The sequence below is a fragment of the Periplaneta americana genome, chromosome 14 (assembly GCF_040183065.1).
Source record: "Periplaneta americana isolate PAMFEO1 chromosome 14, P.americana_PAMFEO1_priV1, whole genome shotgun sequence".
Taxonomy (NCBI): domain Eukaryota; kingdom Metazoa; phylum Arthropoda; class Insecta; order Blattodea; family Blattidae; genus Periplaneta; species Periplaneta americana.
In genome coordinates this window covers 147,060,380-147,182,275 of record NC_091130.1, presented here as the reverse complement: position 1 = coordinate 147,182,275, position 121,896 = coordinate 147,060,380, and the positions used below count along the sequence as shown (strand labels likewise).

General features: G+C 35.4%; 4 protein-coding genes across 5 annotated transcripts; 2 read left to right on the top strand and 2 right to left on the bottom strand.

Annotated features, from left to right (window-relative positions):
* Positions 1 to 3,099: 3,099 nt before the first annotated feature.
* On the bottom strand, positions 3,100 to 16,834 carry Atg5 (autophagy protein 5). Its single transcript, XM_069846254.1, has 6 exons — positions 16,559 to 16,834; positions 13,752 to 13,837; positions 10,247 to 10,363; positions 8,400 to 8,524; positions 5,572 to 5,769; positions 3,100 to 3,602 (listed from the first exon to the last, which is right to left on the bottom strand). Exons 1-6 carry the CDS (start codon positions 16,712 to 16,714, stop codon positions 3,490 to 3,492), a joined length of 795 nt encoding a protein of 264 aa, XP_069702355.1. The 5' UTR covers positions 16,715 to 16,834; the 3' UTR covers positions 3,100 to 3,489.
* A 231-nt stretch (positions 16,835 to 17,065) lies between these two features.
* On the top strand, positions 17,066 to 19,796 carry LOC138713817 (general transcription factor 3C polypeptide 6). Its single transcript, XM_069846255.1, has 2 exons — positions 17,066 to 17,314; positions 19,207 to 19,796. The coding sequence occupies exons 1-2, from the start codon at positions 17,171 to 17,173 to the stop codon at positions 19,765 to 19,767; spliced, it is 705 nt and encodes a 234-aa protein (XP_069702356.1). The 5' UTR covers positions 17,066 to 17,170; the 3' UTR covers positions 19,768 to 19,796.
* Positions 19,797 to 23,712: 3,916 nt separating this feature from the next.
* Positions 23,713 to 47,975, bottom strand: Paics (PAICS bifunctional enzyme). The gene is made up of 8 exons (XM_069846253.1): positions 47,818 to 47,975; positions 47,262 to 47,465; positions 45,642 to 45,820; positions 42,093 to 42,297; positions 32,750 to 32,946; positions 30,253 to 30,403; positions 27,713 to 27,871; positions 23,713 to 25,803 (listed from the first exon to the last, which is right to left on the bottom strand). Exons 1-8 carry the CDS (start codon positions 47,828 to 47,830, stop codon positions 25,637 to 25,639), a joined length of 1,275 nt encoding a protein of 424 aa, XP_069702354.1. The 5' UTR covers positions 47,831 to 47,975; the 3' UTR covers positions 23,713 to 25,636.
* An 11-nt stretch (positions 47,976 to 47,986) lies between these two features.
* On the top strand, positions 47,987 to 105,021 carry LOC138713814 (amidophosphoribosyltransferase-like). 2 transcript variants are annotated; one of them, XM_069846251.1, is made up of 10 exons: positions 47,987 to 48,227; positions 78,009 to 78,176; positions 79,708 to 79,829; positions 84,575 to 84,723; positions 87,907 to 88,159; positions 92,682 to 92,912; positions 95,444 to 95,571; positions 98,551 to 98,772; positions 99,676 to 99,796; positions 102,366 to 105,021. In XM_069846251.1, exons 2-10 carry the CDS (start codon positions 78,019 to 78,021, stop codon positions 102,503 to 102,505), a joined length of 1,524 nt encoding a protein of 507 aa, XP_069702352.1. In that variant the 5' UTR covers positions 47,987 to 48,227; positions 78,009 to 78,018; the 3' UTR covers positions 102,506 to 105,021. The 2 variants fall into 2 exon arrangements, with proteins under 2 accessions (XP_069702352.1, XP_069702353.1); XM_069846252.1 differs by lacking the exon at positions 47,987 to 48,227 and adding an exon at positions 72,206 to 72,303.
* The last annotated feature ends 16,875 nt before the right edge of the window (positions 105,022 to 121,896 follow it).

The window sequence follows — 121,896 nt, the reverse complement described above, 5'->3', positions numbered from 1 at the left end:
GATGCGGTTTTCTGCATGTTAATCAGAAACTGTCAAAGTTTTTATGGAAATTTTCTTGGATCGTTGAAATGAGTTTTTTGGTCGCAGGTGTGAATTTTGCTGAAATCTGAAATCTGACAGTGAAAGAGATGTGGACACCTCAAGCGATGGTACAATGTGTATCCTGGTTTATCGAGACACGATCAGATACACAGGTGAACATCACGTCCGGACGCAATATTGGAGAGAACCACCATCATGGCCAATGTAATCTGGGAGTGGAACTGAAAATGTGTAGAAACTGGGAGTGTTTTGCGGCAAAAGGGCAGTGGACGGCAAAGCACAAGTGTGGAGGACATTACACGTGAGAAAAGGTGCATATGTCCCCGAAGGAATCCTTCATCAGCGTCAATTCTAGCAGCATATTGACAGCAAATGCTGTACAGTGTGGACGATTATCTGGCTGAAGATCTTGCACTAGCTGAACTCTGAAAGCGTACAGCCTCAGATTCTTGTAAAGGACTTTGTGAACAGTCGAATGTGGCAAGTTCAATTTCTTGGTGGCACTACAAATTGACTTACTAGGGCTTACTTTGACGGTGTCTGATTAACATGCCAAAAACCACATCCAGATATCGTGTCTCAATAATTGATTTACATCTGAAGTTGTAAAGGTTTCATATGGACACCCTGTATATGTGATCAGGGGTATTGGTATGTGTTGGGCACAAGGTCACTGGCAATGATATTCAAGTTCAGTCGAAATGTAAATAAATATTAGACTATTATCACTATTAAAACATGGTACTTTACAAATTAAAAATATTACAGTAAAACCTTGCTAAAACGTACCCTCTATAAACAGGAAACCTGAACAAACGAAAAATAAATTTGGGAATGGAATGATTTCGTATGTAAAATAATACTTTAAAACGGAAAACTGCCTAAAGCGAAAACGGAATCATTTTTGGGCACCATTTAGATAAAAAAAACGTGACTAAAATGGATAATTTTAAGTGTAACCCGTTGATAAATTCTTTCAAACCATTTTTAATTTTGCGCTAATACTATACGAAGCGACATAATTTTTTTGTGTGACTGCACATGCAATGATCTGGAAGACTTTCGCTATTCTTTGCCAGGTGTTGGGGGTGAAGCTTCTCTAACCACGTCACTATTCTCTGCTTATTGTCAAGGTCCCTGGCAGGTTACTGACCTCCTGTACCTTTACTTCTTCCAACCCTCTTGCATTTTCGTTCATTTATTCTCAGTTTTGTGCTAACAAGCCAATACAGTGATAAAGGACAGTGCGAGTAGAATAAAACTGTGAATAATTGTAATGTAGTGTGGATTTAGTTTCACATTTCCGTTTATTTATTCTGAGTTTCGTGTTAATATGCCAATACAGTGTTAAATAACAGTGGGAATAAAGTAAAACTGTGCTATTTAAAATAAAGAAGCCTAGATGACCAGTTCTATCATGGAAGAGTGGCTTCATAATTTTAATGGAGCAATGAAATGTCAAGGTCGTAAGGTCATACTGTTTTCAGACAATTCTACCTGTCATCCAAAGACTGATTTGTTTAATGTGAAGTTAATCTATTTTCCATCAAACACAACTTCAGTTACACAACCGATGGATCAGGGTGCAATTTACACTCTGAATTGATGCAGGACGTGAAGGAAATCCTACAACGTTCCCTTAAAAAAAAAAGTCGCGGTAATACACTTTAAAAGAAATGTGGGGGCCAAGAAACTAGGGGGCAAGGAGAGGGAGGCTGCAATTACGTAAGTTAATAATTATGAAAATCAAATTCACTTTGCATGTACTGTAGTAACTTTTATTTCAAATTATTTCTTCATTGCGTTCTTCCCACAGTGAGCATATTGCAGTAGTCTATTCTTAGGTTTGCCAAAACTTAACCTTTTGTAAAACGAAAACCTGTGAAAACGGAAAAAAAAAAATTCTGGAACGATCAAGTTTCGTTTTAGGGAGGTTTTACTGTGTTATAATTAGTAATTAAATTTAACAAGACATTTTAGTAGACCTATAATGTAATATCTATATTATTTTGACAGTTTATATCGTTTACATCCTGTATATAGGTACATAATTTCTGATTACTCAGAGCGTAATTTGTTTTGTTTTTGCGTACAAGGCATAATGCAATTGATGTTCATAATTTCATATCGATACAGAGTATTCTTGCAAACCTAGCTGTTTTAACGAAGGTAAACTGCATCTCCTACGATCTGCAGCTCTAGGCTGTAGGCTAGTTAGCCTATACATTAGTAAATATGCTTCTGAGCCTGAATGTTCCTTTCTTACTTCCAACCAGTGTGTGATTTGATGGGGGATTTCTCCTCTATCATAAATCATCACGTCCCTCTGCTCATGAACTCTCAGGAATGTAATGCCCTCCGAAAATTCTATAATAAGGAGGCAAGAACTTAAAAACTAGATAAAAAGAGAGACATGAGGAGAGGGGGTGAGAAAAGGGAAGGGACATCCCCACACCCAGGACAGTAATAACAAGCACGTTGCTTCATACATTACTACTAGAGTCGACAGTAAATTGGAAGGCGGTTGTCTGCTAGCATTTGTGTCGAGAGAGCAAGGCAGCGTACAACATTGCCACATCGTACTTCACGAGCACGTGCAATACAAATAGCGCAGGAGAGAATTTAAATTATCAAAAACAATAATGACCTTAGCCGTTGATTGCTGTAAGCATGACACCAAACAAACCCTCTTTCCTTCACTAACAATATTCTTTGCACGGTTCTCAATCCCACACCACATGCTTCTGCAGTCGTTTATTGCACGTTGGCAACGTTGCAGCCAGCATCAAGATGGCTGGCAGCATTCTGCTGTTAACGTTTTTAAAATAATTATACACCTTAAACACATTTTCTGCGCCTGCTTGTGTAATACTTGTCTTTTTACAGTCTCTTCTTCCATTTATTTACCTTACACACACAGTAAATGTTAGTTTTACTTATTCAATGTATTGAAACACTCGCACATGAACAAACAAACTCGGGAAGTGCTTGTTATAGACTGATTCTGATTGGTTCTACTGTACAAGCTTGTGACGTCACATACCAGAAATGCTACGGCGCATATAGAAGCTAACCGCCTTCCGAAATGCCGTCTAGTCTAGTATATTAGAGACTTGACAGCTCTCACAATCCCGTTCTGAACACATCTGAAATAATCACAGAGGATAGATTCTCTGCTCCTTATATCAACATCTTCCATATATCTTACATTTCTCAGACATTTAGTTATGCCCCAAAAGAAAATTTACCTAATAATAAGCCACGGTGACTTGTCCTCTTCAAAACAACTCATTTTATGTCTCCTTACATCTAAATCACACTCGATAAACACTTTACAAAAGGAAAACGCCACTCCAGTGAGCAGACACAGACTGATGTGCAACTTGCAACATCCAGTTGGAGCAGCCACGAAAAAAAGCCACATAATGTTATGACACACTGTACATTCTACGACATCTGCACACAGAGATGCAGAAAGTTGTCTGGGTAGCTGAGGTGCTCGCTCATCCACTGCAATGGGGTTTCCCACGGGGGTTCGATGCCGTGTGTCATTACATGGACTGCAACAGAGAATTATTGATTACAGAAGCTTGGTTCCTAATGACAAGCACTTGACAAGTAAGTACTTTGGCTCGTCATGATTGATTTCAACTTATTCAGGATGTCTGAGATCAGGAGTACAGACAAGATAAACAGAAGAAATGAAAGAGAAGACATGGTAAGAACGAGCAAAAGAACGAAGCGACTACCAGATATTAGGGATTGTCAAGATAGAATGGATAGGGCTTTTGAGAAGGTATTAGAAGTGTGACAAAATGAAGGACGGATTTGAAAGTACAGTGGAATTAGCGAGGAAGAAAAGTACCGTAAAATGGGGTAACTTTGCACCATTTTCTAGTTAAAAATTTGTTTTCAGCCTGTATGTAGTTTTAAATGTCTAATTCTGAGATGGATATTTATTTTATGCTCGACCATGCCGAAATGTAATTATACACCAGGTAGCAGCCCTTTAATGGACCTCATTAAAGTACACCTATTCATTAAAGTCCAGGTGTTCTACCAATCAGAAAATACCATTGTAGCAATATGAAAGTGCAAGTATCGATTATTCTCGGATATGCAATCGAAAGACAACTAGTTCTGTTACTATAATAAATTAGCGTTAATTGTAAATACTATTCAAATAAATTCAATTTGTCATCTCGTTTTTCAATGTCTAATTCAATTTCAAGGTTATATCAAGATTAATGTTTATTTTACTCTCTAGATTATATCAAGGTCAATGTCGACATTTGTTTCTCGGAAAAAATCAATACTTTCGCGTCTGCGTACATCCCACAATTTACGAGGTATTGCACAAGGTCAGTTCCGCTCCTCAGTCAGATAAGAATAACATGAATACTTATGAATAATTTCAAATTAGAAATATGGTCGAGCATAAAAAGTCGTATGAAACTTGCCTATAATGGTAATTAAGATCACTTGAACTCGTTTCACAAACATACTCGCGTCTTAATTACTACCATTATAGGCTCGTTGCATAATGTACTATTATATGTTCAAGGGATATACGGGAATGTATTTAGCCAGCCATATCTTCGAAAATAAATGTCTTTTGAAATTTATAATCTGCCAAAAATTGGTGCAAAGTTCCCCATATTTGGAGGTTACTTTGCATCGCCAGAGTTTTAAGAGGGGTGGTGCAAAGTGTGCCACTGCTGTTGTTACATTGCACAATACACGTGTTAAACAATGAAGATTTTTTAAATTTTAATTGCATTATTTTCATCTTAGGATCTTCCATGAAATTTAAAAATGCTTACTATAATTCACACTTTGTATTACAGCTAAATTACTTGAATTTGTTTTTCTTTTTATTTTTATTTTATTGGGTTATTTTACGATGCTATATCAACATCTAGGTTATTTAGCATCTGAATGAAATGAAGGTGATAATGCCGGTGAAATGAGTCCGGGGTCCAGCACCGAAAGTTACCCAGCATTTGCTCGTGTTGGGTTGAGGGAAAACCCCGGAAAAAACCTCAACCAGGTAACTTGCCCCGACCGGGATCCGAACCCGGGCCACCTGGTTTCGCGGGCAGACACGTTGACCGTTACTCCACAGGTGTGGACTTCTTTTTATTATATATTAAAGTCATACATGGTCTCTCACTGCCAAACTTGGTAACAATCTCCAAATATGCCAAAGGAAAATGTGTATCTAATGCTCTGCATTTAACAATGAAGTCATCATCCTCCTTGCTTCCCAATATTTTGATGGAAGGTCCACAAATGTCCTAAGAGTTTCACAATTAGCCAGGTGCTCCATCTCCACCAAAGGAAAATGTTGAGAAGGATACTAGGCTTATCACCGAGGAACAAAGTTTCAAATGAAGTGCTCCAAAAGATGTCAGCAATTGGTTCGGCTACGACAGGTATCAGGGAATAAAAACAAACATCAAGGCAGTGCAAAATCATTCAAATCCTGCAAATGAACTGAAAGGGAGGATATTATGGAGTATGACTTACGGTCAGTTTCATTCGGAAACACTTCTTGCATCAGATGGTATAACGTTTTGCGCTGCCCTTCTTCTGTGACTGGCCTCACAAGCCGCTGAATGAAAGGCCCTTCACCACGGTAGCATCGGAATGGGATGTACTTGAACACCTCTTCACCACTCGCTTCCATAAGTTTCCGATTAACTGCCCAAAACTGGTCAAATTTATCTGTAGAGCAAAAAGATAAAGTATTACAACTGTTTGTTTACATAAATTATATTGGCATTATAGCAGTATACAGCAATTCTGTATTTATATGTCCTCTCAAAGTGGTGACTATTGGAATTAATGTATAATTACAATCTTTGGACGAATGACGCCCTAGATCATTCTAGTATTGCCTGCTGAATCATTTAAGGCATCAATAATACGTTGTTGCATGTCCTTTGGTGTTGTTGGAATATTATATACAGTAGAACCTCTATTATCCGTGGTACTGAAGGGGATGGACTGAATGGTTGATCGAAAAAATCGGATAATCCGTACCATGAAAGATTTTGTTATTTCCTGCATGGTCTTGTATTTAACTCGCTAGGTAGTGGATCAGAAGTTCACTAATTTAAGTCTGGTTTCAACGACGGGTTTCTAAGGGGCAAGGAAGCCCTTTGTAATGACTGTCTCAGGAAAGATAGGAATAGTCTAAAGGAGGTCTCATGTTGTAGATTTACATAATTTTTTACACTTTATCCTTGTTCTTTTTATTAAATCGCGCAGTTGTTACTCCAATCTCGTATTCTGATGCGAGATGAGCCACAGTTTTTCTTTCTCAAACCATTCAATTATTTCCATTTTTTCGATACTTAGCACAACACGTTTTCTGTTAACACCCGTGGAAGACATTTTATATACAAGTTATATTATAGAACGGCACTTTGAACAGTAGACAATGTTTTATAATGATAAAGACTTGTAATAACACTCTAGCAAAAACATATGTAGAGCCTACTTGCACAAAAGAGTACTTCATATAAATTATTTATTTCTGAAGAAAAAAAGAGCGAGAAATATACAGTCGGATAATCCGCCAATCGGTTAATAGGGTGATGGATAATTGGGGTTCTACTGTAATTAGAATCTTTAACTGCTTCCCAAAGAAATAAGTCTAATGGCGTAAGGTCAGGAGAACGAGCAGGCCAACTAACTGGTCCACCACATCCAATCCACCTACCCTGATATTTTCGGTTCAGAACACGATGGGCTCTTAAGACGTTATGTGCTGTGCAACCATTATGCTAGTAACACATAAGTTAATCATTCTGCTCCTGAAAGTATGGCCTCCAAAGATCAGGACTGACATATCATCTGCCTTTTAAGGTACCATTTATAAAACAAGGCTCAATAACGGTACTGCATTGCTACTAAGTGCCATTTTACTTAGGACTTGTGGTAAGTATTGGATTGGTGCATAGGTTAGTACCGTTTTTCTGCACTTTCATTCATTAATAGTACTATAATGACACAGCTACCATAGCAACGAAAAACACGACGAACTTCTGCACCAACCCAATACATACACCATGAGTTCCATATTCTTTGGTCCCCTCAATGTTTTATCTATTACAATGGTACATTTTCATACATTTTTGAACAGTACTTTAAGGCCCAATTGTATAAAACTCCCTGACTAAAGATCAACTTTGATCGAAGATCGAAAAGTAAACCGAGTTCAAACACTTCTTCTATTGTATAAAACTTTTCTGCGATCAAATTACCTTGGTTCAAATGCAATCTAAGTTCACGTGAAAAGGATTTGGCAACATCGCATAAACAGGTGAAATACGTGATGCGCGGACAGGTTTGTTCAGTGTTGCCAATCTAGCGATTTTAACTCTTTTGTAACAACAATTTCTTTTAACTTTTATATTGCTTAAATATGGATTTTTAGCACCCCATAGTGACAAAATTTAATCTTTCTTTGTTGATAATGAGAAATCTAGCGACTTTACAACTACTTTTTGGCGACTTTCCATACACTCTGTTGGAGACACTGGTTTTTTGTGCTATGTAAATAATGGCGGACAATAAGAAGAAGATTGACTGTTCTCAGAGTTATCATCATGTTATGGTGTTTGATACTGCTAAACATAATAAAGCTTTATAAAACGACAATTTTCGTTTAGTAATACAGTTAATTGAAAATTTATGAATGTACCTATCATATCCATTAATAATTAATGGTTGTTATAAACATAATATAATTATAGGTTATGTTATTTGATACTGCTGAACACGATAGAGCCTTATAAAATATAAGATTGTTTGTGTATTAAGGCAAGAAATTGAAAGAAATATATATAAATGTACCTATCATATCTATTGATATTAATAATAATGGATATTTTATTTGCACAATCTGTCACTCGTATATTTCAAACAGAAAAGAAATATCTGAACTTGGATCATCTAACTTAATCGGAGAAATTTCTTCAGTCAAAGTTGACTTTAGTTTGAGACAAATTAATCTCAGATTAGACTTTATACAACACAAAATTCCAAGTTCAGCTGAAACAAGGATCAATTTAACCTCTGATCTAAGATTAAATGGTTTATACAATCGGGCCTAAGAGGTTAAATGATTAATTGAATAACATGTATATGGTGCAATTTAAAGAAATTAAGTCATTACTCGTATCTCCTTAATGAACAAGGATGCAATAAAGATATACTCATAGTATTAATTCTTCATTGTACTTAAACAACTTTTGTTTGAAAGAATTTTTTATTTGACGCCTCAAAAAACTTATTTTGGGTGAGCAAGATAAATGGGACACTCTGTATACTGAAGCAACATGTATTACCATTCTGCAGTCCAAGCCACAACTGGTTGTGATCCTTCTTCTGCATGTTGGACACTACCTGGCTGCGGTGCTTGAGTACGTCCGCTTCCTTCACACACGACATGAAGTGAGATTCCACTACTTCCCTAGAGACATAAACATATTTTGCAAGTGATTTTTCATGGCGAAAAGAAGGAAATGGTATAAAATAAATTTAGCCTTTGATTAATAAATAATAACATAATTAGCAGCCAATCTTTTAACATTTACTGTAAGATGGCTTTAATGGAATTCTAGCTATTAAATTAAAATATGCCCAATAATTTTCTGATAGACAAGGTCTTAATACATAAAACTTCATAAATCTATCACTGAAATGAAACCGGACTTAATTCCAGTTACAGAATGCAAATTTCCGTCCTACATTGTCTTTTTTGCCAGCATTTGTATCATAATGTTTCAAGTGGTAACCATACGACCAAAGAGGCCGACTATGTCACATTGGTGATGAACTTTCAAGAAGAAAAGATGACAAGAAATGGGAAGAGACAAAAGAAGCTATGAAAAGACGTTAAGAGATGAGAAGAGAGTTGAGAGAAGATAGAAAGAAAATAAGAGGAGAGGAAAGAGAAGGAAAGATAGGAGAGGAGAGAGGAGAGACGAAAAGGGAGGGAGAGAAGATACGACAGGAGAGGGGAGAAGGGAAAGGGGAAGGAAGAGGAGAGTGGAATAGGAATAGAGGAGAGAAATAACAAAGGCGAGAGGAGAAGAGAGAAGAAACGAGAGGAGAGAGGAGTAGGGGTAAGGGAAGCTGAAGAGAGGAGAGGGGAAATGAGCGAAAACAAGAGAAGAGAAATAAAGATAGATGGAAAAGGAAGGTGACGAAAGATGAAGGAAAAGCTGATGAAGAGAAGAATGGAGGGGGAAAATAGGGAGACGGGAGGAGAGAGGGAAGATTGTGTATGTGTGGAAAGAAAAAACTCTTTTCCTTTAAGAATAGCGGCAGGAAGTAAACTTGACAATATCTACTGAGAGTTCCAACATCAGCATTAGGCATCACCAAACAAGTAGCAGGGCAATGAAGCAGTTCTCTAGACAAGAGGTTCTTGCTCTGCACACCGGAGGTTTGTAGCCTATTGCAGCTGCAATTTGCAATGAAAAATATAAGGCTTATTCTTTTTTGTAAACGGTTATTTAACGACACTGTATCAACTACTAGATTATTTCGTGTCGAAATTGGTAATAGAAAGATGATATTTGGCGAGATGAGGCCACAGGATTCGCCATAGTTTACCTGACATTCGCTTTACAGTCGGGAAAACCTCGAGGGGGGGGGGAGAGGAAGAGGACCGTGTAATCCGTCTAAATGGAGAATCGAACTCACTCCCGTGCGCAGTTCTGGATCAGAAGGGAAACATACTACTGCCTGAGTTACACTAATGGCACTTGTTAGATTCTTGGGTGCTCCAAAATTAGCATGACTGCCTCCGTGATCTGTTGGTCAGCATGCTGGCTTCCAGATCAGGAGGTTCCGGGTTCGATTCCCTGGCTCGGCTCTCTGTGAATTTTTCTTGAAGAGGAAGAATTCCCTGGGTGTCTAGAGTCTGGAAATTTGTATGAATGTGATTGTGATTGTGAGTGTGCCGGGTTAATATTAATTAACCAATCATCACAAATATAAAAATACATCAGGACTGTCGCTGGACAGTAACCTGAACACACATTTCAGCGTCACATTGTTGACAAGTAACTCCATCTGTTAGCACAACCATAAAGCATCGAATAGATGCTATAGAGTTACCAACAACGAAAAAAAAAAAAAAAAGCTACAACTTGTTGCCAGTAATGGAACAGATGATACAACCTACCTGCAAGGACAATGCAGAAGTTCATCTTCTGGAAACTTGTCGAAGTGGACTATGATGTTCCATGGTAGCTGGATGTCAGAGACGTACATGTCAAACAGCACTCCAATTGGATAATGCCTTCCAAAAAGAAAAACAGGTACAAGTTACTTCACTTTCAATATGTTTTATATTAATGCTGTACATATTTTCCTTCGAATTTCCAGTGAGTGTTTTCAAAGATCATAAAACTGTTGCCACCATGGACATGTACTCAATGGACCTAATACAGTGACGAAAATTATGTAGAAATTTCATGATAGTGGAAGTATATCTGATAAAAAGAGAAGTAGATGTCCGAGAACAGGAACAGATCAAGTCCTCTATTATGATGTAGGCTGCAGTTGCAAATAGCTCAGAAACAAAAGCACTCAACAATTATTAAGTGAAACCTTCATTGTACAGTCTTAGAAAAAGATTTTGTCGCACAGACACTTTATATTTTTATAAGTCCCAGAAAGGAGGCAGTGCGCATGATCAGAGGACGAGAGACCTGGTTCACAAGAGAACGACTAGTTGAGGTAATCAAATTAGTTTTGTTTCGTTGAATGTCTGATCATGCGGTCTGCCTCCTTTCTGAGACTTACTAAGTACCTGTGCAATAAAACTCTTTTTTAAGGGGAGAGGACGGTATTTCTTGGTAAAAAAAAAAGAGTAAATTAAAAAAAATCTTTAAAATACTGTGTGATATATGTGGAATACAGTGCACAATATTTTGTGACTATTTGTGCCCTTATCGGATGTTTAGAAGCTATTTTTAAAGTTGCTGCGCTCTGGGTTTTTAAATCACACGCCCCCATTTGATTGTTGTTTCTGGTAACTTCATTTTTTTGCTAGACAAAAATGGATATAATTTCTGAACTATTAAAGATACATTCATGAAATTTAGAACATACATTCTCTAGACTATTAGAAAACTTTTCTCTGTAAGAGAATTTTGCTGATTGATTTCATTTTAAAAATGTCTGTTTGCAAAAAAAGGAAATGAAAAAAGTGTTATTAAATTTTAATTGCTTATCTTACAAATGTAGGGACTAATACCAAAATTCTGTTACAGATAGTTTGTAGAGCATGCTTTTACAAGTAAAAAAAAAAAAAAAAAAAAAAAAAAAAAAAAAAAAACTGTTTGAATTTATCTTTAAAAATGGCTTGGATATAACGGTTTTAGTTAAATCCTGTATTAGATATACCTTTATTCAAATCTGGGTCCCTAAATAATTTTTCTTAAATATTTATATTTAGTTATTATCCTTCGAAGAGGTGGAAAAATTCAAATATCTTGGAGCAACAGTAACAAATATAAATGACACTCGGGAGGAAATTAAACGCAGAATAAATATGGGAAATGCGTGTTATTATTCGGTTGAGAAGCTCTTATCATCCAGTCTGCTGTCCAAAAATCTGAAAGTTAGAATTTATAAAACAGTTATATTACCGGTTGTTCTGTATGGTTGTGAAACTTGGACTCTCACTCTGAGAGAGGAACATAGGTTCAGGGTGTTTGAGAATAAGGTGCTAAGGAAAATATTTGGGGCTAAGCGGGATGAAGTTACAGGAGAATGGAGAAAGTTACACAACACAGAACTGCACGCATTGTATTGTTCACCTGACATAATTAGGAACATTAAATCCAGACGTTTGAGATGGGCAGGGCATGTAGCACGTATGGGCGAATCCAGAAATGCATATAGAGTGTTAGTTGGGAGACCGGAGGGAAAAAGACCTTTAGGGAGGCCGAGACGTAGATGGGAGGATAATATTAAAATGGATTTGAGGGAGGTGGGGTATGATGATAGAGACTGGATTAATCTTGCACAGGATAGGGACCGCTGGCGGGCTTATGTGAGGGCGGCAATGAACCTTCGGGTTCCTTAAAAGCCATTTGTAAGTAAGTAAGTAAGTAAGTAATTTATATTTAGTTAACTCGCTATAGCCATGAGCTCTCGACATACAAAAAATTAATATTTTGCACCAAACAGGAAAAAAGTTTTAAAAAATACCGTCCTCTCCCCTTAAGACTGTACATGTGCTTTATCAAAACAAATGGCATCCACGAAAAGGATTAAGAATATCTCAAAAATAATTCAGTCATCGGTTTCCTCATTAAATTTCACACAGTTTACCGTGATCTATAACCACTTTTCCATTGAAATTTCTAAGTTGCATCCAACATGACAAAGGGTTAGAATTATGTATTTAATTGAACTGGTTGATTAATTGGTCCTAAAATAAATGGTAATATACTATATTAACCTAATATAAAATATTAAACATATATTAGGAAGGTTCCCCATTTTTTACTCATCCTGTAGTCATAATACACAGAAGCAATGAGTAATAACTTACTTATACAAATTCATTCAATTTCCTAAAAGCTAAAAATAGAGAAACTGAACAGAAAACAAGGAAGAAGATAAGAAAGACGCACGATATTAATTTATACTTATTTGCTTTTTTTTTTAAAATGCATTTATATGAATAACGTTCACTTTACACATAAAAGGAAAGGATCAACATAAAATAGAGGGAAAGTTTTTTTTTCTCGTCTAATTATAGTCGCGATGCTGTTATTCCCAGCGTGACTCCTCCTCTTTGCTTACGTCTTAGGAAGTGAAGGCTCTATAAAGTCTAGGTAGGTAGTATCGTTCGCCATTTTTGTTCTTTCCTTGCCGAGCTACCATACGGGGAATCTATTTGCCACACCGTTAAGCATTATCATGTCGTAGTTCCTATGATAATAAATCAAACGCACTGTAATTCAGCAAATAATTGAGCGGCAAATAACGTCTTTGTGTGCTTTCTGCGAATGCCAACGAAAGAGCCAAAATGGGGGGCGATTATATTAAGTATTTATCGAGCCTTAAGAAATGAATAACGTCTTCATAAGCGAATCACAAGACGCACATGTTTAAATGTAGCCAAACTGCAACGCGATTGGCTGCCAGAAATTAGAGTGATGGGACTAGTTAATAATGTATCGGTTGTTCTGTACAGTTGTGAAACTTGGACTTTCACATTGAGAGAGGAACAGAGGCTAAGGGTGTTTGAGAATAAGGTGCTTAGGAAAATATTTGGGGCTAAGAGGGATGAAGTTACAGGAGAATGGAGAAAGTTACACAACGCAGAGCTGCACGCATTGTATTCTTCACCTGACATAATTAGGAACATTAAACCCAAAAGTTTGAGATGGGCAGGGCATGTAGCATGTATGAGTGAATCCAGAAATGCATATAGTGTGTTAGTTGGGAGGCCGGAGGAAAAATGACCTTTGGGGAGGCCGAGACGTAGATGGGAGGATATTAAAATGGATTTGATGGAGTTGGAATATGATGGTAGGGATTGGAATAATCTTGATCAGAATAGGGACAGATTGCGGGCTTATGTGAGGGAGGTAATGAACTTCTGGGTTCCTTAAAAGCCATTTGTAAGTAAGTAATAATGTGTCCATCACAATTGGTGTACTTCTTACCATCTCAAAGGCTGTCCATTGAAATCAAGCCACATCTCCGCCTCCTGCTTGTCTGGATGAATATGCCTCATAAAGTGCTTGCGGACCTGGATAATGTAAAAATAGTTTCATACCTTGGTCAAAATTATAGGTCTACAGCACAGATAATATTCAGTTTTCAATGATAAAGGAACTTTAAAGTTCATCCTGATGTATGTGCGGCATGGTAAATAATAATTAACAGAGAATGTTGTTGTTGTTTTCTAATGCCAGGCGTTTGACAAAGTCATTTGACCTCTTGCACTCCATTATTTTTCAAAGATATTATCATGACCAGCCACTGAAGCACAGATTTTGAGGTGTTCCGAATCCATTTCTTGGTTTGAGTTGCACAATGGGCAGTTAGGGGACTGATATATTCCAATTCTATGCAGGTGTTTGGCCAAACAGTCATGGCCTGTTGCCAATCTAAATGCAGCTACAGACGATTTTCGTGGTAAATCGGGAATTAACTGTGGATTATGACGCAGAGAGTTCCATTTTTTCCCTTGTGATTGTGTTATCAAATTTTGTTTTTTGAAGTCTAAGTATGTAGATTTAATAAATGTTTTCACAGAGTAATATGTAGATTTAGTAACAGATCTGTAAGTAGCAGTGCTGTCCTTCTTTGCTAATGCATCCACATTCTCGTTTCCCAGGATTTCACAATTGGAATACAATTCTTTTATTGAGTGATATTAATTGAGAGAGCATTTTAGTTATTTCTGCTGTTTGAGATGAAGGTGTGTGTTCAGAGACGATTGATAGAATAGCTGCTTTGGAGTCTGACAATATAACTGCATTCTTAAATTTATTGATGTGGCATAGAAGATTCCTGAGACTTTCACTTATTGCAGTGATTTCTCCATCAAAACTTGTTGTTTCATATCCAAGAGATCTATAAAGTGAGAAGAGACAGCACGTAACACCTGCACCGGCACCTTGTTCTCTGGAGATCAAGGATCCGTCGGTGTATAAATGAAGCCAGTTTTGTGGAGGGTACCTAATATTAATTGTCTCTAAAGACAATTGTTTCATTATTTCAGTGTTTACTTCTGATTTCAGTATTTCTTATATTAAATTTAGATTATATTCTATATTTAATAGAGTTAAAGGGTTTGGTTTAATTTGTAAGTTTTCTTTTAAATTCGGGATATTGATTTTCTGTTTTAATTCTTGAACCATGGATATGAAACTTTTTTGAGTTTTCAATCTACAGAGAGGATTGTATTAACAGAGAATGTGGTAATCATTATTAGATACAAATTTTTTTATCAATAGTTTGCAAGGACTGAAATTTCATACAGCTTATCTATGTCCCTTACTGCAATTCGTATTAAACGTATCAACATAGAAACTGACTTCCTGAAATATTGGGGGGGGGGGGGGGGAGAACAAAAGACTGTACAAAAGTCTGAGAAAATTTTAATTGCTGTATCTCAACAATCTCCTTACAGGTCTTACAGAAAATAACATCGTCTGATTTTTCATATAACACCCATGGAATTTGCTCAACCCAAGACTGTTGAAAACTACAGCCCTTATACAATTTATCTTTTTCCTTTCACAGCTTTGCTCAGCCTTCGTTGACCCTTGCAACGATGATGAACATATGCTATTAGTTTTATTGCCATTGCAACCCAATTTATCATCCTGTTCGCGTTCATTGTAGTTTTATTTTGGACAGTTTTCTTTATAATTTCGGCCAATCTTGAACATGGGTATGCACCTCTTTATCTGCGATAGTGATATGTTGGGGTTTGTGACAAGGTCAGAGAAGATTGGCTTGGCTTGGTTTTCGAGGGCTGGATCTGAAACGAATCCTTGCACTTAGGCTTTTTTGGTCCTTTGTGTGCTATATATGCGATGATTGTTCGGGTCCAACAGGTGGTATTCATGAATCCGATGCTGACAGGTAGGCAATCCTACCTCAACTCCGACAAAGACATCATCGAGAATTGGGTGAATAATATAATATTAAAAGTACAATACAGTTAAAATTTCTCCAGTAATAATATAAGGATCTTCTACTGAATCGAAATCCATTCAAAAGATTATCTCTTTTCCCGGTCTTCAATTTGTTTTTTTTTATTAATGCCAGTGATGGGTTAGATTTGGTTTGTTCAAGCTGTTGATAAGTTATTTATACTAAAAAACAATATGCAAGGCACACAAAAAACCTGAAAAAAATAAACCTAACCCAACCTGTCACTGATCCTTGATGATGTCATTGATGTTATATTAACCAACATTTGCTACCGGTACCAAATTTCCGGTTTGAGTGATGTAAAAGTACCAGTAAACCGAGGAGCTGCTAGGTAGCACAATGTGCCCATATGCATTATCTATGTACGCATGGATACATGGCTAACGCCTGGATGTCTCACCCAATATTTTCTGAATGAGAATGATAGGCCTAGGTCGCTAAGCAACGACTACACTAACATAACCTATTCCAGTTATTTTTACTGAGTACTTTCATTGCAACATTTTACCAATTTGTAATTAGTGAAAGCAAACTTGGTCTTCAGTGAGATCAGATTTTGTAATTATAGATTACAGAATTGCAGAAAATACTGTCAGAGTACCAAAGTCATGGTCAGTCATAAGTGAATGTCCATAAAATCTTAATCAATACCATAACAACATATGTTGCACCATTTTCTAACCTATATGACACAATCACAGCATCTATAATTGTGATGTTATGGCATAAATATTAAATAGTTTCTGTAAAAATATAATAAATAACTTCATTACAACAATAATATAATTTCATAGTTTATTACCTTATCAGTAACGAGTGGGAAGTAACTTAAACGAGGAACCATCAAGTAATATGCATCGGGAGCCTGAAGAGAATGTACTTCTTCAGAATCTAACTGGAAACAAACTGGCAACCTTCCCTCCCATATTTCTCTAAGAACCTCTCTATCGTTCGCCATTTCTATGGTAAAAGCAGATCGAAACACATATAAATATTTTCATTCGATGACAGATTATTTACGTAAGACAAAATCGTCTGCTGTCACTAAATACATCACGACTGCTAGAGCCAATGGTGTGTCTCCTGTACCGGTTACTTGCTACGCTATAGCCAACTATGCGGAACCGCATGCGAGATTTCTGAGGACTTTTGTAATAATAAACAAATGCATCATTATCTTATTATTGTAGAATTTCCAATATGAAAGTACTCATATTTATTAAACATTTTGACTATTGATATTATCAAACGTACTCATGAATACCATTCGATACTATTTCAATTTTATCATTCTAATTTTGGCCACCTGAATATCACATGTGAAGTTCTGAACAGTTGAATGTATATGCGAAATGTGGGGAATAATATACTTTGAATAATTTTTAATACACGTAAACAACGAATTATTTTCAATATGTCGAGTAGTGAAGAGGAGGAATTTTTGGTCCATGTGGAATTTAATGGAATGCTAGAGAAAGATGTTCTGGAGAGGAATCGAGTTTTTTTTAGAATGATAGGAGCTGAAGGAAGGAAACCTGTAATGCAGATTGGGAATCAGGTATGCCAACATCAAATAAAACCATACCAAGAAACTTTAGTTGCTGTTGGACGGGAGTAAAAAATTTCGTTTTCAGTAAAATGTGGGTAAAAGTCTACAAACGGGATAACGGCTTAAGCCACTGTTTTTCGAACAAGACAGCGTGCATATAACGGTTATGGAAATTTAAAAGCTCTATTAACAGATCAATAATTCATTTCGTCCCCTTCCATTTTTTTTCTGCTAGCTGTCACATAAGAAACATTTATTTTAAAATTATTGTTGATGTACTTACCACTGGAGGCAGTAGGATTAGAATTAGCGACACTGCTCGTACTCCGAAAATGTAGTCCAACACTTAGGCTAAACTACAGAGCCATGGAAACAGTTAAAAATGTTTTCCCTTGAAGTGCCTTACATATAACAGCCAGCGTAAAATGGTAAAGGGAATGCCAAGCTCTGATGTAGAATTAAAACTAGGTATGAGTTACCCAGGAATCACATAAACAAAAACTAGCCTGAGAAAACCAAACTTAATATAAAACAAGTCCTATGCCGGTAATTTCTTAGAAAATATTGCCGTCTTTGTTCATGAGGTCATGGTCATAAAATGGTAGCTGTCACTTATAATAACAAAAAAATTACATACTGCGGTTTAAACCTATTTAGGCTACCTTCCGAAGGCAATTATTTACTATTACAATTTCTTATGACCAATCTTAACGGTGAGGTTCTTTCACCGATATTTTTTTTCCCGATTAAAGCAATTCTAGTATTACAGCATATTGAAATTATGCAGATTGAAAGGTGCGATAGGGTACACTTAAATAAATAGAAAACCTATATTACGTTTTGTGATTAAATGCACGGTTAATTAGAAAACTGGGTTTTAGCAGTCTGGCAACATAGCCACTAACACACTGCTCTTTCTTCTCGCAATAAAGATGTAAGAGGTCAACGAAATCAAATCTGTCTGCCTTAGTGAACTGACTCCCATCTCCAGTGCTGGCTCCAATGTTGCAAGTTGGTCGCATTGGTCAATGGCTTTAAATTAGTGGTTTTAAATTAAATTTACACGAAAACCGTTCACCGTATTGAAATATGCCAGAGGGATAAATTATTCTTTATTAAATTTTCTATCGATATGGACAAAAATCACGATCCTACAAGCAACAGTTAAACATTTGGACGGAAAAAAATGTCTGAGAAAATTATGAATATTTCCCACCATTATGGTATTACATTTTTTCTTACATACAACTTCACTCTGAAAATGTGGAGGGAGGGTTATTTCACTTCCACCCTCTATATAACATATATCCTATATTGTGTATGGTATAAATATTATTTATAAATCCCATAAACGACACAATTCTTACGGATTTACCATTAATACATAAATGGACTTTTATGAAGAATCAGAGTTAAAAAGTTTTTTGTACAGATTCTTCAGTTCTGACATTTTACTCCCTTTTTTGTATTAGACGCTTACACAAGTATTATTTTATGTATATAATAAATGTGTCCCGTGCCGTGGCGTCGCGGTCTAAGGCATCCTGCCTAGGACTCGTGTTATGGAATGCGCGCTGGTTCGAGTCCTCGTGGGAGAAGAAATTTTCTCATGAAATTTCGGCCAGTGTATGGGACCGGTGCCCACCCAGCATCATGATGCACTTGGGGAGCTACGATAGGTAGCGAAATCCGGTTGCGAATGTCAGCTATAACGGCTGGGGGGATCATCGTGCTAACCACACGATACCTCCATTCTGGTTGGATGATCGTCCACCTCTGCTTCGGCATGTGAACGTGAGGCCAGCAGCCGGCTGGTTGGTCTAGGCCCTTCACGGGCTGTAGCGCCACAGATTATTATTATATAATAAATGTATTTACACACTTTTTAAATTCTTTTACAGACATTTTCTGGAGAATATCGTGATACTGTGGGGACAGCACTTTTCTTTGAAGAGGATGCAGCCCCACCTGGTGGGGACCCAGTCTTCTCAAAGACACCAGATCACCAGCTCAGATACGTATGCAAGACCCGGAAATCACTACAGATGTCGAGAGTGTTTCTGAGGAGGAAGGATTCCTCCGAGGGCATAGACATTTCCGACTCAGATTCAGAAGTAAATGCCAGTGAAAATGCCAAGAATAAAGATAAAGAAAGTAAAGATTCCAACCTTCAACGTGAAACTTCTTCAGATGAACTGACAATGGAAGTAGAAGAATTTCCTGAACTCGTTCACAGAAAGAAGAAGCAAATGCCGAAACACAAGCCTGAACCTACTGCAGGGCCGTCTGGGGCATCAGATATAGCCAGCAGTGATTTAGCAGACTTAGGAGCTTTGATAGCAGCAACGACATCGAAGACAGTTACAGCTGAAACCTCGAACATTGTTGAGGAACAGATAAGGAGTGTCAGTGATACTATTAAGAGTATGGAAACAGAATCTTCTGATGTACCTGAAGATTAACATAATAAAATCATTGTTTATTGATTGTTTGTTATTGTTGTTGTTTAGTCAACTGTCCGAGGACAGGTTTGAACCTCACAAGTGATACCAACAAGGCATCACTTATGAGGCAACTAGGCCAGTGTATAGATAACTAAGTATGGACACTTCGCGTCGGTATCTCTGATGTAGCTGGACTGATTTCAATGACCTTCAAGCCAGCTAAAGTGTGAGATTCTGCTTTCTTTCTAGAGTTGGCGCTGACATCACACCAGCTAGCAGTCGACACAGCGGAAATATAACACATAATTAATACATCTAGGTACATTATGTACTGAAATAAAATAAATTGGAGCCATAAAATAATAAATCCGTCGTTAACTGTAATGTCTAGACTCTAGAGTTCCTTTATAATGAGAGTTGAGACGTTGACCCCAACAACAATTAAAATATGTCATGATTTGATAGCACTAAAAATGGAAAAAACAAAACTCTTATGAGAAGCAAAACCATATACCTGTATTATATTGTATACTAATATTCAACGAATTTGATACATGATTTTATAATGTATAATATAATTTATTATATCTGAAATATAAAAAAGTATTATTACAACTAGTTTGTCACTGAGAAATAAGGAAAAGCTGCTAACTTGAATTTATTTGAAGCAAAGCGTTACTGGATTATGCAATAAGGCAGGCAGTGTTTGGATCCTGTGTCTCAACTCTATACACAATTATTATCTTAGCGTATACCATTGACCTCTATACTAAATGGTTATAATGTTGAGATCACTGGCGTATACTCGATTACACTAACCTCTAGCGCTTGAAAGTGGAACTAAATGCCGGCTCACAGAGAAACAAAACACATGAAAATTCGCTCAGTGTCCATTCTTTATAATCCCTATTTGCTGACTAGGCCAGGAGATAATGGGATAGTGGCCAGTTCCTTTCCCCCCTCCTTTGCAAACATTGCCGATTAGCTACATGTAATGATAGAATAATACTAGATGGTTTCAACATATACACAGTATGGCAAGAACTAGACAACCCAAAATTTTGAAGACCTATGTCCCAAGAAGGAGAAATCAAGGAAGACCTAGGAAAAGAGTTTTGGACAGTGAGACCAGAACAGAGCAACAAATTGCCTAATACCATGACAGCTAGATGATGATGATAATACTAGAGTTTTTCATTAAAATAGTTATTGATACTTAAGTGAGAGATCTCATATTTCAGACTGTTTTTACCAATTCATGAGTGAAGGACAAAAATCAGACCATTACTCCAAAATTAACAGGAAATACAGCTCTCAGAAATGTGACCTGATATAATATACAGTAGCATGAAATACTCATTTATCAAAATCGATACAACCATGTTTCTGTGTTGTAAATGTATGTGTGATGTCGAATATATATACAGTTTGAAGTATATTACTCAAAAGCAAAGCATTTGTTTTTAAGGAATTTCTTCCCCTCACCGCATGAAGCACTGCAAACTTTTACGTATTTTCATAAAAAATGGGGGACCATCAATTTCATCAATAATAATAATACTTATGGCTTTAGAGAATCCGGAGGTTCATTGCCGCCTTCACATAAGTCTGCCATTGGTCCCTATCCTGAACAAGATTAATCATATGCCACCTCTCACAAATCCATTTTAATATTATCCTCCCATCTACGTCTTTTTATTTTATTTTATTCTGAATATTTTCCTTAGGAAATTACAACCAGTTTTTCAGATGGCCTGGTAGCATTGAGTTTTATTGGTTCCAAATAAAGTACCATTAATTTTTTAAGAAAATTATTGTATTTCATATGCATCATTCCCAAACAATTTCAACAGTAGATACTGAATACGAACACAATCTGACCAACAGTTCATGAGAAATCACTGTACACAGGTGACGTGTCGAAAAGCAGATTTTCTACAGGATGTTGCACAATTATAAGTACAAACTGCAAGAGTGAGTAAAGGACAATGAAACAGGCAAACGGGATAAATCGTAAATCAGTGAACGCCAGTAGGGGAAGTTATCCCCACCCTCGCTGCTTGGCACCTCGCTCGCCTGCTCTCTCTCTCTCTACTATCTGCCCCGCTTTGGTGGATCACTGCCTACCATCTCGCACGTATTTCATATTTTACAACACAATACAACCAAATTGATGTGCATTAGACGACAACCACATACGTACTAAGACATATCCAATGACACACATTGCATTTTTGCAACACGTTATGGCAGTTCTCTTGAACATAAATAGATTCATTTTCCCTTCTACCACCACTCGTCTCGGTAGCCGTGAGGTCTAAAGCATGACCGAAAAGCGTGTGTGCGTTTTGTTAGGAAGATCACCGGATCTAATACTACCCTCTGCAAGGTCATAAGAAAAAAAAAAAAAAAAAAAGGAGAGACATGAAGCAAGGAAGAGAGGAGAGCTAGAAAGGGAAACAGGACAAAGTTCCTCTTTTGCTTCGTAGATGCCGCATTCACTCTTTTTGTTCCACTTTCCTCCACTAGATGTCACCCCCCTTTGATTTGATTACCTGGTTGGGGTTTTTCCGAGGTTTCCCCCAACCAAAACGCAAATGCCGGGTAATATTTTGGCGAATCCTCGGACCTCACCTCATCTCACTACATCTCGCCAAAATGTAAAAAATTGCACAAAATTGTAAAAATTGTAATTGTAATATTGTACAATTTTTTACTTGTTCCACACCTTAAAGCTTCATTGCTCATGTAAGATTTATGGAATAAAATAAATGAATGAATGACCACCCTAAACCCCTATTTCCACTCTTTCCTGCTAGAGTGTGGGGTGAGCTTGTAGGGGAAAAGTGGAAAGGGGTCGTGGGCGGAGCTTAGCGTTCGCTGTTTTACAATTTGCCCGGCAAATGTCATAATAAACATAGGTTTTGAAACCAGCAGTTTCAGAAATCTATGATGTTTTATTGTCTCGTCAGTACAGGTTCTCTGGGACAACATAACATCCAACATGTACTGAACGAAGAAAGAGTTTAACATGTGCTCAATATGACCGCCATTTACCATAAGGCAGGCAGCAGCCTTTCCCAAAGAGACGCATCATCCAAAATGTCGCGTAGTTCATGTTGCAAAAAATGGAGGCATGAACGAACATTATGTCTGCCAGATAAATGAGGTTGCAAATGTTCGAGGTGTAGTATTCAGTTGGTGGCCACAGTGATGACAATGATGACATATCTCAGAAACTGTTGGCTTCCAGACCTGTGTTTATGACGACTTTTTGTCTGTTTCACTGTCCTAGTCACTCCTGTAGTTTGTACCTATAATTGTGAAACACCCTGATGCTGAAATCAAGCATCAATATTCCCGAGAGCAGCTCTAAATCGATTTTTCTGCAACATCACATTGTATGAAAATAACCCAATAAAATAAAATAAAATAGATCAACGGATATGATATATACAGGGTGAACCATAAGTAGTGTCATTGAATTTAGGGGATTATTTTTGTAAATATTTCAAACAAAACAGTTTAATACAATTATTTCATTCGTTCTTGCTTTCTTTTCCAGAAAAAAATTATTTTATGTGAAACATTTCATAGCAGGCCAGCCTCATGGTCTAATGGTCAGAGCTTCTGGCTATAGTTCATGAGGTCCCGGGTTCGATTCCTGGTTAGAGCACAGGAATTTTTCCTTAAAGGGGATTATTCTTGTGTTCGTCCATGGTCTGGAATTTAGGTTAAGTTTAGATTTAAGACCTCTCCTGGCACCACATTATCATAATCATCCTATCACATCATCGGGGTAATGTAACTCTGCCTTCCAGGCGCACCAACCTCAGAAGTGGGTTACAACTAAGCCATGGCCAGGAGAGAAGACCAGAAATGTCGAAAAGACAACTTGGTGGCATTGGATAAAAAAAAAAAAAAAAAAAACATTGTATGCAATAGAGGAAGTAAAAAAATAAATTCAACTTCATATGAAATTATCTATTTGTAACATTGGTATAAAAATTACATACAAACATTCTAAAAATATATATGATCAAACATCATATAAACATTTTATTACAGCATTGTAATAATTTTTACATTAATTTGTGTGCCAGACCTAAATGCAATAAATCATAAGCTGAATGCATATTTCTGCATCAAATTTGCTTTCAATTTATTGCACTTAATTCTGGACGTAATTATTAAGCGTAATATTGATTGTTTACAGTATCTTTTACCATGGAAAGAAACTGCCTTTAACATTGAGCATCTCACATTTGTAAACTCTCCATGTGTCAGTCAACATGAGGAATCATTAGTAATGAGAGAACTGTTGTACCAACGACGCTAACTGAAAGTTATGAAAATACTGACACCCATCTTGTACACATACAGAGTGATTCACGAGGAAAGGTAAAAAATTTAGGATGTGAATTCTGAAGTCATTCTGAATCAAAAACTTCATATGAATATAGGTCCTTTTCGAACGGTTACGGAGATATGGTTCTTTGATTTCACAATAACTTCTGAGATTCCATTGTACTAACTCGCATTTAGAGACAGATAACGGACAAATTTAAAGTTTATATTCACGTATGCATACATACCCAATATTCTAGATGTCGGAGTCTATGTTTTCGCACATTTTGAAAGGTACCTCCTTCTGCTTCAATGCACTGTTGCGCTCGGGCGTGAATCACACTCATTTCTCGGGAGAGTTGCTCGTGGCTGTTCTTATGCCGCATCCAAAATACGGTCGATTGGCGCCTCTCTCGTTTCCCCGTTCCTTTGCTATACCAAGTCCTTCATCCAACCCCATAGACAGTAAATACTCTTCGATATGGTACCCTTCTGTTCAGAAAGCGTCGTTCATATTCAGCGATGGCACACAAGGTACTTCCATTGCACAAACCATAAACATACACAATATTGGCGTATTCTGCAGTCGAAAATTTATAAGGCATCTTGAAAAACACAACTTAACACTTCCGATAACTGTACCTGTATAACTACTGTACTGTAGGTAGCTGACTGAAATGCTGTGAACTGATAAGTGATAGCGTATTTGTTGGGACATTTGTAATGCCCCACCACCCAGTTTGTTTCTCTTATCTACATTGCTCACAATGCAGATTCCAATGTTACGTCATTCATTGCGACCTTGACCTCGTCTCACGTCAGCAGCACATGGTAATGTCTGATTCACATTGGGGCGAGACGTTTTATAAAAAAAATGCATCTAGCTCTGCCATCGTTCGAAAACGGACCTATGTTCACATGAACTTTTTCACTCAAAATGGCCTAAGATATCGTATCCTAAATTTTTTACCTTTCCTCGTGAATCACCCTGTATATGCGGATATGACATCCTAAGATATTTCTCATTAGCAGTTGAGTGATGACACTGTCCTTTATTTCTCTCCATCAGGACATCTTCAATTTAAGATCTAACACAAAACTGAAAATTGCAAACAGAAAACTAATCGTGAAATCTTCTACACATTACATGTTCACTATATGAGTGTCATTTTCAGGTAAAGGAGCCATTGTTTGGTGTCATTCTTATTAGAGGTAGCAACAAGTAACTAACCCTAGCATTATCAAGATATTAGACTTTGGTATTATTGTTTGAGAGATTCAGATCTGGATGAGCATTGCTTACACCAGTTCACTGTTTAAATTTGAATGCTCATTTCACGGAGTAACTACGTATCCATGGTAATTAGATAGCACGGTGATTGTGACTTTAATACTTAAGCAATTTTTTTTATTGGTACTAAGGACTCTGTTGTTATACTGGTGGTAGATACAGAATATAGAAATTGAGTAATTTTAAGTGAAGATTCGTGAAATTGGACATACAAGTAAGACCTTTGTAAATGAGTTTCCATCGCAAGAATTAGACCTGCATGTTGCGGATCATCTTATCTGCCACCTTGAGGGAGATGAAGTTGTTGAGCTGCTTCACACGCAGCCTGGACCAGATGATGTGGTCGTGCAGGGCGTGCACTTGGGCTGCTGCCAGAGCGGCTGACTCAGGGTACACAACAGTCGTACAGCCCAGTCCTGAAAAGAAAGTACCTCGACCTGTGATGCAAGAATTCCACTTAATGATCTCTCCCAATGGTAAGACATTTAGCATTATTTTTGGGCATAAGTAAACAGTTGCTTTAGTATCTAGTTTACTGTTTAACTGCCTACAGTTAAATTCTTTAGCATAAGTCACTTATCAGCTATTACTTACTTACTGGCTTTTAGAGAACCCAGAGGTCCATTTCCGCCTTCACATAAGCCCGCCATCAGTCCCTATCCTGAGTAAGATTAATCCAGTCCCTAGCATCATATCCTATCTCCCTTAAATCCATTCTATATCCTCCCATCTACGTCTCAACCTACCCAAAGGTCTTCTTCCCTCTGGCCTTCCACTAACACACTATATGCATTTCTGGATTCGCACATACGTGCTACATACCCTGCCCACCAAATATTTGAATTTAATTTTCCTAATTACGTCAGGTGAAGAATACAATGCGTGTCGTTCTGTGTTATGTAACTTTCTCCATTCTCCTGCAACTTCATCCCTCTTAGTCCCAAATATTTTCCTAAGCACCTTATTCTCGAACAACCTTAGTCTCTGTTCCTTTCTCAAAGTGGGAGTGCAAGTTTCATAACCATACAGAACAACTGATAATATAACTTTCTTATAAATTCTAACTTTAAACTTGTTTTGAGAGCAGAATGGATGACAAACGTTCCTCAACCGAATAATAACAGGCATTTCACATATTTATTCTGCATTCTTATCAGCTATTGCATACAATTAAGTAAATTAATTCCACAAAATTTCATATTTTGGAAAAAGTTCGAGATAAAAATATAAAGTATTCATTAAATATGGAATATTATTCATAATGTCTTAAATTTTAATAATAATAATAATAATAATAATAATAATAATAATAATAATAATAATAATAATAATAATAATAATTATACAAAAGCTGTTTGAGATAAACCATGCAAAATGAAACCAGTGTTCGAAAAAAGTTATTCACGCATACCAATGAGTGACTGCAAATTTTATTTATTTATTTTTTTTTAAACGGTACCTACTAGAGATGAACAAAACTAACTGTCGCTCTCGCTCGCTGTGTTCGTTGCATTTGTCTTTCGAGTCTCGTCTCGTAACTCTTGTGCGCTTCGAGTCTCGCTCATCATTCTCGAAATATCATTTGGTCAGCGTGGAAAGATTTCGTAACTTTGAATAACATACATCACTGAAATAAATAACATTATAAACGTTTAAATGAGACAAAAAAGAGAAAACAGAACAGCATCTTAGTTATCAAAATGTTCTGGTTCTATTGTATGATATTACCTATGGTTATATAAAGAGAAAAAAAAACAATTCTCAAATAAATTTGCATTTCTAAGAAACAAGAAACATGACATTAATATCTTTTTACTTGAGATTGCACAGTTGATCTTAAACATATGAAAAGAAAATTCCTAGCCTTTTAATAAGAGCCTAGTAATTAAATAAAGACTGGGGAAAGGATTATTATACACTGAAAGGTAGAGATGATGTTTCAAATAGGCTACTTGATTGTTTATACATACTCATACATAACAGTGTCCAAAGTAGATAAAAGTTCAGTCAGGTATAAACAACTGTGGCAATTGAAGGCTGCTCGAAGGGAGTTGATCAATATCGAGTCTCGGAAGACTCGGAAGTCATTAAGTCAAGGGTGCGACGTAATACAACATTGTCATGCGGATTTTCAGCTTTGCGGGCGCTGTTAGTCTCGCTTCCTTCTCTAGTACCTAATGTATTTTAAGACTTACATATTCCGAATCTCCATTAAATTTTACATATGAATGCAGAAAAATTTTACACATTCATCCGTTTCCTTTCTTTTAATTATTTATTAGACTTGTTTCATGAACTTCAAACTTGAGACAAATGTGTAATTACCTGATGGCACATTGAGAGAAGACCAGACATCTTGAGTGACATTTTCTGGTTTGACAGGTGGGCAGTTAATAACTGGGAAGCAGGTGTTTCCCGAAAGAACAGGCCCAAGACCATTACTTCTTCCAGCAACAGCGATGAACACCACCTTCTCTGTGGAACCTGGCAATATAAAACAGTTTCTTCAATCAAAATTCGACAAACCTATCTGTCCCTCTTGGGCACTGTTCTCTTACGACTTCCACAACTCTCTACTTAAAAACCCTTACACACACATGTGCTGACGAGATTTTCCATATTAATAATAATAATTTATTTATTTTATCTGGCAGAGCTAAGGCCGGCAAACCTTCTCTTCCGCCCAGCCAGACTCTAATTCTAATTGAATACAATTGGTTACATAGTTATTACATTAATATCTAGACCATAAAACAACATGAAAGTAAATAATGAAAGTTGGATAAGTAATGTTAGTGTGACAATAATAAACATTGGTAAGAAATAGTGATGATGATGATGATGATGATGATGATGATGATGATAATCTATACTAATAATAAATCTGTAGCCGAAATTTTTCTGGTAATTTTCGATTTTCCAAAAATAATTGGTCCTAACATATATAATTAATCACCCTGAAATCGAAAATCGCTTTTTTGAAATTTTTGTTTGTATGTCTGTCTGTATGTTTGTTACCTTTTCACGCGATAATGGCTGAACGGATTTCCATGAAAATTGGAATATAAATTAAGTTCGTTGTAACTTAGATTTTAGGCTATATGGCACTGAAAATACATTATTTAAAAGGGGGGTTATAAGGGGGCCTGAATTAAATAGAAATACCTTGCTTATTGATTTTTGTCAAAAATGTTACATAACAAAAGTTTCTTTAAAAATAATTTCCGATAAATTTTATTCCTTGAAAAATTTTGATAGGACTGATATTTAATGAGATAAATGAGTTTTAAAATTAAAATAACTGCCATCTAAGGCCGTGTAATGAAATAAAAAACAAATGACTTCGTCTATAAGGGACCTTGGACAGCAACAATCGAAAGCTATGAAAGATAGCCTACAGATAATGTTTCTGTGTTTGTGTGAAGTAATATCGGAAGCTAAATTAACCGATTTGTATAATTAATTATTAATTCACCATTGGAAAGTGTAGTTTCTCTAGATGGACATAATGCTATAATGTTATTACAGTAACTTCTGAGTGAATCGAGGACAGGTAAGATTAAAATAGCTTCTTATGCACAGAAAACTTGATAGACTATTCTGTACATTCTTTTCCTGTATTTCCTAAAATAATTTTTATGACCAAATGAGTGGTCTCTGGATCAAAATGATCTCATTTTAATTATTTAAATACAATTTAAATTAAGTAACATAATAAACGATTTATCCTTCTATCAAACACGAATGTTCCCTGGATCAAATGTCCTATTTTAATTATGTAATTACTTTATAGTTATTTCTAACGGTTGCAGCGGAGCGCACGGGTACAGCTAGTAATAATAATAATGATAATAACAATGAGATAATTTAAATATTTATTCTGTGATATATATATATATATATATATATATATATATATATATATATATACAGTATATATATAAATAAAACCATTAAACATTGACAAACCTGAAAGAGCTATTATTGTTAGAAAAATATTTCGTTAGTCTATTCTTAAATTGGTTTGATGTCTGACAGTCCCTGACATTACTCGGTAGGGAATTCCAAAGCCGAGGAACAGCTACAGTGAAAGAAGATGAATATGAGGATGTTCGGTGGGAGGGAATGGATAATATTGAGGAGTGTTGTGATCGTGTGTCTAAGTTATGATGGGTGGATAAATTTTGAAAATGAGACGCAAGATAGACAGGAGTGGAGAAATGCAATATGTGAAAGAGAAGGGAAAGACAGTGGATATTTCTACGATCTTCTAGTCAGAACCATGACAACATTTCGAGGGATGGTGTTACGTAATCAGCCCGGCGAATATTGCAGACGAAACGGACGCACATATTATGAAAACGGTGCAGTCTCTGCGCCGAAGTAACGCTTAGGGCAGTAAACAGAATATCACAGTAATCGAAGTGGGGCATCACGAGTGTTTGCACTAAAATTATTTTCATGGAAAAGGGTAGAAAATTCTTCAATGCCTGAACGAGTGGATTAATGAGAATACTATTAATACACTAAACGACTAGAATTGGTTATGTTAAGATATTGAAGATCTCAACACTTCTAGGTATTAACACCTGCAGTTAAAATGAGACCTCATCCTGGCAAAAATTATTCATTTTACATCAGTCAAATCACCAACTTCAAACAGCAGTGTTTGTAAAGTAGTGGGGCTGTAGGAACAGAATCTTTCAGACACAAACTCATCAGCCAGTGGGCATTTTATATACTGTACATATGCATGCATATGGGTATATCAAGTGAGACAAGAGATTCTTAGACTATTAATGAAAATTAAATGTGTGGTTTTATCCCATCTAGAATTTAAAAGAATAGTGATAAGTAAAACATACCTTCATATTCTGCCGCAATCTTAAGAGTTTCTTCTGTGCCCTTATGTGCAGATGTTACTCTTAATTGACATGGCACACCCAGTTCTTTGCAGTGTTTGGCGATCTTCTTGCAGTAGTCTTCATCAGATGGTGAACCCATCAACACTACAGCCTGATAAAGAAAACAGCAGCTTGAAAATTGCCAATTAAATAAATAACTGAACTGTATGAACGAACATTCACATTAAAAGTTTTAGTGAATTAGGATGAAAAAAATTACGGATTTTAAAGGAATGTATTAATTAAATAGCAGTTCACAATAAGAATGTTAGGCAGGTAACAAATTTTGATTATGTCGAATGTGATAACTTTTCCAAGAAAGAGAGAATAATACAATGTGCTTGAGTCACCTAGAACAGGAACCTGGTCAGCCACATACAGAACAGGAAGCCAGGTCTGTACTGTAAACGAAGATGTATGCTGTTGGGAATCGACTGGATTAAAACTTAGGTATAAAGGGCTTTCAAAAGTAACAAGTGTAATTAAAACTGAATGAGAGAATTTTGGACAAAAAGCTGAGATACGTCAAACCCTGTATTTAGAAACGAATATTTTTATGGAAACAAAAGTTTTTGCTACTATTATTGTGCGTGTTATTATGTCATCGAGAACATTTTTAAAAGGCAGCCTATAGTTTTTATAATATTTTATGCTCGACCATGCCGAAATGTAGTAATTATACATCTGGTAGTAGCCCTTTAATGCACCTCATTAAAGTACACCTATTCATTATAATTCAATTGTTCAGCCAATGAGAAATCACCATTGTACCATTATGAAACCGCAAGTATTGATTATTCTTGGATATGCAATCGAAAGACAATTAGCGAAAAGTCACGGAGGCTGGAAATCCAATATTGTCGCAGAAGGTTATGTTCTGTTACTATAATAATTAGCGTTATTTGTAAATAATATTCAAATAAATTCAATTTGTCATCTCGTTTTTCAATTCTAAATCAATTTTCAGGTTATATCAAGACTAATCTTCATGTTATTCTCTAGATTATATCAAGGTCAATCACATTCGTGCCTCGGAAAAAATCAATACTTTCGCATCTGCGCTCATCTCACAATTCAGGTCAGTTCCGCTCTTCACTTACATAACCATAACATGAATACTTATGAATAATTTAATTTAGAAATGTGGTCGAGCATAAAAAGTCGTATGAAACTTGCCTATAATGTTAATTAAGATGCTCATATGAAAATTATGAAACTCGCGTCTTAATTACTACCATTATAGGCTCGTTGCATAATGTATTAATCTGAAAGGGCATTTTTTTTATGTAGTATTTCATTTGTTTTCTACATAAGTATTATTGTAACAATTTTATTGTCGATATGTTATGTTAGTACCTGTTTTATGAAAACAGTTTTATTGATGAAATCAACATAACGCAAAGATAATTATAACAGAAAATGATTTTTTTATGTCTGACATGGCCATGTTCTCTGAATTTCGCTTCTATTCTACTTATAGGCTTAAGGACTTTACTAATAGAGGTATTATATTATACACACTATTTAAAGGGTGTAATTGATATCTTGTTATTTGAAGTGTTCTATCAGTAAGGAAGTGTGTTGTGTCAGTGAAGTCTATTGTGTAAGTGAAGTGTGTTGGTGTCAGTGAAATCAGGATAGAATCAGTGCAGTGAGTGAGTTGACAGCGAAATTAGTGTAGTGCCGAAAGGTACTTGTGCAGGTATAAACCTGTCACACTCGTGGGTCTTAGTTCGAACTTAGGATTAAGATAGAAATTAGATTTACTTTAAATGTTATTTTAAGTGATCATGCTTCATTTAATTTAGGGTGCTCCTTGTTATTATTATATTATTATTATTTATCATTATTATTAATTATTGTTTTTTTATTAGTTGTGTTTATTATTAATTGTCATTATTGAGTGTAATTAGTTACCACTGCCACCGGGTATATACCCATTTGCAGTGTGAATAAATACATACATACATACATAGTTGACTGAGAAATAGGTGGCTGATTTGGGTGAGTTTAGTTAAAAAGTGTGCATACCTCTTGTTGTGTACATCTTCTGCCACCAAATCCTATCATCATCCTATAATATACCCTGTTTCCGCAATGAGGTAATGGTGACCAAATGACAGAAATGTAACAGTTCCGCAAAATACAGAGAAATGCTTTATTAAAGAAGATGATAAAGGTAACCAATTTAAATACTATTTTTTTTTATCATTGGCACAATAACTCAACAAGAATCCTACCTTTTCCCAATTTATGGTCTCTAAGGCTTTGATAATCATCTCTCTGGTTTCTTCCTAATTACTCCCAGGTCTGACTCTAAACCTGGTACCTCCTGGGACTATTAAGACATTGTAAACAAACAAAAACTCCAGTGTGACACATTCAACAAGAAAGGCCAACTGTAAGTGAAATTTTAATTGCTGTTTAAGCCTAAATATGCACTAGCACAATGACTTACAAGAGAATTAGTGCGTGGTGTGAGGTGGTCGAGCTGGTCTGCCACCCACTTGAAGTTGCGCTTCACCGTGTCCAAGTCCTCCTTGGTCACTGTGCTCAAGTTGCGGTACACCTGCTTGTCCTTCATCAGTCTTTTGTCTCCAGATGGCCAAAGCCGCCACGAATCACTGTCAATCACGTCAGCCACCAGAATCTCACCTGAAGACAAATATCAAATTCTGCATTTCTTTGGGTGCAGTTTTAAGCAAAGTTGTATCAAAGTAATTGAATAGGGTACTTCAATAAGGACCCAACTGACACATTTTTCATTTTATCCTGATTTTGTGTTCGTAATATAGAGGGACATCTGTGTATGGAAAGGAATACCCAACACTACGCAAATGGCACCTAAAAATACCGGACATTTCAAGAAGCAGTGGCGGTGCGTCAATAAGAGCACAAGAGCACGTGAACACCTTGTTTCCATTAATGCACGTCTAGTTTTATTATTTAATACCGTATTGGCGTAGTGGAGATGTATAATATCAGGATCGAGTATTTTAAACTTCCCACATCTTCCATAAACTTATGTAAACTTGGCAACATCCGTTCACGTACAAGCCGTGCTCTTTTCAAGAAGGTTACAGGAATTTCACGCATGTGCGTGAGAAAATTGTCCTTCACTGGCCGCTTATGACTCGTCAAGAGCACAAAGCGTTAAGTGAACAGTGAATCTATCCTACAGATGTCAGGTGCATCGATGCCTATCGTTTACGTGCTATATCTCGAGGAAGAAATTTAATAGTCTGTATTTTAGCCTGCAGGTGTCAGCATCTCACTGTCGGAACGTTTACTTATGTGTGTACAGTGCTGCTACGAGAGTGTAGTTTGTGAATTACTATACTTCAGTGTTATAATTTGGCTTTCAAACACGTGCTGGCTGAATGTGATGGTGGTATGAATTTAAATATCTATATGGTGGTGTATATTATTTAAGAATAATATTTACTGGCATGTATTTATAGTAATCAATCTATGCGAATGGGATTACAGTACTGGTATAGGCTATAGTGTATCAGTGTGTTGTGAATCAAAATAAAGTATATTACTGAACACACACTTTCGTAAATTGTTTTATGTATTCATTTTTAACAAACGTAAACAATGAACTCTGTTCAAGTAATTTTGAATAGTAAAGAACTGGGTAAACTGGCTTTCCAGGAAAAATTAGAAATAAAAAGACTAGGTTTCATTATTATTATTATTATTATTATTATTATTATTATTATTATTATTATTATATGTTGTTTTGAATTTATATACGGTTTTTTCGACAGTGAAACATTGGAATCATAACATTTCATATTAGGCTAGAAATGTATGATTTCAAATTCTCTTCGATTTTGGAACACAAAATTGTGAACACACATAATATTTTATCATGAGCCGCCACTGTCACGAAGGGTCCCATTACAGTAATAGGGCCATTTTTGAACTATTTGATTTAGTAATGGAATCGTTCTTGAGCTCTAACGAGTACCGTACTTTGGCTGTAATGAATTAGTTTCAATACTTTATCATTATATAGAAAATAGCATACCTCAAACTGTAAAATGATGGTGGCAATGAATCTCCAGGTTCTCTATAACCCGTAAATAAGTAAGATTCCAACAATTGTGTGGCACAATTCGAAGGACTCTAAAGAAATTTTTACAAAACACTAGCAGTTCCTTTATTAACATACTAGCCGTACCCGTGCGCTCCTCTGCACCCGTTAGAAATAAATATAAAGTAAATACATAATTAAAATAGGACATTTGATCCAGGGAACATTCGTGTTTGATAGAAGGATAAATCGTTTAATATGTTACTTAATTTAAATTGTATTTAAAATATTAAAATGCGATCATTTTGATCCAGAGACCACTCATTTGGTGCAATGACAATTCCTTTAACATGTTTCTTAATTGTTATTACCAATTATTTTTGGAAAAGCGAAAATTAACAGAAAAATTTTGGCTACAGATTTATTATTATGTTTATATTATATTATATTATATTATGTAAAAAGTGTGTTGATAACGGATGTACTCGAATTAGAAAGTTTTTAATTTGTTGTGGGAGCTCTTGAATCGCAGGAGGAACAGCTTTTACAACAGCGCAACATAATCTGCTTGGGTCATTACCCAATTTTTTTGCATTGCATTTATTGCATATATATTTTATGTATTTTAACACGATTCAATTGAGCATAGTTAAAATTTGAATTATAAAATAATGGATTGCTAAGCTAACATACTATTACTGCATACTAAATCAATACACTCTTGTTGTTCGTTAATTCTCTGAGATAAAAATGAATATGTTCATAAACATTATTATAAGAAATACAGGAAATGAATATACAGAATAACCTATCAAGTTTTCTGTGCATAAGAAGCTATTTTAATCTTACCTGTCCTCAATTCACTCACAAGTTACTGCAATAACATTATAGCATTATGTCCATCCAGAGAAACTACACCTTCCAATGATGAAATAATAATTAATTATACAAATCGGTTAATTCAGCTTCCGATATTACTTCATAAAACACAGAAACATTGTCTGTAGGCTATCTTTCATGGCTTTAGATTGTTGTGTCCAAGGCCCCTTATAGACGAAGTCATTTGTTTTTTATTTCAATACACCGCCTTAGATGGCAGTTATTTTAATTTTAAAACTCATTTATCTCATTAAATATCAGTCCTATCAAAATGTTTCAAAGAATAAAACTTATCAGAAATCATTTTTAAAGAAACTTTTGTTATGTAACATTGTTCACAAAAATCAATAATAAGCGAGATATTTCGATTTATTTAATTCAGGCCCCCTTATAACCACCCTTTTAAATAATGTATTTTGAATGCCATGTAGCCTAAAATCTAAGCTACAACGAACTTAATTTATATTCCAATTTTCATCGAAATCGGTTCAGCCATTATCACGTGAAAAGGTAACAAACAAACATACAGACAGACAGACAGACAGACATACAAACAAACAAAAATTTCAAAAAAGCGATTTTCGGTTTCAGGGTGGTTAATTATATATGTTAGGACCAATTATTTTTGGAAAATCGAAAATTACCAGAAAAATTTCGGCTACAGATTTATTATTAGTATAGATGGATGTGAAAATTGGTCTTTGATTTGATCAACTAAAAGAAAAATTGAAACAAACAAAATGAAGTTTCACCATAGTGTTGCTGGTTACAAACTTTTTGATCATAGAGGAAATGAACATGTTGTTGTTGTTGTTTTCTAATGCCAGGCGTTCGACAATAAAGTCATTTGACCTCTTGCACTCCAATATTTTTCAAAGCTATTATCATGGTCAGCTACTGAAGCACAGATTTTGAGGTGTTCTGAATCCATTTCTTGGTTTGAGTTGCACAATGGGCAAAAAATGACAAGTTGTAGCCGATTTAAGTAAACACCATATTTTAACGTTTTGGTGGCTACTTTATCCACACACAACCCCCAGAATGTCTGGAGGACCACACCTGCTGTTGGTCGACGGGTCCATTGGACCTAGCTGGGAGATCTTGTTGATCACCAGCTTTCCCTCCTTAAGCCACTGGAGGACGATTTTAGTGCCATAGCAGGTCAGCACTAGGAACAGAAAAGTAGAAAGAGGAGGAAGGAAAGTGAAATGAACCCCTAGGCCTCGAATGCCCTAATGCCATCGGGGTCGAAGAAAGTAAGAGTTCAGTCAGAGGACTGGATAGGAAAGGGTAAAGAGGGAATTAGGTATTGAAAAGAGGAAAATTATACCAAATTCACTCATTAACTCATCAAGCTGACCCGTGCTAATTGATGAGTAGCCCCTCCCTTTAGTTCAGCTCGTAAAATTATGCTTACTAACAGCTGCACCACGGGAAGGTAGGGATGGGACATTGGGTATTTGTCCAGGTTGGTTCCTTCAATGGGAAGGATTAATGGCTCTCCCCCCTGTATCCGACAGATACCCTTTTGCAACCAAACAAATATATTTGTCATCAATTAAGATATTCAATTAGATATTTTCAATCTTGCAGAAAAAATCCAAAACCAAAAACAGAATTGGTATTTTCATATACAAAGAATGGAAGATAGTAGATTATTCAGCAAACTTTTGAATTTGAATTATACACCAGTTGGGAGAAATGTCAGTAGACAAAGAACCCACTGGTTAGACATCATCATCTTTTAAGACAAAACAGGCCACCAGGCCTAATCCTTATAGAAGAAGAAGAAGAAGAAGAAGAAGAAGAAGAAGAAGAAGAAGAAGAAGAAAACAATGATGAAGACTGATAGAAAAATGTATCGTCTGCACTGTAAAACATAGTTCTTCTTTACTTTACTGCCTTATTTACAAAATCATGTTGTTGTTGTTTTCTAATGCCAGGCATTTGACAATAAAGTCAATTGATCTCTTGCACTCCAATATTTTTCAAAGATATTATCATGACTAGCCAATGAAGCACAGATTTTGAGGTGTTCCGAATCCATTTCTTGGTTTGAGTTGCACAATGGGCAGTTAGGGGACTGATATATTCCAATTCTATGCAGGTGTTTGGCCAAACAATCATGGGCTGTTGCCAATCTAAATGCAGCTACAGACGATTTTCGTGGTAAATCGGAAATTAACTGTGGATTTTGATGCAGAGAGTTCCATTTTTTCCCTTGGGATTGAGTTATCAAATTTTGTTTGTTGAAGTCTACACTGGTGGCCATAATTCTGGAAACTTTTTGTTTTTGCACTGAATTATTATAACATTTGTATTGATTCACAGATTTATACAATTGAAAATGTTATTCGTGACTGACCCGTTAATTATGGGGTTATAATAAAGGTATTATATTAAATCCTAAATATTTTAATAATAAATAATTACCAAGTGGAAATTATGTTCTTGTCGTTTAAGATCTAAATATTAATTTCAGATTTCATTATAATTTCCCATTATTTACTGTAATAAAAACTAATCCATTGTCGAGTTTAAGATTGTTGTATCTTTTTAGAAGATTTCCTTCGATCTTTCAGTGCTAATCGACAAATCTGCCTCACATCTCTTGGACTTACTTTAGGTTTTCTACTAGTCCTAAGTGTTGTTTCACGAGATTTTGTGGCTTTGTACTTCTGCCATACCTTCTGGACGCCAGACACTGTAGCACCATTACCAAGTTTTCTTGCACTTCTTCTCGAAGTGTGACTGCCCTAGAAGGTGTTCAGTCTTTTCGTGCATCCATTGTGATAAAATGATCAATAAAGTTTGTTGTAAAGCAATCAGGTGTTCACCTAACGAAATCTTAAGTCAGACAACTGGTAGAAACACACTAATAATGTCCACATTTTATGCTAACATTGCTCAACAATGCTTCTACCGATCAACAATAATCTTAAAATCAACACTGGACTAGTTTTTATTGCAGTAAATAATGGGAAATTATAATGAAATCTGAAATTAATATTTAGATCTTAAACGACAAGAACATAATTTCCCACATAGTAATGATTATTTATTGTTAAAATATTCAGGATTTAATATAATACCTTTATTATAACCCCATAATTAACGAATCAGTCACGAGTAACATTTTGAATTGTATAAATCTGTGAATCGATGCAGATGTTTTAATAATTCAGTACAAAAACAAAACGTTTCCAGAATTATGGCCACCAGTGTAAGTATGTAGATTTAATAAATCTCTTCACAGAGTAATACGTAGATTTAGTAACAGGTCTGTAAGTAGCAGTGCTGCCCTTCTTTGCTAAAGCATCCGCATTCTCGTTTCCCAGGATTCCACAATGGGATGGTATCCATTGGAATACAATTCTTTTATTGAGTGATATTAATTGAGAGAGCATTTTAGTTATTTCTGCTGTTTGAGATGAAGGTGTGTGTTTAGAGACGATTGATAGAATAGCTGCTTTGGAGTCTGACAATATAACTGCATTACAAAATCATTTAGCCACAAGATACGCACATTTTCAACATCTGATAAGTGTTCAATATGTTCAAAATGTATAAACACATTGCAGAATCTTGCTTACTTCGTGGTACACTCTTAATTAAGAAGATAAAATCTTGTTTGCTGCTCTGCTTAGGGTTTCTCGCTGACCTTCAATTTGACCTGGTCAAAGGTTACAGATATTTTCTAAACTGATAATGCGTCTGACGTCACTGTTGCTAGGTTTGATAAAGATTTCAATGATCTTGGACGTTAGTGGCTAATGGTTATTTATCTGCTGAGGGTTTTCGTTAGCTCATAGCATCAGTCTTCACATAAATTAACTCAAGGAGAGATTATTAATTACATAACACTAAAATTAAGTTACAAATACAACACAAAATCGCGTCAATAAGGGAGAATGACATTGAGTGATGCAGCAATATCAAATTATTTTATCGTCACATCCAAACGTGACTTTTGTTATATTTCTCATTATACAAATTAAGAGGAACATATCTGATGTAATCATTTCTTTTTACTTGGTTATTTAACGACGCTATATCAACTACGAGTTCATTTAGCGTCGATGAGATTCGCCATAGATTACCTGACATTTGCCTTATGGTTGGGGAAAACCTCGGAAAAAACCCAACCAGATAATCAGCCCGAGCGCAACTCTGGATTGGTAGGCAAGTGCCTTAGCCGACAGAGCTATGCCGGTGGCTAAATCATTTTTCTTCTTCAAACAGGAAAAGATTAGCTAAAGTACGGTACTTTAATAATTTTCACGAAGTACAGTACTATTCTTCATATACAATAGCATAATCTATGTGTTTTTAGGTTATTTTACGACGCTTTATCAACATCTTAGGTTATTTAGCGTCTGAATGAGATGAAGGTGATAATGCCAGTGAAATGAGTCCAGGGTCCAGGACCGAAAATTACCCAGCATTTGCTCATATTGGGTTGAGGGAAACCCCCAGAAAAACCTCAACCAGGTAAAGGCTGGTTCACAATAAACCGGAAACGAGAATCGGAACGAAAACGGTAAAACTGTTAAAATGTGTACATTTAAATGTGAGCATTCACAATTAACGAAAAGCTTGCTGGAGCCCAGGATCGGGAACGGAGAGTTGGCCAAGTTTCAACTTTGGCGTTCACGTTTCCGATCACAGCCCACTAGATTCATTCTATTGCCATCTAAAAGCTATTTTGTCGTCGTATATTTTGTAGCAAGAAGACCGTGACATAACCTATGCATTATTTTGTTCTGTGCTGTGCATCATGGAGCAAGTTTTATTTGATGAGATTCTAATATTGAGTGTTGAGGAAAATCCTCACGTTTACGATAAGCGGCGCGCCTCGTATAAAGATGAGAAAATGAAGGAGAATACGTGGCTTTCAATAGCTGCATCTTTGAACAGCAATCGTAAGTGAATCATACTTTATTACTTTATTGGTTGTATTACACACTACATATTCACGCTTCAGTTCAATAACTACTGTTGTGTTCATTTTTGTTCTATTACAAATGTTTCTTCTCTAATTATTTTACGTTATGGTAGACTTAAAATAGGTTGTGATAATAAAGATGGCTGGGCATATTTATAGTACCGTACCTAATGAAATGTTTCAGTTAAAATTTCGAAGTTGGTTAACCTGTGTTTATGTTGGCTGCCTTGTACTCATGAGAGAACGCCATTGGTCAATTATACACAAGTAACATCAGAATGCGTAATATCGACTTTACATATCATTATTGAGATGCATATCGATATACATAGTCGTCTACTTTCTCGGTTTATTGTGAATCAAAAATTTTCATATTCACGTCCTCTGCTTCTCGTTTTCATTCCCGGTTAATTGTGAACCAGCCTTAACTTGTCCTGACCGAGAATCGAACCCGGGCCACCTGGTTTCGCGACCAGACGTGCTAACTGTTACTCCACACATGTGGACCAGCATAATCTATCTCACAGAAGTTTACAATAACTTTATTATTAATAATTCGACATGTAAACAGAGCTCTAGGACAAAAATACTGAAAGGTTACGTTATTGGCTTTTCATACCGGATATCTTGATTTAAATCTCAGTCCAACGTAGAGTTTATAGTGAACAGAGACAACAAAGGAACAGGTTTTCTACAATACAATTATTTTCTCTATAATTCACTATTAAGGAAGAGACTAGTGAAGTGCTTTGTGTGGAGTGTGGCATTGTATGGGGCAGAAACACGGACATTACAAAGATATGAAGAAAGACAACTATAGTCCCGTCGCTCTAATTTCCGGCAGCCAATCACGTTGCAGATCGGCTACATTTAAACGTGTGCGTCTTGTGATTCGTTGATGAAGATGTAAATCATTTCCTAAGGCTGGATAAATACTTAATATATAATCGCCCGCCATTTTGGCTCTTTCGTTGGGGTTCGCAGAAAGCACATGAGGATGTTATTTGCTGCTCAATTATTTGCTAAATTACAGTGCGTTTAACGGTGTGGCAAATAGATCCCTCGTCTGGTAGTTCAGCAACGAAAGAACAAGAATGGCGAACGATACCACCTACCTAGACTTTATAAGAGCCTTGACTTCCTAAGACGTAAGCAAAGAGGAGGAGTCACGCCGGAAATAACAGCGTCGCGACTATAGAAACATTTGAAATGTGGATATGGAGAAGGATGGAGCGTGTGAAATGGACAGACAGAATAAGAAATGAAGTTGTGCTAGAAAAAGTGGATGAATAAAGAATAGCTTAATGCTGAAACTGATCAGGAAGAGAAAACGGAATTGGCTGGGTCACTGGCTAAGACGAAACTGTCTACTGAAGGGTGAACTGGAAGGAATGATAAACAGGAGAAAAGTCCGGGGCAGAAGAAGATATTAGACGATATACAACATTAAGATACATGGATCAATGTGCAGAGACTATAAGAGGAAGCCAAAAAATAGGAAAGATTGGAGAATGCTGGGTTTGCAGTGAAAGACCTATCCTTTGGGCAGAACACTATAAATGAATGAATATATAATAAATACCTTTACCTTTACTAACTAACAAAGACTCTGCACATGAAAGAGAGTCTTCCTTCGCTTGTTTTATTGGGTTATTTTACGACGCTGTATCAACATCTCAGGTTATTTAGCATCTGAATGATATGAAGGTGATAATGCCGGTGAAATGAGTCTGGGGTCCAGCACCGAAAGTTACCTAGCATTTGCTCGTTTCGGGTTGAGGGAAAACCCTGGAAAAAACCTCAACCAGGTAACTTGCCCGGACTGGGATTCGAACCCGGGGCCTGGTTTAACAGCCAGATGTGCTGACCGTTATTCCACAAGTGTGGACTCTTCCTTCGCTTCGAGATGTTCAGAGTATGGACAAGTTTACGTACCTTTTGAGTCTACACCAAACTCAATTTTCATGTCAATGAGTGCACAGTCTCTTGTTGCCCAGGCTTTCTCCAGCACTTCGAAAACCAAGACAGTGGTTCTCCGCATGATGTCCACTTCGTCTTGACCGATAGTAAGCTCATTAACTTTGAACTGTGCAGATACAATCTGTTCTTCAGACCACTGAGGGTCGTGGTTTGCATCATCCTGTAAGACGAAGTCATCTTTAATATTTCACTGCACAAAATATAAAATTGATTTTATGATCTATGAATGTATCTACAGATTTGCATGAGCATTTCAATATTTGTTTTTGTATACACAGCCCTGCATTTAGGTACCGGCAGTGGCAGCTACGTGCTAACGTGCTGTAGCACACCATAAAATTATCGTCGAAATAACATTAAAAAAAAAAATAAAAACGCACATAATACAAATTCTACTTATAATAGTTCACTATTTTCGATAATTTGGTGCTATAGACTCAATGGAATCCATCCTTACTCTACGTGCTAATTCCCAATTTAGCCCGGCTGGCAGTGTCTGCTCATGCGCAGAATAGCACTTCACCTCGCCCCTCCTTGAAACTTTCTCTCTTCCCTTCTATATTCTTTGGTTCGCAGCAGTCGACGGAACAGTGCTGCCTAGACACCGCTAAAGATGTAACTTTGAAATAAAGAAAATACGTTTTATATATGTAGCTTATCTTTGCTTTTTGTGTTTTTCATAAATATAATCATATTGAAATACATTTTTGAACATTTCTGTAAACAGGTTTACTTTTATATAATCTCAGCAGATAGTTCTGAGTTTATTATCTACGTGTTATGGGTCTATGTTGGCATACCTTTTCGCGGGAGTCCGTTAAAATAGGGATTATTTTTCACTTTTAAAACAGTGTGTACAGGTTTATGGGATTCATTATCTTTTATACTGCGGTCATTTTAAATGTATATTCTGCTGTGTGTCTATATTTTGTGCCTAGTATAATTCAAGTTTAATGTGTATGTTAATCCAGAGACAGGTTTTAATATTGGGATTATAAACAGTTTAAAAAATATACTGTAGTTATATCACAGTCTACTATATACAGTCGCGAAGCTTGAGGTGTTTTTTTTGCAAATCTCGTGATAAAGCGCTCCAAGAGGTTAGCAACTAGAAACAATAGACTGTCCATGGTCGACTTTGGACTGTGTCGTATTTCTATCGAGTGCTAGCTCGTTGCGTATTTCACATTGATGCTTGTGAAATGTTCGTTATTGGTTGCAATGAAAATGTTAATGGTTAAAATATAATAATTGGAGTAATAATATGGGACAAGGAGGAGACGTTTGTAGTGCTATAAATTGTAGCAACAGTAAGAGAAAGAGGCCAGAGTTATCCTTTGTCCGATTTCCGAAAGATTCAGAAAGGTTCCTGGGTTTCCACAAGAATGCTGCGCAGAAACAAAACTCTTAATTTTGAAGTACTTTGTGACTGTTAGAATACATTATATCCTTAAATTTCACAATGAAATGTTTCAGTCTAACCGAAAGGACATTATATACCGGTTAAAGTTCTGTCACTTAGGCTGCTAAATTTCCAGAGAAATAAAGGTTAGGTCTACTTTTTTTTTTTCAGAGGATATATTTTTAATTGTAGCTATTAATTTTGTTATTATTTTTATGTGTTATTTTACTAAAGACGTAGAAAAATTAAGTTTGTTTTAATGAAATTTATTGATCACGTTTTATTTTCAATTCTGGTGGGATTATTATTGCTTAGGCTTATTTTTTTTTTCAAGGGATATGTTTTTAATTATAGCTGTTAATTTTGTTGTTATTTTTATTTGTTGCTTTACTAGAGACGTAGAAAAAGTCTGTTACAATAAAATTTATTGATCATGTTTTATTTCCAATTCTGGTGTGATTATTATTGCTTAACCTCATCCCACTTTGTTAACTACGTAAGCCTACACTACAAGTACCGGTACACGCAAGTTACTCCATTAATTCATATTTCCATTATTATTGTTGTAAAGGGAAATGCAAATTAATATTTATTGGTTTCATAGTTAATTATCGCTATAATCTTGAATGAGTGAAGCTATTATAGTAAATTTCAGTTCGTTTTGCACAAACAAAAATTATATTACTTATCTCTTGCAGGTATCTTCGAGTTTATGGTGGAATTTAATATACTTCGTTAAAATAATAAATTAACTTTATGCATTTAATATTTCAATAATGGAAGGAAGGTGTTAATTTTTCCAAAAGAACACGACAACGAAAGTGTAACATATTTTGTCGTCTGCTAGGAGAGAGATCTGCGATGATGAGGCGATAGTAGCGATCCTTGTGGTGGGCAACTACCCATGTTTGCATTTTTACTACATATTGAGCTTCGCGACTGTATATAGTAGACTGTGGTTGTATCATGATGAACTCCATCGATTCATTACTCAAAACTGCTTTCTCCAAGCAGCCATAGAAGATTAAATTAGAATTAAAAATCTAGGGCAGCCAACACCAATATTGTGCAGAAAGTAAAGGATGGTAAAAACTATGTGTAGACTAGGAAATTTAACAGAACAGTTTATGACAACAGTGACTGGATATGTGGATGCGAAATACGAAATGCTCTGTTCTGCTTCCCTTGCCTCCTATTTAGTAGCGGTGATTCATGTCTATGACAGGTGTCAAAGATCTTGGTCTCTGAATGAATATAAAGAAACATTCACACAGCAAGAAACATAAACTTGTTTGATTTTTGTACGATTGGAACCGCAAATATTGCAGCGCAGCTAATAGAGCTTATCAAGAATCAGCACAGAAACATAATGAGAAAGTCGAAAAAATCGATATATTTTATCGAAAATAATTGATTGTATTAAATTTTGTGGAAAATCTGAACTAGCGCTACGTGGCCACGATGAGATAGAAACATCAGATAATCTCGGTGTGTTCATAGGTCTTACTAATCTGATAAGCAGCGTGGACAGTGTAGTGAGAAAATACATTGAAAATAGCAAAGTGTTTAAAGGCAATTTTAAGTCGATTCAAAATGTCGACGGATGGATTTCACCTTAAAAAATTAGGAGAGTCTAAAAATATTTTTAGCACACTATTATTTTCAGGTACGAGCCGCCACTGGGTACTGGTAGTGCTACGCCAATGGGCCCAAAAAATGTTTTGCCCTCACCAACTAATTTATGCAAATCTTAGACATTTAGCAGTGAGACTGTAAAATAGTGGCATGTAACAACAATTTAACATATGCTAGTATCTAAAACAGGCATCTGCGAAATAGAGAGTATCAAAAATTCATTTTTAGTTTCATATTTTTTCGTTTCCCAAAATTTTGACGCCCCTACGAATTTGTTGCCTTGGGTTATTTTTTTACGACGCTGTATCAACATCTAGGTTATTTAGCCAGTGAAATGAGCCCGGGGTCCAGCACCGAAAGTTACCCAGCATTTGCTAATCGCCTTGGGTTCAGGCCCATGTGACCCTTGCATAAATATGGGTCTGTGTTCATACATACTATACACATACACCTAAATGTATATTTACTTTATAGAAGGTTTCCTGAAGTGGGGGATTGAATTTGAATCCTTCAGGAACCCCTGGATGTCTCTTGAGGAATGAACCAGTTGCTAGACGGCGTGTTACCCACTCAATGGGGACCATCTCACATTTCCGAGCTATGAAGGATTTTTCTCCAGCAGATTTCACATACGCAGTTTTCAGTCCTACAAAAAAAGTAGTAAACATATTAATAATAATAATAATAATAATAATAATAATAATAATAATAATAATAATAATAATAATTCCTTATTATACTGGCAGAGTTAAGGCCATAGGGCCTTCTCTTACACTCTACCAGGTCACAAAGTATACAAGCAGTTAAAATTTTACAAAAGTTAAAGAACAGAATACTAACATGCAAAGGTCCCGGGTTCGATACCCGGCTCCGGAACAATTTTTCCCTCGAAATTATTCAAATCAACTTTACAGGGAGTTATACCTGAAAATCTTGATTTGCATAATACACGTCACTGTTCGCCAACAGAAAACCACAATTTAAGTCACACGGAGTTAGTGTGCACTCGAAGTTGGTTGCTTGACGGTTGTCAGCCCACTTTGAGGTCTGTGGATATAGAGGGAAAAATTGGATCGGTGTCGGTTAGAGTTCCCGAGTAGCTCAGTGGTAGAGCGTTGGTACGTTAAACCAAAGGTCCCGGGTTCGATACCCGGCTCCGGAACAATTTTTCCCTCGAAATTATTCAGAATACTAACATGTTACAAAAATAATAATAATAATAATAATAATAATAATAATAATAATAATAATAATAATAAGAGCATAATAAAATCGACACTAAACAACATGAAAATAATACCATAATAGAAAAAAAAAAAGTAAAATACATTGGAATATAGTGAAAGCAACTCATTTAGTACAAAGGGTTAATGTGGAAAAACATAAGGAAGAATATATCAAAATGGAATATAATAAAATAATAATAAAAATGAAAAGAAATACGAAAATTAAATAAAATTCACGATAAAAAGGCTATGATAATAAATTCATCGGCTGATAAAGAGAACAAAAAGGGGAAAGGAAGGAAAAAGAAATATATAGCCTATATTTTTACAAAACTATGGCAGAGAAAAGGGCTTATAACTGAAAGGAATCTAATTAAAAAAGTGCAATTTTAATTTATTTTTGAAACTAGACAATGTCCGACAGTCTCCGACATGTTGTGGTAGAGAGTTCCAGAGATGAGCTGCAGAGATGGTGAAAGATGAAGAGTAGAAGAATGTTCTGTGTTTATTACAATATTAGTAGCTCAACTGAAAATGATGAGTAGGCTACTAGAATTAAAATTTTTATAAGTATTGAAATCTTCGTATGTAGGCTATGGGACTAGTAAATTTTACATTATATAAGTTACTGTACATTATATTACATTCAAAGAAGAGAAATAAGTGATACACTGCTCCGTCGATATAGGAGAAAGCCAATGTTTACATACTATCATTCTTTTTTGCCCATACAGATTTCAGCAGCTGTAGGGCCATATTCCTAAAGAGGCTTACCGCTACTTTTAAAGCATTACATCCGTCAATAATGATGCCAAATACATCTGGAACACGGCAAGACATATGAAGAAATATGATACTAACCAACAGAGTTAAGAATCTCGAACACCTTGGCATTGGTCTGGTTGGAAATGACAGCCTTCCCTTCCAGGTCATGAGCTTTGACTCCATCTCCGGCTGTAATGCGATCCTTGCTCAGGACCAAGACGTGTCCTGGCACTGCAGGCAAGTCCCATACCTGCTTTGTCTTTCCTTCAATAATCAGCTGCCCTAGTTTATAGTTATCCACTGAAACACACATCACAAGAGATAAGCAAATGATTGTATTTATTAACACTGCAAATAGGTAAATACCGGTGGCAGTGGTAACTAATTACACTTAATAATGACAATTAATAATAAATACAATTAACTTGTTTGGATCCCATAAAATGTAAAATGTATTGTACGATTTGTACGTAATAATTTAACCTATGTATCTTGTATGACTTTAAGTTTTCTTCCTTTTGTCCATATTTCAAGGACATACAAAAGCTCGGCATCCATAATAGAGAACAAAGTATGAGAAGCTTTCTTGTACATGACAATTTATATTCACTGCATTTGAAGCTATTAAGATTTACAATAAGCAAAAACTTACCGGTACCAGCCATAACTCAACCTTTGAAAGACCTGTATAACCAACTTCAATACTGATTTGTCGATTTTCCTTCCTGCCCGGCGCGTAACCTCGGCCTTCTAGACTGTCTATTCCACACAGTACGCTTTTAATCGCTGTGAGGTGTCGACAGAAGCAACGTGTTATCGGTATTCTCTCCCTCCACATTCTCTCAAGATGTTGGTTAGAAATTTCATTGGTTGTTTCCAAACCCGCCCCCTTACTTAGAAATAATTAAACTCACATTCCCCTTAAAGATCTATCGGTCACGTGGTGTGCAGTAAGGCAAATTGCTGCGCTAACAAAGCGGAAGGGTGCACTGCAAGGAACTCCAGACGCACATGGTTGTTAGTTCGATAGTCAGTCGGCAATTACAGTGGAACTTATAATACGTAAGTACTGAATCAACAAGCTTTTTACGAAATTATCTGTGAATACATGTAATTTTATCAGACATGTGTAATTTTTTAACGATTGAGTAATACAGGCGGCAAACTTTGAAATATTCCCGGGCACATGGATATAAGAATCTAGTTGGCCATGAACATGTCAGCATGCAACAAGTGGTTTAAATACACGTTTTCTCACTTAGGTGTCAGCGTAATGTGACAACTTTTCATTCACAGCGTGAAATCCATTCATTTACGTACACAATTGGCTTTTTAATATTGAAGTGCAATCCATAGTGCATATAAATGCAACGTATGATGCATACACGAATATTTTTCTGTCATTTTACGTAATCTGAGTGGGTGTCTGAAAATTATACTGTATAGGGTGAATCGTAAGTAATGTCATTAATTTCAGGGGCTACTCTTTGAAATGTTTCAAACAAAAGAAGTTTGATGCAATTTTGCTCGTATTTACTTCCTTTTGGATATAAAAATTGTTTTATATGAAACATTTCATAGCGTGTTTTGGAAAAGCCATTGATTTTAATTCCCAATAGGCCTACGCCCAGTCAATTTAAGAGAGCAGTGTATTATGGTAATAAATAATTGAAAGAATTTTAGTTTCGTCCTTTAAATTTACGGAAATTTGATCCGAACAAATGTAACTTTTCATTCTGCAAAGGAATTTTACAGTGTAACATTTGTTCGTGTCAAATTTCTGCACATTTAAAGGACAAAACTAAAATTCTTTCCATCATTTATTATCATAATGCACTGCTCTCTTAAAACTGACTGAGCATATCGGGGATTAAATCGATGGCTTTCCCAGAACACGCTATGAAACGTTTCATATAAAATAATTTTATCTCGAAAAGGAAGCAAAAACGAGCAAAAATGCATTACAATTTTTTGTTTGAAATATCCCAAAGAATAACCCCTGATATTAATGACATTACTTACGATTCATTTTGTATGTAGCCTACTTTGTAAGGTACCTAACTAAAAATCATGTTAGTGAATGCATAAGCACAGTTTATTTTCAATACTCAAAATGTTGCTGAAAAATCAGTTTTGCCGTTTAGATTGGTTTTATTTATTTTTCTACAACTAAACGATTTAAGAGAGTTCCTTTTCTACATTTTGGTCCATTGCTACAATTTTGACTTTTGTTCTGTAACTCATAGTTAACTTTTCAAGCAAAAATGTCGCGAATATGTCAGAAGTAGATCACATAACACGTTCGAAAGTAATATTTATTGAAAATACGAGTACAAAATATTTCCTGTTATGGTAATAAAGTTTCAGTCTATAAACTGACAGCATTATTTTCTCTTGTTTAAAAAATATCTAAAACAGGTTGTGTGAGTGTTGTGCCTCCACACCTGTGGAGTAACGGTTAGCATATCTAAATCAGGTGGTCTGAATCCCAGTCGGAGCAAATTACCTGGTTGAAGTTTTACCGGGGTTTTGCCTCAACCCAATATGAGCAAATGCTGGGTAACTTGGTGCTGGACCCCGGAATAACCTGAGATGTTGATACAGCGTCGTAAAATAACCCACTTAAATAAGAGAAGAAAAATAGGCGAAAACTAGCGCAACGGAAGTTACATGATTTTGGAAGTGAAAATCTTCGAATTTACGTTTTTTGTGGGGGATGAAGTTTAATGTTTAAGACGCTATACTTTAGTGAGCTACGATAGCATTTTCGTAAAAGACGAGTAGGCTATTTATTTCCCTGGACCAAAAATACGACTTTACGTCCAGAATCACCGGAACTTCCCGTCCGCTACTCTCTCTCTCAAAAAATATTGTTAGGTCTATAAGCTGAACAGCTTTTAACTGATTTGCAGTTGGAATTACGGTTATTTGGAATATTTATTTTACAAAGTTTGCAATTTTGACAGTTTGAAAGATGTCCTATTTTTCTCAAGTTCCTATACGATACCCCACGATACGTAGAGTAATTGACTGCCAGGATCTAATTTAGGCCTAGGCCTATATGATTATAATATTGTGTTCATATACTGACAAATGAAGGGTTCAGAGCCATAGTGGGCCAAGCGCCATTTATTAAAAACGGATAAAACAAGGGTTAAAATTAAGTGATTACCATCATTTAACGAAACATATCGCAAGTAAGATAAAGTATGCACATTGAAACTAAATGATATGTCAATCTTCATTAAACTACAGTATGCTATTACTTAACTTTAACCCTTGCTTTCTCTGTTTTTTTTTTTTTTTTAATAAATGGCGCTTGGCCCGCTATGGCTCTGAAACCTTTTCGTGGCTTTCAGAATTAAAATAATGTTGTTAAAGCTAAATTTATTTATTGTATTGTATTTATTAACATTCCATGGTATTCATACATTGCTTACAGCTAGAATATGGAACAAGTCAAAAAACTTAATACTATTATAAAATCTTAATTTATAGTGAAATATATACAGACGAGATTTACAATATAGTCTACTAGTACAACACAAAGGTTTAGTATCTTTTTTTTTATTAGTAGGTTATTTTACGACGCTTTATCAACATCTTCGGTTATTTAACGTCTGAATGAGATGAAGGTGATAATGCCGGTGAAATGAGTCCGGGGTCCAGCACCGAAAGTTACCCAGCATTTGCTCATATTGGGTTGAGGGAAAACCCCGGAAAAAACCTCAACCAGGTAACTTGCCCCGACCGGGAATCGAACCCGGACCACCTGGTTTCGCGGCCAGACGCGCTGACCGTTACTCCACAGGTGTGGACAGCTTTAGTATCAATTTCATGAAGTGTTATTGAATGTCATGAATTCACCTACAGAATAGAAGGCGTGAGAAATTAGGCACTTCTTTAATTTGGCCCTAAATAATCTTATGTTTTGAGTTTCATTTTTTATATCGATAGGGAGGCTATTAAAAATTTTTACTGCCATATAACGCACTCCTTTTTAATAGCACGATAGACTTGCCGATGGAGTATGAAAGTCATTTTTTGACGTGTATTTATGCTATGAACTGTTGAATTAGTTACAAAGTTTTCACGATTACATACGAGGAAGATTATTAATGAAAAGATATACTGACAAGCCATGCGCATTATTTGTTTGTTTGTTTTTTTTTTTGAAAATAGTCCTACACGATTCTCTAGATTTGGCACCTACCATTATTCTAATTACTCTTTTTTGTAATAGAAATATATTGTTACTATCTGTGGAATTTTCCCAGAATATTATTCCAAAACTCTTTACCGAGTAACTGATTACTTTGCTCACGACTGTTGATGTCTTGAAATTGTTATGTTTAAACCGGAAACCCGCGCTCATTCCCACGTGATTAAGACAAGATGGTAACGCCATCTCAGCCTGTCTACTTTTGAGGAAAATACCGTATATAAAATATTTTATTCTAATCTTATTTCGACCTATCGACAGTACAACGGATGTGAAATCATTCTCACTTCCGAGATTAATATTATGTAGTAGACATTGTGTATTTCCTTTCAGTAACTTATCTGTAACATTCGTCACGAAGAATGTTAATAGCTTTGGCCCAACTTTCGATAAAGCAGTTTCATAACAATACAGTTTACCTGCAAGGATAGCTGACAACACACTCAGGTAGAGAAGGCAAAATAACAAGGGCGCAGCGGCAAAGCGTTCCTTCCACTAAAAAGGTTGTTGGACTTTCTCTCTACGAAGAACTGGGAGAATAATGTGAGCTGCAAAATTTAGCATCCCTGTGTCTAAAAACATTAATTTTAGCATGTCGTCTGCCTGTACAATGTTTCAACTAAATTATTAGGCTGCAGTATGAATTCAAGATTGAGTCAGTTTTTATGAGAAGTATGCACGTGACCGCTGACAATAAATTATGATTGACTATTCCGTTTATATGACGTCATTCCATTTTCGACCAATTAAGTGTAATGAAATTTTGAATTCCAGCCAATCACAGTCATACATCGCGATAATTTCTGCAGCTCGATTTATCACTATCAGTTTATCGCATAGTCGTTCTTTTGTTTAGTCAGTGTCGCCAACTGTTTCCACGTAAATCGATGAGCATGAATCCATTGTACTTAATAAAGTGCGAAATCCTACTTCCATATCTACATCTTCATCTTCTAATTGCATGTCCATTGAATCTAAAGAAAAAAAAACACTCCTTCATAACAATTGTTCATTTAATTACCGTAATGTATTAATGAGGTTATTTGTAATTATACCTACTATAAAAGGTAAAGGTATCCCCGTAACATGCCATGAAGGGACTTGGGGGGCATGGAGGTAGAGCCCCATGCTTTCCATGACCTCGGCACTAGAATGAGGTGGTGTGGTCGGCACCACGCTCTGACCGCCTTTTACCCCCGGGGAAAGACCCGGTACTCAATTTTATAGGAGGCTGAGTGAACCTCGGGGCCGTTCTGAAAGTTTGGCAACGAGAAAAAATCCTGTCACCACCTGGGACCGAACCCCGGACCTTTCAGTCCGTAACCAGCTGCTCTACCAACTGAGCTACCCGGCCGCCAATTATACCTACTATAAAATTTTAAAATTAAATTATGATTTCAGCAGATAATTAAAACGTATTTCTGTTATAATAACAATAGAAGAGCCCAGTACATGTAATTAACATTTTAAACCTGTATTTCATTTTTCTCAATTGGCATTACTGAATAACATTCAATTTCTTTATTGCAGTAATCGTTATTCATCTATTTCGACTTCACAATGTCTGAATAGGTTAAGTATTCATAAATATACAATTATTAACATTTTGTGAGCGAATTTTAAGGATATGTTATTTACATTTTTACTTTATTCACGGAATAGTCCTAATAAATGTCACTCGAGGTCTGAGATTTTCCAAATAAATCACCAACTGACAATTTGAAAAAAAGAAAAAGAAAAAAAAGAAGAGATATTTGCACATATCTGTTGATGGCAGGCTAATTTAACTCGGAAAAAATCAAGAATGCGATATCTGAATTTTGCTGCTCTTTATAAATAAAAATTCGTTTATTGCATAAAATTCATTTATTTATTTTGCTTTGAAATATTAATTCAACTGTTGGTCTCTTATTAAAAATCGGTTAGTCTTTTTTGGTATTATTTGTTCTATTTTTTGTAATAGTATGAATGTTATAATACTTCTTGCATACAATATTTTATATATATATAAAAAAAAACACATTTATTTCAATGGCCAATATCTCGAAACAGGTTTTTGGCTATTAGATCACTATTGCTAATCACCGTCCAATTATTACCATGGTGTACGCGGTAAAAAGACGTAAGATAAAGTAATGGAGGAAAAAAATGTTGAATATTTCCAAAAATTTTACTGCTGTAATCTGTACCTAATCCCTTGAAGGACGTCCTTTTGAATAAATAAAATGGCAGTCTATGTACTCCATGATCTCACGTATGTTATTAAAAAAAAAAATCTTGATTCAATAACCAACTAATAAATCACCCGTTCTTCTGCCAGATCCTGTATTCTGTCTTCCAGGGTAGAATGAATTATAATCTATAAAGGTCTTAGATCAAAAACATTAAATAAATTTGATCCAAAAGCTTTCGAGAGTGTCGTAGGAATGAGAAGTACAACTTTGTAAATCGAGATTTCTCCGTATTGAGATTCATTAATATGAGTTCACAAACAGATAAATTCTACGAAAAGTAACTAAGCTGAAATGTTATTAATAGAGAATATTACCAATGTTTCCATCCCAAAGCGCTGGAAGATTTAAAGCAGAGCAATTTCTGTTATCTGTTTCGACCACGCGTATGTAAATATGTAGATAAAGAAGTAGACGAATTTCTGACGCAATAGAGCATGTTGTAGTAATACACAACACAGCAATGCACACTTTCTTGCTAATTGGTCTTCGTCGAACAAGGTTACGATTATCGGCAGCTGGCACGATAGATTGTACCTCGTCGTTCTATGGTACGTCATACCGCAAAATGCTTGCATCTGCCCTTGAACTTCAGTCGAAGTGACCACGATGTTTCCCTCCAGGCTAGAATAATCCAATTACAGCAAAGAAGTATCTGGAATTAATTGATGTTTCATATTGCAAATCTTTTTCTCCCTTTTTGCTTGTATCGTAATTGGAAGCCTTTTGTGTGAACTCTATCCATAATGTAGGCCAAAGTTCCGATGTAGTCTGTTACCATTAACATTATTAAAATTTGACGCTATAAATTCTGAAATTGACGATAAAGCATTTATTTCACGAGCACTATAGACCTAGATTTCGATAAGACAACCACGAATTTAAGGCTGCTTTATGTAGTTACAAGGATCTGAACTCTTGTCAGCCTGATACAATGAATATCACGTAAGAGTAGTCCCTAAGGGCCGTATTCATAGACATTCTTAGCGCGGACTTCCGGTGGATGATCAGCGTTTTTCGTATTCATAAACCAATGTTAGCGATAGGATATGATTTGAATTCTGTACAAGTAATCAGTGGATAGCCGGGGCTAGTTTAGCACGCTCGTAGCGCGTGCTGCGAAATGTCTATGAATAGCACCCTAAAAGGCTAATTTGCCCGTCTCTTCAGTGTTGCCATCCAATATAGATATCACCACGAGCATGTTTCATACCAAGTAGATCTGCAAGTTATATCTTATTTAATTACAGTTACCTGAATACAGTGTTGAATTGGAATCACAACGCAACACAACTGAATTCTGTATTGATATTAATATTAATACCGGTATTACTAATTATTAATTACGTTTAAATTTCACAAGCACAGTTACTTTCATTTCATCAGTGTCCTTCTGCTGCAAATGGAAATTATTGCCATCAATATAACAGTTAAAAATAACTGTTAGTTATAATATTGTTGTAACTGTATTTGTCAGTACAGTCGCGAAGCTTGAGTTGTGAGGGTACTAGGAACAATAGACTTTACCGGTACTATTTCGCATTGTCTGTAATGAGGCGATATTAGCGATCCTAGTGGTTAGCAACTATCTATGGATGCATATTTAGTACGTATTGAGCTTCGTGACTGTATATACTAGATTGTGGTAGTTCCCGAAATTCGAAACAAAGTTGGTAAAAGAAAATTCAACCTGACAACTAGAAAATCACTATAATCCACTAGCATATCGATGGCCTAGATCTAATACCATATGTGATTTTTACAAAATTTTCAGGATAAACGAAACTGTTTATTATTTACACATTCTGTGTACTTGAACCATTACACGAGTACTATAGACCTAGATTTCGATAAGAAAATCACGAATTTAAGGCTGCTTATGTAGGCTATAAGGATCTGAACTCTTGTCAGCCTGATACAATGGATATCACGTAAGAGCAGTTCCTAAAAGGCTAACTTGGCCGTCTCTTCAGTGTTGACATCCAATACAGATATCACCAAGTGCATGTTTCATACCAAGTAGATATGCAAGTTAAAGCAGCCTCAACCAACTCAGAATATAAATATTCCATCTGTCCTATTTCGTACATTAAGCAGAAGATCAAGCACACAACTACACTCAAGTGGAATACATACTGGAACTCTAGTGTTAAAGGCTCTCTGATCAAGAAATTATTCTTTCCCAATGTACAAGACAGACTATGTTGCAGTCAGTTCTCAACCGACTTCTGTTACACTCAATTTATGACCGGCCATGGAAAATTCGGTTCCTACTTTGAAAGATTTAGGATCAAAAGTGCAGAAGAATCTCTGTGCATATGCAAAGAGAATCAGACTGTTGAACATTTGATTTTTCACTGTCCAGTGTTCGAAAGGAAAAGACACTTTTTAAGATATCATATCTCGGACTGCAATTTAAATTACTCCACACCCCTTTACCATTTTCTTAGAAAAAAATGTTGTTACAAACAATTCACAGAGTTTATACACCACATCCACGCAAGACTGTAGCTATTAATTGTATATAAATTAATGATGTTATAAAATCCTAATGCACTATGTAAAACAAGGTGTCTATCTTTGGGACAAAATAATAGTAATAACAACAATAACTATGTTTGTATTATAGATTTTACTATTGTTGAGTATTTGATGACAGGTATATAGTTTGTAACCATAAGTAATTTTGTTTTTATTTTTTTTACTATCGCAAACCAACTATATAATAGGTGTTTTATTTGTAACTACGCCAATTCTGTGCATTATCTCATTAATATTGCTTAAAATTATGTATAAAATCACAAATTAATGTAATAATCTTGCAATTTCTCTACACCTTCGATTATGATTTCTAATTTTATTTCATTTTGTTTTAACTGAAAGTAATTATTGCATAACGTATTTAGTATTGTTTACTGTCTCTTAATTAGTGTATTTATATTGTAACTATGACTCAGACCTACTATTAATTCTTTAAAATTGTGTATTATCACTACATAATGTATTTCACATGTAACAAACTACAACCCTAATATACCAAAGATAAAATAGGGTTTCAATATTTGGATAATAATAGTAATAATAATAATAATATCTTATTTAATTACACTTACCTGAATATAGCGTTGAATTGTAATCACAACGCAACACAACTGAAATATGTATTGATTAGTGGCTTGTGCAGCAAATGCTGCTGCAAACTAAGTTCGTTAGACGTTCAAATAAACATTTTTCAGATTTATTTTCAATGAAGAATACTTGTCTTTTTGATAGTTATTTGCTTCCATAATAATGAAACACACTCCCTCTGAATGGATTTTTTTAGGTCAAATACTTTTTCTTGAACCTATCCAACTTCAGTTTTTGAGTTTCAACGCGAAAACGCAAGTATCAATGTCAGGACGATAGCAGTAGCTATTTCAGGTCATTGTGGATTGTAGGCGAAAGTTAAAAAAATGTCAGGTTTGCTAAGCTTTCGAACAATAGCATTTTCGTATAGCTGCTACATGTAGAACTTGAAATGTAGAGCGTAAAATCATTTTATCCTACTAAGAGATCTTGCTGAAATGATCTGGAGACTACAAAATTTTCTAGGCCTCTTATTTTATCAGTAAGTAATACTTTTTGATCTTTCCTTAGGAACTGTAATTTTTGCGCTCTGTCGAGCCAATACTGAAGACAATGACACATATCAATATCCTCACTACACCGCCATTAAGTATATGAAAAATACCCAACCCCACTGGGCTAATAAGTATAAAAATATTTGATTTTTAATAACAATATTATTATCTTACTTACGTTTTGTAGTTATATATAGCAGCCACTCACTAAATTATAGAAATGAAGATCTAAATTAAGATATTCTCTACATTTACTTACATAACCTCAAAACGTTTCACTTCCATGTCATCAATATAGCATCAATATTATGTACAATTAATGAAAAATAGATGCATCATGATATTACCTATAATAATATTTAATTTCTAATGATAATAATATCATCAAACCACCTCAAGTTTCGTAGATTTGAATATCCAATACACAGCTGTACTCAGAAAATTATACACTGCAGAATCAGTTTTTAATAACAAATTGAATTGAGCTCTAAATATGTCGGCAATCCTGCAGGTCATGGCCTTCGTGTAATAGCCTATTGTTTATTGTAGTGCGTGTTTTGTTCTGAAATTCAATCAAGTCGGCCGTGATGCGATAAAATTAGTTCTCAAAACTGACAACAGATGGATTTTGGAAAATAGGAAAATTATGTAGGAAAATTGACATTTCACTGAAAACTACTACTTTTCCGAAAAACTATGGGTTCCAAGCTTCAAAATGAGGGGCCACTTATTAAAATCCGTTCAGCCGTTTTCCCGTAATTTCCATTACCAGTTCAAATTATATATATAGATATTAATATTAATACCGATATTACTAATTATTAATTACGTTCAAATTTCACAAGCCTAGTTATCGTCCCGTTCATTGGATTAACGTCGGCATACACTTTGAGTTTTATCACTCGCCGCCGTGCAGCCAGTAAAGGCTGGTTCACAATAAACCGGAAACAGAAACGAGAACGAAAACGAGAACGGAAATAATGTTAAAATATGTGTTTTTGAATATGAGCATTCACAATAGTTATTTGTAAATGCTCCCATTTAAATACTTTTATTTCAACATTATTTCCGTTTTTGTTCTCGTTGTTTCCGTTCCCGGTTTATTGTAAACCAGCCTTAACGTGTAAGCAAGTTAATTGACTGATTATTGTTTGGGAACGCAAAACTCCTCGTGCAATAGCCTATTTATGCGGTAGTCTTTTGTCGTTTCTTCAAGAGATAATTATAACATAGGCCTGCTGTTATCCTACATAAATGTACAGAATCCACGTTAGGCTATATAATTCGGCGTATTGCAAGTGAAGTGAATAAGTGTTAGTTCGTTCGTCATACAAGTAAACTATATTTATATTATTTATATATGTGTTGTATTAATAGGCCTAATAGGCCTTACGTTTTAATAATATATTGAACTATGGATAACACATGGATAACTATAGTATATGCATGATTACATTAAAAAAACTTATGTCGAAAAGCGGGGAGCAATAGTAGAAACAGCGAAGGCGGTTAAATTTAGCAGTCAGTAAGACTGTAAATAGGAAACCAAAAACACCACAAAAACCGGGTACTAAGAAACAGAAGCTTGAGAAAGTCATTTGTGAAATTAATTTTATAATGATATAATATAATAGGCTTAACGTATAATAGTACATTATGCAACGAGCCTATAATGAAGGTAATTAAGAAGCGAGTATGGATATTTATGAAACGAGCGCAAGCGAGTTTCATAATTTTCATACGAGCTTCTTAATTACCTTCATTATAGGCGAGTTTCATACGACTTTTTATGCTCGACCATATCTCTAACTTGATATTATTAATTTTCTTTGTATCTGACCTTGACTAATGTCCCGTATGTTGTGAGATGTGCGCAGACGCGAAAGTATTGATTTTTTCCGAGGAACGGATGTCCACATTGACCTTGCTAGGCCATAAGAACCTACAGAGATAACACTGAAATTAAATTAGACATTGAAAAACGAGATGACAAATTGAATTTATTTGAATATTATTTACAATTAACGCTAATTATTATAGTAACAGAACATAACCTTCTGCGACAGTATTGGATTTCCAGCCTCCGTGACTTTTCGCTAATTCTCTTTCGATTGCATATCCGAGAATAATCGATACTTGCGGTTTTATAACGGTAGAAAGCTGACCTGTCATTGGCTGAACAGTTGTAACCTGAGTCGTCATTGGCTGAAAGACCTGACCTTTAATGAGTAGGTGTACTTTAATGACATGCATTAAAGGTCTGCTACCAGGTGTATAATTACTACATTTCGGCATGGTGGAGCATAATATAAATTATTATATAGTTAGACCTATCAATTCAGACTGTAGTAAAGTTATTACAATTCCCCCGTTTCAATGTTGCCTAAACGTTACAACAACGCTTCCTCATTTCCGAGTTAGAGATGCAATTAAACTTTGCACTGTTTATGTTTACTGTTGTTGATTGTTGGCGATGAGTAATAACAAAGACCGCTCACGTTTGACAAGCCGAATGTTAACCGAATGAATGGGATGATATCAGTGTCTTCCTGCTGCAAATGGAAATTATTGCCGCCAGCATAAGAGTTAAAAATAACTGGCAGTTATAGTATTTGTCAGTACCCGAAATTCGAAACAAAGTTGGTAAAAGAAAATTCAACCTGACAACTAGAAAATCACTATAATCCACTATAACATAAGTAGTAATAGGGGGAAAATGGTTAGCTTTTACTCCAGTGTTGCCAACTGGACGGAAATTCCGTCAAAATTTCAGACGTAGCGGACGAGAAAAGAATGGCTTTGACGAGTGACGGATTTTCTGGCGGAATTTACGATTTACATCGTCTTTTGACTTTTTTAGCTGCTGTCATTTTAATTGTTTAATTTTTGGGGGGATTTTACTTTTCTTTGAACCCTGTGCCGTATCATGTTGAAGAATCCCCTGTTTCAGATTTCGTCGTAAACATGTCAAAGGTTGACGAATTATTATTTTAATCAAAATTGGTAAGTAAGTTGTGTTAAAAGTTGGTTTTTATTTGTATACAATATATTGAATGCATCTTTTTTATTTTGACGGATTCTGACGGATTTCCAGGTGCTACATTGACGGAGATACAATTTATGTGTTGGCAACACTGTTTTACTATTGGAGTATTAAGTAAGCTGATCCGGACTATAGTTGGCTCTTGTGGAGAAGTCTGTAAATATGATGATGTTCGTTCTTTACTTTCTCATTAGATTATGTACTACGTATTAATAAAATAGAGCATTATAATTCATGATATTGCAAAACAAATCACAGGAATGCATTCTAAGCTCTGTAAAATGGCTTTAACATGAGATATTTTAGAAAGAGCTGTGTTTAATTCCATAAACCAATGGTTTCGTCTATGAATTTTTATTTTATTCGGTGATGTAAATCGTTACTTAAAACCAACTAAGGGTAGTTGAAGATCGAGAGTGGATATATTTTCTATTTGTATTAGTAGAATGTTCAACCTAGAACTGACGGACTTCTAAATCAGGGGGTAGTAAGAAAGTTACACACATTCCACGCATTCCTTTAGGCAGTTGTTTATCTGTAACAGTCTGGTGCGTTCAGTATTTCATACAACAGACTTTCTTTTGTTGAGCATCTGACAGACTCATTCACTCGTCTTTTTCGCTACTGCGGGAAGTTGGCAAAGCTGTCTGTTTCAACGTCACAGGTCCTCCACTTTTCCCTAGTCTGTCTTCTCAAGTTGTCACATCTGCCACGAGGTTTATATCGATGGCTAAGTGATCCATATCTGTAGATTTGCAGGTGAAAAAAAAATGTCCATTTTTTCTCAAAATAGACAAACTTTTTATCGAATAACTTTATGATATCTTTACTGCGTTAACTTCAACTCATTCTTAAAATAAAATAACTACACGCAGATGTATTTCTTTAGATTATAACCTCGGAAAAACTTTCTGTTATCCTTATTTAACAAAATTAAATTAGTTTAGTTGAATTAAAACTAAATACATTCATTACATTTTTATAGGACTTCAACAGAAATGCTTAGTAAAATTCAATAAACATTTAATTGCGTGTTTTGATGGGTTGCCACATTTGTTTAACGACTGTGCCTACAAAACGAAACACCCAGACACGTGACTGAATTTTCAACATTCTGAAAATGTTATGTCATCCATACATGGTCTGGAAGAAGGATGATTGATAGCACTTCGACAGTAATAGAATTTTGACGGTAATGAATAATGACAGTTAGTAAAAATGACAGTAGATAATAATTTAATATGTTTTATTTAACGACGCTCGCAACTGCAGAGGTTATACCAGCGTCGCCGGATGTGCCGGAATTTTGTCCCGCAGGAGTTCTTTTACATGCCAGTAAATCTACTGACATGAGCCTGTCGCATTTAAGCACACTTAAATGCTATCGACCTGGCTCGGGATCGAACCCGCAACCTTGGGCATAGAAGGCCAACGCTATACCAACTCGCCAACCAGGTCGACATGACAGTAGAGGATGACAATAATTTAACCTCTACTCTGTAAGACAATTTCACTTTAAAAATTGAGAGTAAAATAGATTTAATATTTTATTGTATAAGACAGAGTTTAAGCTAGAAGTAATAATTGTCGAAGAGCTATTGTAGAAGTAATGACTTCTGAATTGTCGAAGAGCTACTGCAGAATTAGGCCTAATGAGTAGTGACTTTCTTTTTGATTTTTCGAAGAGCTACTGTAGAAGTAAGTAGAAGTAATTGTCGAAGAAAGATACTCATGACTCTCACAAGATAATTTTTCCTATTTCTTCTATCTAATTCTGCTGTAATTGTTTATATTACTTTTACTTTGTAATTGTATCAAGTAATTTACGCAGTGTAAATTTTCATGAATATTAGACTATTGCTTTCAAGTATTCTGTTGTATTTTTATTACTCCACATATTGGTTTCATTACTGCATAAATTGTGTATGGCTGCACACTAAAACACTTTGTAATTTAGATATTAAATGTGGCGACATGGGTTTATTATTATTCAGGGCAACGAACTCACGTTGAGTGATGCCATATAATGTTTGCAGTAAATAATGTGAATTGTATTTGCTCTACTCAAGCTTCTTTGAAGAGTTCGCTTTTGGAAGTCATGCTAATCCTACAGGCGGTTAAGAAAGACATTTAATACTTCGATTATAAATTTAGAATCCAGTCTTGTAGCTCGTGCTAGCCACTAACTACATGGCTGCAACAGACACCGTTAATAATTTACTACCGACTATTTCTTCTTCCGACTCGACCTTGAAGCCCAGCGTAGCCTCCTGTCCACTCCGTCTAGAAAATTTTCTTTGCGGTCAAGGTCACGAGACGAGCTGTTCAAGGCGCGTTTCAACTGAACGCTGCTACTGTCAATTGTTCCATTCATACAGTGACTAGTTTTAAGTTCAGGAAACGCGGTGACTCATGGATAAGATAAACTGCCGGTTTATGGCAAAAGCCATTGAAGGCTACCAAATAAGCAGCACAATGTAATTGCACATACCTACTTAGTCAGATGTTACGAAATTATTAATGTTAAGAGCACACCGAAGTGAAATTTCAATTTTGTAAGCAAATAAAGGTAGATTTTGTACAGTTATTGTACTCATTATAAATAGTGTATATACCAGATTTCTTTTACTCGTAATTTGGTTTAAGAATATGTAAGTTATTAACATTTTTGTAATTTTATATATTATTTTTTTTAAATCGCTGAAAAATTTCCATTTCTATAACTTTCAACCCGAGAAAAATTATTCCATATCCAGCGCCTGGAAAGCCGCAAGTTCTACGAGTGGGTCCGGGTTCAGATCCTGGCTGTTTTTAGAGTTGGCAGTATAAAGTTTTTTTTTTTTTATTTTTGGGGGGGAGGGGTAAAAGAAATTAAAACACTAGATAGTACATTATGTTTTGGAATGTTTGAAGAAAAGAATAACCGAAAATGGAGGCATGAATTCTGACGAAAGTGGAATTTGGAAATAATATTTTCATTGAATTGAGTGAATATTGCAGAAAAATATGATATTTAAGACCTTGTTTCAATAGGACTAAAGTGAGTTTTGCAAGTTCACAAAGATAAGTATGTGTATCTCGACCTAAGAGAAGGTAATATCAGAGAAAGAGGAAGAAGAAAAAGATAACATTTTACTTAGTAGTGTTTGAAATGAAGCTCTTCAATTATGATTCAGATTTACAAACCAACCCGAGGTCCAGAATGTGACTTACATTAGATAGAAACATTATCTTTGGTTCCGAGAAGCAAGATTTGCTATATTTAGCTCGATATACTAGCTTTTTCTTAGAAATGAGATGCGTTACAACAGCGTCTTTGAAACTTCATGAAAGTAATGGTCACGGTTAGAGAATATTATTATGTATGTTCAGTCAACAGTCCGAAGACTGGTTGAAGCCTCATTCATAAGTGACACCAATAAAAGCATCACTCATGAAGTCATGAGACAACTAAGCCAGAATATAATGGGATAGGATGGTCAGTTTCTTTTTCTCTAGAGAGTATTGAAGATTCACAATTAATACTACACGCTTAGAAGAGATGTAGCTAGATTAGGGTGACCAGATTCACATCGATAAAAAAGAGGACACAAAGCATAAAAATGGAGGACATTGTCCAAAAAAAAGAGAACAGAGAATATGTACTTAGATTTAGGCTTAGGCCTATATTATACTTTAAATTACGTCAATATCTATTTCATTACAAAATATTTACAGTACAGATTTAGTAGTAGCAGTACTGTCCGTTACTCAGGAGAAGACGAGGGGCAAGAATGTGACCTTCTTGACTATCGCTGCTGATTATTATAAACATCGCCCAGATAAGCATCCCAGTAGCCAGGTTATTACTCGTGCAGGAAACATGAGTAACAATGCGTATGGAAATTAAAGCTAAGTTGAACAGAAGGAGACCTAATGTTTCCGCTTACTACATTACAAATATTGACGTGTTGTCGTACGTTATCTGTTCACATCCCTTCCTCTTCAGTCCGCTCTCGTCTTCTCCTGAGTCACCGACAGTAGGTTTATTTTACCAGGCCATGAGGCCTTCTCTTCCACTCAACCAGGTTTCAATAATATAAATGAAATACAAAATTAGATTACAAAACAACACAAAAGAAAATACCTTAGAAATTACATAAAATATAATAGAAAATTACACATAATCAATTTAGGCTTATATCATGCTTAAAAGTATGTTAATATCTATTTTATTACAAAATAATTATGATAAAATTTAATAATAATACTAATAATAATAATAATAATAATAATAATAATAATAATAATAATAATAATTTTAAGTCAAGGGAACTATAATCTTAAAGGGGACAGAAAATTCTATTTATATTTTTGCTTAGGCCTATATTATACCTAAAATGATGTCAATATCTATTTTATTACAGCATACTTATGATAAAACTTAATAATATAAAATGATTTTACAGTTAGCTACATATGAAAGCAACGACCATAACAAATAGGAGCAAAAAGAGTTATGATCATTGGCAAAGAGTATATTCCGTCGATTCTACTGCCACCTACAGGCAAATTACATGAAAAAGGCGTCAAATCAAATAATTTCAAAATATCAGGCATACATGGTACGAAAAGGAGGACATTTCTTGATTTTTAAAAACTCCGCCCGGGCCCCCGACAAAGGCATAAAAAGGAGGACATGTCTGGACAAAAGGGGACGTCTGGTCACCCTAAGCTAGACTGTACTAAAGGCTGTGTGATGTATCTTGTCTCACTGTGAAAAGAGAGAGAAAGGAGATAAGTCTGTGTTGTTATGGCGATGGGGGGAGTGGAGCGGTGCCGTCCATCCATCCAGTGGCGGAAGGGACTAGTTGATACATTCTGTAGCGCAAAATAAAATAACAAAGTATCTCTCTTCGTACTGTGTAGTTCCGTCACTGAGCTTGTCTTTCAAGAAATTGAGTTCTGGCAGCCTGCACAATAACAAGGTTTTGAAAGGAATCCTGAAAATTTACAACCCTCCTATAATCTCCACCCTCATTTGAAGGGACTTGGTTTTATTGCTACTGAGACAAGATAAACCTTACCAGGTATAATCGGACTAATCATCAAAGTATTATGAAAATGCATTACTTTGTATAATTCGATGCCTGCCTTCATAGTAACAAACTAATTCCTTAATTTCCATATTAACAGACTGTCCCGAACGGCCGTTGGGAGTTCGCGCGCTGCAATTAGATGATAAGTCACGTTACGTATCACAGCGGCGTAATACAGTTCGCATAAAATGTTTGTTTACCTCGATATTTTTCTTGTTTGGAATTCAGCAGACTTAATAGTGAAAATGCCAATAACACAAGTTCTTCATAGAAATTTTCTCCATTAGCATTTTTGAATAATACAGAAATGTTAGTGAAGATCGGCGCTCCTTGAATCGTAGTTGAGGAAAATTGGTGAACGGGGAAATCCCTATGAATGAAGTAATGCTGTATCATTGTGTTAAAACCAAATTATAAATTATCGCTTTTCAAAATAGCTAGATTTGGCTACGTAGTAGCTAAATTGGCAACAATGCAGTCCGCAGTTTGCATGAAGGAGTAAAAGCCCGCTCCCATTTAACGAATCGAGGAGTGTTGCAGTGTTGCAGTTTATAATGGATAAGATAACTTTAGCACACTTATGTGAAGATGCAGAAAGAGAAGAAATAAATATCCTTAACAAGAAACGGAAATATGGATTTGTTATATTTTTAGCTAGAAGTAACAAGGATAATTTTCAACTTTATTTGACTATCTTCTGAGAGCTGGAACAAAATGTCGTTCTTTTGCGCTTCTTTGGATTTTAATTTTTACCTGATGTAAAATTTACTTATTTGGCTCCAATCATTATCACATGCATAATTATTACAGTAGGCCTAGTAATTCTGTGATTTTGTCATGCAATAACGAATAATTCTGAATGAGATGTAACCTATCAATTTTCCTTCGTTCATATTATTAAATTGCAATTTTCTGTATGTACTACTCAACAATAACTTTCAATAAACAAATTACGCTATCAAAACTGAATATGGTTCTTTTGTTTTTGTTTGTTCGTTTTTTTTTTTTCACTAAGACTTCATGAGAATATACGATCATATCTGAAACAAGAAGTTCTGTTTCGGAAGTAGAATAAATATTCTAGCGCTCATGAATTCTATTCTGTTCGATTCGACGCGCCGTTTTCTGTTATCTTCCATTTTAAGATATTGTAAAGGGAAATTAATTCTGTTCGATTCGATTCCGCTAAGTGGGAGCTGGCCTTAAAAGAAACAAAATAGGCCTAGTTACAAGCTGACGAGATGGCGTGCAACGTATGAGAGGTAGAGGGTGTTATTATCTTATCTCCGAAGGACGGGGAAGTGAGAATCCCTCCACAGACATCTGTACCACTCATGCACAATATTATTATGTATTTTCATTCAGTAATCTGGTTTTATTGTGAACTTAAGTGCTAAGTCTATAATTTATATTTTTAAAGCGTAATAGCAGTACTATCGCCTCGCTGAATAGGTTATCTTTCATCATTGCCTACGCACCTCAACCTATAGGTCACTGATAAACGGCATTCCTACGTTCTCATCTCGTAACAGAGCATTGCTCTCTATCTTCAGCTGTCTACCAAAACAAAACAGAAGCAGGTGTTTGATCTAAGTGTCAAATTGCGAATTAGTACAGCTGCTGTTGTTTACACACATGCTGAGCTATGATGTATGTCAAATGTCACGAATCAGTTTCCAAACACCGACCTGGGGTTTCAGGGACAGAAACTTATATAAATAGCGAGACGTGGAGCCCGCTTATGGATTCGAATCCCCTTTAGACCAATCACCAAATTGATGTTTTCTTCAGAGATTTTCCCTAACTGTAAATACATATTTAGGCATTTCACAACAATCCTTCGCCATTTTCGGAATTATAATACAGTTCAGCATAATATTATTATTGAAGTATTATTCAAATATATCTTTGGTCGGCGGGAAAAGGCACGTAAGTAAAAAAATCGATTTTTCTGTTGTACCTAATCACATAAGTCTAATATTTTTTTCTAATTTTTGAAATAATAAATTTTCTTGTATTTTAAATTGAAAAGGGTCTTACTTTAACATACATGAATTTCATTATTATACTTATATCAGTTAAGAGTAAATTAAAAAGAAAGTCTCTCCTGAAAAATTATTATTTTTTGACTTATGTACCTTTTCCCGCCAACCAAAGAATATCATATACAGGGTGAACCGTGAGTAATGTCATTATTTTCAGGCAGTTATTCTTTGAGATATTTCAAACAAAGAAAATTAATACAGTTTTGTTCGTTTTTGCGTCATTTTCGAGAGAAATTGTTTTATATAAAACTTTTCATAGCATGTTTTAGGCAAGGCATTGTTTTAATTCTCAATATACTCACTTTCAGTCAATTTAAGAGAGCAGTGTTATTATGATAATAAATTATTGAAAGAATTTTAGTTTTGTCCTTTAAGGGGTTAGGTACACCTTACAGCAGCAAAATTTTTGGAAATATTCAACATTTTTTTCTTTCATTACTGTATCTTATACAATCATGAAAATTGGTATATGTAGAACACAGTCCTGCTATATTGAAAAAAAAAATATATTTGTACTATTAATATATATATATATATATATTTTTTTTTTTTTTCAAAATTCAAAATGTTCACTGTGCAGTGATGAAGCTTTTCCCTCATAACTCATAAACTTGTTAACTTTTTCATGTTTTCTCTCTTTTATTTTAATGCTGAAACTCATGTTTACAATATCATGCTCTTTCAACTACATTCCTTAATAAATAATATTTTTTTTTTATTTTGCGTTAGAAGAAAATACTGATATTTGACCATTTTTAAAATGAATTAATTTTTTATCAGACAATCTATCAAAGGAGAGAAAGTGATCTTGCATCATATTGTAGATATGACATGCATATATATATATATATATATATATATATATATATATATATATATATATACACACAAAAAATTTCATCACAGAATGTTGGATAGTTTTTGAGTTATGTGGGAAACGCTTCATCAGTGCACAGTTAACTGAATTAAAAAAAATATATTTAAATAATATTTTTAATCATAAAAATATTTTTTTCATATAGCAGGACAGTATTTTAGACATACTAGTCCACACCTGTGGAGTAACGGTTAGCGCGTCTGGCCGCGAAATCAGGTGGCCCGGGTTCGATTCCCGGTTGGGGCAAGTTACCTGGTTGAGGTTTTTTCCGGGGTTTTCCCTCAACCCAATATATGAGCAAATGCTGGGTAACTTTCGGTGTTGGATCTCGGACTCATTTCACCTGCATTATCACCTTCATCTCATTCAGACGCTAAATAACCTGTGCTGTTGATAAAGCGTCGTAAAATAATCTTCTAAAAATATACATACTAACTTTCATTATTGTACAAGATACAGTAATGGAGGAAAAAAATGTTGAATATATCCAAAATTTTACTGCTGTAAGCTGTACCTAACCCCTTAAATGTGCAGACATTTTATATGAACAAATGCAACTTTCATTCTAAAAAGGAATTTTAAAATGTTTGTCATTCAGATTAGTACTACAAATAGTGAAATAGGAATGTATTAAATGTAGCAGATATTTCTGAAATGTAATTGAGCTTACAGATTAAGGATGTATCTCACTTTCCGGGGTTGTGGCGACGTCACAGAGGGCCGTATTCATAGACATTCTTAGCGCGGCCTTCCGGTGGATGATCAGCGTCCTAACGTTTTTCGTATTCATAAACCAGTGTTAGCGATATGATATGATATGAATCACCTACAAGTAATTAGTCGATAGCCGGGGCTAGTTTAGCACGCTCGTAGCGTGAGCTAGCGAAATGTCTATGAATAGTATCCAGAGTGTTTATATTTTTAGAGTAAACATTTAGGGCCATATTCATAGACATTCTTAGCGCGGGCTTCCGGTGGATGATCAGCGAACTAACGTTTTTCGTATTCATACATCAGTGCTAGCGATATGATATTAATCCTGTACAAGTAATCAGTCGATAGCCGGGGCTAGTTTAGCACGCTCGTAGCGCGGACTAGCGAAATGTCTATGAATAGCACCCGGAGTGTTTACATTTTTTAGAGTAAACATTTAGGGCCATATTCATAGACATTCTTAGCGCGGCTTTTCCGTGGATGATCAGCGAACTAACGTTTTTCGTATTCATAAACCAGTGTTAGCGATGTGATATGATATGAATCCTGTACAAGTAATCAGTCGATAGCCGGGGCTAGTTTAGCACGCTCGTAGCGCGGACTAGCGAAATGTCTATGAATAGCACCCGGAGTGTTTACATTTTTTAGAGTAAACATTTAGGGCCATATTCATAGACATTCTTAGCGCGGCTTTTCGGTGGATGATCAGCGAACTAACGTTTTTCGCATTCATAAACCAGTGTTAGTGATATGATATGAATCCTGTACAAGTAATCAGTCGATAGCCGGGGCTAGTTTAGCACGCTCGTAGCGCGGACTAGCGAAATGTCTATGAATAGCACCCGGAGTGTTTAAATTTTTTAGAGTAAACATTTAGGGCCGTATTCATAGACATTCTTAGCGCGGCCTTCCGGTGGATGATCAGCGTACTAACGTTTTTCGTATTCATAAACCAGTGTTAGCGATATGATATGATATGATATGAATCACCTACAAGTAATCAGTCGATAGCCGGGGCTAGTTTAGCACGCTCGTAGCGTGAGCTAGCGAAATGTCTATGAATAGTACCCAGAGTGTTTACATTTTTTAGAGTAAACATTTAGGGCCGTATTCATAGACGTTCTTAGCGCGGCCTTCCGGTGGATGATCAGCGAACTAACGTTCTTCGTATTCATAAACCAGTGTTAGCGATATGATATGAATCCTGTACAAGTAATAACTCGATAGCCGGGGCTAGTTTAGCACGCTCGTAGCGCGGGCTAGCGAAATGTATATGAATAGTACCCAGAGTGTTTACATTTTTTAGAGTAAACATTTAGGGCCGTATTCATACACGTTCTTAGCGCGGCCTTCCGGTGGATGATCAGCGAACTAACGTTTTTCGAATTCATAAACCAGTGTTAGCGATATGATATGATATGAATCCTGTACAAGAAATCAGTCGATAGCCGGGGCTAGTTTAGCACGCTCGTAGCGCGGGCTAGCGAAATGTCTATGAATAGTACCCAGAGTGTTTACATTTTTTAGAGTAAACATTTAGGGCCGTATTCATAGACGTTCTTAGCGCGGCCTTCCGGTGGATGATCAGCGAACTAACGTTTTTCGAATTCATAAACCAGTGTTAGCGATATGATATGATATGAATCCTGTACAAGTAATCAGTCGATAGCCGGGGCTAGTTTAGCACGCTCGTAGCGCGGGCTAGCGAAATGTCTATGAATAGCACCCAGAATGTTTACATTTTTTAGAGTAAACACTTAGGGCCATATTCATAGACATTCTTAGCGCGGACTTCCGGTGGATGATCAGCGAACTAACTTTTTTCGTATTCATAAACCAGTGTTAGCGATGTGATATGATATGAATCCTGTACAAGTAATCAGTCGATAGCCGGGGCTAGTTTAGCACGCTCGTAGCGCGGACTAGCGAAATGTCTATGAATAGCACCCGGAGTGTTTACATTTTTTAGAGTAAACATTTAGGGCCATATTCATAGACATTCTTAGCGCGGCTTTTCGGTGGATGATCAGCGAACTAACGTTTTTCGCATTCATAAACCAGTGTTAGTGATATGATATGAATCCTGTACAAGTAATCAGTCGATAGCCGGGGCTAGTTTAGCACGCTCGTAGCGCGGACTAGCGAAATGTCTATGAATAGCACCCGGAGTGTTTACATTTTTTAGAGTAAACATTTAGGGCCATATTCATAGACATTCTTAGCGCGGCTTTTCGGTGGATGATCAGCGAACTAACGTTTTTCGCATTCATAAACCAGTGTTAGTGATATGATATGAATCCTGTACAAGTAATCAGTCGATAACCGGGGCTAGTTTAGCACGCTCGTAGCGCGGACTAGCGAAATGTCTATGAATAGCACCCAGAGTGTTTACATTTTTTAGAGTAAATATTTAGGGCCATATTCATAGACATTCTTAGCGCGGGCTTCTGGTGGATGATCAGCGAACTAACGTTTTTCGTATTCATAAACCAGTGTTAGTGATATGATATGAATCCCGTACAAGTAATCAGTCGATAGCCGGGGCTAGGTTAGCACGCTCGTAGCGCGGGCTAGCGAAATATCTATGAATAGTACCCTAAAAGATTTAGGTTCTCGTCTTTAATCTTTGTGATCTTACAGGCTTATTTCTTATCATTCACATTGGCATCCATAATCGGGATAGAACATTTTAGAACTGTACTGTGCGTGTATATTCAATGTTTGTTGGTACATAGTATATTGCCCATTATTAGTGCATAGAACTCTGGTATGTAGTCATCACTTTGCGATGAAAAGAATTTGAGAAGGGCACGGTGACCTCTTCTGAGGAATAGTTCGATATGATGAAGGCAAGACGGAAGTTCTCTATTAACACATCTGTTGCCGAGCGACACTTTCTCGAAGTCTTCTTTTAACAGCGACTTCTCTTTCAAGCTTCGTTTGCGTAATGAAGTGTGGAAAACACGAGTAGACGTCACTTGCAGTTCATAAGCCACGACCCAACCGTTGAGCAACGCTGAGATCTCTGCGTAATAACGATAATCGCTCATCCATGTTGGCTGAGGACCTGTATTTTGGCACAAGAAGATAACCTTTGCAAAATGCAGACCATGTTTTCTTGACCCGCAGTTATCATCCCCCCATCACCTGCTTCGCTCCTCCTCTTCGTGTATAGTGGGGAATTTCCCCATTGCGTTGTATTATCTCCTCCATTTACTCAATGGCGAAGTTTCAATTTCTTGTAGTAGAGTTGCGATCATAAAAGAGAAGTTTGCATAGAATCGCCAGCATCGAGAAACTTTTGGGTAAGTACCACCTGATTTTGTTATTAGTAAAGGCCAGCGTTTGGTCATCGAGTGAAGAAAACAGGTTAGCTGTGCTGTAGAGTATAGATAAGCGTTTCTCAAACTATGGTCCGCGGACCACCTGTGGTCCTCGAATTCTGCCCTTGTGGTCCTTAAAAAAGACAGAAGAAAAAATAAAATCCAAATGAATTGCATATCACACTATAGCTGAAAATCTCAGTTTGGAAATGACACATGGCAATCGCCTTTCACTTTTTCTTCCAGTAGACTACTAATATTTTATGAAATTTCTTACCCTACCCATCTACCCACTTCGAACGTGACGCTTCTCGCCATCTTCTCCTGCATATCTGGCGCCGAGCCTGTAACCAAGCCAGGGACCACCCGAATTCATAAAAGAGGACCAAAGTAACAGTGGAACCTTTCCATGTATTGATGACTTTCTTAATAGTTCTGCCTACACCCAGTCTGCACATTTAAATGGGCACGTACTATACGTTGTACACCAATAATAGAACGTGCCAAATTGCATCTTTACTTGTTGAAAATCGGACATGTTTCTGCATTAATTTTTAAATTTGTTTTTCCAGATGACGATATAAGAAATTTTAGACTCCGCCTATTTTAAAATCGGACAGGTTTACTTTTTATACTTACGTGTTTCGTCTCTAAGTGCCGTTTCAATTTCGCGGGCTTCATACACTCGTTGGAAAGTACTTCGTAACAAACAACGCACCGAGGCTTTGGTTCACTCTCATTGCCATACCAAGTAAATCCAAGTTCCAAATAACTCTTGTCATATTTACGAAAGTAATAGCTACCACTAGGATTAGATATTTCTTTAATGGCACTATAATTAATATATTTATTCACACACAGCTTCCGAACTATTAGCATTACTTAAATGGAGCGTATCTTCATGTTCCTTTCTTTTCAAAGATCCAGATCGAAGCTAGTTTTCCATTATTAAAATAGACACTATTTAACAGAGACATGGACAACTACTAGCGTAAGAAGGATTTCAAACAATTAATTGACAACAGGCAAGCGATGAATAAACAATGCACAGAATTTGTTATAAGTTACTTGTGATTGGCTACAAAAATATAATTACAAAAGTATTATAATTAATTAATTCTATTTTAAAATATAAGTATACTGGTATTAAAATATGCTACATAAATGATAAATTTGCTTTCGAAGGGAACAAGAGTAAGGTGGTCCGCGGAACTGTTCTGACTTAAAAAAATGGTCCCCACTTCAAAAAAGTTTGAGAAACGCTGGTATAGATAATAGCTCACGCATATGACACGTTCGGTATAGTCAGTGCAGAAGATAATAGAAAAAGAATACCGATGGTAACATGGTTAGGTGTCGATTATTATTATAGTCGTCCACAAGCATTTATGGTTGCCAAGGTCACACACTTTCCCTTCTTCTTACTGCAAACTTACTCACCCTCCTGCCACTCTAATAGGCTGGGGACTGGTTCTACTGTAAAAATCTCAACTTCCTACACTGCAAAGACAAAACCGAAATTCAGTATCCTGTCTAAGCTTGTGCTGTGCTCTTCTGCGTTATGTGTACAGCTGAGAGTTGTTTAAACTTAAGCTGTGTTATTCTATTTTATATATGTAGACACTTTTTCAAGCATTCAATAACTTGTGGCCGAGTGATCAGTCTCTCTGCCTTGCACCGTGGCGACCCGAGTTCGATCCCCGTCTGGATGGTGAACAAAGTGGGCGCGAGGGTTTTTTTTATCGGAGTTCTCCCATTTCCCCTCATCATTGTCATTCCACCAATGTTCCATAATCACAGTCACTCTGCGAGATCCTAAGCCAGGTGTCCAGAACAAATAAAAAGAAGTCTGAAAGTTGTATAACTTGTGTTTAATAAATACTATTATTGTTCGAGTATGCTTCACAGTCTAAATATGCGTAGCCAGACTAAATAGATCATTTTTTATGTTTACAAATATTTTTAATATCTTTCTAGCAGTGAGTCAATAAAACTCAAGAGTTATGGCAACAGCTTTTGGTGTTAGTTTAAACATTTTAAGAAATGTTTGTATTGACGCGATTGAGTCCCTACAAAATGATCCATGCCCACCTTTCCGTTCTAACCATCTCATGATTCATTTTCCGTTTCATAGTCTCGTCCATCATCTAATTTTCCTCTTGATCGTCCCTTCAATCAGTTTACTAGGCCTATTATTAATCTCGTCAATCTTTTTTTTCTTCCCTTCATTTCACTTACAGTTGTTTCTTCAGTAATTTTTTTCTGATGAAATTAATTCAGTTCTGATTGTCCTTTGAGCTATGTCCCTATTAAAACGTTCTCAGCAATCTGTTATTTCACGCCGTCTCGTCAGTCGTTCTACCCTAATAGTTCCGGATTTTATTTTCCTTCCCATTGTCTTAAATCTTTTTTTTTATCATCTCTTGTCACTTTCGCCCCAATCATTTAATCACTCCTGATCGTCTTATCAGTTACTTTCTCCTGATTATCTCGTGTTACTACAACACTATTTCATAAGCCTTCTTTCACAATTAACGAGACGCTCGCTAGTAAATTATAAACGACCTATAGGCCTAAAAGGAACTGAGACGATCAAGAATGAATGGACGAGATGAACACAAGGAGACTGACGAGATTATTTTTTGCAGTGTAACTTGCAAAGGGAAAAGTTCGTGAGGAGGGTGGGTAAGCGACCGAAACTACGTACGACCTTGAACACTTCAGAAGTCTGTGTTCCACTATAATCTGATTTAAACCGTTCTTTCGTCGCTCTATATAGGAAACTGAAACTTAGAACTGCATCATAAACACACAATCCTGCGCATCTCACATCAGTCGATTACAGGTTTGCACGGTTTGGTGGACGAGGGTGATGCCAATACACACATCGATGTATCACATTTTATGTACGCGCTAGTAACTTATTGTGAAATTGAAAGCAGTTTCCCAAACCTTGCTTATCGGAAAGGAGAAAAAATTGTAAAATGCGCAATAGTCATTTTTTTTTTAAGTTTATTAATACACGCTTTAACATCTGTGGTCATATCGTGTGTTAGAATCTGTGGGTATACCAGTAGGCCGCCTACAGCTGCGAGGAAATATTTGCCAATGTGAAATATTCACTAACCTCGCGAGAATCACCATAGGCGGAGTTATGGGGGGTATGGGGGGCACTGCCCCCTCAAACTTGTCTCAACTCTTTTTTTTTTCTATTAACATTAGAAAATATTGAATGCTAAAGACTTTTTTTTGCTTTTCTCTATGATTAAGTTTCTGTTGCTTAAATTGACGAATTATTGTCTTCAAATCATGTGTCTAGATTATAATATTTATTTTAAATTTCTGAATGTGTAAGAATTTCTATATCTCGTTTGAAGAATGGAAGCACTGTAATGTTTCTTTTGCAACATCCTGTACTCCTGTGTTAGAAGTCTGCAGCGGTCATGTACTGAATTAGGTGTCAGTGAAAAAAAAAAAAACACTATAGTCTCATGTTAAAGGAGTGGAAATGTTCAGTAGTTTTCATAAAACAACCATAGCCCAAAGATTTTTTTGTGAAAGCAGCCATTTTCCAGGAAGATGGTACGATGGTAGCATTTACAAATAATATTCCATTCATTAAACAAAAGCAAGAAAAGTCTTTTGAATTCAATATTTTGTAATGTTAAAAGAAAGAAAAAAGTTCAGACAAATTTTTGGGGGGGGGCACTGTCCCCACACATACCCTCCCATAACTCTGCCTATGGTTATGCCCTATTATAATTTGTAGTAGACCTACAGTTGAAGCCCTATACAACTCGGTCCGAAACATCGTGGATATGGATGTAACACTGTAAGAAAAATGCGTACTTACTGGCTTTTAAGGAACCCGGAGGTTCATTGCCGCCCTCACATAAGCCCGCCATTGGTCCCTATCCTGAGCAAAATTAATCCAGTCTCTATCATCATATCCCACCTCCCTCAAATCCATTTTAATATTATCTTCCCACCTACGTCTCGGCCTCCCCAAAGGTCTTTTTTCCCTCCGGCCTCTCAACTAACACTCTATATGCATTTCTGGATTCGCCCATACGTGCTACATGTCCTGCCCATCTCAAACGTCTGGATTTTATGTTCCTAATTATGTCAGGTGAAGAATACAATGCATGCAGCTCTGCATTGTATAACTTTCTCCATTCTCCTGTAACTTCATCCCTCTTAGCCCCAAATATTTTCCTCAGCACCTTATTCTCAAACACCCTTAACCTATGTTCCTCTCTCAAAGTAAGAGTCCAAGTTTCACAGCCATACAGAACAACCGGTAATATAACTGTTTTATAAATTCTAACTTTCAGATATTTTGACAGCAGACTAGATGACAAAGCTTCTCAACCGAATAATAACAGGCATTTCCCATATTTATTCTGCGTTTAATTTCCTCCTGTAAGAAACATGCACCCCAAAAATACTTTTATTAAATGTTCATAATCCGATATACTGTACCACTGTCAAGCTATAACGGGGGAGGAAGTAAATGATATCCCCCGTAACCTCGTTATATCGGCATTCTATGGTTTTGATCCCCCCCCCCAACCCCTCGCCCAAGGAAACGGTTCTCTCTCCGCCTATGAGAATCACTATGCGACTTTTTGCTAAAAAATTTTAAAATTGAATTTCGCGGCCCCTTAGACATATCAAAGAACCTAGAACGATAATGTGAAGTTTTTATTTAAAATATGAACTGTCAAATGCAGAAAACGTTAAACGAACATTTCACAATAAAAGTCAGAACTCAAACTAACGATCAGGTTAATACCGCTCTTAAAATGAGTTTAAAATCGACAATACATAATATTTAACAACATCTGCACTGCAGAACTATCAAAACAACCTTTTCAATATGTTTCACAAGTTAAATTTCATATTGTGTCAGCTTCATTTTATTATACGGTCTGTACTAGGCGGCAGGTCTCTTTATAATTTATTTATTTATTATTTATTTATTTAACCTGGTAGAGATAAGACCATCAGGCCTTCTCTTCCCCTTTACCTGGAGATTACAACTACAATATTAAGAATACAATTACAGTTATAATTATAATTAATATTAAATTTACAAAAATACAATAAAAATCAAAGTACTAAAAGATTAACTGATTAATAAAGGCTAGACAGTTTATTGTAGGAGTTAAGAAGAAAGAAATTTTTTTTTATTAATCAAGTACAAATTAAACCTACTCTACGCAGTAAGAAAATGCTTAATACGTTTGTTTTTGAACACTGATAAATTCCGACAGTCTCTGATGTCACTGGGTAGGGTATTCCACAAGCACGAGAGCGAGATTGTGTATGATGATGAATACGATGATGTCTTATGTGTTGGTATGGCTAGTATGCGGCTATTTTGCGTGCGTGTGAAGAGATTATGATATGACATAACTGAAACGGGAGAGAACATTGTTATAATTCGAACGTGCCGCAGTACCAAGTACAGGGGTTATATTAAAGGAGGGGTAGGAGGACTATGCCTTATGTCGATGTAGATTTTGTTACTCTGACAGTGAAAAATGAGAGAAATAAAAACAATTATTTACTCATATGTAAATATATAATTTTTTCCAGAAAGTTCAAAGGGGGTTTGGGTTCAAACCCTGTAACACCCCCTCCCCTAAATGTTCCGTCACAGTTCAATATATCCATGTTTACAGGTGTCGTGAAATGGCTTCCTCTGAATCAACGAACGTTGTGGCCAACAAGGAGGAGACGGGTCTCACACATGAATGCGGCGTTTTTGGCTGCATTGCTACAGGCGAATGGCCTACCCAGATTGATGTCGCGCAAGTGATATGTCTCGGACTCGTCGCACTACAGCACAGGTATTGTAGACAATTACGAGAGCCCGGAACTTTAGGCACTAAAAGTTAATATTGCTACTTGCTATAGTTTGTAAATATAGAAGTAATTCCCCCATTTATCTTAAGAGTAGGCCAGAGTTGGTCAGCCGAATTAAACATTTGCTCAAGTGCGGAGTTTCTTTCTTTGGTGAATAATCGATATGTAAATAAATAAATATATATATATAATAGGATTGGAGAATTTTGTACCCTTTGTCCGCTTTACGCGAGGTCATGTCATACCCGGTTTCTTATGACTTGAAAAATGACGTCTTACAAATACTAATACTGTACATTAATTATGTCATTTTTATTTTATGTACAGAACAGTTGAATAGTCTATTTCAGCCGTGGCGAAAATGCCATCGTGCGCCGAGCCACTATGTAAGCTGCAACGTGCATAGCACCTATGGAGGGAGGCGGACACCCGAAGGGGAAGTGAAGCAACTGTCTGACATTAACGGTTTTTCATTTTCCTAATGTCAAACACTTAAATAAAATTATATACAGCACAAGGCTACAAACTAATGTTCAATACGTGTAACGAAGAAAGAAATGAACGCGGAAACATAGGACACATTATCAAAACCTAAAATTGTCTTCATAATGTCTCTGCGGCAGAGTTTCAAAATCAGGAATTATGTCATTTACTGCCAGTCGTAGTTGATCACGAAGGTATTTGTCTGTCTGTCGTGATCTAATTTGATTTTTACTATTTTCATTGTTGAAAATAATTTTTCACAATCGTAAGTTGTAGCGAACATGGCTTCAACAGAGCAAGCGAAAGAACGAAGCTTCAAATATTTATTTTTTGCCAAAGATTTGAAAGGTTCAACATTTGTCAAGTCCTTACAACTAGCTTTAATTTAACATCACATTGTAAATCTGTGAGTTTAAATTGAAGATCTAACCGCATTATTCGTACATCTGCTGAAAAAGGATCGGCGTACAGAGAGATGATGATGATAATAATAATAACAACAATAAATATAATAATAATAATAATAATAATAATAATAATAATAATAATAATAATAATAACAACAACAACACAACCTTTTAATGTTTCATCAGTAACATGTAGTAACTTATAATGCCGTTTTATGTTATACAACCGTTTTCCTCGTAATACTTATGAACAAATCATACATTTAATATTCTCATCATATTGTCAGCATAAAAAAAAAGCGCCTTCCCATCCTACTTGAAACTTTCGTTTCTGTAGAGGTACATGGTTTCGAGAGAGACATTGCGACGATACGCCACTCGCAGGTCAGAGACAAATACAAATGGAACGGAGTTTGACTCCAGTGAGTGAGAGGGTGGGGGTTGTGGGTAGGAAGCGAGAGAAAAGCACTGCGAGCCACAATGTGCTCGTGAGTCGCATTTTCGCCACGGCTGGTCTATTTTAACGCCTTGCATTACGGCAATACAAACTCAAAAAGCAAAGAACTTTCGTAACAATCTATTTCTGCAATGTTATACAGTATATACGATTTTTTTTATCTTGCAGAGGACAAGAAAGTGCTGGAATAGTAACAAGTGAGGGCAACAATGCGAAGGCATTCCGTGTTCATAAAGGAATGGGAATGATCAACAATGTCTTCAACGATGATTCAATGAAGAAACTGAAAGGTAAGTTGATAATTCAGTATTACCAATAACACTCAGTGACGATTCCTCCATAAAGGGTATGAGGATGATCCTACAGTTTAATTTCGTGCATCTGAGGATAGAAAACATTTTAATTACAGATTTTGATTTTCAGTGCGTACCGACGTATTAATTTCCTTTAAGCTTCCACTTTCTGTCGTGAGTTGTCGCCACTGCACAGCTCAGAAATAATAATTATTTCCGACGAACCATCCAAATATCTTACAGCAAACGGTATTTCTAGCAGGGAAGTTAGTGGACAGGGGAGGGTGCGGAGGGAGAGATATGACTTGAGTTTAATCGCGTTTGAGGATATGACCGCGTATCCGAATACTACGACCCTTCTTTCTGGGTGGTGGAGACCCTGTCAGAGACTACAATAAGAATTTTCAAGTAGCCTACCCTTATAGCCTCCTTAACTGCAGTTCATTGGTCATTTTAAAAGAATAGAATAAACGAAATAATAAATAATTTAAAATGATATAATATGAAAAAGCAAAATGAATAAAAAAACAAAATTACATAAAAATAAATAAAGTAAGCTATAATAAATACAAGAATTAACAGGACTTTCAGATGACAGGACAGCCGAAAGAATATCTGAAGTTGGTTTTGATCATGTAGAAGAATTTAACTGTAGCGAGAAATTAATTGCGCAAATGTACGATGGAGCATCGGTAAATATCGGGCAGTGCAATAGCTTAGGAGCCATATTCGCAACTAAAAAGGGGAGGAGAATCGAACTTCACTACTAATAAATTGCCAGTTCCAGAATGGTGGTCAAAGACTAACGTAGGCTTACTTGTATTGATTTTGTATGCTCTTTTATTATTATTATTATTATTATTATTATTATTATTATTATTATTATTGTTGTTTATTATTGTTATTATTATTATTATTATTATTATTATTATTATTATTATTATTATTATTATTATTATTATTATTATTATTATTAGACTTCGTGGAATTGCCACGAGAATCGTAAGGTTTACTACGCACACGGTATAGACTGTATGAGAAGGGAGCGTGCAACGGATGGAGTATGCCTCTGATGTAAACACTGAGCAGTATACTACGGTTACAATAAAACCTGTATCCTGCATTCAAGAAATATAATGAATGATCATTGAAGTAGCAAATGTCTAAACATGTAAATACACAATTATTTTGTAGTGAGATATATTAACTCTTAAAATTTAATGTAATATACTCAAATCATCCTTGAATATGTGCATTGCAGTGAAGAGTTACATACATTTTGAGCGACTGCAAAGTGAGCCTCCTCCGATGGTCACTCAAACAGTGTCTATATTGGGAAAATGTACGTTCAACATCACACGATGTAATAGTTGCATATTTGAAGAACGGAAAGTCACTACTTTTTAGTACACCAACTTCAGACGTCTTTTCGTGACCTGACAGTATTTAAAATACGAAATTGTGAATAGGCAGAATTTTTAGCAATAATGTTTCTCAACTTACATTCACTTTTTCTGAAATTAGCGAATTGTTATTTTGGATAACGATTTGTGATACTTTATACACTATATTAAGGGCTTCTGAGAGTTGTAGTTTAGACGATTCTAACAGGGTGATGCTTTTGTACACGATTTTAAAATTATTAGAATCAATGAACAGAATATCTTCCAATAGCTGTTCAGAAGGCAATGATTTTACAGCTGCAATAGCGGAACTATCTGTGCTATCCAATGCATCAATTACCTCCATTATTTTGCCGTAATGTTCTGCATAATAATTAACAACAACCACGTTTTCCAACGGGTCAAGACTGGCTGCGGGGGTAAGGGTATTCCAGGGGCAATTATTTGGAACAGCAACACTCTCATTGTAGTATGTTTGAGTGAATTCTTGTCTGCACTGAACAGATGTTAAGCTTTGACTGTTCCAACCACAGTAATGCAAAATCAAGTGCTTACATAGGTATACATTAGCTGTAGCTGCTCTATTTATTTGGACCAGTCACAACTCTTAACATGAACTGCTTATACTACGAGACCGGGCGGTCGCTCACCTCCTCTATACTACCGTACATCGGCAACCTGATTGCATGCTGCGTGTGGCAATTCAACGAAGTCTAATTATTATTAATTAATATTAGTTTTTGTCTTGGTCATGAGTTGTCAATATCATATCCTACATACAAAATTTTTAATTTGTATGCGTGTTGAATTCAATTTCAGATCGCAGGTTTCATAAGGTTTGAACTTAGTTTTCTTTTCTGCTTTCGATTTTGAAATGGGATTTGATAGTGAAAAATGAAGTAGAGGAAGCTTCAACTCTTTGCGAGCCCAGTGGCAAAGTTGAAGTTAGTCAGAGCAAAGCAAACAAGATCTCTCGAGATCTTCACGTCAGTTAGGGTCTTGATTACATGTAACAATGTTTTCCCTTGGTCTCGCTTTTCTAGGGCTGTGCCCAGAATGGGCCTTCCACTTAGACTTGCTTTGGTCCATTGTGCGTCCTATATAAGCCCGGCAGTGGCCTGGATGAAACTTATGCTGACACTATAGGAATGAATCTCTTTTCGGTTGAAACAGAGACCTCAGTTTTACACTTTTTGTTGATAAAGTGTGAAGTGAGTTCACAAATCTTCTAACATTCATGACGGAACCTTTTCTTTATTTTCTGCAATAATAACAAATTTAATTCAACAATTTTTTTTCTGTAACTTTTTCCCTCCAGTTACTTTCATGGGTGCGTCTGAAGGAACGAAGAACAATACATTCACTGTCTCTTCTGTTTAGAATCATGCATACTTCTACTCCGAATTATCTGTTATCGCGCTTTCAATTTCTTACAACTCTTCGAAACCGACATCAAGCACTTCTTTCTATCCCTCATCATAGAACGTCTTTATACTCATCTTCCTATACTGTAGAAATACCTTGCCTCTGGAATTCGTTACCTAATGACGTCAGGGACTGCCGGACTTTATCACAATTCAAAATTAAATTGGAAAATTTTGTCTTAGTTAATGTTTTTAGGTATTGCTAGAAGTATTGATTTGTGTTTTTTTTTTTTTTTTCTTTTTTAGTCTAGATTAAAATTGCAAGTTTCTCGTTTATGTTAGTTAATTAGTTAGGATACAATTAATTATGATACTTAATCACTCATTTAAAGTTTGTGTGACTGCAACCTGTGTATATTTTTGTGTGGTTTTACTTTATTTATAGTTTTTTTTCTCTCTCTCTTTATTTTTTGTGTAGCTTTATTTTGTATATAGTATATTTTTTTCTGTTTATTTCTATTATTGTATTTGTATTCCTGGTGTTGTGGAAGAGAAGGCCTGATGGCCTTAACTACACCAGAATAAATAAATAAATAAATGATCTTCTAAATTGACTTTAATAATAAAAGTTGACAAAAGTCATTTCATTTTCAATATAGTTTAAAAATAGTAAAAATGTAATATCCATGACAACTGGAATGGCTGTTTAACCATTTTTTTTTTACAATATGGAACAAATATAACTCAATCCAGGACACAAGACACACCAATAAAATCCAGAACAATACTGGGAAATCCAGGACGTCTGGCAGCCCTGGTTACGATTCAAATCTAGGCGAATTTGTTACTATAATATTTCTTTTCAAGGCATATAATATTCCATTCTGATTCTTGTGTACACTACTTTTAACACTTGAATATAAGTAACTGATTAACTAGCGGACTTACTCATGTTAATTATGTAAGTAAACTCAACACAATAGAACAATACGAAATATACAAACACACTAAAACACACCCCAATCAAATTCTTAACACACAGATCAATTTCAGTACACACACACTATTTGACTTCACTTTTCAACACCTTTCAACAATCAAACGCACCCACATAACAGGCAGAGAAGTTCGAGATGACGCCGAGATCTAGTAGGCTCTGAGGATGGTGTGATAATAATAATAATAATAATAATGTTTTATTTTCGCTGGCAGAGTTAAGGCCATAAGGCCTTCTCTTCCACTCAACCAGCCTTAATCAATACAATACATAAATTTAAATTACAAATATTTACACTACACTTAAAAGGTTCTCCAGCAATATTCTTCACTACACATTTATTTAAATTTAGATAAATCTATAAGATAAAGTAGTAACTTAATTTATGAGCTAATTTAATTCAATGAATTATAATTAATTTAATATTTGAGATAGCTAGTAAAATGATGAAAATTAATTTAATATAGGCTTACTAGGACTATGTTACAGGGAGAATATATATATTTCTATTTCTATAATGAGAATATTAATGTAATTGCCATTAGAGGTTTTGTAAATCTATTTAGAAAAATTAATGATAATAATAATAATAATAATAATAATGGACAGATGTTAGTTTCATTATAAGTAACAAATATTAATCAGCAATTCATCTGTTAAGTAAGAATTTATGCAATTTTGACCTAAATGAAGTTATTGTCCAACAACCCCTTACATCACTCGGAAGCGAGTTCCAATTTCTAACAACTGAAACTGTATAGGATGAAGAATATAAAGATGTTTTCTGGTGATAAGCACCGAAACAGCTGTAAGCCGCACATACTTACATAATTAACATGAGTAAGTCCGCTAGTTAATCAATTACGCATATAATATGTTACATTGCCATCGAGGCTGAAATGTACGATCATTTATGTCCAGCAACAAGCAGGCTGTGGGTGAATTGTGGATGATTGATGGCTATTTCATTACATTTAGGTAATCTTGGCATTGGACACACTCGGTATTCTACAAGTGCTGCTTCAGAAGAAGTCAACTGTCAGCCCTTTGTGGTTCACACCGCTCACGGAGCTCTGGCTGTTGCCCATAATGGCGAAATTGTAAACTGTGGCTCACTACGTAAGATGGTAAGGAATATTTTGTTGTTAGTCCTGGTATTTACAGTTATGCAAAGAACATTTACTTTTATAAGCAAGATATTGCTTCCTTTAAGAAAATTTATGTAAGAAAGTATCCACTGCAAATTTAAACTTTTAACTTCTACTTTCTTTTGCCTTATCTTGAAGAAATGATCATAGTTGTTAAAAACAGGGCATTTTATTGCAGCCGTCCTAAATTATATTGCTAAGACTTATCAGTAAGGGGCGGATGTTGATGACCTAAAAATCTACTTAAAATGATCATTAAAATGCCGTTAAACTAATGCAAAAACGACATAAAATTAAAAGAAAATGACATTTAAATATTATTCACCGTACTCGCACCACGACTTCTTAAAAATTAGTCTCCTTGTTTCAATGACTGCCCTGCAAATCTCGGAGAGATGAGGCAACTTCCTGGAATTTGGCTAATTCATTCATTACTAGCACTACAGCCCATGAAGGGCCTGGGCTTCCTTAATCAATAGAAACCATTCATCTCTATCTTGAGCCCGTTGTCTCCATCTCTTGCATCCAACTCTCCGCAGATCATCCTCCACATCCTGAAGCCACCTCAGCCTTGGTCTTCCTTAATCCTCCTGGATGTCCATATAATGCCCGTTTAGGTAATCGGCCTTCTGGCATACGATCAAGATGTCCCAACCATCTAAGTCTGCCTTTCTTAATGAAGGAAACTATACTCGCTTCTCAATACAGTTCCATTAGTTCTTTATTTGTTCTACTTCTAAACTGACCATTTTCAAAATGGGGACCATATATCTTTCTCAGGACTTTTCTTTCCCAAACTGCTAGCATATTTTCATTATTTATTGTTAAAACCCAAGCTTCGCTAGCATATGTAACCACTGGTCTTAGAATAGTTTTATAAATTATTTTCTTTGCAGATCTGGATAATGAACCGAGTTTAAATAGTTTTCCAAGCCCTATTACCGGCCATTATTCTTGTCTTTATTTCTGAGGATATATCATTATTGTTTGTAATCATTGTACCTAAATATTTAAAACTTGTGCAATTTTCAAAATTATGGTGATGAAAGGCCACATTGTCCTGCTTCTGTACCTCTTTTCTGGATGTTTTCATATACTTGGTTTTCCTTTCATGGAATTTGGCTAAAACAAAGGAAAATAACATGCAACAAAATGGAAGTTTTAAGGGAAAACTATAGATTTTAATGAGGATTTACAATGTATTTCAATCAGGGGTGATCCATGTCAGTGCCTTCATTCTCTATCTCCTCCTTCCGCGCTTCATTTTTGTTATCAGATCTTCCAGATGAGGAAGTGTGAATGAGAAAACAAATTATGGGAGCAGTGTGCATTCTTGCAATCTTTGTGTTAAAAATATTGTCTACTACAATAGACATCCCTTCCGAACCATGTTGAGGACACAACGTCCTGTCCAGGACATGGTGAAAGTTTCCTCCCTTCCAAACATAAATTCTAAAGACACCTTTGTACCGACAAGAGAACAGTAGCGATCAAAGCCCTCACTTGAACTAAGCTGCTGTCAAGCATTTTATATTACTTCTGTTGTGTGAAGTGAAGCCTTCAGAGGAATGAAGGATGGATTTTAGAGTCTGTTCCAAACTATAAAACTCAAGCTTCATTGTTATTCATTTATTGAGTAGGTAACTACTACTGAGCTATTTGGTTAGACAATTATTTGACAGAGCTATCGGTAAAGAAGAAAGTAAAATGCATTCCAAATTATCTAAAAGTTCTTCAAAGTATTAAAAATGACCAAAAAATACGGAAAAAAGTATAAAAATGACCTATTATAGCCATTATTCCCTCTGTTATTCCCGGCGTGACTCCTCCCCTTTGCTTACGTCTTAGGAAGTGAAGGCTCTATAAAGTCTAGGTAGGTAGTATCGTTCGCCATTTTTGTTCTTTCGTTGCCGAGCTGCCATACGAGGAATCTATTTGCCACACCGTTAAACATTATCATGTCGTAGCTCCTATGATAATAAATCAAACGCACTGTAATTCAGCAAATAATTGAGCGGCAAATAACGTCTTCGTGTGCTTTCTGCGAATGCCAACGAAAGAGCCAAAATGGCGGGCGATTATATTAAGTATTTATCGAGCCTTAAGAAATGAATATCATCTTCATCAGCGAATCACAAGACGTATACGTTTAAATGTAGTCGACCTGCAATGCAATTGGCTGCCGGAAATTAGAGCGACAGAACTATAGTTCAAAAAAAAAAAATGCAAAAAATGCAATATAAGAAATTACTTTTTTAAGTTAATATTGACATAGAAAGGATTTATATATTACTAGACATCGTCCTAATGTAAAAAATTAGAAGATGAATTTTCATCAACATCTGCCTCCTACTTATCAGTAATATTTTAACCTTACCCTATTATAATAGTACATTATGCAACGAGCCTATAATGATTGTAATTAAGACGCAAGTATGGATATTTATGAAATAAGCGCAAGCGAGTTTCATAATATTCATACGAGCGTCTTAATTACCATTATAGGCAAGTTTCATACGACTTTTTATGCTCGACCATATTTCTAACTTGAAATTATTCAGATGTATACATTTTATTTGTATCTGACAAGATCAGAAGTGACCTTGTTCTAGGTCGTGAATTGTGAGATGTGCGCAGATGCGAAAGTATTGATTTTTTCTGAGGAACAATAATGTCATTGACCTTGATGTAATCCCGTTAAACTTGATGTAACCTTGATTATTGAATTCGACATTGAAAAAACGAGATGACAAATTACTATTATAGTAACAGAACATAACCTTCTGCGACAGTATTGGATTTCCAGCCTCCATGACTTTTTGCTAATTCTCTTTCGATTGCATATCCGAGAATAATCGATACTTGCGGTTTTATAACGGTACAAAGCTGACTTGTCATTGGCTGAACACCTGTAAGCTGAGTTGTCATTGGCTGAACACCTGTACTTTAATGAGTAGGTGTACTTTAATGACATGCATTAAAGGACTGCTACCTGGTGTATAATTACTACATTTCGGCATGGTCGAGCATAAATTAATTTATATCATAAATCATTTATAAGAACATGGACACCGACTTTTGGGAGAAAAGGAACTTTTTGTCCCTGGTCATATAAAGATAAGTACTGTGAACCTTAACATTTGCACTTGATTTTGTTGACAGGTATTAGGTCGTGGAGTGGGGCTGTCCACACATTCAGACAGTGAGCTGATTACACAAGCCCTGTGCCTCAATCCCCCAGAGGGGGAGGTTAACGGACCTGACTGGCCTGCCAGGATCAAGCACCTCATGCAGCTGGCACCTCTCTCCTACTCACTCGTCATCATGCAGAAGGATAGGATATACGGCGTGCGTGACCCATATGGGAATAGACCGCTATGCATCGGAAAGATCGTCCCCATTAAATTAACAAATGGTAAGAAATAATACTGTACAAGATACATCCTTTGACACGGAAATTGGTCGCTTTTCAGAGACTAAAGGCTGGTCCACAATAAACCGGAAACGAGGACCAAAACGAGAACAGAAAGCGAAGAACGTGAACGTGAAGATTTCTGATTCACAATAAACCGAGAACAAAAACGACTATGCATATCAATACGTAAAGTCGATGTTACGTCCTCTGATGTTATTGACCAATAGCGTTCTCTAATGAGTACAAGTCCCAATCTCAAAATTTAAGACACGGAATTTTGAAGAATACAATTCACGTGGTAGTCTAGTCACATATAGGCTACACATAGCATATATTGAAAGTGATTCTACTGAATTTCTGCGTTAGTTACAAGCAATGAATGGACAAGAAATTATGTCATGGCCTCCTTGCTACAAAATATACGACGACCAAATAGGTTTTGATGGCAACAGAATGAATCTAGTAGCATGGATAAATATATAATAGGATGCGAAACTTACTGAGTTTCTCGTAACACATACTAGAGGCGCTGTTGTAGAAATTGATCTTGCTGCCATCTAATTGTGGGAGGGGCGTTATTACATCTGGCAGCCCACCAAGTAGCGAAAAGAGTAATTACTCCATGCATTTAGCAGCGCACCTGGTGACGAAAATGTTAAACTGTGCAGAAAGTATTCCCTCCTACCCTCATCGATATTCAAAACTAACCCAATTTAAAATAAAACATTTACAGTTTTATTCCTCACAGCATCTTCTACTGAAAATTCTTACCGGAGCCAACAGGAAGATAAAAGAGACGATGTGTTTTACACTACCCGATTAAAATATAACCAGACAGAGACAAAAAATAAAGCGAAAGGTTAGATAATTGGGATTGTATTCTTTGGGTATTTATTATACAGCACAATGGAAAAATCTGCAAGAACTACTTTGATAGTTCAATTTATTATATTACTATTACTTTACAATGCATTCAACAACACTATTTTTACAACGTCCATAAACATCACTGTTTAACATACACTGCTTATACACACATGTATCACTTTATGTTCACTTATTAGCAAATTTCAGTCCGCCATCTCGGCTCCTCGACTCTCCCGTACAGCAATATCTCGAATGGATAGAGAACTCTGGGTAATGTACCCAACACGTAGTTCTAATGTTCACCACCTACGACGTTGGGCGCTGATCACCTTATTTCAGACCCTCAAATCCAGATGGTGCTGACCGCAGTTTCGCATCCTATTATATATTTATCCATGCTAGTAGGCTGTGACCGAAAATGACAACAGCAAAGTTAAAACTTGGCCACCTCTCTGTTCCTGGGCTTCAGCAAGCTTCTCGGTAATTGTGAATGATCACATTTAAATACATTTATTTAAAAAATATATATCCGTTCTCGTTCTCGTTTCCGTTCCCGATTTATTGTGAACCAGCCCTTAGTTCCACTTTTGAATAGCTCGGGAATCATCGTTTGCGCCATATCTACATGTGTGTGTTTTACATAGAGAAATTCGAAACCCGGTCTTTGTAACGAAAAGAAAGATCTCTATTGCTAAGCCATAAAGACTTCGTAACGAATATGTTGTTTTGTGACATACAGATACATCACTGCTACGTCTTGCCTTAATCCTCGGACCTCGATCTTAATATTTCCCCGTGTGAATTTCGCGTTAATCCGATCGACACTTCGACAAATTCACGCTACAGGAGAGCGACCATTTTCCGTGTCGAAGGGTGTACAATAAACATGTTTTGAGAAATTGTACAGTTTTCGCTTGTTTCAGAAGGTGTCTGTTGATATAATTATATTAAGGCATCTTAGCACATTAATTGACGGCTATGTGCTGAAAATATTGCATGCATGAGGAAACAAACATGTTGTGATGTCTGCTACTGGATATACACTTTGTTGTGTCACACTTCTGGAGCTGAGATTTCTCAATAATGCGGACAGTCTGTGCAAGGATTTACTGTTGGCATTCACCATAGTCAAGTCATTCATTCATCTTAACTTGATATCGATACAAGAAGAAATTCTGTGGTTAGCACCATATTTCGACCGGCTTTTACTTACTTACTTACTTACTGGCTTTTAAGGAACCCGGAGGTTATTGCCGCCCTCACATAAGCCCGCCATTGGTCCCTATCCTGAGCAAGATTAATCCAGTCTCTATCATCATATCTACCTCCCTCAAATCCATTTTAATATTATCTTCCCATCTACGTCTCGGTCTCCCCAAAGGTCTTTTGCCCTCCGGCCTCCCAACTAACATTCTATATGCATTTCTGGATTCGCCCATACGTGCTACATGTCCTGCCCATCTCAAACGTCTGGATTTTATGGTCCTAATTATGTCAGGTGAAGAATACAATGCGCGCAGCTCTGCGTTGTGTAACTTTCTCCATTCTCCTGTAACTTCATCCCTCTTAGCCCCAAATATTTTCCTAAGAACCTTATTCTCAAACACCTGTAATCTCTGTTCCTCTCTCAAAGTTTCACAGTCATACAGAACAACCAGTAATATAACTGTTTTATAAATTCTAACTTTCAGATTTTTTGACAGAAGACTAGATGACAAAAGCTTCTCAACCGAATAATAACAGGCATTTCCCATATTTATTCTGCGTTTAATTTCCTCCCAAGTGTCATTTATGTTTGTTACTGTTGCCCCAAGATATTTGAATTTTTCCATCTCTTCGAAGGATAAATCTCCAATTTTTATAGTTCCATTTCGTACTATATTCTGGTCACGAGACATAATCATATACTTAGTCTTTTCGGGATTTACTTCCAACCAAATCGCTTTACTTGCTTCAACTAGAATTTCCGCGTTTCCCCTAATCGTTTGTGGATTTTCTCCTAACATATTCACGTCATCCTCATAGACAAGAAGCTGATGTAACCCGTTCAATTCCAAACCGGCTTTTACCTTGATGAAAAACACAGTATCGATACTCAATTTTATAAATGGCTGAGTGGATCTCTAAGAGTTTTGGAAGTTATGACGAGACTCAGGGGGGTATGCAAGGGGGTCGGTTACCGGGTCTGAACACTCCCAAAAAAAAAAAAAAAAAAAAAAAAAAAAAAAAAAAAAAAAAAAAAAAAAAAAAAAAGAGGTATTTTTTTAATCCATAATCGTTTTTCCTTCTCTAATTTTTCACTGTCAGAGTAACAAAATCTACATCGACGTAAGGCATAGTCCTCCTACCCCTCCTTCAACATATTCTTCATGCCAGTTCATTCTTCATCCTTGGAGAGTTCCACATTTCATTACTGTGTTTAATTACATTTATTTCAATATATTTGATTGTTTCCATGGATTTTCCTGTTACGTAAAGTGTTTTACCTACCATATACAAATAACTGTTGACTATATACATACATACATACATACATACATACATACATACATACATACATACATACATACATACATACATACATACAGGATGAACCGTAAGTAATGTCATTAATTTCGAGGGTTTATTCCTTGAGATATTTTAAACAAAATAGTTCTGCTTATTTTTGCTTCTTTTTCGAGATAAAAATTGTTTTATATGAAACATTTCATACCATGTTTTTGAAAAGCCATTGATTTAATTCCCGATATGCTCAGTCAATTTAGGAGATCAGTGTATTATGATAATAGATTATTGGAAGAATTTTAGTTAATTGTCCTTTAAATATGTAGATTTTTGATCCTAACAAATGCAATATTTTAAAATTCCTTTTCAAAACGAAAAGTTATATTCCTTCGGATCAAATTTGTGCACATTTAAACCACAAAAATTAAATTATTTCAATCATTCATTATCATAATACACTGCTCTCTTAAACTGTCTGAGCATATTGGAAATTAATAAATACCCTTTGAAATTTTATCATATAAAACAATTTTTTTCTCGGAAAGGAAGTAAAAACGAGCAAAATTGTATTAAACTTTTTTGTTTGAAGTATCTCAAAGAATAACCCCCTGAAATTAATGACATTACATACGGTTCATTCTGTATATATGATTATTGCGTAAATGTAATAACGACACAAGCATTTTTATTATACAAAATGAAATAAGTTAAAATTTGTTAAAAATTTGAGGGCCGTGAAAAAATTACGTTTCAAAGATTTTATAAGGTTATTCATGAAAATGTTCTATTTGAACATAGTATAATATTAATAAATATATCGTAACATAATAATAATAATAATAATAATAATAATAATAATAATAATAATAATAATAATAATAATAATAATAATAATAACTGTAATACACAAAATTTAAATTACCGATAATGTAAATAGAAAACAATTTTAATAATGTTCCTCCCTTGGCAAAATTCTGCGTACGCCACTGACGAGACAAAACTCTCATCACCTGAGCTTGAATGTGTGTGGTAGGGTATTTACTGGTAATGAAAATACGAGTTTGCACTAACTTATTTTCTTCCTCAGTTATGAGTGGTGTAATGAACCAACTCTAATTGCGGTACTGTTATGTCAAAACTGTGTTTATAGGGGCCAACAACGAAGATGAGATGGAGGAAGGCTGGGTGATTTCATCAGAGTCCTGTGGTTTCCTGTCCATTGGCGCTCGGTATGAACGGGAAGTCCATCCTGGAGAAATTGTGGAGATGACGAAAGATGGCATCAAGACTATCAGCATTGTTGAAAGACCAAATGCTAAGCCCCAAGCATTCTGCATCTTTGAATATGTTTATTTTGCTCGATCGGACAGCATTTTCGAAGGTGAGTGATATGTTTGAAATTATAGCATTAACATATTATTAATAATTTGATATATATACAGGGATAACCGTAAATAATGTCATTAATTTGAGTGTTATTCTTTGAGATATTTCAAACCGAAAAGTTTAATATAATTTCGCTTGTTTTTTGTTTACTTTTCGAAATAATAATTGTTTTATTTTTATTTTATTTTACTTTATTATATTTCATAGCACGTTTAGGGAAAGCCATTGATTTAATTTCCATATGCTCAGTGAATTTAAGAGAGCAGTATATTATGATAATAAATGATTGAAAGAATTTTAGTTTTCTCTTTTAAATGTGCAGAAATTTGATCTGAAGAAATGTAACTTTTCGTTCTGAAATGGAATTTTAAAATACTACATTTGTTCAGATCAAATTTCTGCAGTATATTATGATAATAAATGATTGAAAGAATTTTAGTTTTCTCTTTTAAATGTGCAGAAATTTGATCTAAAGAAATGTAACTTTTCGTTCTGAAATGGAATTTTAAAATACTACATTTGTTCAGATCAAATTTCTGCAGTATATTATGATAATAAATGATTGAAAGAATTTTAGTTTTCTCTTTTAAATGTGCAGAAATTTGATCTGAAGAAATGTAACTTTTCGTTCTGAAATGGAATTTTAAAATACTACATTTGTTCAGATCAAATTTCTGCATATTTAAAGAACAAAACTTTTTGCCTACTTTTCGAAATAAAAATTGTTTTATACGGTATGAAATATTTTATAGTATATTTTGGGAAAGCCATTGATTTAGTTCCCGATATGCTCAGTTAATTTAAGAGAGCAGTGTATTATGATAATAAAGGGGTAGGTTATTTTACGACGCTTTATCAACAGCTTTGGTTATTTAGCGTCTGAATGAGATGAAGGTGATAATGCCGGTGAAATGAGTCCGGGGTACAACACTGTAAGTTACCCAGCATTTGCTCATATTGGGTTGAGGGAAAACCCCGGAAAAAACCTCAACCAGGTAACTTGTCCCGACAGGGAATTGAACCCGGGCCACTTGGTTTCGCGGCTAGACATGCTAACTGTTACTCCACAGGCGTGGACATGATAATAAATGATTGAAATGATTGAAAGAATTTTAGTTTTCTCCTTTAAATGTGCAGAAATTTGATCTGAAGAAATGTAACTTTTCGTTCTGAAATGGAATTTTAAAATACTACATTTGTTCAGATCAAATTTCTGCATATTTAAAGAACAAAACTTTTTGCCTACTTTTCGAAATAAAAATTGTTTTATACGGTATGAAATATTTTATAGTATATTTTGGGAAAGCCATTGATTTAGTTCCCGATATGCTCAGTTAATTTAAGAGAGCAGTGTATTATGATAATAAAGGGGTAGGTTATTTTACGACGCTTTATCAACAGCTTTGGTTATTTAGCGTCTGAATGAGATGAAGGTGATAATGCCGGTGAAATGAGTCCGGGGTACAACACCGTAAGTTACCCAGCATTTGCTCATATTGGGTTGAGGGAAAACCCCGGAAAAAACCTCAACCAGGTAACTTGTCCCGACAGGGAATTGAACCCGGGCCACCTGATTTCGCGGCTAGACGTGCTAACCGTTACTCCACAGGCGTGGACATGATAATAAATGATTGAAAGAATTTTAGTTTTCTCCTTTAAATGTGCAGAAATTTGATCTGAAGAAATGTAACTTTTTGTTCTGAAATGGAATTTTAAAATACTACATTTGTTCAGATCAAATTTCTGCATATTTAAAGGACAAAACTTTCTGCCTACTTTCCGAAATAAAAATTGTTTTATATGAAATATTTTATAGTATTAAAGGACAAAACTTTCTGCCTACTTTTCGAAATAAAAATTGTTTTATATGAAATATTTTATAGTATATTTTGGGAAAGCCATTGATTTAGTTCCCGATATGCTCAGTGAATTTAAGAGAGCAGTGTATTATAATAATAAATGATTGAAAGAATTCTAGTTTTGTCCTTTTAATGTGCAGAAATTTGATCTGAAGAAATGTAACTTTTCCTTTTGAAATGGAATTTTAAAATATTACATTTGTTCAGATCCAATTTCTGCATATTTAAAGGACAAAACTTTTTGCTTGCTTTTCGAAATAAAAATTGTTTTATATGAAATATTTTATAGTATATTTTGGGAAAGCCATTGATTTAGTTCCCGATAAGCTCAGCTAATTTAAGGGAGCAGTGTATTATGGCAATAAATTATGCATATCATGAACTCATTACTTCCTTAATCTCAAAATAGAAGAAAGTGGGTGGTCTGCATTATGCTATGGAAAAGAAGCCTAGTATTTATTTTACAAGAATTTGAGTGGATCCCGTAACAAAGAATTACTTTCTCCTGTTGATGATTGAACCCACGTCCTTTTCACATTAAAATTACTAGATTTTAGAAGTAATGTTTTCGGATATTACGAGTATACATGATACTTCATTATTTAAAATCATGTTTCAGTAAGCTAGCACAAGATAACATTTCTCAATTTCTTGCTTGTATGTTTAGGCCAGATGGTTTACTCTGTGAGGATGCAATGTGGAAGAGTTCTAGCACGAGAAGCATGGGTGGATGCTGACATAGTTAGCTCTGTTCCTGAATCAGGAACTGCTGCAGCACACGGCTTCTCGAGAGAGGTAAGTGTTGGCAGTTATTCCAGGATGGAGAGTTCAGTGGGAAGCTTGTGGCAGAAGCCTCTAAAAGCATGGCTGTGTCTCGCAAGCCTGAGGGGGAACCAGAGAGGGGTATTGATTTGCTACATCTCGGTACGAAACACCTTCACAATAATACTTTGCACTATATTGGTGTTCTGTGAATGTGCTGCATTGTTAAATGTTAGTTTAATCAAAAGTGCATTTCTGTGTGTGTTACATATTAATTTTGTGTAAAATGCCATACTGAGAGAACATTGAGGTCATTATTTGTAGAATTAAAAGAGAAACCGTTTTCAAGTTGGACATATAAAAGAAAATGTGCTTACAAAGACAGGAGATCAACACCACATTTATACATATTAAAATATCGGATGAAGGAAGACAAAATAGAAAATTTCAATTGACATGGTGTAAGAATAATATCCTTAGCTAACAGGGTGCTCTGAGACAAATAAGTTATGTTGTTATATCTATATTCTGTTTGGGGATGACTTCTTGTAGGGTCTATGTCACAAAAATTTAGATAGAAAACCCGAGAAACATCTGCTATACAAAAAAGATACAAGGTAAACAGGTTTTTTCAGCCTACCCAGTATTTACAGCTGAGCTTCGCCACTGTTTTAAAGGTTATATTAATTCATATAATGTGAATATATTCCCATATTCTTCTGCATTTTTTATAGTTGTATCACTGTCTTTATTTCTGTCCGTAATTGGAAATAATCTAACACAGGAGAGGATAAATCTTCTTTCTCCATTCTTTGTTTCAGTGTTTCAAACTGCAGAGAGTATTTAAGGTTGTTAATAATAATAATAATAATAATAATAATAATAATAATAATAATAATGGCTTTATTTAACCTGGCAGAGTTAAGGCCGTAAGGCCTTCTCTTATACACAACCAGGATTAAAACTTGCTTACATAGTTGAACATAAAACTGGATCAGAATTACGTAATTACATACTGATACAATTTAGGTACATAATGAGATCAAAAGAGGTAGTTACATAAAAATTTACCTCATAAAATAAAAATAAACATAGTGGAATGCATATTAACGTTGTTAGAATCAAATACGAATCACATAAAAACAGAAGCCGATAATTCAATAGAAATAAAAATAAACACATTAGTATACATATTAGTATTAGATTACAATTAAGTAGGATTTACATAGTTAAACCAGAAACCGACAATTGAATAAAATGTACACAAAAAATAGATTAATAATAAAAAAAACAACACAGTGGGATACATATTGGCGTTAAGTGATAAATAAACACGATTTACATGGTTACACAATAAACATAAGACACAAAAAAAAAAAATAAAAATAAAAAAATAAAAATAAATACAGTGGAACACATTCTATTAAATATTTGCAATGCGTTAGGTCTGGCAACTCATCATAAGATATTTTTCTAATTTACATTTAAAGGAAATTAAAGTTCGGCAGCCCTTGACTTCAGGCGGCAGAGAATTCCAGTGACGAGAATTAGCAACAGTGAAAGATGAAGAATAAAGAGATGATGTGTGGAGTGGTATTTCTAGCGTGTTATCATATTGTGACCGAGTATTTAAGTTATGATACTGAGAAAGACTGTGGAATCGGACAAATAAGTAAGAGGGAGTAGAGGTGTGCAAAATTCGGTATAAGAGAGAAAGGGAATGTAACTTTCTCCTCTCATTTAACCTGAGCCACAATAATTTATCGAAAGAAGGCGAAATGTGATCGTAGTAGCGGACATTACAAATGAAACGAACACATGCATTATGAACACGTTGCAGTTTCTGGGATAAATACACCCTGAAAGAAATCACTGAATAAAGCATCACAATAATCGAAATGAGGCATAATAAGAGTCTGTACAAGCGTCTGCTTTAATTTAACTGGATAGTTAAGGTGAAGATATTACGATATGGAGCAATGGTGGAAAGCGTATGGTCTTGAGGAAATGTGTATCATATCCAGTTATATGTATCTCAATTTAAATATATTTAGGCCTATAACTTTCATAATTTTATTTCTTAAACTGTTGGTATCTGTAACGCAAAAATAACGTGTAAAGTGAATCAAATTCAGATCTGAAGAGATTCATTTTGCACTGATTTTATGATTAATTACTTGCCTAGAATATTTTGTGAAAAAACTTTGACTATGTCATTTTTATACAGGGTGTATCTAAATTGGTTTCAAATATTTCGGGGACGTGTTCTTAACATCAAAACAATTAAAAAAGTTAATAAGAACATGGGTCTGAAAACCATTCGTTAGGGAGTAATTAAAGGATTTGTCCCTTCATTGACCGCTGATTATTTGATGGTTTTTTGTTTGTTTGTATTTTGTAAAGCAAAGAAATCAGAAGAAAATGTATTCTGTGAGTGAACAGAGCGAAATGATTTGCATCATTTAATTGATTATGTGCTTCTGGACGTCATCCAATGAATGTGTTTTAACACGATGCTGCTCCAGCTCATTTCAGTCTGATAGTTCGTAATTTTTTAATGATCGATTTCTCCAAAGATGTATTGGTCGAAGGGGATTCATTGCATGGCCTGCTCGATCGCCTGATTTGAATCCAATGGATTTCTTTGTCTGGGGACATTTAAAGTCCCTGGTTTATGCGACTCCTGTACTTAATGTTGATATTCTGAGAGCGTATCCAAATGGATTTCACGAAATACGAAACACTCCATGAATTTTCAACAGAGTACGCCAGAGCATGTAATGCAGGTTTAGGGGATACATCGAATCAGGAGGAAGCCACTTCGAGCAATTTTTGTAACATTAAATTTTGTCTTGTAACTCTGAAATAAATTATTTTGAGACCAATGTTCATATGAACTTTTTGTAATGTTTTGGTATTAGGAACACGTCCCCGAAATATTTGACACCAATTTAGATACACCCTGTATAGAATTATGGCTCGTTATAAGAGAGCCTTTTCTTTAAATTACAGTCTAAAATACCGTTTGCTGAAGTGCTCTGCAAGAATCGCTATGTTGGGAGGACATTCATTCAGCCCAGCACAAGGCTTAGGCAGCTGGGCGTCGCCAAGAAGTTTGGAGCTTTGTCAGAAAATGTGAAAGATAAGAAGATCATTCTCATCGACGATTCAATTGTCAGAGGCAATACTATTGGTCCGATTATTAAGCTGCTGAAGGATGCTGGCGCAAAAGAGGTATGGCTCGCTTGTTTTAAAATATTACTTACTTACAAATGGCTTTTAAGGAACCCAGACATTCACTGTTGCCCTCACATAAGCCCCCTTCAGTCTCTGTCCTGAGCAAGATTAATCCAGACTCTAGCATCATATCCTACCTCCCTCAAATCTATTTTAATATTGTCCTCCCATCTACGTCTCGGCCTCCCCAAAGGTTGTTTTCCCTCAAGTGTTCCAACTAACACTATATGCATTTCTAGATTTGCCCATATGTGCTACATGCCCTGCCCATTTCAAACGTCTGGATTTAATGTTCCTAATTATGTCAGGTGAAGAATACAATGCGTGCAGTTCTGTGTTGTGTAATTTTCTCCATTCTCCTGTAACTTCATCCCTCTTAGCCCCAAATATTTTCCTAAGCACCTTGTTCTCAAATACCTTTAATCTCTGTTCCTCTCTCAAAGCGAGAATCCAAGTTTCACAACCATACAGAATAACCGGTAGTATAACTAATTTATAAATTATAGCTTTCAGTATTTTTGAAAGCAGATTGAATGACAAAAGCTTCTCAACCGAATAATAATAGGCATTTACCATATTTTTCTGCGTTTAATTTCCTCTCGGATGTCTTGTTACTATTGCTCCAAGGTATTTGAATTTTTCACTTTCTCAAAGGATAGATAAATTTCCAATTTTTAGATTTCCTTTTCGTAGAATATTCTAGTCGCGAGACATAATCTTATACTTTATTTTTTAGGGATTTACTTCCAAACCTATCTCTTCACTTGCTTCAAGTAAAATTCCCGTGTTTTCCCTAATAGTTTGTGCAGCTGATGTAACCCATTCAATTCCAAACTATATTTTCCTAGACTTTCCTAATGCCATATTCTAGAGCGAAATTAATAATGACATTATTTGCAGGTTCATGTAAGAGTGGCATCACCACCTCTTTTGTACCCTTGCTACATGGGTATTAATATTCCTACAAGAGAGGAGCTTATTGCAAACAAGTTGGATCCAATTAAACTGGCAAAACATGTTGGTAAGTAACTAGCTATCCTCCTAACTAGAACTACCGGTAGTTCATATAGTAACTTCAATGTGACATAGGCACAGTTTCAAATCAACGGCAATATATTGTCATTTTTTTATATTATTTATGTCAGAAAAGCTTGATTCATATTAGAAAATTGATGTAAATATTGAGAAAACGTATAATGCAAGTTTCTTGCAAGTTTGAAAATTATTCACACATTTGTCCAAAAATACAGTAAAACTCATTTAAGACGACACCCAAAAAAAAAAAATATATATTTGGAACAATTTTTCTGTGTAAGACATCTACATAATTTAGTACCAAAATTCCCTGTATGATTAAATTATAGGTTTGCCCTTTTAATACGTTTGCATTTGAAAGAAATAAGGTTGATATACAAGATGATTCATACTTATGGAGCATGTTTCCGAGACATTTTGAACGAAAATGTCATATAAACATGAGTCCTATTCTCAGTATTTTCAAAGTTACACTAATTTGAAGTTTCTTGTAAAATGCCTTTGTTCTTTAGTTTTAAGGGTAAAAGAATATTACAGATAGGGAATGAACTATTCAGAAGTATCATTTCTTTAATTGGCTAGTATTCTCAAACTAAACATTTGTTGTGAAATCCATAGTTGCTTCATATAGATTTTTTTAAACTACAAAATTAAATTTTTCTTATGCACTTATCACTCCACTCATATAAATTATTTAAAACTGTACATTAGGATGTAAAATTGAACTGTAAAGAATCAAGTTGCTAGAAGTCCTGTGATCTTAGGAATTGTTGTGATAAGTGCGTAAGAATAATGTAATTTTTAGTTTAATATTGAAAAAAATCTGTACAAAGCAACTAAGGAATTAACAACACAATTTTAGCTTCAGAATATTTGCCAATTAAAGACACGATACTTCTGAATAGTTCATTCTCAATTTGTTATATTCTTTTACCCTAAAAAAAAAAAAGATATTTTGCAAACAATTTCAAATTAGTGTAACTCTGAAAATATTGAAAATAGAACCGAAGTTTATACAGTGGCGGTTTCTCGGGGGAGGCAGGGGGGGAACGTCCTCCTCACATTTTTCTTCTTTTGAAAGTAAATACCAAATGAAATATATGCCTTGAAATTCGAGGAAGATTCGATAATTTTTAAGTTCTCAGCTATAAGAAAACCTCGGTTGATCGAGTTTTAAACGACGCGCACTCATGTGCCGCTAGAAAACTGTGAGAAAGATGCGAGGTTGTTTGTGTGGAGGAAAGTCAATCCTTTCCTCCTTTACTGCAGTTAACACACATAGACAACAGCGCACTAGCGGCCAGAGAAAGAAGCAGAGTTTTAAAGGGAGTAAATGAACAGTAAGGGAGGAGATTCTCCTCTGAATCAGCGCATGGGCGGGAAATAGAAACCGATTGGTCTTGCAGCAAGCTCGCTACCGCTGCCATCTAGCGATGCTGCATTCAACCAGACTATAACACGTCATCTAGGAGGAAAGTGGAGATACAATAAAAACAGTTTTAACGCAAAGCTATGAAAGACACCATGTAAACTTTTTTTAAATCATAAATCAAAATATATTGCATTTTATATAAGCTATTACTCATGGTTTGAAACTTTCGAGGATATCTGAAAGTTGAAGTTAGATTTATATAAAACAAAGAGGAAGTAGTTCTACGTTAGTATCGCAGATCTTTTTGGCCCCTGAAATTCACTTCCATTCATTGTCTACTAGATAGGACAACAGCCAAGTTGTCAGTTTTGTACAAATATATTTGAAATTGAAAGTACTCCAAACTACAATATTTTTAACACAACAAAATAATCGGCCACCTGCAGCTTTGAGCAATAATGGTAGTATGACTTTACAAGAACTGACATTCTTCAAAAGCATGACGTAATACTGAACTTGGTGCAGTGTTCTCGCTTTCCTAACAGATTATTTCTCATTCCCACTTCCGTTATATGTTAGTATCTAGTCTCTACAAACACGTGTGATGCTGTAGTGTGCGCTAAAAATGCTGCGAGTTTGTGAATTTCCTTGTAATTGTTAATTTGTGCAATTATCCACCAATGAATGGAAGTGAAAATATATTTGGACAATTTAGGAAACTCAGTTTACAAGAACAGATTATTGCTATACGAAAGGGAAGGCCAACTCTAACACTACCTGGTGTTGCATGTATGCATGTAGGCTAATTTGTAGCATGTTTCTCTCAAGGTGTCATTTTGCGCTGTTAACTTCTTTCCTCCTCTTAAGAAATATGCAGGAGCCACCACTGAGTTTATATGACATTTTTTGCTCAGAATGTACTCAGAAATAAGTTTCTCGTGAATCACTCTGCCTACTTGAAGCTCTTTGAAGGGCTTTTTACAGTAAATTTTGAAGGGTTGTTTATGCAAAACAAGATGTCAGGTATGGTATCATTTCTATTAATTTTTTATGTCGGTTTACATCCTTACATCAGATATAAACTAAACTGAATTAAATTAAATTAATTCTAAATTAAGAGAAATTGAAACAGGGTTAGTTTGTAGTACATATGTAACATCTTTGAATTCGATGTATGTTACAGGTGCAGACAGTCTAGCATACTTGTCAGTAGATGGCTTGGTGCAGGCCGTGAGGTACAGAATGGAAGATAAGAATTCTAGCAAGATAGGCCACTGCACAGCCTGCCTTACAGGGAACTACCCAGAGAAACTAGAGTGGTAGCATATTTGAGCAACCTGGCCAATTCTTATCCCATTCAGTCCCATTTCGAAAGGCTGCAAGGAGGAAGAGTACAAATTACAAGCAGGACACGTGTGGAAAAGTTCCTAAGTTTTTGTGATTTTTTATATTTCTATATTACTTATTTCACGCACAATTTATCTGCAGGTTGAATACAGTCTCTTCTCGTTTATCTGTGGCAATGGAGAAGCCTGTTGAAGGTTATACAAGCTAATGTTTAATCCACAATTTCATTAAGCTCTCTTATTAAGCAATTTCTTATGTATAACTTCTGAGAGTTAGTGGGGCTCTGGTGGGTAAATGCCCCAGGCACGCCAACAGCAAGATATTTGCATCGGCCTGTATTTGTGTGTAGTTATGGGAGATGTCGAGCATCATCTCGTTTAGTGTAACATTCCTACCCACTCCTTCATTAATATGCCATAGAAGTATTGTCACATTATGTATAGTCTTTTCACTGTAAGAAAAATCCTAATGTAAACAATAGCACGTGACTGAAGTGAGACTTCATTGGCCGCTGTTTGGCGCCATAGATTCTCAGTACGTGTTCCCGCCCACTGTTGTACATTCTGTTTCACGTTAAACATTTCCCGTTACTCGTCAAGTAGGCCTAACCTCACTACTATGCATTCGTTTGCTTAGGAAACATTTACTTTATAATTACTGCAATTAAAGTATTTTTAAGTCTTATGTCTTCACAATGGACAGTTGAAGATACAAAAGCCATACTTCAGTACCACGTCCTTACGTGAACAACTACGAGCTCAAGTGATGCCAGCTTGTTACAGGAACAGACTACCTCGGTATTACTGTTGGTATTCATCCGCTTTCACAGTAAATAACAAAATATAAAAGTAGCTTTTCTTTTACACAGCATTTTACATATGAGTGAAGTTATATGTTGCATCGTATTTAACAACTAGAATTCAATTTTTTATTTCCAAATAATACAAGATTATGGTTTCCAAATACGAACTATATTTTCCTGCGTCATGTGAGTGCTTCGACTGGGAGCCAATCACGGGTATGACAGCAACGTACTTATGTTTACATTAGGATTTTTCTTACAGCGAAAACAGTATAGACCAATGGTTTCCAACCTTTTCAAGCTGGCACACCCCCTTTTATAAGCCCTGCAAGTCCCATGTTGCCCCTCCAATATTTATTACAAATACTTTTTTTCTCAGATACACTTATATTTGAGAATAACGTGGAATAAATAAGAGGATTTCAAATTTCACAGTTGTACAATAACTAATTTTAAGAAAAAGTACTTATTTGGAAAGATGTGTGGCTCAACAAGAATGTCTTACTGTAATTGAGGGGTTGGGTGCAAGAAAGGCACTTCTCTCAAATGCAAGTTTTGAGAAAATTGATGTTGAAAATTCAAACCGTAATAATGTTATCTATACACGTCTTTACATTTTGGATACTCCTGACCTCTATGATCACAGTACTGAACTACAACTTGGTGATCATATGCATAACAGATCAGGGAACACAATAAAGTGTTTTACTCAAAAAGGGCACAACCTCTAAAATGCCCTTCTTGCACCCAGCCCCTCAATTAAGGGAAGGTTGGTGACTGAAGTGACCAAAACTGACAGGTTACTATTTAAATATTTTTATCTTGGAAAGTACTCAACCAACATTGACCAATTTTTCCAAAAATGTTTATGTGTGTCCGATATATGTCACATGAATTTAATTTTGATTGTATGAATTGTTTAGCTATACTTTCGGTACCGGTAACTAAAAAAAAAAAAAAAAAAAAATTGGTTTTTAATGTAGCTTTTCTCAAAAAAATATCGTAGGCAAAAGCGTGAATATGTTTTCACTCATGTTAGGTGCCATGTGTTATAATCTGAAGGACGGAGAATCTCATCTTCAATACCATCACATATATGTATATAATATTTTTAATGTTTAACATTTCTATTAAAAATACGTTTTCAGAATATTTAACATGCAGTTTGAATGTGTTTTAAGACGTATGAATATGATTATTTGTTACTTGGTGTAATCAGGGGCGTATTTTGCGGGCTACCGGTGGTAGCCCAAGGAAATTACAAAAGAAAAAGTTTATAATATAACATAATGTAATAATTTTGTATTATTAGTTTTACCATAGTAATTAAAATTAAAGTAATTGTTAGATATATTTTGTGTAATAATAGGGTCAGTGGTAGCCCAAACCCTTTAACCAGTATACGCCACTGGGTGTAATACAGTATAATACGCAACTGTAAAAAATTTGAATCAAGTTGGACTTGTAGTTTTTGAGAAAAGGAACATTGAAGATTGCAAAATGTTGTTTTGAGAAAAACATTGATAAAGATACATTTTATTATTGGTGTTATGTAGTCTAACATGCTTAAAAATAAGGCATTTAGGGCATAAATGATAACTTTAATAAACTATATATATTCTGATTCATAAAAAGCAACAAATTTAATTGAAATAAAAATGAAAAGTGTCATTTTTGGTCGTTTCAGTCTTCAAACCAGTGGCGTAGCGTCAATGTAAGCTAAAAAGCTTAGCTTCCCCAGTTAATAATAATTTCGTAATAAACCTGCAGTTTATGGAGGAAATTATTTATTAATTTTAATAGAATTTATATTTACGCATTAAATATTGTGATGCGGCAGTTCAGGATGATTTGTGATGCAGCAGTAAACAAGAAGCCTGCATACACCAGCTTCCAAGCAGACTGGTTTCTTCTGTGTAATCCACCCCGCAGATTTTCCATCCTTTTGTAACTAAACTACCCTAAGGCTCTTAAGGCTCGCAAGAAGCCAAGAAGCTAGCTTTAACATTTAAAATAAGTAGTTTCCGAGTTATCCCTTTTCGTCAGTTGTGTTCAGTTGAAGTGTTAGTGTGCATTGTGGCTGATATAATAAATAATGAGCGAAATAACAGTTCCTGACACTAATTTACTTGAATATTCTTAGGACAATTGTATTATCAAGACTGACTTACGAACAAAAGTGTGATTTAAAAAACAAATGACCGACTCTCTTGCTGTCAATGAAGGACACAACCAAAAGACAGACGCATACTTACGTAATGATACTAATATTGTGATTTCTCTAAGTATGACAGGGAGTGAGCTAATGTTATACGTTTACGTGTCTATTTGTTAAGAGATATGTGTAAACCGTGAAATCATATTTTACTACGTATCATTTGAGGTCATGCCTTATTGGTGTTACTTACGATGTTCCAACCAATCTTCGACTGCTGACTTGAAATTGACTACTATTTATTTTAAGACTGTATTTTTGTAATACGTTTTCTCATATTGCATGAAAGACAACTTGAGTTAGCTTCCCCTGCTCAAAATTTCATGCTACGCCACTGCTTCAAACTGCCTTTAACTTATTTTCACTCATATTAACTTACCTGAAAAACAGCAGTTTGAATTTAAATGCACAGGCACAACTCTTTTCACTGTTAGCAACCATTTTTTGTTTTTAATCGTCTAATAAAACTCACAAGAACACAGAACATTCTTAATGTTTGGTATCAACTTGGTTAAGCACACCTGAGATCACTCTCCACATCAAAACAACTGTGATGTTCGATTTTTTTTATAATGGCGATCATTAAAAAGTGCCAACTGTACAAAACAAACTGTCACCCGCAAGTTTTAATAAGTATATTAATTTCTCTATGTATCATATCAAATGTTTTTTTTTTCTGAGTTGTCTGTTACCCCTCTCCCCTGTAAATCTTTCACGCCATCAGGTTGGGAACCATTGATGTAAACAGTCTGATAATAACCAGTTCTAGATTAGTCATTAACTACTTTTTTTTCAATGACTTGATTTTCTGTTCCTTCCTTCATTTGTTTCTCTCTCTCTCTTTCCTTTTTTTATCATGATACTTCAGTGCAGAAGGCCTACAAATAAGCCTTTTAAGCTGACGTGCAGGAGGCCTTTAAGACTACTTAAAGACACAACCTAACCTAAGGCCTACAATATAGTATACAGTAACATTGCCATTTAACCCTGGAGTCCACGGGACTAACCTGTCAGTTGTGTCTTCCATGAATCTTTCATCAGTACTTCTTACCTGACGAGGATAGTAAAATGGGTGGACGAAGTTCTATTCGTATTGTAAGCTAAATTTTGCCAAAATACTACATTTATTTACAAAATAATCCTTTAGAGATTGATAGTTTTATCTACACAGTACAGTATTTAATATAATACCAAATAAAATACAATAACTCTGCATAATTAAACAAATTGTCAGCATAATAAAATTCTTACATTGGTTGGACTCGACACAGGTTACAGTACAACATAATTAACTTTTGTATATTTTCTGGCAGAAGACTACACTTCTATCAGTTAGTTTTGGTTTGTACGACGAAAAACTCATGAAGTTGCAAAAAAAGAATATAAGTAGACAGTAAAATCGATGGTTGAAACCTATTTGAAACATTAATTTATACGTGTTCAAGTAGACATGGCAACACTGAAAAGATTTTTACTGGATTCGAAAGAATGAGCAAAGTTGGAATAGGAACCACATATTGGATTCGAAAGATTGAGCAAAGTTGGAATAGAAACCACTTATTGGATTCGAAAGAATGAGCAAAGTTGGAATAGAAACCACTTATTGGATTCGAAACAGTGAGCAAAGTTGGAATAATAACCACTTATTAGATTCGAAAGATTGAGCAAAGTTGGAATAGAAACCACTTATTGGATTCGAAAGAATGAGCAAAGTTGGAATAATAACCACTTATTAGATTCGAAAGAATGAGCAAAGTTGGAATAGAAACCACTTATTGGATTCGAAACAGTGAGCAAAGTTGGAATAATAACCACTTATTAGATTCGAAAGATTGAGCAAAGTTGGAATAGAAACCACTTATTGGATTCGAAAGAATGAGCAAAGTTGGAATAATAACCACTTATTAGATTCGAAAGAATGAGCAAAGTTGGAATAGAAACCACTTATTAGATTCGAAAGAATGAGCAAAGTTGGAATAGGAACCACTTATTGGATTCGAAAGAATGAGCAAAGTTGGAATAGTAACCACTTATTAGATTCGAAAGATTGAGCAAAGTTGGAATAGAAACCACTTATTGGATTCGAAAGAATGAGCAAAGTTGGAATAGGAACCACTTATTGGATTCGAAAGAATGAGCAAAGTTGGAATAGAAACCACTTATTGGATTCGAAAGAATAAGCAAAGTTGGAATAGGAACCACTTATTGGATTCGAAAGACTGAGCAAAGTTGGAATAGTAACCACTTATTAGATTCGAAAGAATGAGCAAAGTTGGAATAGAAACCACTTATTGGACTCGAAAGAATGAGCAAAGTTGGAATAGAAACCACTTATTGGATTCCAAAGAATGAGCAAAGTTGGAATAGAAACCACTTATTAGATTCGAAAGAATGAGCTCAGGGGGGAATTTGGAAATTTCTATTGTCCTTGGGTATCCCTTATATTGGTGCAATGGGTGGCTTGGGTTTTTCAAGGATTTGTCCTGGAAAACTTCTCTATTGTTTTCTTATAATACCTCTAAAGCCTGGTTCAGTGGTAGTTACGGAGAGGAAAAACTCGTTCAGATTATGAAAAAACTAACACTTTAATGAAATACGAAAATTGTTTGATGTTAATTGCATTCTACAGATCGTTAGTCGTGAAAATCCTTGTTTCCATACTGCTAGCAGGAATGGTTTAGAATATGAAATTTTATATTTTGCCTGTTTCTAATTATAGGGTTGAGATCTATTAATATAATTATTTATATTTTTCTTAACACATAGTGAACAATTAAATATGTATAAACAGTTATGATTTACAATGTGCATTGTAAGGAGAGCTGGTAGCTTTTTTTTTTTTTTTTTTTGAAGAATGATAACTTTGGATATAGCACTGTTTTTCCACCATATCCATGTGCAAAGGATAATAATACTGTGTTCTATTAATTGGATGCATCCAAAGACGTTTGTTTTGTATATCTGTGCATGATTTCTCTAAATAGTACTCTTGACAAAAGCAGCTTTGCTTATTGGTATGCGTCCTGACTTAGAGAACAGGCAATGTTTTCCTATCACATTAAACACACTTATACATTTTCCAAAACTCTATAAAACACCAGAAATATGATTACCAGGGGCGGCTTTCGAAGGGGGGCTGCGGAGCTGCAGCACCCCCAGATATCTGTGGCTCGTTTTATGTTGTAAAATACATTTATTATACAGTCTCTATTTAGCAGCTCGAATTTTTTTATAAAATTTCGCTCTCATTGACATGTGCGCAGTCGTTAGTGAAGTCACTTCCTCCCCTGGTGCTGCCAGAACGAAACCAGAGACAAGGACTGTAGGATGAAGCCACTTCCTCCCCTGGAGCTGCCAGTCTCGTCTCGGCTGCTTTGTGCATTAGTTTTACCCCTCCCCCTGCTGCCCCTTGCCACGAATCTAGAGTTTCCAGGTGCTGCAAAATTTGCAGCAGTTTGTCAGTAGTGCGCAGTTTGTCAGTAGCGCGCAGTTTTAAATATATTTTATTTAATGTTGTGAGTATAACACATGCAACAGTGTTTAATTCTGTGCAATATTTACAGTCTATTCAGTTCAGTATCTTAACAATTCAGGAGAACTGTGAAATTAAGTGCCCATCATGAGAAGAAGGAGCCATTGCTAGAATGTTTTCAAACCGTAATGGAATATGAAACATCCAACAACATCACAATAAATGAGGCAAGCATGGAACAGTGCACAGTTGAGCAGCGAGATCTGTGAAAATGAAAACCCTAAAAAGCGTCTTAAGGTCGAAGGGATTCAGACAAGGGTTGCGGCAGCCAAGGAAGTGTGTGACCTCATTATCCCACAAGCTAACACCTGATTCCAGTTCATAGATCATCTGATCTGTGTCAAGAAAAATTTGAATGCTACAAAAGCTCATTTCCTGAAAATGACCTAAATGTATGTGTGAAGCTTTTTCCAATGTTCGATAAAGACAAACTAAAAACGGAACTCACTGTGTTGTATCAGAGACAAGAATTCAGAAATATCAGTGACGCAATCAAGCTCTTGCAGTTTCTTCTATCTGAGAACTTGCAGACCACATTTTCAGAAGTTGTGAAACTACTACGCATAGCTATCACCATACCAATGACAACTTCCGAACCAGAATGTTGCTTTTCGTGTTTGAAGAGAGTAAAATCCTATCTTAGAAATACGATGAGAGAAGTGACTGCATTAGCTATGTTTTCCATTGTAAAGATTATGTTAAACGACATACCGGATTTTAATAAGAAGATGATTCGAAAGTTTGCAACCTTCAAGACAAGGCGCATGGAACTAATCTTTAAATAAAATAAGTTGCTTGGTTTATTTTTGTATGCAGCCTCCCTTAATTCAATACCCACGAGCCGCCACTGATGATTACTGATGCAGTGAATCATACTTGGCAGTATGGAAGTGTAAAAGCGAATCTAAATGTATTTTAGGAGATATTTAATGTATGAAAACTCCGCCATTTTTAAACTTTATTTTATAGATAATATTATTCAACCATTTTTGAAGTTATTAATAAAATCACTAGTAACCAGCGGTTTGTGAAGTCCTTGCTGAGATTTGAGTGCGTGCTCTAAAGAAAATGCTTGATTTGCTTGCATTATAGCCTTGGAGTCTTGGGGCTGCGCGAGACAGAATGAGTCAGTCTTTTTGAGACGTTGAGACTGCCCTTAATGTGAGAGTATTTTATGTTATACATATTATTTATAATTTTATTAACATAGGTTTTAGGAAGATATTTAAACATTCCTTATCTTCTCTCTTCTTATTTTCACCATATTGGCGTTAGTTGTAAACATGATATTCAAAGTCCTGAGTTTGATGTTTTTATAAGACTTTTTTAAGGAACATGTATTGTGTATGAAATGCCTCTACAAGGCAGCTTATATCTATTGTTGCAATTCTGATAATGAAATGTTACATCTAGCATTGTATATATACACCCTTTAGTTAAATTATTCGTCCATTTGTTATGTAATACTTTTGATCTGATATGTAATACATATTTTTAATAATAGCAGGCTACTGTAGTAATGACTAGGGTTGCCAACATTTCATAAAGAAAATACGGGAGATTTAGGAATCGACAAAATTTCATATAGAAAATTGACAAATTATTCTGTTCAGTTACTAAAAAATAACTGTACTCTACATTTCGCCAGCTAGGCTTAAATTAAGAGTATTTTGAGACAGATTTTGTCTCGTGGAATAGTTGAATTATACTACAGTTTGCAGCTCTGATTTGATTAGATGTGTCGTGCTCCTGTTTCTGACATCTGTCAATTATTGTTCATGAGATAAAACACCCTCTTAGTATGAGGATGACTACTTAGTATGCTTAGAACAAAACTAGACAGTTTTTCCAAATTTATAATATTAATAGATTTTATTGTTTGATTTTAAACAGATGAGTACTAAAACCCATTTCTGGCAAAGCATTACCTTCTAAAAAGCCTGCACATTTTAATGTATCTCTTGAAGAACAAAACTCATGATATAAACAATCATCATTCACGGCAAAATCAAATGTTTAGAATAAAGATTTTTACATTATGCAAAAATAAGGGAGAAAAATGCTCGAAGAGAAGGAAAATACGGGAGCTGGGAGACTGTTAAAAATTAGGGGCAAATACAGGAGATCCCGGGAAATATGGGAGGGTTGGCAACCCTAGTAGTGACTAGAATATGGACTTATCTTTTTTTTAACCACCTTCTGTGATCACTTGGCTATCATATAATATATGATTACATTGTAATCGAAATGACAAACTATGAATTTGTTAATAGTACATTATGCAACGAGCCTATAATGGTAGTAATTAAGACGCAAGTATATTTGTTTATGAAACGAGCGCGAGTTTCATAATTTTCATATGAGCGTCTAAATTACCATTATAGACAAGTTTCATACGACTTTTTATGCTCGACCATATTTCTAATTTGAAATTATTCATAAGCTTTCATGTTATGGTTATGTATATGTAAGTGACGAGCGGAACTGACCTGAATTGTGAGATGTGCGCAGACGCGAAAGTATTGATTTTTTCCGAGGCGCGAATATCATCGACCTTGATATAACCTAGAGAACATTAGTCTTGATATAACCTGGAAATTGATTTAGAATTGAAAAACGAGATGACAAATTGAATTTATTTGAATATTATTTACAATTAACGCTAATTATTATAGTAACAGAACATAACCTTCTGCATTTCCCTAGTTGTCTTTCGATTGCATTTCCGAGAATAATCGAAAACCTGAACTTTAATGAATAGGTGTACTTTAATGACATGCATTAAAGGACTGCTACCAAGTGAATAATTACTACATTTCGGCATGGTCGAGCATAAAATGTTTATAAACGTCATATTTTTGGAATATGGATATTACAGTTTCCATTTCATATTACTTTTGAGATGTGAAACAAACTAATGAAGTGAAAACACGTTTTATTGCTATACCGGCGTAAGAAAGTTATTAAATTATATCCTTTCATTGATTATATCAAAGTGTCTTAATTTTATTATTCATGAGTACATTTGTTTTCTTCCTACTCCATTTCGTGTTACAGCAATTTTCATATCATTTGAGTTTGTAAGGTATGTTGTGTATTTTATGGGCAGGAAAGAACTCTAAGCAACATAACCATGTCTGAATGACATGCCAGGTGATGAATTCCAGAACTTGAAGATATTAATAAAGAAAGCAAGAGTGTTATAATCGAAATTGATTCTGTATATGCTGTGCAACATAAATATTTTATTGTTGACAACACAGTGTTATTTTACACTACTGTATAAAAGCATGATAATAATAAATGTGTTCATATTCTTTTCAAGCAATTTTTTAATTTTCAGAAGTTAAGGTTTCACTTTCCCTACATCATTTCAAATTTAAAAGTTTTCAATTTAGGAGGTCTATTACACAGGGTGTGTTTGTTAAGCCGTTCATTTTTGATAAGTAACAAACATTCCAGCTCTTTGGCAGGCAGAGACCCACACAATTCTCTCCTCTTATGTCTTAGTTTATGACTTAAGTGAGGGTGTTGTACTATTGTACTTTGTGTAGTGAATCTGGGTCAATGTTATGTATTTCGGGAAAATATAAACAGAAACAAATGCCAGAAATAATGCTGGTGTAGTTAACCCATTTATGCCCGTAACTTTATTTTTGTCCAAATGTTGTGAATGTCACATATAGTTTTTGTTTTTATACATTTTTAATTGTAAATGAGCTAACACAGATGAATCTTTACATTTAGGCCCTTTTTCAGGGTGGGTCGTTAACGACCCAGTGGGAAAATCTGATATACATTTTTTCTTTCTTTTTATTTATATCTAAATTACTACATGTAATGACAGTAATTGTGAATATTATTTCTTTATGTTATTGAATCAACATATTATTGATGTTTTACATGTAATATTTATAATTTTACAGTGCACAAGTAAATATTCACATAACATTTAGTCATAAAAATACGTGTAGTAAAATATAAATGACTCAATATTATCCAAACACATAATTACCATGTTATGTATGAAACTCTCTGACGCACTTGTCATGAAGCGGACCCGGGCATGAAGGTTTGGAACAGCCTTTAGTAGTCTTGTTTTTGCAGACGGCTCATCGGCGACGGGGCTGACCAACCGCCAGCAAGTGTCCAGCATTGCGACGTGCTGGACCTGCGACCATATTTCCCACATTCAGATGCTTTCTGGGCCCTGGTGAAGATATTGGTGTTCCATATTTCTGCATCATAGCGATTACAGTTGTCCGTCTGAATGACAAATTAACCAAGGAAATTCCTTTTGATCTTGCTGTTAACCATGCATTATTCATGGCGACATCAAACGTCCACAAAAGAATTGGAACATACCATTTTTTCCTCTTATTCAAATTCTGGATGCTGCTATGTTTTGATCCATCTGATCAACACCTCCCATAAAACTATTGTATTTCTTGATGAGGTGGATTGTGTAATGGATATTCTCTTCTTTTCTTTGGCTGAATACCGATCTGCTGTTCCTATAGGGTGCACGCCGAAGTCATTTGAAACAACTGTCAAAATATTCAGCTGGATGACTGTCTTTAGAAAGTGATAATGGATGACTCGACTGGACAGGATTATAAACTGGTGGAAAATTAGGGAGGGTCTGATCCTTCTTCCATTGCGGAATATATTTTGTATTCAGTGCAGATCTTGGATTATAGTTTTTATCTCCTCTTGTTTTAGTTGTAGTCTCTACCTCAGCTTCTACTTCCAACAATACCGTAGCCTCCAATATAGACTCAGGGGAATCATTTTCATCATCTCTTGTTTCATTTGAAAACCTTACCTCAGTTCTGCTTCCAACAATGTCCTCGTCAAGCAGTCTGGATTACTACACTCCTCATCTCCAGAATCCCCATCGCTTTCTCCATGTACAGGCGGTGCAATATAAACATCAATTTCTCCAGATATGCTCCTCGTGTCTGTTGCTTCAAGTTCAGATATTATTTTATGAGTTTTCAGTCCCTTCCTAGTATATCAAAACAAAAATAAAGTATAACTAACGAAAAAAGAATCATATAAACAGAAATATTACTAAACTATTTCCATTGTTGCTATATTAGTATAACTGTTACAATGCTATCAGGATATATTGTATTACTTACATTTTGATGTTTTAGATTCGTATTCAGAAGCTCGACAATGAGCCACACTCCATGCTAACAAACAGAAATTATTAGCTATGTGCTGCAGAATCCTAGCCAATTACGCAAGCTGAGAAATAGTTTCAAATAAAATGTGAATGGTGCAGCACTAATCAAACACAGATGTTTATAATCTCAGTTACCAACCTAACTTATAGAAGTCACAATATAACACTGCTCGGATATTTTATACAAATTATAATCACTGGGTCGTTAACGACCCAGTGGGCATAAATGGGTTAATTCATTGTTAGAGTGTCCTTTTTCGAGAAGAAATGATATTGAAAGAAAGGAAGTTTTAAATAAAGAGAGAGCCGACCGATATACCTACGACATCGCTGACAATTTTTCTGACAGATAATCTTAAAACGCGAGTTTCTATTGCATCCTGGTATGGGCAACATAAATGGTTAAGTGGTAATGTGGTGCAAAATAAACTTCTCTGTTCACAGTATAAAGAAGATACAGTAGAGACAACTCTTGTCGGCACCTTTGATGTTGTTGATACTAAAATCAAGCTTAGGGAGGTATAGTTCTCAGTGAATCCAACCATGTCGCTAGTATCGGCAGCGCTAACAGCTGATTTTAGTGACCAGCTGTTCAGACATGCTAAACTTTCGGATGAAACTTTGTATTAACTGTTGTAATTATTCCATTGTTCTGCAGAGATATTTGTGTCTTATTATGAATGAAAATTCACTTTTTCTTTTCAAAATACATATAAAATTGCAGTGTTTATGATTGAAGTAAAACATACTATTAGCGAAGTGCTTACCGTTTTATTCTGTTTCTTCATATCCATTGCATTTCTTTCCATATAATGTTATTAGCTAGTCAACAAAATTTTATTATATCCATTGTTGACGTAACTTCATCGAAACTAATGTCGTGATCTATGTAGCTAATGATTCAATATTACGTTACCAACATAAGCATCTACCAGTAACTTTAAAATTAGCGTCAATTAGTGAATATTTTCATGATGTTTACATACGGAAGTAATTATTATTATGATTATGTTGCCATTCCTTTGCTTCATGTCTTTCAAATTGTTAAAAGATGAGTAATAAATCTTTTCAGTTAATATTAAATTATGCCAGCCTGTCGTAGATGGAGAACCATCTGGTGGAGGTTCCAGACAATACACCCGGCTTCGTGACATGCGCACTCAGAATTTGTTCCCACGAAATGGGCTAGTTGACCTTACTGTATCTTCTTTATACTGTGCTCTGTTGGCCTTGTTTGTTGTTATCGAAGTAAAAAAAATAAAAAAAAAGAAAGAAAGGGGTATTTCAACACATAATATGGCTTGCTTCATCACACTGAAACAATCACTGAAACTCACAGCATAACAGCTTATTTGGTGAGTTAAATTACTATTTTTCATGACTAGTAATAATAATAGACTAATATTAATAATAATACAGTAATAATGATATTAATAATATAATAACAATAATAATTAATATCATAAATAAGCGTAAACTTTTTCTATCGCAGGCACTTAAACTAGTTGCATCTGGCCTCACCGAGGATTTCGATCGCCGGCCGCTACTGAGTACAAGACTACAAACTAATGTTTAGTACGTGTAACGAAGAAAGAAATGAACAATAAATGAACAATATCACAACCTAAAATTAACTGTTTTCAGAATGTCTCTGCGACAAAGTTTCAAAATCAGGAATTATGTCACTTACTGCGAGTCGTAGTTGATCACGAAGGTATTTGTCTGTCAGTCGTGATCTAAATTTGGTTTTTACTATTTTAATTGTTGAAAATAATTTTTCACAAACGTAAGTTGTAGCGAACATGGCTTCAACAGAGCAGGCGAAAGAACGAAGCTTCGGATATTTATTTTTTTGGCAAAGATTTGAAAAGTTCAACATTTGTCAAGTCCTTACATCTAGCTTTCATTTGACATCACATAGTAAATCAGTGAGTTCAAATTGAAGAGCTAACCGCATTATTCGTACATCTGCTGAAAAAGAGTCAACGTACAGAGATGATGATGATGATGATGATGATGATGATGATGATGACAATGATGATGACAATAACACAACCTTTTAATGTTTCATGAGTGACATGTAGTACCATATAATGCCGTTTTATGTTATACAACCGTTTTCCTCGTAATATAATACTTGTGAACAAATCATTCATTTAATATTCTCATATCCACATCTGTGGAGTAACGGTCAGCGCGTCTGGCCGCGAAACCAGGTGGCCCGGGTTCGAATCCCGGTTGGGGCAAGTTACCTGGTTGATGTTTTTTCCGGAGTTTCCCTCAACCCAATACGAGTAAATGCTGGGTAACTTTCGGTGCTGGACCCCGGACTCATTTCACCGGCATTATCACCTTCATTTCATTCAGACGCTAAATAACCTAGATGTTGATACAGCGTCGTAAAATAAACCAATAAAATATTCTCATCATATTGACAGCAAAAAAATGCGTCCTCCGATCCTACTTGGAACTTTCGTACATGGTTTCGAGAGAGACATATGCCACTCGCAGGTCAGAGACAATTACAAATGGAACGGAGTTTGACTCCAGTGAGTGAGAGGGTGGGGGTTGGCGGATGTTAGAAGCAAGCACAGCTATCACTGCGAGCCACAATGTCTCGCGAGTCACGTTCTCGCCACGGCTGCCTTACAGTGTACAACAGGTTTTCAAATGTATATACTGAACTAACCACATTTACGGTTATTCGAAAGATATAACATACCGGTAGTTGCCATGACTTATGAAATGACCCTCGTATTATATCTTAATACGTAAGTTATCTCCAATCTCAGCCAGTGGTGTAGCTCAGTCAGCTACGCGCTTGCCTGCCTGCCGATCCAGAGTTGCACTCGGGCGTGGGTTCGATTCCCGCTTGGACTTATTGTTTGGTTGGGTTTTTCCGAGGTTTTCCCCAACCGTAAGGCGAATATCAGGTAATCTTTGGCGAATCCTCGGCCTCATCTCGCCAAATATCTCACTATCACCAATTCCATCGACGCTAAATAACCTAGTAGTTGATACAGCGTCGTTAAATAAACTAAAAAATTATGAATATTTACAATACACTAAAGATTCTCCAGCTGTATTCTTCAGTTAAATTTTAACGACTAGTACATGTTTATTTAATTTTAGATAAAGCCTATACGAAAAAAGTAATAAATTTATGAGCTAATGTAATTCAATTCAGTCTATATGCAATATGTAAAGAATTATAACTAACTTGAGATAGCTAGTTGGTTAAATCATGAAAATTAATTTAATAGTAGTTTACTAAAATTATATTATAGGGAGCAAAATATAATCTATAATATATCGATTGATACAATGAGAATAATATTATAATATGGTTGGTTTTTTTCCGAGTTTTCCCCAACCGTAAGGTGAATATCAGGTAATCTTTGACGACTCCTCGGCCTCATCTCGCTATCACCAATCCCATCGACGCTAAATGACCTTAGTTGATACAGCGTCGTTAAACTTTTTCTTTCTTTACCTTAATTTAACCTTTCCCTTTTAGGTTCATTGATACGACCCACGCCACACGAGCCTTACAGGGCCGCGACCTGCGTTAAATAACCAATTAAACAATATCTCCAGTCTCTCAAATTAATTTATCTGTTTTTGTTTCATTTGGAATAAGCAACAGATGGGTATAACAATGCATATTTGAAGAACAGACCGCGCAGAGTTTTAACACAACTTAGCCTATTCATTTGTTTCAAGATATTTTGAAATTATTCTAGGAAGATCTGATTAAAATTAAAAAAATAAAAACTCATCAGATACCGCCTGAGTGTTAATTTGCCGCGATACTATACATTGAAAATACATCATTGGTAGACGTAATATGTTACCACTTCTTGTGATTGGAGTGGCATCTGAGAAGATCTTATCACTAAACAAACTAAAATTCTATTTCACTAATGTTACCTTCACTAAAATGTTTGAACGGGCCGCCATTTTCAGTCGACCATACGGGAAACAAATGACGATCGCAAAGCATGTTTTATAGTACCGTAAAGAATTTGCAATTTGTAATGCTGGCAAACAAAGAAACAAATTCTGGGGTAGTGATAAAAACAAATGCTAGGGAAGCGTTAAAATTGTGTAATAAGGAGCCATGATTGGTTGAAAGACGTCCTTCCGTACCGTTTTATTGGTCAAAAGTAGTACGACGTAGTAAAAACGTAATTGTCATGCTAACAAAAATTCGTTAAACTCAATTAAATTAACGGAAAACTATCAGCACTCGTATTATATAAGATAATTTTACTATTTACCTCTAACTCTGTATTGCAAATGAAGCCTTTAGTTTACGGACCACATATTGTTGACGATTGAATTAGTAAATAGTTCTGCAAGATCGCCAACACACGCTTGAAACACCAGATGAACGTGGGAGCTTCAAATCTCATTATTCCTTTAGTGTTTTACTCTTTCAGAGTTTCTTCTTGAATTAAATCGAATGTAGAGTTGTTTGGCGCATATCTCAGCTACAAATATAACAACTGCCATCACCAGTCCGAAAGTGAATATCCCCAAAATCGGCATCACGTTCTTCAAAGTGACGTATGACTTCACAGCTCCAGCATTGTTTTGTCGTATCTGACGGTCATTTTCCTTCCAAATATTTAGAAGTCCGTCCCGAAGCATTATCTGCAGCCTGTAACAAATGTTTTGAGGTAGTCATTAAGTTAAGCAGTTTTAATATCTTCATATTTTTGCCTTCTGCAGTTGTAATTACAATTATTCAATTTATTATAATTTGTCAGTATGTATTCAAGGTCCGATCTAAGTTATGGAGATTTCTCATGAGCAGTATGTTAGATCGAGACATTTCTTTTTTGCAACATTTTCCGAGGTATGTAAGCAGTTATGAATAGTTCAATATCTTGTATTTCCCAGAACGTGTCGTTATTTTTGCCTTTACCAATAATTACAATTATTACAATTACCAAGACACTTAAAAGAAGCTATTAATTTTAATAAATCTGCTAGGACTTTTCTAATTGAAAGTAGTTTTTATAGCATAGATGAGTTTCTTAATACATGACAGTTTGTTTGATGTATTTCAATAACGAGAAGCCTATTATTGTATTGTTTAATGGCTAATAAAGATTATTATTATTACCATTATTATTATTATTATTATTATTAATCCACAACCGATTAAGGAAAACACGGGAATTTTACTGGAAGCAAGTAAAGAGATAGGTTTGGAAGGTAATCTCGAAAAGACAAAGTTTATGATTATGTCTCGTGACGAGAATATTGTACGAAATGGAAATTTATCTTTTGAAGAGGTGGAGAAGTTCAAATATCCTGGAGCAACAGTAACAAATATAAATGATACTCGGGAGGAAATTAAACGCAGAATAAATATGGGAAATGCGTGTTATTATTCAGCTGAGAAGCTTTTATCTTCCAGTATGCTGTCAAAAAATCTGAAAGTTAGAATTTATAAAACATGTTATATTACCGGTTGTTCTTTATGGTTGTGAAACTTGGGCTCTCACTTTGAGAGAGGAACATAGGTTAAGGGTATTTGAAAATAAGGTGCTTAGGAAAATATTTGGGGCTAAGAAGGATGAAGTTACAGGAGAATGGAGAAAGTTACACAACACAGAACTGCACGCATTGTATTCTTCACCTGACATAATTAGGAACATTAAATCGAGACGTTTGAGATGGGCAGGGCATGTAGCACGTATGGGCGAATTCAGAAATTCATATAGAGTGTTAGTTGGGAGACCGGAGGGAAAAAGACCTTTAGGGAGGCCGAGACGTAGATGGGAGGATAATATTAAAATGGATTTGAGGGAGGTGGGATATGATGAAAGAGAATGGATTAATCTTGCTCAGGATAGGGACCAATGGCGAGCTTATGTGAGGGCGGCAATGAACCTCCGGGTTCCTTAAAAGCCAGTAATTATTATTATTATTATTATTATTATTATTATTATTATTATTATTATTATTATTAAAATTAAAATTTTCCGATTTGTATCAGTAGGTTGTTTTGAAAAAAAAAACAATAAATACCCTCGATTCATTAAGAGATTAAAATTAATAGATAGTCGATCATGAGTCATTTGGAAGGTGATTGTCATATCTTTTATGACGAATTAAATTCGGGGGATGGATATAATTTTAATATGAGAAGAAACTCAGAAGGCCGTGAAAGAACAGTTCAAGAAACGTTGCAACAACGTAAAATCCCGAACTAATGCTAGCAAAGCAAAGCAAAGCAAAGCCAAGCAAGCAATTTGAATGTGGAAGCTAAGCTAGGCTTTAAAAAATATATTAGAAATAAAAAACTGAGCTATATGGTCATGTGCAAATAATTAGAAATTAAATTCTATAAAGACTAGTGGCCTGTGCAGCAAATGCTGCAAACTAAGTTCATTAGATATTCAAATAAAAATTTTTCAGATTTATTTTCAATGAAGAATACCAGACATTTTGAAAGTTATTTGCTTCCATTATAATGAAACATACTCCCTCTGAATACTTTTTCTTGAACCTAATCCACCTTCAGTTTTTCAGTTTCAATGCGAAAACGCAAGTAACAATGTCAGGACGATCAGTGGGTTTTTTATGTAGGAGTAAAGCAACAGCTATTTCAGGTCATTGTGGATTGTAGGTGAAAGTTAAAAAAATGTCAGGTTTGCTATGCTTTCGAACAACAGACATAGGATCATGGTATAGCTGCTGCATGTAGAGCTTGAAATGTAGAGGGTACGATCATTTTATCCTGATAAGAGATCTTGCTGAAATGATCGGGAGACTACAACATTTTGTAAGCTTCTTATTTTATCAGTAACTAATACGTTTTGGTCTTTTCTTAAGAACTGTAATTTTTGCGCTCTCTCGATCCAATACTGAAGAGAATAACGCATATAAATATCTATACCACACCGCCATTAAGTGTAGGCCTATGAAAAAAGACCCAACGCCACTTGATTAATAACTATAAAAATATTTGATTTTCAATAATATTATCTTACGTAAGGTTTGTAGTTTTATATATATAGCCGTCACTCAGTAAATTATAGAAATGAAGATCTAATTTAAGATATTCTCTACATCTACTTATATAAGCCCATAACGTTTCACTTTCATATCATCAATATAGCATTAATATGTATAATTAATGAAAAATAGTCACAGCATGGCATTAACTATAATAATATTTCATTTCTAATGGTAATAATGCCATCAAACCACCTCAAGTTTTGTAGATTTTAATATCCAATACACAGCTGTACTCAAAATAACACACTGCAGAATCAGACCTGTAAATTATTTTTAACAAGTCTTGAAGTCTTTAATAACCAATTGAATTTCAGCTCTAAATACATCAGCAATCCTGCAGGTCATGGCCTTCGTGTAATAGCCTATTGTTTATTGTATTATGTGTTTTGTTTTATTCTAAATGCAATTAGCTCTCAAAACTGACGAAAGCTGGATTTTGGAAAATAGAAAAATGATGTAGGAAAACTAACGCTTCACTGAAAGTTACTATTTTTCTGAAAATCCTTGGCTGCAAAGCTTCAAAATGACGGGTCATTAATTAAATTCCGTTCAGCCGTTTTCCCATAATTTCCATTACCATTTCAAATTATAT

Excerpts from the sequence above, each read along its gene's own strand:
- Atg5 (XM_069846254.1), bottom strand. The coding sequence starts at position 16,714 with ATGGCGAACGATAGAGAGGTTCTTAGAGAAATATGGGAGGGAAGGTTG. Across the intron at positions 13,838-16,558 it reads TCCCACTCGTTACTGATAAG|GTCCGCAAGCACTTTATGAG; the intron begins GTAATAAACTAT and ends TACATTATCCAG. Across the intron at positions 10,364-13,751 it reads AATGGACAGCCTTTGAGATG|GCATTATCCAATTGGAGTGC; the intron begins GTAAGAAGTACA and ends TCTTTTTGGAAG.
- LOC138713817 (XM_069846255.1), top strand. The coding sequence starts at position 17,171 with ATGTCGAGTAGTGAAGAGGAGGAATTTTTGGTCCATGTGGAATTTAAT. Across the intron at positions 17,315-19,206 it reads TAATGCAGATTGGGAATCAG|ACATTTTCTGGAGAATATCG; the intron begins GTATGCCAACAT and ends ATTCTTTTACAG.
- Paics (XM_069846253.1), bottom strand. Across the intron at positions 45,821-47,261 it reads CGAGATTCTTAACTCTGTTG|GACTGAAAACTGCGTATGTG; the intron begins GTTAGTATCATA and ends CTTTTTTTGTAG. Across the intron at positions 27,872-30,252 it reads GATTGCGGCAGAATATGAAG|GTTCCACAGAGAAGGTGGTG; the intron begins GTATGTTTTACT and ends TTATATTGCCAG.
- LOC138713814 (XM_069846251.1), top strand. The coding sequence starts at position 78,019 with ATGGCTTCCTCTGAATCAACGAACGTTGTGGCCAACAAGGAGGAGACG. Across the intron at positions 78,177-79,707 it reads CTCGTCGCACTACAGCACAG|AGGACAAGAAAGTGCTGGAA; the intron begins GTATTGTAGACA and ends TTTATCTTGCAG. Across the intron at positions 98,773-99,675 it reads AGGATGCTGGCGCAAAAGAG|GTTCATGTAAGAGTGGCATC; the intron begins GTATGGCTCGCT and ends CATTATTTGCAG.